The sequence below is a fragment of the Drosophila innubila genome (assembly GCF_004354385.1).
Source record: "Drosophila innubila isolate TH190305 chromosome 2L unlocalized genomic scaffold, UK_Dinn_1.0 4_B_2L, whole genome shotgun sequence".
NCBI classification, from domain to species: Eukaryota; Metazoa; Arthropoda; class Insecta; order Diptera; family Drosophilidae; genus Drosophila; species Drosophila innubila.
Window position 1 is genome coordinate 7,720,598 of NW_022995372.1, and position 129,729 is coordinate 7,850,326.

A 129,729-nucleotide genomic window follows, 5' to 3' on the forward strand; every position below is an offset into this window, starting at 1 on the left:
CCTTAAAGTTGTTTATGGTATTTTGCTTGAGTTGCGTTTTCGCTGCTTTTATTGTTGTTGCTCCGGCACATATACATGCATCATTTATGGCATGTGCATTCTTGTTTGCCTCAAGAGTTTATTTCTGTTGCACGCACACACACAAATACACACATGTCTGTATACTTAAAAGCGCCAATGTCAATGTTTATCGATGCAAAACAAGATTTTCTCGCTTGCACAAAAGAAAATCGCAATTGCAAGTCTTCGCTTTTTTGACTATTTTTTTTTCTTTTTTTACTCGCTCGCGGAATTTTTACTAAGATGACAAATAGCTAAATAGCTGAAGGTTGTACTGTTTGTGTGGCTTCGATTTTCCATTACATTGACCTGGATTTAACCCTGCGTAACAAAGTGAATAAATACAAATCGGATAGGAGTTCTTAATGTACTTACAACGATATATCCTTTAATATTTAAGCATATTTGTAGACTATAAGCTATTATAAAAAAATATTTTTTCTTATATACTATATTACTTATAAAATGTTCTTATAAACTTACATTTACAAAATACTTTTATATAATATAATACTAATTATTATGTTTTTCATAATTCTGTCGAATTTATTTAAATGGTTTTAAAATATTTGAAATTTTTTTAAATAAATTGAAATTGTTTATAAATATTTTATTAATTTCCATTATGAAAGCATTGCACAGTTATTCATTTATAACAGTCACATATTAACAACGCTATTCATAAATAAATTTAACACGACGTTGACTTTCGCTCGCATATAAATATTTATTTGCGTTTGCTCATTTTGAAATCTAAGCACGTCACAAAACCATCAGCGGCAAAATTCGCGGCATGCCACAATTTGACAGCACCGATGCCAACCAAAGTCACCATCAACACCACCCACACTACCACCATCTGAAACAGGGCTTCAAATACTTCAGAAATATCAAATGCTAAATGCGCAATACGCAGGAAGAATATCACACAATAATATTTTTAGCTCTTGCCACAGACATTAAAATCTGTTTTTCGTGGCAGCTTAGATTGTGCAGCTTATTGTGGTGATTTTAAAATAATTTAAGGACAATTTTTTGCACACTATATGGCTGAGAAGGGACTCAACTGGGACTAACATTTAAATTTTAGACACAATTTCAAAAAGCCTTCTAGTCGACATCTAAGTAGTAGTTGTAGTGAAGTTGTAGTGACCAGCACTTATGATAATTACACGCAACGCATTTTAAAGTTTTTGGGGTGCAAATGTGTAGGGAGTCGTTGCTGCCACAGTCAACAGGTCGTATGCGCAATAAACGAATGCTTACTTGCATCAGACAAACTGATTGCGCAATCAGCATTAGAGCTTGATAGACACATAATTCCCTTTCACACCCTTTCTCAACACCGCTCTCAGCTCCCTTCTTAGTCTTTTATCGTTTTGGAATTTAAACATCAAGTGAAATCTTTACATGTCGTCTCTTGTCATTGTCATGTTTGCACTTCGCATTAACAACGCGACATTCCTTTCTGGTAACGTTTTTCTTTTCGTTAAAGCAATACAGTTTTCCCACTGACTTACGTAAAACTTTGCACTTGTTTTTCTGACAAATTCAGTCACTTTCCCAGCAAAGGTACAAGCACTTTGAATGCCGAACATCGTTGCACTTCAGCTCTAAACTGTAGCTCTTAGTAAGTGTGACTGTGTGTGTGTGTGTGTGCTAATGGGCCTTACTTGCATTGGTGTGCGGCAATTTGTACTGTGTTTTGTGGTGTTTTCGCATGATTACTTTGGCCGTATCTGTGTGGTGTGTGTGAGTGGCGTTTGTTAATTGTCCTGATTTCCGACTGCAGCAGTTGTCAGGCGTTAAGTGTGGAAAAAACAACCTAGGGAAATTGAAATAAAATTAAGATAGATTCAGTTACAGCGCTTACATGTTTAGTGGCATTTAACTCATGTTTACTTTGAGATACTTTTAATTTAAATTTAATTTAATTTGTTTGTTGCGCTATTTAGCAAATTTGTTTAAATTTAAGAAATTGAATATTATATACAATGATGATTAAAACATATTAATTTATATAGAATATATATTTAAACAAAAAATTTAAACCAACAAATAGAAACATTACACATAAATTAAATTAAAATGTAAATATTGTATAACAATAATTAAAAGTATTAAATATATGGAAAGATTTAACTAATTAAAGGTGCTCTGAATTATTGTATAATATATGTTTGCTTTGAAACCAAAAGCAAGGTGGTATTTTATAGCCCATCAGCTTAAAATATTTAAAATGTAAGTTGATTTACTTGTTGAAATATAAGGAAATTGAATTTATAAAAATTAAGTAAAATTAACAATTTTCAATTCTTAGATCTAATCTACCTAAAAATACAAACAGGTTTCTTAGCTTACAGCTCGTTAACCTCAATTCACCTTGTTTTTGTGCTTGTAGCTGTGTGCTTCAACCATTCACCCACACTCTTACACACACACTAACACACACATAAAGCCATCATTAGACCCACTCGCATTTGGTAGGCATAATCAAAGTTATTATTAGGCATGAAATTGTAACCAAATAGCACTTGATTATTATTCAGTATCTGCGTTTAGAGTGTTTTTGGACATCGACCAGGGGAAGGGAAAAGGCAAACATTTGGTAAACGGGCGCGGGCGTCAATTATGCTAACAAGCTCCGACACTCATAATCACTCCACAGACAATCGTTTAGATAAGCGCCAAGGCGCGTTAAGCAAACGCTGCGGGATATGCGTATACCGTGAGCGAGAGCCGAACTCGGAATCGGAATCAGAGTCAGAGTCGGGGCCGTAAGCCTAGGCAAAATACTTGAACTTGCGACTCGGGTTGAGTCTGGGGTGGCTTTGTGAAACAAAAGGCATAACAAGCTAAATAAATAGCGCGATAAATGCCATAAACAAGAGACGAAAAGTTTTAGCAATGAACGCAGCAAAAGAAACAAAGAGAGAAAAATAGAAGAAGAAAGAAATTATCCGAGAAAGTCCAATAAAAGTCACGTTGCCACAATGTGAAGTCAGCAGAATGTCCAATGGATGTCCGAGTTCGAGTTCCGAGTGCATAAAAAGAAAACTGCGTGTTGTAATTGCTTAAAGGAAACCCTTGCGTGCAATTGGCAACTAGGTGGCAACTCCAGTACACATTGTGAACCGGTAACAACTCTCTAAGGACGAGATTTATGCGATTGCCGATAGGAAACAACGCCAAACAGCAACGTTTCTCAAGACGTCTTTCTACTCTAATGGCATTTGTGGGCGTAACTGGAGTAGATAGAGAAAAAGGAGAAAGAAAGACGGGTAGGAGAGATGTAGAAAACTTAACGTTGTCCTTGCTGTTACCAAGTGTATTGTCTTGTAATGGCAACCCATGTAGTTGTCGTTGTAGTTGTACAATAACATTTCGTGTCCTGGCCCCTTTGCACTGACTTCTCTGCCAACTTCGCAACACGTTTTAATTTATTGCCCTTTAAATACTTATTTCAATTAAAATGTACAAACGCACAAAAACTTGTTTTACATTTTATTAATTATTCATTAACAAACCGGAGTTGTTATTGTAATACAGTAATAGAATATCTCTATTGTTCACTTTAGGGTTTTGTTACAGTTATTTATATTTACTTACCCTGTAAATGTCAGACGTGTTAAAAGGGATGCAATTTACTTGACAGAGGCTGGCATATTCACTAACTAAACTTCTCGATAAGCTGATCAAATAATCGAAATTCAAAAAAATCCTCAGCGTTATTTACCTACTATACTATAGTATGGTATACCCTTTTCCTTGGCTCCACTATATTTTTTTCTATTTATAAATTTTGCTTTAATGAGACGCAGTTAACTTGGGCTAGTTTGCTTTTGCTTGTTTAAGTGGCATATTTATGATAATTGCAAGTTTGTGTGTGTGTTTATGCTGCTTTCTCAGAGTAGAAAGACCGAGCTGAGGACATCAAAGTGGAGACTGTTCAATAGCAAAGCCATACATATTTATGATATACATTTTATGGCTCCTCATAAATATATATAGTTTCGTAGAGTTGTCTAGACAGATAAAATTATGATATAGCAGAATTAAGAATTTAAATTTTCACGGCAAGTTCAAAATAAAACAATATACATATAATACTTTACATAGTAACGTTGCGGTTAACTTTATATACTTTTATTTAATTTAAATAACAATTTGAGGTCATTTAAATAAATATTAAGAAATTCTTGCATAAATGAAAAGTGCCTGTAAAAAGTTTTTGCCTTACCATTGGCAAAGAGAAAAAGTTTTTGCGCATAATTTACAGAAATGAGCTATGCAGTTGCCATTAGGGTTCGCGTTCAACTACAACTAGAGAAATGTTGGAAATTATTACAAGTTGCACGTGGCAAACTGAATGCGGCTACAAATGAACGCTATCAACAAGCTCTGGGAATGCTATGACGTTATCGGCATCATTCATCATCAGCTGCCAAACAATTGACAGCATAAAACGCAGAGGTTGTTGCGACTGTCGCACCATCGCACCACCGCACCACCTGATTTTCAGTTAGCACTAAAATCCTTGGATGAAATCCACCTGAAATGAAACTTTTGAATTTTGATTGCGTTGGCGTGAGGCGTTCATTATTGTTGTTGTTGTTGTTCTTGTTGCTATTGTTGTAGTGGTAGAGTGCTTCGTTTTTATCACAAGACAGTCCACATTGAGGCTGTGGACCGTCAGTTGTGCACTTCATATGCAAAGTATGATCCACTTAATGCGATTTATAATACCACTCCCACTTTTACTCCCACAACATGCAAATATATTAAGCTGAGTGACTACGACTACAGGAAAACTACATCTAACCCCAGACCATGTCTATCCCCGACTCCAGTTCTGTATTCAGACCGAGCCTGCTTTTGTAGCAGCTGTATATCTGGTTCATATACGCCAAGCTCGTTTGTTCCGCCTGTCAGGGCCATGTTGCTGTCGCCCGTCACCCGTCATCCGTCGTCGTCGTCATCGTTGTCGTCATCGTCATCGCTGTTGCCGTTGTTGTAGTCGATGATGCTGCGCTTTCATTCATGGCGATTATGCTAGGGCCTCCCTTTGTTTCCTTAGCTTAGAAAATCCATTTCGAATCCCAGTTTAGTGCAAATTTATACGGTGAATACATTTTTTTCACTCTTGCTTGCTATCGTTTCGCGCTCGTATTTATGCAGTAAACTCGCAGCAATTGCTTGCTTAAATTTAACGCCACGAAACAAAAACAAAGCGAAAAGCAGAGAAAGAAAAAAAAGAAAGGAATTAATATAACACTGTCTTGCATATTTCAGTCTCAAATGTTACATAATTGTGTCAGCGAACCATGCCACTCACAACAGATTTAACGCAAGCTTCTCTCAATGGCTCGACTCGACTTGAAACAACTGCTGGCACACGCGGCGTATGCGTTACATTGTTAGCCATTGTTCTTAGCCCGCTTGCCCGTTGGGCATTCACAATTTTGTCTTGTGCAGAGTAACATAAAAATAGGGTTAAAAGCGTAAGAATTTTTTTTTTTTTTTTGTATATTTATAATATTTTGAATGTGTTTTCTACCCTAATTCACAAACTCAAAAATGTGGCAAAATGTGGGGTAAGTGCAAAAATTTAAAAACGGAAGAGGAATCCTTACTTTAAATAAGATAACAAACATGTTTAATTTGTTTCGATGTTTATTGGGAACTGCAGTAGCTAAAAATTGAACGCGTTTTTCAGCGAATAGATGTGCGGGAAGGCGGTCGAAATGAGATTGCTGTCAGAGCTGCAGACTCATTAGCAAGTACTTTTAGAACTATTCGTGCAACAGCTGTCATGTGGCGCTCACGTGGCTGTCGCAACACTTGCCGTGGCAAGCACTATACACATGTACATATGTTATATGTAGTGTATCAGCGAGGTAACAAATGTCAACATGCTTCACATTCAGCTTAACTGACAGCCGGCTGTCCTGTCGCCCCAGAGCAAGACACCAAGCAACAGGACCCGACGCGACCCGACGCTACACTCTGCGACCCCCTAGTGGTTAATTAAAAAATGGTAACGTTTTGGCCCCGTCGGAGCTTTGGGAAAAATGTGTTGACTGTTAAATTTTCTGCATTCCTTTTTTCCCACTTTTTTGGTTTTAAACTCCCGAGTGCGTTGTGCATTACGAGTATGATTAATATTTAATTTTCGCTTTCCACGTAAATCTTCTATCTCGGACTGAGTTACGGACCATTTAGCCTCGACTAACTCATTACCCCATTTTTTTTTTGTGTGTAGCTGGAATAGCTGTCAATGAGCTCATTAAATTGAAATTCGAGCACATTATTTAAAGGAATGGAGTGAATACTTAGCGCTGATTACATAGCACTCTGTTTACTTTTATGTTTTCTGTTTTTCATTTTCTGTCGTTCATTTTTCTACTCCATTTTCTTTGGAAACTTTGACTGCAACTCCAATTAAAGGTGTCTGGGGCTTTTCTTGCGGTTTGTATACTATGAGTTATGCTCTGCTCGAGCTCTAAGGTTTAATTCACCTAAAATTGCGAAAATAAAAGCAAGAAATATTCTATGAGCCGTGTGCAGGCATTCGACTGGAAGAAATCGCCGGAAGAATGAACTCTTTGCTGCACACTAAAAAAAAAAGAGGGAAAAACTTCTTTAAGTTTGTTAAGCATAATTAATTTTTAATTACTAACTGTTGGCTTTTAAGGGGTTTTTTAATTGATATGAATACTTAAAGAGATTTTCTAGAATAGATTCAAATGAAAGAAAATACTTTGCAGAATGATTTTAAATCTTTTTTTTTGAGGTATTTGAAAGAGAACATACATGATCAGAGAGCAATTAAAGGAGTGACTTTATATGTAAATAATTTGCCATCTGCTTGAATACTTTGAAAGTGATGGAAAGCGTAAAGAGCGAAGATTGATATGAATACTTATTTGAAAGTCAAATGAAATTAGCTGCATCACATCTCCCTTACTTGGTTGTCTCTCAGTTGCACACAAAAGTGAAATCACATTTAATATTTGAAATTATTTTACTGACAGACCAATAAAAATCTACAAGAACATTAACCAAATTGTCACAATTCACAACATGCATATGACTGTTGTCTGTGGTTTCTTCTGCCATCTCACACACTCTTTAAATTGTTGTTGCTCTAGGTGTGCGTGTGTGTACGTGGGTCAGTTTGATACCGCCCGCTTGCTGTTTGTTTTTTCTCAAAGTGCAACTCGAAAAACCATCATTGAAATAAGTTTTTTTGTCTGCCAGAACAACCGAACATGGCCCGAATGCTGCCTGCTTGCCTGCAAAAGGAGTTAACTGCCAACAGCCGCAGGAGGAGCATTCTGCGTTCTGGCCACGTTACCGCAGCAGGCGGCCGGACGACCGCACAAGAAGCGTAAACAAAACCTTCATTAATCTTATTCAATGTCCGGCACATACTTACATGAGTTCAAGCATTTTGCCTCTGCATCATGTGAGTCTGAGTTCGAGTACGACTGCGAGTCCAAGTACGATCTAGCAGTGCTTTTCTGTACCCGCTCGTTGAAATATAAACAATTTGCACATTTTAAGTTGATTTCATTTTTAAGGCTCTAGAGTCTGTGTGAGAGTGTGAGTGTGTGTGTGTGTCTTAGTGTGTGAGGGTGTGCTGTGTGTGTTGCTGCAACAGTCACGCATCACAAACGTGTGTATTAAGTATACGTCGCGTGTTGTCCAGCATGTGTGTTGGCTTCGTGGAGCCTCCTCCGGTTCAGCTGCATATAAATTCGCATGGCTTGTTGCTGTTGCAACTTTATTTGCGCTACGTGCAGACAGATTCACATTAAACGTAATCGTAGCAAATTTTAAATTACAAAATCCTTTACCGTTTAATATATTCCATTTATTGCAACATTTGTTGCAAAATCAATTAATTGACATAGGCATAGATAAATACAATTTTCAAGAAATTTCATGCATGCATGCAACACAAATTGCCCATGTCCATGTCAACAGTGTGGCAGAGAAAAAGTCAACAAAATGTTGATTAGATAAGAGCAAAAACCTGGACAAGCCAAATTAAATTTTATGGCAAATATTGTACATACGTTTATTTGTCACTTGACTCCATTTAATAAATTTTTATTTAGTTTCTGATTCTTAGCAATGACAAGTTTGTGAATTATTCACATTTAAAATGCTGTCAGATTTAACTTTATTCACTGATTATTTGAATTAAACTAATACTTTTTCCGAAATATTCATTTGCAGTTTTCCAATATTAGTCATAAAGTTTTTCGCGAAATTTACGATTCAATCATTTGCAGCTTTTAGCCTATCTAGACTTTCTCTGATTAAATTCTATTTATGAAACTCTTTCCAAACTCTGACTAATCAATGTCAGTTGTTAATATTCTGTGTCAAAAAATTATATTTATTAAAAATTAGAAATAACTAAATGAAATTTATAAAAAATGTTGAAGCATTTCTTCTTCTTTTTTATATTGTATAATATTTTTTGCCATTGAAAAGCTAATCATTGGGAGAGTATTTTCTGTAAAAAATATATTTCAAAGTGAAACTTGTTGAAAAAAGATTTAATTATGATTGAAAAGTATCTTATTTGCAATTTCTACAAATTAAATATTTTTTTAAAATTTATTTAAGCATTTTGTGGTGAGTGTCAATTCAATGCCCATTTATAAAATAACTTCACACTCAACGTGCACAAATATGAATATGAGTTTGAGTGCACTTCAAAGCAGCTTGCTAAGTTAAGATTCAGCATTCTCCCCTTCGAAGAGGTGTTTAGTTGGCTTTAAGCATAAACGGAAATCAAAGACATATTGTGCGACGCCTGTGCGAGTGCATCATGTGGTAAACTAAGACAAGGACACTGCCTGCTGTCGTTGACAGTCGTCGACATTGCAGGGTCCACAACATGAGGGGAATACTCATAGCTGGCATTACGCCCAGTTCTATGCTCTCACACACTGAGTCAATTCATGGCTGCAGTCGACGCACATAAATAAGTCTGTGTGGCCTGACAAATGTCAGGGAGTTAACTTGGCACTGGCGGCTGAATGATGTGATGCCTTTTAAAGATTTGCATGTTAATCCCAGAATGTGTAGGACCACAATGGCCATTTATTATTCTATATAAACATTGCAGCAAACAATGTGTCTATAAGCGCATTTACTATAAATTCACTATAAATAATACGCATAATACACTTTGCTGAATTTGCAAAGTTTTTCACTGAAAGAAAGTTTATCAGAATGCATTAAATTAAATACATGTAAATAGAAAAACAATTTCGCAATTTTCCTCATAGCTAAAAAGCAACAGATTCTGTTGAATCTCCCTGTTTTTCCATCTTGCTTTGTGCCCATTTTATTTACATGAAGTTTTCGATTTGTTTTCGTGGCGCTTGTCAACATTTCCGACAAACAATAAAACAGTTGCATTTATTGTCTACGTTCTGTACTGCAGAAACGCCTTAATTTCAACTTCAAATTACCAGAGAATTTTAACAATTCGAGTTGCACTTTTGTTGACATATTTTCTTGGGTGCTTCGGTCTTTTCGCATTGATATTCCTGCTGAGAACACTCGCAATTTGTGTCTATTTATTTGTTGAGCTTTTGTTGCTATTGCATTTAAATTTATAGTGAAATCAACAAAAGTGTTGCCGACTTTTTTCTGGCTGTGTTGCAATCAGTATTGCGCTGTGTTTGAGCACCGGAAACAGCTAGTTTTTCTTAACTGTAGTCAACGTGAGCAACACGTCGCCCATCCATATTGTTCTTGTTTTTTCTGTTGTTATTGTTGTTGTTGCATGCATTTCACATGATAAGCAAATATGGAGAAAAAATGCAGGCGGTGCGACGTTAGACGTAGGCAAGGGAAATCAACACAAGCTGGAAAAATATGCATGTCCTTGTTAACAGTAGATTTCCATTTTAGATGGCGGCGTCAACGTTGTTCTTGTCGTTGTTGTTCAGGTTGTTCTGGTTGTTGATGTCGTTGCTTATGATTAGAAGGCGTGGCATTGTATATGTGAATATACTTAAATTTTGCATAATCAGCTTGTGCAATCTGTTTGAACGCCAATCGATTGACAATTAATTTGATTCTATTGCGAAAAGCTATTAACCCACTTTCCAAAGAAATTGTACTAAACTTGAATCAAGCTGTTCATGAGAATTGATGACGCTACGACAACAACAACAGGGAAAATATAAAAAAAAAACAGTACAACAACGATTACAATTTGCATTGGCAAGGACATTGCCAGTATTACTTTTATGAGGTGGTTATTCAAAACTAACAAGAAACTGCACAAAAAACTTTTTCTTCTTTTCCACAACTACCAACAATTGTTTGTGTGTGCTAGTGTTAGTGGTGTGTGTATGTGTGTGTGTGGCTTTGACGTGCCTGCACTTATATTTTTCGCTGCTATTTTGCCGAAGCAATTTTCGCATAGTAAGAACAAAACATGTTGTTGATCACATAAAACAGGGCCGAGACCACCTACCTAAACCCGGTCCCAATTTCGACTCAGTTTTTTGTTCTCTTATTACAAGCAGGTAGTACAAGTGGGTACGACATGCAAGCAGTAAGCAGGCGACTGCCTCCTACAAAACCACAATTGAAGCAGCAAAAAATAATCATAAAAATAAAACTAAAACAAAACATTGACATAAATAAGAGCAAGAGCTGCTGCGGCTGCGACTGCGGTTGCTAAACTTTTTTCTGAATGCCCTCGGGGGAAAAGGGTGATACCATTTGGCCATAAAGTTTGCCTGCTGCTAAAAGAAAGTGAGAGATTTCTAGAGAGATTTCAAGTATTTCTGAGAAATTCAGCTTCTTTTAATTTTGAAAATATTTTGATAAAATTATAGGAAAAACTCAATATTTTACAAGGATTATTGATTGGATCAGAAGAGGAGTACAGAAGAAGGATTTTAATAGTCTATATAATTTTACAGAAGATTGAGTCAAAGCTTACATAAATATATACAGAATTTATATTCATAGCAAAGTCTATACTAATTTTTAATATTTCAATAAATCATTAAGCGTATAAAATATTCATCGTATTTAGCATTTTCTCTTTGCCAGCGACGTCAGTTTGCTCCATTTTTTTTTTTGCGCTTTTTCCATTTTATTCAAAAATGTTGCTGTTGTTGTTGTTTTGTTTTAACTTATTATTAGTAGTTTTATTTTAATGCGCCGGCTGCACGCTTTTTTGTTGTTGTTGTACTTCGCAGCTTGTTTTTTCTGCGCTTCGACTTGGGCCATAAATTTTTAAAACTTAAACGCAAACGCAAATGTTTTCCATGGTGTACAATACGTATATATTCAGGTCCTTGCATGCCAAGAAAAGCTCTGCTGTAAAACATTTATTTTTTGATATGTTAATCGCGCCTTACATGCAATTTTCCTATTAACGATCGTCATATCGTTTGATATTCATTTCAAAAATGACGCCACATTTAGGCAGCTCTTTTCTTTAATTTTAAGTACACTTGAAGTTGCATTTTAAGCTAGGCCACAATATTTAACGCAAATTAATGAAGGGCAGGCTCGCACACAAAGGCATACTCACACACACACACGTACACACTCACATGCAGCTTTAACACACAATCAGAAATATGTGCACATAAATGCCAGGCATTTTATTATTTGCCGTGTTGCGGTGAGAGGAGCTCGGTGCGGTGTGTGTCCATAAAAGGTGTAAAGCTGCCATAAACGCCTCACAGAAGCTGTTTTTGGTTTGCCCCTAAGTGGGTCTATATGTGTGTGTATATGTGTGTGTATGTGTGAGTGTGTGTGTGCGTATCTGGGTGTGTCATAAAATGTGCGTAAAACTTGCTTATGGCATTTATTGATAAAACGTTTGCCCAATGAATTTTTATTTAAAGCATCACTAAATAAAGTGATATTTATTCGAATGGGAACTAAAAGTTTAGTCATTTTTATTGAAGCACTTAAGCTGCAATTCGCAGGATGAATCTTAGAATATTCTCCAAAAACGACACTGAGAAAATACTAGGTCAAAAGTCGGACCAACTTGAAACTGTTATAACCTTATAAACCCAAATCAAGTGGAGTGTCATTTTGATCATGATTTGGCCTCTTATTTTATTCTGCATTCTAATTTTATGATATCCGTTGAAAAAAATTTAATACCATAGGGTATTTGGCGTTTTGAAAATTTTAAATTTTAAATCACAAGCTTTCACGTTTATATGACTTGTAATATCAATGCCAAACAACACTTTAAAATTGATTCTGTGACGTTTAATATTTTTTTTTGTAAAGAATCATGGCAAAGAAACATAAATTTAGACTTGTAAAGTGGCTAGGTCAATGGTGTGACCAACTTCAAACTTTCTTAACTTTGTCAAAATTGAACCGATTTGAAACGGAATGTCATTTTGATCATGGTTGTTGTTGTTGATAAAAAACATGTGAGTCGATGCTGAGTCATATGTTTTTTTTTTTTAGCATATTTCGCAACTTAAAAAATTGTTGCTATTGACATGCCAAGGGAATAAGTGCTTATATGAGTAGTGCCAGATGCTGTAAGACTACTAGACAATTTATTATCACACATCTGTTATCTCTGTTAACAGGGGAATGTCAATGGCAGTTATCAAAACGAGATAGCTCTCTGTTATCAGTTGATAAAAGCACACATAAAAAGCAATGTTCGGTAGTATTTTAAAATAAAATCAACTCGTTTCGTTAGCAGTTCCGACTTTGTTCGCTTACCTAACTTAAATATATATGTCAAAAAAAAATGAAGCTGCTCTGGTTGCTGCCACTGCTGAGCCTTGCTGCTGTCGACTGTCAGCTGCAATGTAATGCTGCAACAAGCGTGCGGCAAAAGCGCACCGTCATACGCAGTCCGGTGGCAGGGAAGCTGAGCGTGTTGGACACTTGCCAGTACGAGGTGGCACCTTGGAGTTCGCAGGTCTGTCAAGTACGCATCGATATTGAACGCTTTGAGCTGCCACAGCCGCGCTTCAATGCCACAAGCCAACTGCTCGAGTGTGTCGATTTTATGCAAGTGCAGCGTTTTCAACTCTGCGGCCGCAACAACGGACAGCATTTGTACGTGCAAGTGCAACGGGGTCGGGCACTTAAATTGCACTTCAGCCTCGGTAGCCACTCGACGCAGTCGACGTGGCAGCTGACGCTAACCCAACTGGAGTGTCCACAGAATACGCTGGCCATGGCCAAACAGCAACCTGCCACCGATGCATCGCACATGCCCACTGTGCGCACCTTGTTGCCCTTTCTCAGCAATTTCCTGCCACGCACCATTTTCGGTGGCAATCCTGGCAACGGTCCAGCTGCTCAGCTCATCCAGACGCTAACTGCCCCCTCTGCTGCTGATCTAGAACTATTGGCGCCTCTTGGCTGTGATCAGTTTTATCGCAGCACAACGGGCGGCATTGCCAGCTTCAACTTTGCTGGTGGCATTTACATGCCCAACATGCGCTATGCCATTTGTGTGGCAGGTGCAGCAAATATGGAGATTAGGTAAGTTGGCTTGCACATACAGTAGGGATTTGGGAATCAAAGCTCGGACTAAATTACAACGTTAAAAGTACAATTGTTTCGAATTGTTCAGAGAGTAGAACACAAAGAAAATATTAATTTTTTGTAACTATGATAGAACGTGTCCTTTGAATAAAATAGATGGACGGAGCTACAGTCGAGCATTCTCGACTGTCGGAGAACCCGTATTTACTATATATATAAATATATAAACTTTTTAAGTTGAAAAAATATTTATGTGTGTTCTAAGAAACTAAGGAATTACAAATATTAAAAAAAAAATATATATTTTAACTTAAAATGTTGTTGTTTATTACTTAAAAAAAAAATTAAATATATTTTCCTTTACAGCTACAGCCTGGATCACTTTTCGTTATCCAAATCTAACAACGATGTCCTTGGTCCTGGCTACGATGAGGATTGCCATAGTACAGTGAAAACCATGGGACGCGCTACAGACTATCTACTTATTGCCAACTCATATATGGCCAACAATCAGGCATTTCAGCCTACTTATTATTGTGGCAATCAGTTGGCTGGAAGTAAAATCATTGCACGTCCACCCTTCGTAATTAATTTCTCCAGTGACGCCCAGACAAATGCATCCGAAACGGGCTTCCAACTCACCTACAAAGTCCGTCAATCACAATCACAGCTATGAGTTGGTATCATGGCCAAAATCAAGCTACAGAAATTGGCATAATTAAATGTTATTCAATGCATACAATAACAACTAGCAGGCACAGTGACATCAAGTAGTCTTAATTAAATAGACCTAGCACACACTGGGAATTAATTAATCTATCTGTGCATTATTGAGTAGCCAATCATTTGATCAATTGTTCAGGACGCCAAAATTCGGTCGGTAAATGTAAATATGCTGCAGGTGAGAGTTTCTAAAATATTGTTGACAACTTTAAACACGTCACTAATATAGAAAACAATGTCAGCCTCTGATTTTATGCAGAACAAATTTTAATTATCCATTTCTAAAGTCATTTCGGTATATTCAATGTGGACACTTGATTCCATAAGAAGAAGAGAATTACTTATCAGAAAATTTGGGAAGTATTATAAGTTGATAATACTTTTTTAATGTCTTTCTAAGTTTTCATTTAAAGATGAAACTTGGAGCAGCAGCTATCTTACTTTGGGAAAAATTCAAATAAAATTATTCTAAAATTGCATATACGAAATATCACAGCTGACGGCAGTTCGCGTTAGTGACGAAAGCATCACGAAGGGTGCAATAGGCGATAAATATTTAAAAATTAAATTTAAAATTTTTTAAGGAAAAGGAATGTTGATTATCATTCAATTGATTAGTCAGCAGAAATAAAAATTGCTTTATAGATAATAAGAGACGGAGACAAAGTGAGAGAGAGAGAGAGAGAGAGAGAGAGAGAACAAAATGAGTGTGCAATGGGAGGGACTCCCTTTTGTAGTTTTTTTTTTGGCACCAGTCTGTGGCAGTACAGAGTCGCATATGCCACAGTGTGTGGCATGTGTATATTTACATATATAATTGCAATGTCGTGTAACGCTGTTATCACATGAATTATCCACCTGCCCAGTGTTGGCACTTTACACCCTGAATTCTCCTCCTCTCGTCCCCTTCGGTGCTGTCGCACTTCCGTGCCACATGACTGGTTAAGCGGATACATAAGCATTCATGGAATTCGCAGTGACATTTTGATGCTGCTGCACCTGCCAATTTGCAGCCCATGTATTTTTAATGTGAATTTAACAAAATTCTGTGGTTTAAGTGTGAAAATTTTAAAATGCATTTTTTGCTCAGCGATCACAATTTTTGTACTTGTTATTGTTGTTGTTAAATTTATTGCGGAAATCGGATACGGAAGTTAAATTTGCGATTGAATTGATTGAAATGTTATGAGAGAATGTATAGTATGTCAACGAAGGACGACAGCTGTACATTAACATCTGACATTTTTCTGTATGTAAATAAAATCGAAGGCAAGGTTCAGGTGGCCTGGAAATGAATGCAAAATGCAATTTTGCGTATGCTGAAGAGACAAACCCTATGATACTGAGAATGATACTCTAGATACACTGTAAAGTGCCTGTAAACACAATGAAATTGGGTTTGCATCGATGACCAGAGGGGATCCTGTGCCCAGGAAATTGTCGTTCAAATATGCATAGTCATATGCTCAAACAAGATCCAATATGCTGCATACTTTCAGGCGCTAAGCCTTAGCTCGTTTGCCTAACGACAGCTTGCTGGCAATTTATGCAGTCAACTCTTGAGCATAATGGTCAGCAAAGGGCAGCAGCAGCCTGCTAGTGTCCTTCCTAGTTATTCGATAGCACACATTATCCTTTTGAATTCATTTCTGCCTTCTCGGACGCCTTAAATGTTTCTATCCTTAGGCAAATTGTTTTTCCAGCAACTGCGCCAAAAACATCAGCAGTTTTCAGTTAATGTTGCAATTTTGGGTGCAGCTATTTTGAACTTTCGATTTCAATGTAGCTCTTGGCATAGTGTCAGTAAGAGTTTAAGTTTCAGAAATGTCTGATTAAATTTCTGCTTGCCAGCGAAGTTGAAGCTGTCAAAATTTTAGGACAGAAATTGTGAAATTCACAAAAAACCATTTGCAATTTACGATGCAAAGCAAAAGCTAACTTCATGCCAGATATTTTATGTGCACTTCATAAAAGCACGCAACGGCAATTAAAGTACACTTCGTCGTTCACATGGCGTATGCGTAATATTCTGCTGACCAAATGAAAACTCCAATTACAGCAAGCAGCAGCTGAATAATGATTGTTATCCCAGCGCAGTTTTAATTACACCACTTTGTATTTCCTTCTACTGGCTCAACAAACTAAAAACTGCCGCACAAACAGACATAAATTAATACAAAATTGTTTTGATATGACAACATAGTTCTTATGTCGGTTAGAAAATAATGAAAAACATTTAAAATCGTTTTCACAACACTTATTAGACATTTCGTTGTTATCTGTTTTAGCTTGTTTAGTTTTCAACATTTATTTCCAAATCACATTCCCATTGAAAATTGAACAATACGTTTTGGTTGTCCCATGTGTGTGTCAGCTCAGTAATTTCCAAGTTTATTCATAGAAAAAATAATACTCCAAAATATTTTTTTCGATGGCATAAAAAACACGGGCTACAAACATTTTGCGCTGCATTTTCAAATGAAATTTTTAAATTTTACCAACATTGTCAGTGAACGGTCACCATGTCTGTTTTTGTTGTTGTTTTTGTTAACATTGTTTCATATTTTCATTTTGGTTATTTTTGACTGTACATCCTGTGTTGCTGTCAACTTTGTAACGCCTGCTCGACGCCAAAGGCCAATGCAATTTGGGCACATATAAAATTTGTAGGCATCGCGACTGTACAACGCATAGAAAATTGCACCATAAATTTCCGAAAGGAGAGAGCATCAGCATATAAAAAACTGTGAAAAAAAGAATTAGTCTGTGTAAATTATTGCGGCATATTGTGGTTAACATTGTAGTCAAAATGTCACTGAAAATTAACTTCAAGTAGATTTATTTAATTGAATTTTCAGCTACATTTTGTTTAAGATATGTTGCATATTTTTGGGCGCAAACAAAAATTAATGGGGCTGAAGCAGATACAAAATTAAATAAAAAAAATTAATAAACAAAATTGCCAATGGTGTACGATAGATTTCAGTATCCCTACTCCTTTTGTTCCTCAACAACCAATTCACACTTAGAATTACTCTCAGACACTTAAGGTCAAGGAGAAACGAGACATAACAAATACACGCGAGACTATAAAGATAAAAACTGACCTCGACATTATTATTATTTGAGAGGTCGTTCCGGAGTCTGTAAGACCACAGCCAAAACACAAACATTTTCATAAACTTAAATGCCAATTAAATAACATTAAATTGTGCGCAAAATGAAGCAAACTAAAGGCAACCAATCCAAGCAAAGAACCCGAAAAACGGGATACACTGTCGAAGGGCTGTCAACATGACAAAGGGAAAAATTAAGCAGCTAAACAAAAGCAAACAAACAAAACAACCAATGGAGTCCGTAGGCAGGACAGAGCGGGACACTACGGAATACTAGAAGATGAAACCTAACTGAATGCATAAGCCAAGCGAACATGACACTGAGAGCTTTCACACACACACATACACACAAACACAAATACATACTCAACCGAAACATGCTTTCGGCTTTTGGACAACAACACACAAAGCCAAAGCCAACAACATAATCTATGGGTTGTCAACAAAACGAGAGAGCGAGAGACCATAAAGGCGGCAAAGAAAGCATCTAAAAAGAGTGAGTCCCAGTTACAGACAGTAGATGATGGAGGGACAAAGGGAAGCAGAAGTGCCCAAAAGCAAACAAATTAGTATGCAAGTCAGCCAGCGGATTAGGACACCAAAGTTTTCGCGACATAAACGGACAACAGTCCAAATGGACCAACAGGGGCAGCAACAATGCTATTTGGCTTATGTATGAAAATTGCCTCACACACACTTCTCCAAATACATATATACACACATATTTACTTACAAACATTTTTGTGTATTTTTTTCTGTTGTGCGAACGTCAAATAATGAAGTCGGTCAGTGGCTCGAGCTGTTGCATAAACCCAACAGAAACAATTCGGCGGTAACAGTCGATCACGCTCGACAGTAGGATACCCTGTGCCCAGGTACTTTGCACTGAAAGTTGATTTTCGATCGATTGTTTCTATGGCAGCTATATGATATATGTAACCGAATTACACTAAATTTGGTCAGAATGTACAAAACCAACTTAAATGCACATTCTAACAGTTTGATTAAGATATTTCAAAAAACAAAAAACGTTTTCATACTAAGACTTCATTTTTGATTAATTGTCTCTATTGCAGCTATACGATAAAGTGGACCGATTTTAGCTGTATAATACCAGCCCACAAACAAATCAGTTGTTCATACTAAAACTTAATTTTCGATGTATCGTTCCTATGGCAGCTATATGGTATAGTGGTGCGATCCAAAAATAAAAACAAACTTGATCTGTCTATGGTATCCAGGAACCTACACACCAAGTTTGAAATCTCTTGCTCTTATAGTTTTTGAAATCGACGCGTTCAAACAGACGGACGGACAAACGTACAGACAGACGGACATGGCTCAATCGACTTGGCTGTTGATGCTGATCAAGAATATATATACATTCTGTTAAACACATTATACCCTTTTTTTTTTTTCGCATTTTCAATGGGCTCAGGGTATAAAAATATGAAGGCTTTATAAAAACAACTTAATGAATTTGATGAGTTGCATGCTGAATACACTGCGATTTCCAATAGAATTTAATAATTGCTAAAAGTATAAATATTATAATGAAATTAAAAAATGCTATATATACAATTTGTTTATAGTTGCAAACGTATTAAAGTAACGCCGTATGACTTACATTTAAAAAAAATACAAATAATACTTGTCTTTCATTCAAATAGCAATTATAGAAAATAACATTTAATTAAGAAGTTTTTCTATAATAAATGAAGTCCAACTTAAAGGCGTTCCAAGCTTCTTTATGTATTAGGCAGACTTCCCTCCTAGATACATGTTTGAATACGTCAGTCTCTTGACAGTTGAGCACCTGGTCAACCTGTATACTGCGCTGGCTGTTGATGTTGAGGTAGTCATCCGTCATTCATTTTATCTTCCTCTGATTTTTTACCGTGCGAAATATTTAAAAAGTTTTATTAAAAATTCCTCGCACAACTGCACATTTTGGGGCTGTTCCTTGGTGAAATGCGGACACGAATCAAATTCTTGAACAGAACAAGTTAATATGCAAATATAAAAAAGTGTTGAAAAACTTAGCAGGTGTTACATGGAAAGCTAGACTAGCTGACACTCTGTTAACATGTTGATAAGCAATATTAAGCTGTAACTGTATTAAAATATGCCTTGCTTACATACATTAAGGCTTATGGGTAAGCAAAATGAAAGGAAAGCAGCAGCGCAAATCTTGCACTTGTAATACAGCTTTTCACTAGATAATGGGAATAGTTTTAAAGCTACCAACATTGCTGAAAAAGCATTAAGGAATGTATTTAGATTATAGATAGAATAGTGCATAAAATTGAATAAAGCTACATTGTCTCGCACATAAATCAAATGTTGTCTGAAATTGCTCATCAAAAAAGAATAAAATAAATTTTAGTCTAGAAACGAATGCACGAAATATAAACCATTTCTAGTTGATACAGTCGCTACTAAGTGACTCTTGCCCAAAAATACCAAATATTGTATTCGTAGAAAATAAGCAAATGTAAATCATTTTTGTACAGCATGCATATTTGTCAAGACATTTGCCACAATATGTGTTCAATTTAAAAATTAAAATATATTGGACTACCAAATATGTCGACATACGCAAACGCATTCAAATAGTTTTCTGTCTAAATAATTTTAATATATTAGAATTTGCAAAAAGAAAAATTGCAATTGCAATGCAATTATTCTAGTTGGACGAAATACACAAGATGTATATATTTAATGAATGTAATATATTGTATATATTCATTTTATACATATATCATAATGCTGTTAATATTTATTGTTTTCAGAATTTAAGTAGTTGATTTTGGTTTCTTCAACTTATGTTGAATAACAAATATTCATAGTTTTGACTTTTATTAAATTGGAATATTGTATGATTTATGATAATAAGAGTGTTTTATTAAGGATTTTGACATATTTAAGAAGTTATAAATTAATATTAATATTTATAATAATTATAATTAATAATATTGCTAAATTTATAATATTATAATATATTTGGAACAAACAAATATTACCACAGCACTTAGAATTTATGATACGTAAATCCTATTTAAAAAGTCTCCTGAAATATCTTAAGAACAAAATGCTGGCAGCACTTAATCATAACTTATGTGTATTTATTAAAGTTATGGCCAACACATACTTGCTAGCATATAATTTTCATATTTTCATACATTGTTTAACTTTTTCCCACCCACATCCTGAACGTCCTTTCGAGCTGCCTGCCACAGGACCTGCTGCTCGGCAGTTCTTCGACAACAATGTGTGTGCAATACGTAAGTTTGCGTGCCATTCGCATATAAATTAGCCGCTTATAATATTCTGTTGGCATTTTTCAAATTTCCAGTTAGCAATTTGGCTAGATGTTTGTGTGTGTGTGTGTGTGCAAATAGGTGAAAGAGTTCGTACGCCGTAAAGTATGCAGCTTACGTGCTCAAGGTTTGTTGTTGTACCACCAGCACCAAGCACAACAAAGCAACAAAAGAGCAGCAAAAAACAATAACAATTATTAACATATTAATAAATTTAGCATATCTGAGAGGCCATAATTTTGTGTAATTCTAGACGAGCTCAACTGGGTAACCCAACACCTGAGGGCTAAATTGGATAATCCAGCAGCACGCCAATTTGTGTATGTGTTGTTATGTGTCACGGCAAAGAATTTCTGTTTTATGACGTACTTCAGATAATCAAATACCAAAAATATACCAAAGAACTAACAAAAATAACAATTTCTTATCAACCCAAAATACCGTCACTTGACAAATAATAATCATCTGTTGCTTGAAGTACTTTTCTAGGGATGTAAGTTCACCTCGTCGTTTTGTTTCATTTGCGATTCATTGTGCCATTGATGTTTCTTGGTCACGATCACGCCCCCAATGAGCATTGCAAGGCCAATTAAAAGCAAGCCAAGACCAACAAATTGACCAATTTGTGCCGCATTCAAAGCGAGCTGTAAATAAGACAAGTTATTGGTTGGTATAAGTGGGAGTCGCCTGTAGCTGACCTTAACTAAGCTGAGTAAACGATCATCCAGCTCAGCTCTCATTTGCACCACAAAGAGTGGAGCGTAATGATCAAAGGCAACATCCTTCAGATAGCTAAGAGTAAAGATAATAATAAGTGTCTTAGTGGATTTCAGATACTTAGATAACTCACTCAATTTCCTCGTCGCGGCTTACCAGCACACTAATCATAACTTGTCCCTTGAGGCTAATGGGTATGGAGAGCGTTGGCTCCATTATGATATGCATGCCATGCTCGGCGGCATCCGGCCGGAGGCCAGTTGTATTCTCCCTATACGATGCATCTGTCATGTGGAAATGCGGATGTGACATGTAAATGGGTCCATGGTATGCAGCTGGCGAAAAATCGACCACACCATTCTTTGGGCATTGGTGATTGGTAACACAAAAACATTTCGTATCTGGATTCAGTTGACCGTTATCAAAGCTTAGTTCTGTTGTTTCATACCGCCAGGCATCGATGCCATGCATCGTGACATTCGACACAGTATGCATATTGATGTATCGTGCTGCGTCTGACAAAAATATGGAAATTGTCTCGTCATACTGTCGATCCTGGGCCCACAACTCGCCCGTGCTGCCATTGACCCTGCCACATTCCCCTTGATAATAGCCAGTGTGTGTGGTGCCATTCCACATCTGCAGCTCACCCATCTGTCTGAGATCTCCTTGTCCCGTATGGATTGTATAGTTACCCTCGGCGGTTTTCGAGTTGTTCCTTTGATAGAACCAAGCAAAGTGATCACTATTTATGGGAATCAAAGGTGAATGTAGTTTCCCGGCAAAGTCGATTAGTCTGTCGTAGATGCCATCGAAGATCCACTCTCCGGCGGTGTATTTCATGAACGTGCCACCGCCCTCCCGATTCACTGCAAAGTTTATAATCCTACGGAGCAGACGATGATATTGGCGTGCATAACGAGCGGCAGTCTATAGTACAGGATACAAATTACATTTTTAAGTATTTCACTCAACTTTTAAGTCTTACATAGATTATATGTTTTTTTATTTTAGCTTTACAACTCAAATGAAATATATACATTTATAATTACCCATGAAATGAGGCATTCCATACTCACCAGTGTGGGAAATGGCGGCGTAATGATGACATCGTCTAATCTACCCCTTGACAGCTCCGGCATAAAGTGAAAAGTGCGACGACCGTAATACGTCACCTCCGGTTGTTCCCACAGCAGATCCTCTTTAACCTTGTAATCACTGAATGTATAAGGTCCAATTTGGTCAAAGTTCGGCTTCACATTTGTATTATTTAAATCGTGTGGATTGGTCCAATTGAACAAATAGAAACTAGTGTATATTGGAGTCGGTGTAGTCACCCAATTGTTATACATAAACGAATTGGGCGCCAGGGGCAAAATAATGCGCATCCACTGCCGGAATATACTGGGCCAGCCCGAGAGCAATACTATGCCCACAATCAACAATAGGCCGGCCAGTCCAAAGACCCAAATCTTTTGTTGCCGAACGCTACAACAATTGCAACACATTATAACAGCACAATGGCGACTGATGAATAAACTCCGCAATAGGCATTGTTTTTATAGAGTGCGAGCATACAACCAGATTAGATTATAATTGTTTACCTGCACTATTAATTGACAAAGGGTTGAGCTAATCAGTTTGACTGATACGTCATATGTAAATGGCCCAAAAAATACACGTAATAATATTTATAAATCGATTAGATTATTGCTTTAATAATGTTTTGATTTTTCTTAAGATGCTATTCAAGATAGAGATTGACAATTCTTTCCAATGCTGCTAAATGGAGATTCATTTTCTAATAAAAAATTAGACAGATTGAAATGATGTTAATAATAAAATATATTAAAAGTTAAATAATAGTAAAGTTATAATATTAATTCTAATAATTTTTAATATTTATGTTACAATTATTATTTTTACCTATAAAATAAATAATTCTTTTTATTACTGACGCTTTTTCAATACTTAAGTTTATTCACACTTATATGTTATCCTTCATAGAATTGTGTGGACACCCAAATATGCATACTACTGCCCTCACTCTGTCTCCTTTGTAACAGGTATTTGTATAACTTCCGGTAATTATAACATACCAGCTTTCGACAATGCTTTTCATTTGACTCCCATTTGAAAAACTAGTACACTCTCAAAAATACACAGTGCATTACCCATAGGACACCACTGTAACCACTAACTGCTCTGGCATCCCTCAAATTTAAGCTCACACATACACTGCAAATACATAACCACAGACGTTTTTAACTTTATTTCAATCAAGTCGACTCACACACACACACCTATATAAATATAAATACCTTAATTCGTATACCAATGTATATATAACTCAGTTAGTGCAAATACCTGGTGAAATACTTCAAACCTCACGCAAATAATGTTGTAAGAAATATTTGATAATGTGGGTGAAAGTACAGAAAAGTTTACAGTTTACCAAACAAACAGATGCTCGAAGAAAATTGGAGTAAGAAAAATAATACAATACACTATACATTGATATTGTGATATTAACGAATTGAGCGACGAGTTTTACATGTATATTAATTTGATGTTGAAAATTTTATATTATATAATTTTATTTTTTATTTATCAATTGAGACTGTGTTATTTTTAAACAATTCAAAATTTTTTTTGTAGCAGTGTACACCTAAAACTATAATAATACCAGAAAAGTAATATATTTTATGGATACAAATACTATTTTCTACAAATATTTTCCTTAAATTGTATATTGCAATCTCTAAGTATACATTAATTTATCAAAATTACTTTCAATTATAATTGTAATAATTTATCTACATTCATTTCGTTTCAAAAAACTTTGATAAATCTTTTATGGATTTGTACAGATTGCCTGACAAAAACGTTTCCAATAAATAAGCTCAATTTAAAATGCATTTTTATTCTATAATAATACATAAAATAATCACAATCTGCTGTCATTAAACATTAAATAGCTTCTATGTCCTACTTGCATTGATCTTGTGCTTCTTTGGGGTCAGTTATGTTCTCTTGACTGATAAGTGCCGTCCTATCAGCTTCTGCCTGTCCATGCCACTTGCGCTTGACTGTGAGAACAATGCCAACGATGATGAGGATGCAGCCCAAGCAGAGGAAGCCCACACCGGTGTAAAATCCAATTACAGGTAGATTCAGTGCCAGCTAGAAGAACATGTGATAAATAGACTGAAATAGACTTGCACTTTGACTAGACAGACCTTTAGCTCGGAGGCCAGCTCCTTGTTAATAACGGCCTGGCTCGCCGATGTAAAGAGTGGGGCATAGAAGCTGGGCAGTCCTTTTAGTATGCTGTGTATTAAGGGAAAATCTTTATGGTCTGTTTTGTTTAACAAGTCGACGACTTACTCGATGTCCTCGTCCTCCTGGATGAACAATGAGACCATCACGGCTGCATTCACTTGAAGCGGCACTCCCAGTTTGCGTTCCATGATGATGAAGAAATTGTCACGTTCATAGTTGGGCTCGACACCAGTGATTGTGTTGGCATAACTGTCATCAGCATACATGAAATGGTCGGCCGACAAATACATTGGGGCACCATCACCACAGGGTCCCAGATCTGTTGCACCTGAGGCGGGGCAATCATCGGGTTGCCTGCTGGCTGGACAATAACACTTCATATCTCCATTGCGCTGTCCATTGTCAAAGGTATTCGGTGTAATCTCGTATTTCCAGCCCTTTATGCCCTCAATTTCTTGGCTTTGGCCCGAGAATTCCAAATTAATTATGCGACATGTGTCGGTTATAAAAATAGTCAATGCTTTCTCTTTTGGCTCATCAGGCACAAACAAATCCGTCGTGCTGCCATTGAGACGTCCACATTCTCCTTCATACCAACCAGTATGATTCACTCCATTCCAGAATTTGATTTCGCCCATTTCTTTAATATCGCCCACTCCTGTGTGGACAGTAAAAGCTCCCTCGAATTCCTTGGAACCATTACGATTTAGGAACCAAGCAAATTGATCTGTTTCAATGGGTGGTGCGAAAGGGTTATTCAAACTCATTGCATAATGCAAGAACTCATCGTAGAAGCCATCGAAGAGCCACTCTCTGGCAGTGTGGGTTACGTAAAGTGCACCCCCGTTTTCATTGAGGGCAGTGTTGAAGAACATTTTAATAAGCTTTGGACTATGACGCATGCTATGCGCTGCGGCCTAAAGAAGGGGGTATTAATTTGTATTACTAAGCACAAATTTTAAAACTTAAAACTTACTATAGATGGCAAGTGGGGTACTGTAATCAGGTCGGATTGCTTGCCACCGGAGAGCTCTTCCTCCCAGAACCATGTTCGTCGTGGGTTAAAAGTGACCGTCTTGTTCTCGTGCCATTCTACATCCATTTTCATGCGTTCCTCCCGATAAACATATGGGCCAAGTTGCTTAAAGTTTGGCTTGGCGCCATGGCTCTTAACTTCCTCAGGATTTGTCCAGTTCCAGAGAAACATTCTCATATATACTGGTATAGGCAGCTCGATCCATTTGTCAAACGTTTTTGAAGTGGGAGTCAGCGGCAAACTCTAAGTACAGTCAGATCACAACAATAACTTATTGAATATTATTATACGCTCCTCTACGCACCTTGAAAACCATTTTATCAATAAAACTGGGCCAGCATATTATAGCCAAAAGTCCGGAAATTGCAAATAGAGTACCAATGCCAAAAACCCAGACCTTTTGTTGGGTCACACCACAGCAACGACAGCACATTCTGCCAGACGTCTGTACCGGAGACTGTCTCAGTAGCCAACTAACCCGTTAGTACTTCAATGTGCGGATTTTATTCTCATTAAATGCGATAATCGTCGCTTAATCGTAATATTTTTTTCTTTCCTTTTGTTTCTTTTCTGTTTTGATTTGCTTTGTTTCTTGCTCTCAATCATTTCGAACTACATATGTTCGTATAAGTACTTGATTATCAATATTTACTTCACCTACATATGCACAATGCACTAAATACAGCTTGAGAATACTGATACTGATACTGTGATACTGATTCCAGGGTTTTACGTCTTATCAATCAAGTGATTGTAAAGCATTTGAAATTACCTAGTAACACTGCCTTCAGTCTAAACTGGCGTTAAAAGTACGAATGATCGATAAACTGTACACCATTTTTGAGTCTCCATTCTGTTTTTTAAGCATGAGAGCTGCTTGTTTAAATTTTTAAGAAACTTACATTTTGATTATTACTTTTAATTTAATATTTAAAACCATACTCATTATTACATGTTGATGAAGACATTCAAAAAGTTTTCCTGTTTTAAATTCCATATGCAGTTGATATGAATAATGTTTTAAAATTGAAAGTAATATGATTAAAATTAAAATATAGTTAAAAAATCATATCACTCACTATCCAATAACCCCTATTAATGTTTAATTCTAATCAATTGATTATAGTTTATTTACTTATTGATTATTTTCTATTAATCTATTGAAAATTAGCAAAAGTAAGTGGGACAATTATTTTTTCCTTGTGTCTGTTTCCGCTAAGATAATCTCGTACAGTTTGGGAGCTCGTCTGACTAAGATAAAGTAATCTTATCAGACAAATAAGCAACTAGTCGTCTATCGGTTACGAGTACCATACATTTTTTAATTGTACTTAGTCTATTACAAAGCATTTAAGTGCTGTTAATAGCCATATCGAAATTTGTTGAGTCTATATATGTTGAGTATTTACAGAAGTTTATTAATAACAGAGGCGAAAATTAATTATAGACGATTATGTCGATTGATTTCTAGATTGAAATTCCACTTCACAGTAATGTGGTTGTTTCCCACATTTATTAAAAGACTTGCCATGCTGTTATTTACTTCCATGTAGTTATCATGTTTACTATCTCTGACAGAATATTCAAATTAAATTCAAGAATTGTCGGCCACATTTAAACAATATGTATTTAGTTCATTACGTATATGTAATGCATTTTGCACTTGGCATGCCCGTATATTAATTCTAGCAGACACTGTTACTATGCTTTGGGCCTGGAATTAATTGAAATTAGCAAGCCACAAAAGTAAACGTTGCGATTAGCATGTAACATATTGATTTTCCCTTCCGAAACTCAAATGTGGTAGGCATATTAAACCCAACATGCAACATTTGGTTGCAGCAATGCACTTGAATAAATGCATAATCTTGTACCTCAGCTGGAATCTCATGCATCGTGTGGCATCTGTGGTAGAATAATGCATAAGAGCCTTGCTACATTAATGAAAGCTGCAGTTTGTTTTGAAAACTGGAATTACTTAGAACTAATGGAAATACTGTACTTAAGTCGCAGCATCTTGAATAGTTGCAATTTAACTGTGGTTTAAGTTTATAATTATTTAAAACACATAAATATACCGTTGTTAATTCCCATGTCTTTTTTTAATAATTTTTTTTAACTATAACATAATTGTTTAGCGTTTATAATACACATACACACATATATTGGTATAGATTGAAAATAGAATTTTTATAAGAAAAATACGACGACTGCAGTTCAGAACAATTCAGCAACATCAGCTTTGGATTTTTGTTTCATAACACTTTGATTAAAACTTGTTGTATAAATATATTATGCACTCTGTATTGAGGTAACGAACTGTTTAGGCTTCAACGGATCCCTCAGTTTCCAATTGAGACTTGCGGCTGGGCTGATATAGAAAGAGTGAGAGAGTGGAGGCAATTAAATGAGTCAATTCAATATTGAAATGTACCCTTACCTTTGGATGCATGAGTATAAAGGGCAACTCAGCACACAGCTCGCCACCCAAAGCACCCAGAAATAGTTTCACCTTTACTGCATAGGAAACAATAATGCCAAAGGCATCGCGAGCATCCTGACTGGCAATCCTAAAGAATTCAATTACAACATTAAAGCAAAGATAGAAATGAAATAGAATTAGGTACTTACAGTGTGGTGGAGGCCAGAGCAGTATCCTTGCGCTTAATGTCACCTTCGACGGCAATTCCGGCCCTATCACAGTTGGCCACTAGAGTGGGCACCAAATACATGACCTTCTGCAAGCTCGAACCCGGATTCAATGGACAACCCTCGCTGGTTTCCATAAAGGCAATCGTATTGCGAAATTGTCCATTTTGGAAGAGCACCACATCGACGCCCTGTTGCACCATGGCCTTGATCTTCTTAACCACCTTGTTGGAGTTGTTACGCACACAAATGTTAACGGATATCTTATCGCCATGATGATACAGCTGCTTGTCGAGTGTCACCTCCAATTCCAGTTCACCAGGTGACAGCAGGAAGTCCTTGCGCACCACAGTGCACGGCTGCAAGCCTTGCTTAGTGGGTGCATACTGTACCTTGCGTATGCCCAAATTGATGGTGCTGCGACGATGTGAACGGTCGCAGTCGCTGTCACCCGTGAAGATCTTCACAAAGTACTGCACACCACAGGGCTGACTCTCATCGCTGGCCTTCTGCTGCAACACGATGGATGCCGGCGAGCTTGTCGGCATTTGCATGACGAAGGGGAAGGCATTCGAGCCAAGTTTCTTGAGCAAACGCTCCTGCATCTTTGTCAGTTGTATGTCCTGCTTTTGCGGCGGGCAGACCTGTTGCGAAACTAGAGTCAGCTCCTTCTGGAAACGCAATCCAATCATTTCATCATCCTCGCGACCATATCGAAAGTTGCAAACAAGTTGCACAAAAATCTTTCGATTTTGGCGCACGTAATCATCGTCCAGTACAATGATGCCATCTGTAAATAGCCAGCGAAATTAATTGGACCACACAGAACGGCAAATACAACATTCACAGACACAGTCAGAGTCAGAGTTGCAGTCACAATCACAACCACAGCCCAGTTGTTAGACACGTGTCTTGGCCATATTCCACGCTTGGCCAATTAACACGTAACTAATAAGCAGCTTTGTGGCTGATGTAACTAGTTCTCACTGGCTCTCACTCTCTGGCTCTGCATAAATTAAGCTCTAATTTAATTAAAGCCCCGCAGACAGACCGATTATCTAAGTGGAATATTATTGCTTAATTTACTGCATGTCTATGTCAATAGAAGATTTCAAAAAGCTTTATTTGATATATAGATTTTACTGTTTATTAAAGAATATATTCTAGATATTTCACTTTAGTTTTTAAAATTTATTTTTCATTATAAAAACTATATTAATATATTTGCATTCATGCAGTCTTTTTTAGTAACTATAAATAAAATTGTAAATTGAACAAAGACATTTACAATTAAGTAAATATTCCTCACATTGATATAAATTTCCTATAATTTCAATATATTATAATAATAGCACCGGAAACGATTCCGGAACCGTTAACCGAAACTAACCGCTTCATTTTTAGTACCGGATCCGAGACCGTAACCGAAATAAATTTTCTGCCAACTTTCACCTGTCATAACTTGATCAAATCTGAATAGATTTTCAAACGGAATTTCATTTTGATCATGATTTGGACTCTTAATTCATTTTGCATTCAAATTTTGTTCATTTAGAAAATTTAATTATTTTTGATCAAGACTCGATTTCGATGGTAGGGGACGTACCGGAACCGAAACCGTAACCTATATTTGTTTCGGTTTGATTCCCTGAATTCATTAGATATTTTGTGTATCTAGAATAGTTTTATTCTCATTGTTAATTTTTGAAATAGAAAAATATAATTCATAATCCACATTCATGAAAACCTACCAATGGGCTCCACTTGTGTCACCGAATCCACAAATTCACGCCGATTCATGTACAGCGTGATCATATTGTTCGGTGAACATTTTTTAAACACCTTGAAATTGACCACCATTTTGCTATCGAGTCTTCTCTTTAAATCGTTTTAAATTATTTAAGAAATCTTCCGAAATAACGCTTCACGCTTACCGACTTATTTTTTTGTTAATTTTTTATCTAATAATTTTTGAACTACGTCGCGTTGCGTTGTTCGCGTCGTTTTCAATTAGCGGTCAACGGCAATCCGTCATTTATACCTGGCATTGTACGGACTCAACAAATTGAATTAGCTGAACACAGCTCTAGTGTTGCATTTAGTCTAGAATCTAAACAATTTGCTGGCATTGTCTTTTCTAGGGCTTCCACCATTGGCTTTGCCTTTGATATTGACATTGCTGCTGATGTGACTGTCAAAAAAAGTCGATGTTTCCCTAACAAACAACAAAATAAACGTACTACATGGCGTATTAGCAATGCAAAAATAACTAACAAAATCAATAAAGCGTGCGTGCAATTGTTGCCTGCTGTTCGCTGTGGATTTTCTTCCTTGTTATTTTTTTTCGGATTTTGTTTATGTTTGTGCTTGTGTACTAAATGACGCATGGGAAAATTATTACGTGCAAAGACAGAAAGAGAAAGTGAGAATGATAAAGAGAGAGAGAGATACAACAAGAGATAGAGTACTTGTTCCATAATACTTACTAATTAAATTGTAAACAGACGTCAAGAATATTTCCTAACGCGTAAGTACAAGTACTTTAAAAACTTTGTTTTAATTTGATGAATGAATGGGGCGTTTATAAACAAACGAAAGTGAAAGAACAAAATAAAAAAACCGCTACAAAGAAAGATAGAGAGAGAATGAAAGAGAAGACGACTTGTTTCATAAGTCTTGCTAATTCAGTTGTCAGCAAACTTCAAGCAATTAAATATGAACATCTCAATAAGTTAGTTGAGGATTTTTCATTACTTTAATGTATAAATCAACAAATTATTAAGAAATGTTATTGTAACTAAATTCTGTGACTATCAGATATATTTCAACAATAAATAAATAAATATTGCATTTGTAGTAACCATTTAAACCAAAGCATAATTGAACAAATTAAAAATGAGTTCAGTTTTTATAAGGAATCTAAGTATTTACTATAGATAATCCAGAAAGTTTAAAGTACAAAAATTCAAATGAAATCAATTTTTTTTCCAAATTACAAAAATATGAAATAAAAAAGAATTTATTTATCAAAATCATTACAAAATATACACCAGTACCTATGTTTTAATTAATGCTTTTTATAAATTGAATATTATCTAATATAAAAAAAATATATTAAAATGAAATATGGCTTCATTAATTTGTAAAATGTTAGTTCCAATATTAAAAGCGCACTTTTAATTATGTAAATATGCAAAAAATTGCCGAGAGTCTGGCCACATTCTATGGTGCTTTTACAACTAAATGATATTAACGCAAAGTTGGCAACTTAGTGAAGTCAATGAACATAATTATTGTACTCCTGACACTTAAAATATGAACAAAGTTGTATGGCATATATTGTGCTGCATTGTGTAGTTATGTGTGTGTGTGTGTGTGTGTGTGTGACTGTGTCTACATTTAGCATTAACATGTTGTGAGTAGAAGGGCAGTCGCCAGGGTTCAACAAAGCCGACAATGGGGCGATGCTCTTAATAATAGCAAAACTTTTGCACTTACACATTGTGTGTCTGTGTGGGCTGGTAATAGGCGTGCCTACGCCCACATCTCCTTTAAATGCCTTAGTTGGGTTATAATTGAACCAAAGTGAGGCGTAGATATTATCATTTTGCCATAGGGCAGTCTTAGCACTGATGCAATATGCTAAGAAATGTGGAATTACTGGCGAGTAATGGACAATTACGACTGCTTGATTTATAAGTACTATTAAAGGCCCTAGGAATTTGTGTGCATGTGTGGGTGTATGTGTGTGCTAAGGCGTCGTGCAACGTGACTTTAAAGCGCACTTGAAATCAATCAAGTTTAAGAACCAGGCGCCCACAGACCGCAGCAGCTATAAGCCCCATTCAAAGTGCTTTTAACCAGACCAACTACTGGGTTAGTATACTAGAGTTGTTGCAGCACAACACACACATACACACGCTCAAATACAACAATCTTAAGCCACATGGCGTTGACGACAACCGCAAAGCGCCGAGAACAGCAACAACAAAGCCAACTTCAATTATTTGCGCGCAATTGTGCAAGTTCGCAGTTCCACTGTCTTCACATTCCCTCTTCTTTCTTTACTTCCCTGAGTCTGAACAATGCACGCAATTCATGCGGCGCATATACCCTGTAACAATTAAGTATGGGTTTATGAAAGTATATTAAGTAATATGCCTAAACATCAAACATTAAATGTAATTTTAATAAATGTCAACCAATGGAACTTAATATTTTCGTGAACTTAAGACAGTCATACCATTATAAAAACTTTTGCTATTTCCATGTGCAATGTAAGTTAATTAGTATTAGACCTATAAATTAAGTCAGCATCTAAATTTTAAGCATTTGGGATTTTAAATTCTTTGTTCAGAATTCTTAATTATTTTCATAGTGTCTTCAACAACAAAACTCAGCTTATTTACACGAGAAATCTACATAAACTAAATAATTTTCTGACTTCTCAATTCCCCATCCGATTTCTGATCAATTGGTATTTATTTATTTTCTTCAAAATATAGATGTGTCGAGTACTATTATTCAAAGTTAGATATATTAAGTACGAATACTTACAGTACACATAAATTTCAGAAATGCATAAATATATTACTATTTTGTTGTTATTATTTATCATTCTTTAAACCCATTGAAAATGTTTCCACAAAAAAGAGATGATTAGCTGGGGATTTTAAATTGAATTGAAGTGGATTGAATGCTGCCACAACCCTTCATGGTATGCTGCTAATTTTGGGCAATTCAATTGCCTGTTGCAAGACAAAAGCGAAAGCCAAATTGCATTGAGCAATCAGTGAGATTGGCTACGGTTCAGACCCAGGCACAGACTCAGTTCCTGGCTGAATCGGTTGGTAGCATTGTCTGTAGCTCAAGTGCAATTGTCGTTGTCCAAATTGGCTGGTCTCAACTGCAGCTAGTAACGTGGCAGGGGGTCAACAAACAATGACGACATTCTGGCTCAAAACATTGCACTCAAGTAGATGCATTGGTCAGCCATTTAAGCCAATGGGCATTGGTTAAGTTAAGTTGATAAACGAGTCGAGACGAAACGAATCGAGCAAGAAACAATAGCAGTAACAGCTGCTGTTGACAAGTGTGCGGCCAAGTAGCTGAAAATTTATAGGCCAGTTGGCCAAAAATTGAACATCAACATTGTCAATAGTATTACGATTATCATGGCCAACAGCACGAAAAATTGCAGTGAGACAGCAACAAAAATTGTAGCTAAACGAGAAAGCAAAAAAAGGCAAACAAAATTGGCAACATTGGCGCCAACGCAAATGTCAACAGCAAGGGCAACACCAACAGCAGCAACAACAACAACAGCACCGACAACAACAATAATAATAAGATTGGGCGCAAACCAAGAGCAACAAACGGCAATCAACGTTGTTGCCGCAGTCGCTTCCATTTCCAGTTACCATTAGCAGAAGGAAGAACTAAGATCCTGTTGACGCACCGCGGGGGTGTCCTTACCAAAACAGAGACAGAGATAGGGAGAGAAAGAGAGTAAAAAACATGCTCAAGTGCTGCATGAGCGAACTTGGCAGGCAACGTCGATGTCGCCATCGACGTCATCCTCGTGTCTGACGATGTGCAAACTGGCGAAGTGACAGCAAATGGCGCGGAAACTGTGTACGCCAGCGTCAACTAATCGTGAGTGAACAAATCTCTATATACATATCCACAGATACATCCATATATATGTAATATCCAAACACACACACATAGACCTGACAGCTTGTGCTTGGCCTCAAGGTGTACTGTTATGGGCCTTGGCTATGTAGAACTTACTTGGCTTGGCTTGCGCCTCCTGTTGACGCCACTCAGTTGCACATGAATTCTGACACAACTACTCCAGCTACCCTCGATTTTCTTCCCTTCCGTTTCCCCTTGACGTCGTGGTCATGCAGTGATTGCTTTGACATTTGCATTGATGCGTAAGGCTTCAGCAAATGCTGCTGCCACTGTCGAAGTCGCAGTCGCAGTCGCAGTCGCAGTCGCTGCTTTTGTTGCCACTGCGGTTGTGGCAAGTTGCTGTGGCTATTGCTGATGAGTTGACGTTTAGCTACAAATACCCAAATCAAATTCGTCTGCATTTGCCAACGCATTGCCAATCCACTTTCAAGTTCAGTATAGTTAATTTCTTCCTTAACCAAAAAAAGTACCATTTTTAATCAAGAATTGCGAAGTAAGATTTTTATTTAAAAGCTTATAATAATTAAAAGTTTTAATTTTATCTACAAAATAAAATTATATATAAACAAAATTTTTTTTTTATTTGATAGTAAAAGTTACACAATTACAATATTTATACTATGTACTTATTTATCTTAATTAAAAGTTAAATTGTAACGGTTGGCTAATTAACACAGCAGTTGTTTAAGAAACTATTTAGTTAGATTTGTGAAATATATATTAATGTCGTCTACGGCTTGTTTCTTATAATGTTTGATGATTAAATGTGCATTAAGATAACTTTAGACAGCTGTTCACACGGTAACTAATATTCGAGCAGTCTTTAAGTAATTGTTAAGCTCACACAATGGTTTAATGTTTAATTCAGCATGTTGACAGTTAGTTAAGGATCCTCGCTGTTCACACATTTTCCTTAACTAAGTCATCAGCCATTTGTCTATATCTAAGTCGAGTCTCTACGAAATTTACGACTGAAGTTGGAGCGATGCTTTAATGCCTTCCCGTATTTCACACACTTGATAAATATTTTTGGCCAAACTGCATAAATTTGGCCAAAAGAGAAAGAAGAAGATGAAGTGAAAGAAGCAGAAGCAGTAGAAATGTTGTGCTAACAAAGCCAAAGGACTTGTTCCTGATACTATGTGCAACAAAGATGTTGATGCTATGCTCCATATGAGTGTGAGTCTATGTGTGTAACTGTGTGTGTATGTTGCAAGCACAGTTTTGTCGCTGCATCCCCAAAAATACAGTTATTGCTAGCTAATTTCCCTCGTGCATGCTTGCTTGTTAAATTGATGAATAGCCGAGGCAGGCATGCAGGTTGACTGGGCGGCACGGGCGTGGCAGGGTGGCAAGTCCTGTTCGAAAGTGGCAAGCCATGTTGCACAATGCTGGGCCACAACTGAAAATATTGTGAAAATGGCTGATGCATAACAATGGCTGCAAGGTGTGCTACCAGTCTGTCCCTCCTCCTCCTTTGCCCTTCCCTCGTCCCTCGTAATACGCTTTCGGTATTTGCGGTAAGTTTTTGACACAATTTTGCCGATGACATGTTCAATACACAAAGCTACGTGCTTAAGTCTGTTCGTCTGTTTTGTTATATAGTATGTATGAAACATGGAGCTCTTACTTTATTCTTCTGCACGTGTTTAGGTTTGTCCTTTGGTTGTCTCTATCCCTGTATGTGTACATGTACTTGTGTGTGTCTCACCCGCTGCTGGAGCAGACTGTTGAGTCTCTATTTGGGCAACGTTGTCTGTCGCCATTTCTTATACACTCCACGCAAATATTTCCCACTTGAATATGCCGCACTCAAAATTTTAAATTCAACTCGTTTGTTAATATTTAGATGATTAATTTTACTAATTTATAAAATTTATAGACAGAACTAAAATTGAAAGAAACCATAGACATATTTGTTGATAACTGAAATTAGGAAAATATATTCAAAGAGTGTAATATGATGATCAATTAAAAAAAATAACATGGTTTTCTTTTATCGTTATTAGAGCAATAAAAATAAATCTTAATTTTAAATTAATTTTTTTATGTTGATTAATCAAATATTGAACATTATATATTCGGTATAATTAAATATACTTAGTCTTAAGAAGACTCCTGTCTATTTCGCTCACTGTATTTTCAATAGACGCTGTCGGGCTTTGCTTTAAAGTGCTCCACAATTTAAATATATATACATTTAATCAGCGGGGGAGCTGGACCACAATAAAGAACAAGTTGGCGGTTACAGTCGAGCACGCTCGACAGTAGGATACCCTGTGCCTAGGTACTCTGTACTGAAAGTTGAAAGTCCTATGGCAGCTATGTGATATATGGGACCGAATTAAATTAAATTTAGTTAGAATGTACTTAACCAACTTAAAGGCTTATTGTAACCGTTTGGTTAAGATATCAAAAACAAAAAAAAAAAAAAATGTTCATACTAAAAGTTGATTTTTGAGCGATCGGTCCTATGACAGCTTTATGATATAGTCGACCGATGTGAACGAACTTCTGCTAGAATGGACAAAACTGAGTTAAGTGCCTATTCTATAAGTTTAGTTAAGATATCTCAAAAAACAAAAAAACTTTTACATGCTAAGACTTAATTTTCGATTGAGCGTCTCTATTGCAGCTATATGATATAGTGGACCGATTTTAGCCAAATTTGGTCAAGATGTATAATACCAGCCCAGCTGCATATTCTATCAGTTTGGTTTTGATATCTCAACATACAACAAACTTTTTCGTACTAAAACTTCATTATCGATGCATCGTTCCGATTAAAATAAAAACAAACTTGATCTGCCTATGGGACCCAGGAACCAACATACCAAGTTTGAAGTCTCTGGCTCTTGTGGTTTCTGAGGTCGAAGCGTTCAAGCAGACGGACTGACAGACGGACAGACAGACCGAAATGGCTCAATCGATTCTGCTGTTGATCCTGATCAATATATATACTTTTGAGGTCTGCCACGCCCCCTTCTGCCTGTTACATTCATTTTGCCAAACACATAATACCCTTTTACGCCCATTTTCAATGAGCTCAGGGTATAAAAATATGAAATAAACGTAAAACATATTTTTTGTATCTTTATATATATATATTTTTGTACTTTTTGCTATTTGCGCTGTAACATTATCCTATTAACACATTTAATGGAGTCACACACGCGCGCGACTTTGTTTCATCATAAATCTGATGGCAGCCCAGCGGGAAATGATGCCCCCAAGCAACTGTCTGCGGTAGAGCGTTAAGGAAAAGCAGCGGGAAATGTAGGCGGGGCAGAATTGTAGAATTTTCATGTGATATATATGGCCTCATATTGGATATTTATGCCTTCTGCCTACCTATGCTGTATAGATTTATGCATTGTCTTTAGCACAGTGATTATGGCCGGAATTGTGGAAAGTTGCAGAAAGTTTCAACAGCTGCGATCAAATTAGTCTGCCGCTTAAGTAATAACCATGATGTACGTGTCGAGTTTATCACATAAATGACAATGGCCAGAAATGATTGAAACTTTTCCGTTCAGCAGCCAGCAAATTGTTTGCCAAAAAAGCCAAAAAGCCCCAAAAACCAAAACCAAAACCGCCACAAAAACTTGGAGCGAAAAAACAAGGAATTTATGCATTTTGAAAAGTTTTCGACTACACCCAGGGGGTCGTTTTAGGTGAGAGACTTTGGCGACGTTATGACGGCAATCTCTGAAAATATATTGTTGCCAATTTAGCTGCAAAATAGGCAGAAATTTATATATACAATTTTATAAATTTGCATCCTCCTCCAGCTTGGAAAAATCTTCAACCCTTAAGCTGCAAACTCTTTGGTCGGCTTTAAAATACTTTCTATATGATATTATGAATATTCCCTGGAGCCTGCGGTTCGAATTTAAAACTGGTTCCTGTGACCTTTGAAAGCTCTTGGCAATCCTTTTTTCTGTTTTTTTTTTTTCCTATTTTGGAAGATTTAAGCGCTAACCAATTGTCATGTTCAGACATGCAAGCCTTGATTTTGCTTGCCCCATCGAGCGGTTGTTGCAACTGCTGCCACTGAGAGAGTTTTTCACTATATTTTTACTTTTACTTTTCCAAACGCCTTTTGCCAACATCTCGCCGAGGGAACTGTCAACGTGCAGCACCACAATATTTGTGGCATAGTTTTGCATTACTCTTTGCAAAAGATTGTGCAGGAAAAAGCTGGGAGAAACCACACAAAAAAGGGATTTTTGATTTCGTTTTTGCTGGGAATTTAAGCTTAAGCTGCCCCTAATAAAAATCTTGTTCAGACATGGGCTCAACATGCCATGTGCCACATGTGTCGATGGCTAAATGAAATCTTTCTCTGTCTGCTTTTGGTAATTTCATTTCGAAATTTTCTTTTTTAATTTTTCTGTTTCTTTCTTTCTTATGGTGTTTCATTAGCTGTCGAGGCAAATTCTAATTGTTGACATGCTTTGTTTTCATTTTCTTTCTTCTTTTATGAGTTTGGTTTTTCGTTGAAAAGCAATTAGTGTTTTGAAGCTGGAACTGTAAGTGTAAATATTGCCTGTCATGTCAAAAGCAATTTGTCATGCAAGGGTTAATAACCCGACTGTCCGACAGAGCGATTGATTGATCGGCTCAGCGTCTGAGTCAACTTAATTAGTTTAACTAAATCTTAAGTACAAACTCTGCATATTATGTGCATAACTTTGATTAATCGTAAGTGACAAGTCGATGAGTCACTTGAGAATCCTTCAAGTAATAGGTTCACTGTTGGTAACTCGGTTAACCTAATCGAGTTGAATGCCAATGCACATAAATTAATTTCGAAATTTGTGCAGCTCAAATGATGCAAGACATAAAAACAGGAGGCTGGCAAACATACTTAAGTAAACTTCCTGATTAAATTTACACATCGAGTCGCAACTGTTGCACCAAAATCTAATAAAAAGTGCCAACCAGCAAGAGTGAGTGAGAGAGAGAGAGAGAGAGAGAGAGAGAGAGAAAATAAGATGGGAAGGTGGAAAATGTAAGTTTAATACTTACATCCTTGGCAGGTTTCAACTAAGCTCTGGAGTAGGCAACGGCAGCTGCAGGGGAAGCAACATCTGTGTGGCAAACAGGGTATCCAGGCTGCAAGTCAATTGATGGCAGCAGCTGGCAAATAAGTTGGCAGAGTCTTCCATCGATTGCTTGTACAATAAGTGGCTGTTGTAAACATTTTTACGTAAGCTCATAAAATTGAACTTAAAACAGCATACGCTGCGTATGCGCAATTTCTGCAGTACATTTTCAGCTTTTAATTTGTGTTTGGCAAGCAAATGTTAATCAAGTGCCGCTTTTAAATCGAAGCAGACCAGAGCACACCACATAATATACATACCTTCTCCAGCTCGTCATGTGTCAAGTGTACCAATATTGATGGGCAATCTCAAGTGTGCAGCAGAAGCACATGCTGCAAATTTGCATGGACTTGAGCTGTCCAAGTCAGCCATTTGAGCAGCTGCTGCGCCAATTTCGAATGCATTTTCTATGCAGCAACAGCAAACTGACTGCCGTGCTCGCTATGCTCATGCATAAATTCAAATGTTTTTTCAGCCACTCAAGTGCAATGCGAGTAGAAATGGAATCTACTGTGGGCTGCCCAACAAAATTGTCTATAAGATTCATGGCTGGCCAAAACAAATGGTTACATTTTCCTTCTGCCTTTCACCTAACATAATGCGCTATTTGAAGTTGACTTCAAGAGAGTTGTTAGGATATTTTTTTATTTGAGTGTCAGAAACAGCTTCTCGTAGAGCTCTCTAAATCAAAGCCAAAATAAAGTAATAGCCACAGCAGAAACTTGTTCACAACGCAATCAGCAACAATAGCATATACCAAATCCGTATCCGTATTCGTATCCACATTCGCCACGGAACTGTGCCGCAAACGGAAACGGAAGCAATTTTCATTTGCGTTCAGTTAAAATGGTGGCCGTTTGTGGTCACAGAGAAAGAGAGCGAGAGATAGATGGAAAGGGATGGAACACCAACCAAGCAGCTTCTCCACATGCTTCACGACATGTTACAAGCATAATTTTAGTTGCCACACAATGCCGCAGAGTGGGGCGTCACCCAAGTAACCGCAAACGTTGCAAGTGCCGCACTGCAAATGCGCATTTTTATTTAATAAATTGCAGCGGTGTTTCGCATTATCCTCTTCTTCGTTTATTTTTCGCCATTTTGCTTGATTTTTATTTTTATTTTCATTTGATTTTTCTAAACGATTTTGTGGTCTCCATTAAAGCTGCAATAAATTAAAGTACGAGTGTATATTTTCATTTATTTTCTTGGTAATTTCCATAAACTGTCACACTTTATTACTGATTTTAGCGCTTAAACTGTTCTGTTGTTTGTTGAACATATGAGTACGAGTGCTCGTAAATAAATACAGTTTTATTTTATTATATATTTTTTTTTAAATATCAAATCAAATGCTCTTAAGTTTATACAGAGAGAAAATGTAATTGAACAAAACGTTTCGTTTGGGCTTTCTGGTTGGGTTCTGAATTGTGATTGTTATTTTGTTTTGTATCTTAGTATAGTTGGTTGCTTTTTTTTGTCTATTATCTTATGTTTATACTTAAATGCTTTAAGTTTATAAGTATGTGTTCAAAATCTAATCAACTAGCTACGTGCTAATTTATACTTGACCGTATAATTTATGCTTAGTTTGTAATTGTAATTTTTATTTCTAAACAAAACAGCGGCTGCTCAATTTCCAATTTGCAATTTGCCAAATATACAATTTTCATTTATTCATTTTAATTTTATTAGCTATCTCTTAGCTTACTTTTCTTGCTAAATTTTCATAGAATTCCTTTTAGCTCTTACAATTTTATTTTTATGTACAAAATTTGTATCACATTTAAAATGTGTGTTAGTTCTTAGTCTAATAAATTTGAATGCCTTAACCGCTTGATTTAGTTTTAATTTTACTTAATTAAATAAAACTAATTGTGTGCTAATATATCCATAATTCTTATACACACACACATGCAGAGTTATACAAAATGCTATAAAACCAAACTACAAATTTACTTAATGAAACGCTGGTAATACGCTGCGTATGCGCAATGCGCAGGAAAATGGCAGTATGTTTATATGCTCCGGAAGTAGTATTGCTAGAAAATGCTACTTTTCTCTCTAAAAGTAATCGATGTTTTGGCTGCATTTCTTAAGTTATTTATTCCTATTAAACTCAGAGAAAGAGAGCGAAAGAGATAGAAAGGATAAGTGCTATTTTCGTAGCACATTCGTCGCTGTGATAAATGAACTTAATTGCAAACTCAAATCCTAATTACTTCACTTCAATTTGACCCCAAAAAACAATGCTACCGCCGCACTGTCATTAATTATACGCCCCGTCTGCCGCATCTCAGCTTTAAACTGGGCTGTAACGTCTCCTGTGGCTTACGTCGGTGTCGTGTTCACTGTTTGCTTGGCAAACTTACCCGCTGATGCTGTGGTTGTTGCCGTGGCTACGCCATCGGTTGCTACTTTGCCCCTGGGTCAGTTAACGCTGACCAGCGGTTCCAGCGTGCTGCTCAAATGCACCAGCTGCTGCTGCACCTCGCGCAAGCTTGCCAAGCTGCCCATCTGTTGATGTTGTTGGTATTGTAGCTGTTGTTGTTGTTGTTGTTGCTGATGCTGCAGCGGTGGCGGCGGTGGCAGCATTACAACCACAGCCTCAGCGGGTACTGGCATCGGCGATGGTGCGCCAGGAGGAATCACAGTTGCAGCTGCCGATGCAGCAGCCAACACTGTGGCTGTACCCCCCAAACTTGCCCCACTACTAGGTGCCTGGGATACGCTATACATTAGACTGCCCATGCTGGGATGATGATGCACTTGAGCCACTGCCGCAGCTGGTGGTGGTGGTGCTGGCGGTAATACCAGTTCATCGATAGTACAAACGCGATCGTCAATGGGAAATTTAAAGTTGATTTCCTTGTCATTTTCGTGGGACGTTTGCAAACCATGTGAAGGTGTATTTCCATTGGAAGGACTCTGGATATGACCGTTCGTTGTGCCATTCAATGTTGACGCATTCGCTGCCGGCGATGTGGCTAGTGTCAGTGTGGTTGTCGTTGTCGGTGAGCCGCCATTGCCTAAAGTTGTTACTGTGGTTGTTTCCAAATTCTTTTCCAAACATTTGCTATCGCCTGAGGAAGAAAACGATATCAGTCAGAGATGCGCAGAAATGTAACAAGAAACGTGCACAGATTTTATTTAAATTATTGAATTAACCAAGGGTGCAGAACTTCCAAAGCTTTGAAAAAGCTTGGTTCTTGAATTCATTTTAAGAAACCCCCAAAAAAATATCATGGTTGGAACCCTACTTTAATTTAAGAAAAGAACAATTTATTTTCTCAATTATCTTAAATTGTCTAGTATATTCTAACCCTATAAAGCTGATTAGTTGAAAAAATATGAAATTTTTGCAAGAACCTATGTTAATTTAGTAATATTATTAAAGTGAAACTACGTATTTTATGATTTTTATTTCATGTAAAATAAGTATGACAATTTTATGATTATTCCAATTCCGAACAGAATAAATCTTCAACTATACTTAGCATATGTATAAATATTAAATAAGGATATTTCTATATCATGATATTTTGCTTTTGTCAAATATTACAAAACTGCGATGAAATAGGTTTGGGGTAACGTTGAAAGCTCAAAGGGTATTTCAATCGATAGTACTTTCGATAGCTTTACTTCCACTGCCTTTTGCACTCGCATGAATTATCGTTTTAGCAACCGGAAAAAAGAATTAAAGTCAATGTCTTTGGTCGACAGTCACGTGTGTCATTCGGCTTTGTTTATTTTGCAGTCAACGCGGTGGAATTTTTGAGTGTGAGTTTTTTTCCCCAGCTTAAACTACAAACTTGTATTTTTTTAACGCTCTGTACCCTGTTCGTTTATCGAGGGAATCGAATTCTCGCTCTGGTAAAAGTTTTCCATATTTCTATTTTTTTTCTGCAGCCTTGGCGACCATTTTATTATTTGGCAAAAAAGGAAGAGAAAAGCTACAATTGCGCAAATTCAGAAGTTTTCTTTGTTTTCCTTGGGAGCGAGAGCTGCCGAGTTTCCCTCGAGTGCGTTCTGGTGAATGGCGTGGTCCCGTCGACGGGCCCCAGGGCCAATTTGTGCTCAGGTAACCAAGTTAGACAGGTGTGTGCACAAACATTAACGTCGACCTCGAGGGTACACAGTCAGGTCAGCTGAAAATTTATTTGTTCCTCAATTAGGCACAGGATAGAGTATAACAAAATTCATCATCCCGACATAATGAAGCACGTACTTGTAATTAATTAAGTGCGGCTGCTTCTTTCTTTTTAATTTGGCCAAAAAATTTACGTGCTTGGAAGAAAAAGACAAGCAATATTATGACACTGAATGTGAAACTAAGAGACACCCTATAACATGAAATTAATGTAATGTAAGGGTAATATTCTATATGTATACTCCATTATAGGACTAAGCAGCAGAGGACAAGTAGACAAATAGATATAAGCAAGTGACTTAGAGATACTTTATAATCTAAATAAAAGTAATAGAGAAACATTCCGTGAAAAGATTTGTCGTTCTGTTTTTTCTGTTTTTGTTCTGCAATGTTGCGACGATGCGATTGCCAATTAAATGCTACAGGGTATTGGAAAATAAATAGTTAGCTGTCTTGGCTGTAGTGCAAGCCGACAATTTTTCATTTCAACGCCTTGCCTTTTGGCTTGTTCTATTTACAGTTGGTGCATTGCCCAAATGGATGACATCAGGTTAAATAACTAAGATATTTTCTTAGATTTCACTTAGAATGCAAATATTTAGAGAGTAATTGCAATTACTGTACTTACTGCCAGTCAGATGATCCTCTCTCGTATAGTACCGTGCTCGATTCTTAGAAAAGCAGGCGACAAGTGACAATATGATGACAGTAATTAGCACAAAGATGATGCCGCCCAAAATGGCCAAGGTATTAAGGCCACCTTCAATAGAAAAAATGCATAAAAAATGCATGTATGAAATAAATGTTAGAAAGGGAAAACAACAACATGAAAAATGTTCAATAAATGTTCATAGCTAAACTATTATATTTTGTTTATTTTTTAATATATATTTCTGTTCACTCACCATGCTCAAGAAAATTATATGAAGTGCTTGCCGCATTTTGCTCCTCGTCGCTGATGTAATCGAGGCACGTGTGAAGACCGCCAATGTCCAAATTAATTATTTCAGCGCCACGCAAACTTTTTGGCAAAAAGCAAATGGGATATGTATCCCACTTCCATTGCAGCTGAAAAATGAGAAACGTAGACGAAATAAATGTATAAAAATAAATGCTTTTTTCTCTCTCCTTTTATTTGTTTCTTTCTTATTTTAAGGCATCACGAATCAGCAAAGGCTTTGAAAACTAATTGAAATTTACAACGAATGTAGCGCAACGTGTCGTATACACATTTCACTTACTTGTCGCACAACCTTTATTAATTTTCCCATATGACACTCGTCACATATCAATGGATTGTTGTCGAGTCGCACATTACGTATACCCTGGATTCGTAGTGCCGTATCGGCATTGATGCCATATAATTGGTTGCGTGATAAGTCCAAATACTGTTAATAGACAAGAGTAATTTGTAAATGAAATTGTTAGTAATGATTTTGTGTGTTTGTCTGCTTATCAAATGGCAATTAGCTGCAGATGGTGCAAACATTTCTGTAATTGTTGTAACAATCAGAAAATTTGATGTGTTGACCGATGTGCATACACAATTAAATTCAATTAAAATGAAACGCTTAATGGCTATAAACTGATTGTTGTTGCACCATCAATTTGCCATAGTCAACAACAACTGTGAAAACAATGCAGAACTTGACCAAAGGAAGAACGTACAAGGACACAGACTCGACACAACTTGTTGTAAGCAGTGAAAAAAAAAAAATATGTATAATATAACCAGGCTTTCACTTTTTGCCACGCTGTCGTTGCAATTGTTATTTGTGTGTGGGAGAATTGTTTCAAAAAATAAATTTAATGCTACGGAATGTGAAAACGGAAATCAGCAATGTCATTTTGTCGACATTTTGTGACATTTTATCATATTGAGATTGTTTGCACGTTGAAATATTTTACAATTGGCCAAAAATAAATAAATAAATATATTCTCACTCTTTAGCTATCAGTTTAGCGAACTTACCTCTAGCTCTCGACACGGATCGATAACTTTCAATGCCATGTTATCCAAAGAATTGCCCGAAATATTCAAATAGCGCAATTGCCGAAAAGGCCTTAACAATCCCACTGGCAAGTGACCCATATCCGCAATTGCCAAATGCGTTAGATCTGGAATAAGCTGCAAGAAATAGAAATTAAATAACAATATTTAGACAAAAGGCTTTACTCAAACCTAAAGCAAACTCACATCGAATGTTTCGTGCATATCTCTTAAATCCATGAGAACATTTCCACTGATATTTAAGACTCTCAAGTTGCCCAAACTTCGGACCGACTGTGGTTCAAGTCGCACCAATTTGTTGTAGGATAGATCCAAAAATGTTAAATTGGTCAACTGAAGAAACGAATCATTTGGCACTTTGGCCAAGCGATTATACGATAAATCTATAAGCGAAATCGTAAGAAAATTGAAGCGCAATTGAGTGAGTGTATGAGTAAAACTTGATTTAAAAAAAAAAGAAAAAAAAAAAGCTAAATTGACTGTAATTTTGTAGAATTGGCTCACCCAAGTGATTAAGACTTTTCTGCATGCGAAAGAGTTGGTCGACGACCACAGACAATTGATTGCCATCGAGTAAAACTTTTGTGAGACGCTTCACATCGTGAAATTCCTCCTTGTCAAGGAATTTGAACTGCAAGAAAAACACCAAAAGGAAAAGCAAACGAAGGAAAAGTAGAAGAAATAATTGGAAACGTCTGGAAGGCGCTGGCGACAAACCTCGTTGCGTCCCAAATCCAATTCGCTTAAAAGCGGCAATAAATTGTACAATTGCGGATTGATTTTTTTCAGTTGGCAATTGCGACACTTCAGTACTTTCATCTCCTGCACAATAAAAAGAAGATACATATATATTGATAAGTATACAGTGCGTAAGTTGTTATTGTGTATACACTCACGGGCACATCGCGAAACACATCCGGCTGTAAGTCCTGCAACGGATTTCCGCTCAAGTCCAGGTACTTGAGTCTGTTCAGCATGAAGAAGTTGCGCTGTACAAGCTCCACGATTGAGTTATCGGCCAAATTAAGACGTCGCAGATCCTGCCGAAGTAGTTATGCCAATTGCCAAAAGTTTATTATGGCCACGCACCAAATTATTAATGTTTCAATATGACCAAGAGAGACAAAGAGAGACAGGTCTAATAACTCATAAATCAGGCCAGATTCCATCCTTCTACAGTCGATGCTGAGCAACAACGACCGGAAACTGCCAAAAAAAACTTTCAAATACTCGTAACGCTGGAGCATTGAGTTCTAGTTGCGACTTTGGGGTAAGGGAAGTCAACAGTGGGGAGGGAAACGTAGGAAAAGAGCAGGGCAAAATAAAATCGAAAGCAAATTGAACACAACGAACGAAAGTTTTGGAAACAGGCACTTCCGCCATCCTCCAGGGCAACAGCAAAGGCAGCTGCAGCGAAACTAAACTTAAATTCAAGCACGAAAGACTTTTGTTTGGCCCAAAATGTAGGCAACACTATTTGGGACGGCTATTAAAAATTCCACGATATTTATTACAAACCATCCCTGTTTCCCTTTATGCATTCAAAGCACAGACAAAACTATTTAGCAAAGAACTGCAATAATATTTGACTTAACCTTGTTATTCTTCTTATCCTGGGACGTGGAATATTAATGTTGAATCAAAATTGACAAAGCACAAAGACTAAAGGCAGGCATGGTATTAGAGTGAACTATGCTGCAGCATAGTTTAATCTAAAGGGTTTTAGCTATTTCCACGAACGAAAGAGGTATAGGTTTAAAAATATTTTGGATAAGAAAAGACGTTTTAATATGCTATATTGAATCTTGATTTTGTAACAAATTTTTTGTTGACAATAAAATTTTAATAGTTGACTTTCTCTTGAGTCTATTCTCTCATTTTCTCCCTTTTGAAACTTATAACTTAGTTTTGCGATTATTTATCTGTTATTAATACTCACCGTCAGATGTCGAAATGTTGAGCTGGCCATACGTAGGATTTTATTTTTTGATAAATCCAATTCATGTAGATTATCCTGACCCCGAAAGTTATTTTCAGTAATGTTTGTTATATTATTCTTCGACAGATCTGCCACCATTGACGTTGTAGAACGGCAATTGTGTTTGTTTTTTATAATATTGATGACAATCCGTCATTGCAGAATATGCAACAGTTTTTTGTGTGTTGACAAAAATGAAATATAAAAGAAAAGAATATTGTTATATGATGGATGTACTATATGTTAAAATTGTTGTGTGGCCTGCAGGCAATTTGGACAACCACCAAACCAAATGAATTCAATTTGTTTTGACCTCAATGCGAATTGAGTAAATGTTTTTGTTACATGTAAACAAATGTAAAAATCGGAAAGTCAATAAAAGGATGCGCTTGCCGAATGCAACTTTATATCGAAAAGATCCCAAACAAGAAGGGAAAGGGGTAGAAAGAACTTTAAAACAAACAGCAGGAAAAGCATACAACGACAGTACTTCGACTTTCGTATACGTTGTGCTATTTGAAAAGTTGCCGCAGATAAAGCACAAAATACATTACACATACGCCCCTTTGTCTAGGCAACATGAGTAGCATTTTTAGCTAATGCAATGAGGACTTTAGCTTTTACTTTAGTTGTTGCTTCTTTTTTTTGTGTGCTGAGCTGTGCCACGCCTACATAAACATTTTAAAACATTTGCCAAAAATTAATTTAAATACTAGAAATGGCGGGCGAGCGAGCAAATGCCATTTGTTCTATTTTTAACTGCAGCAAAAACTTTTTTACAATTTCCTCTGCACGCTCAAGTGTGTGTGTGTTTTATGTCGACTTTTGACTTTTGGCAAGCAACTGGGAAATGGGGAGGACAAAAAAAAAGAGAAAACAAAGATTGGGGCATGTAAATAATTGGAGGGCCGTTCCCAAATCCTGTCCTCGTTGCGTTTCCCAAGGCCCAACCTCTTCGCAAACAGACAGACGGATGGTGACTTTGAGGGAAGGGGGAACATATACATAAAACACAAATAAACAAGTTGAAAGCGGCAACGATATCGAAGCATTGCCTGGTTGCCGTTCGTATTTGATTTCTCACAATCTTATTTTTATTTCTGGGACGCCTTTCACTCTTTGGCGCATCAATTTCAATTTTATTGACAAGCCAGAAATGCTGCAATAACGAATGAATGAATACGCTTACAGTTTTGAAATAAGAGTTTGAACAGGAGTAGGTCGAAACTCTAAGAGTTCCAAATTGTAATCTATTCTCTTTCTTGAAGTTTAGATTTGGTTTTCTGTAATCGTCTTTTAGTTACACGCTTTCCGTAAAAGTTACAATACCCTGAACTCTTGGGATTATATTGTTCTGTCGACCGCATCGAGGCTGCGCTCATTTAACATTTTGCGAGTCGCGCTTTTATTTGCGTTTGCCCTTTTACGAGGCAACAGGACAACCGCAACGGTTGCCTGCGTTTTCTGTGAGAATATTTTTTTTTGTTTCTTCCCTCCCAGTTTGATTGTATTATTTGCATATCAGAGCGTCGCGCGGTGTTTTTAACTATGCGCAGCTGCTTAAATTGAAATCGCGCTGACTTTTATACGTTGCGTATACGCAACGGCGATTTTAAGTACCACAGCCATTGTCATAAACAATTGATTACTCACCTAATATGCGCAGATATTTGAGTCCCCACAAGGACTCTGGCCCAATCGCTGGTAGATTGGAGTCCGTAATGCGCAGCACTTGCAGCTGCATAAACTGACGCAGTGCCGGTCCAATAATTATCGAATTACGTGGTCCACGTATTATGATTACCTTGACGTCAATATCCAGTTGACTGGAGGATAAAGAGCTCAGGCCGCCTGCAAAACGAAGCAATTAAATGCGAGGTCAGTTTTGAGAGTGCGACACTTAAACTAATTTAGCATAGCATAAAACGGTTATAAAATCTCTGTAATTTATGCAACGCTGCCAACAAATACAACTAAAGGTTAACAATGCCCCAAACACGATCATTAACTGCAGAACCTCCACAGAACTAACTTCCCTTTCTCTTATTTGAATGCAAACAATGTAACAGCACACAAATGTCAGGGCAGTTTCTATGTATACCTATGTATATATGTATGTACTATTTTTTTTTTTTTTAACTGCTGCAACTACACGCACTAGTCAGTTGCCCTTAACGACTGGCCTCCAATTGTATGCTATACAATTTTGTAACCACAATCCTAGTCGCTTTTTATTATATTCTCACTCATTGTAATCTGTATATGTGTGTGTGAGTGTGTGTGTGTTTGGGGTGTGGTTGCCGCTGCATTATTATGTTCTCATTGTATTTTGGGGCACCAGAGTTGAGTTCGCTGCGGGAAGCATTCATAAAAAATGCAAAGCATTAACACTGATTGTAACATATTTTAACGCGCTTGCAATTTTGTTGGCATTTACGAGTATTGTTGCATTTCTATGGTGGATGGTGGAAGGTGGATAGTGGAAGGGGTGGTTGCATGCTACATAGATGTAGATGTTGAACTGCGGTGTTGGCTCTGCTCATTAGCAACACAGTTGAAATTACTCTTAAATATTATTCACTCGGAACTATTCTTTTGTACCTACATAATGCTCCAAAAAAAAAAAAAAAAATATGGAAATGAGAAAAAAAGCAAAATCGCATTAAAAAATATAATATATGAAAAGAGAAGTATAAACCTTTAATTTATTTTCTGAAAGTTACAGAGGCGGAAAATATACATCTATCCTCTTTTATTTACAGATGCGGAAAATAAACATTTATCGTAGTTTTTACTTAAAATTTGAAAGGACTATTGAAAATGTTTAACAATAATTTCAGTTTAAAAACATATAAGTAAAAATTAGTTTAAAAATAAGTCAAATGAAAAAAAATTAATGTAAAACAATTGAAACAAATTGGTTTGATACTAACTCTAATTCATTCAAAATAAGCTTCACAAGTTGAGTTGAAAAACTCATTGCGTTGTCTAACTGCCAATGGCAGATCGCATTGCTTAGTCGTGCCAGTTATTGTGCCCAACATTTGGAAATGAAATTAAAACGACAAAAGCATCAACATCACATTCAAAGCAAATGCGAAAGGACTTACAATGTGTCTGTGTGTAAGTCTGTGTATGTATGTGTGTGTGTGTTTGCGCTAACCAAACAAGCGTTAAATTGAAATTATAGATTTTTGCAGTAGCAATATATATTTTCGTACTCGTATATGTGTTGAGAGTAGGAGACGATGCCAAATGACAGTTGAACAAATTGAAATTGTCAGACATTTAAGAGCAAAACGACTGGGCAAGCTTTAAAAATAATATCAATGGGAGTATTCCACACACAGCTATACCATTTGGGGTATGGCATAGAAGTAATTATGATGATATCCCAACGATAGTTGGCGATAAGTTACATTGTGGCCTGCACTTGAGTTAGTTTTGAACTTTCTACTTAGTTTTTCCCTTTTTGATTTTCGCATTTATTGCGGCACTTACCTTTTGTACAAATGGCCTGATAGCGATCCAAATCATCAATGCTACAACTGCATTCTACAGGGCATTTCCTTCTCGTATTGCTGAACATGGCCGGCATTATGCACAGGCTGAACAGCAGCCACTTTAAAAGCATCTGCAAAAGATAGACGATGTATTTGAAAAATTATTAAAGTGATTATCTGTTTTCTCTCATTATTCACATGGTTGAGAGGCAATTAGTGTGGGATTTAGCTACAGTTAAATACTTGTCTACAGCCAAAACTAATTCAACTTTTAACCCACTTTCAGTTTTTCTATTTTTCATGGCTGCTAATCTATTTAAAAAACCGCACACACTCGCACACAAACAGCCTTTCAAATTGAAATCAACGTGGTGTCATATGTTGACATAGTTGCTCTCAGTTTCAGTTACAGTTGTTTTGTTATTGTTTTTAGTAGTAGTAGTATTAGTATACACATGTTAGTGTATGGTTTGTTATATACGTTACGTATACGCCATATTTGACCTCGGTGATTTGTGGTCACCATCTCTGGACACTTGTGCGCTCAGCGATAAACTGCGGTGGTCTCGTGGCTACAGCCACAGCACTCTGCGCGCTCTGCATAAATTAGCCACAGCACAATGCGGCTAGAGACTAAAGAGCTCGAAAAAAACAAACACGAAAGACTCGAAACTAAAAAAGTTTTATGGCGCAACTCGCGGGGGGACATTCTCAATTTGCCTGAAAGCCAAATATGCGTAAGCGTTTCGACTGCAACAACACAAATTGCAGGCTGCATATGTAATTTTCATAAGAATTCCCCTTACATTATTTTCATTTTCCTGGTCGTTTTTCTTTTGGTTCTGTGAGACCCTTTAGCTTTGTCGCGAGCTATGCCGAAAAGTATGAAAGCCGCAGGATTTATATGAAACATATTTTTCATTTTTACGCCGGATGGCAGGCAGCAACTGTCAAGTTTCCGGCTCAGCGTCAGCACCTTATGCATTGCATTGTGCGAGTCGGATTTGTTGTCAGGATATTGCTGTTGGGTGTCAGTTGAGTAATATTTCTGCAAAGTTGTTGCGGTAAAAGTGAAAAATTGCAACGCTGCAGCGTCTGCCTTCAAGCCAAAATGGACGGGGACAGTTTCCTTGAGTTACGTCTGCTATGCCCAAAACTTCTTCATCTCTGGCTCATTCTCTTTTTTTTCATCTTGCTTTCCTTTCTACCATATTCTCAATTTCAACTCTATTCCTTCCGCACAAACACACTCAATTTAACTTGTGGCATAAGTTACAAAGAAAAAGCATACAAAAAATATACAAAAAGTACTTCCAAAGAGCATTTAAAATAAGCAACTTGACTGAGTTATGCACTGTAAGTACACATTTTAGCACTACAGTGCAGCAATACTTGAGTATACAAATGCGTAAGAAATAATTGTAAAAGAATGGTTTTTTTTATGTTACGAATTTCAAGTTTTTTACGCTTAAAATATGTTGTCTGCTTAGCTGTTGAAATGTAGCTTAAGTTAGGGAGAATCGAATATCTTCTTAATAAGTTATATTCCATCTTATTTGTTGTCTGCATCGCATAAAGTTACAGAAGAATATAAATAAATAGCAGATCACCTATACAATTATCCGTCCATCAAAATACATACAAATATAAGATAATATAATCTATCCAAAGCCTATCATAATAACAAAATTACTTAATTGAAATCTTTAAACAAGAACTAATAGTCATTAAAGTTGAAGCCACATCAAAGCGGATAACCAAAAGTCAACAGATGTCCAATTGGTTAAGGAAACTGTTAAGTTATAAGCATGCTCTTGCCACGCCCCCACACACACACACAGATACATCTACAACAGAGAACTGCAACGGGTATGAAATGTTCGATCATACTCAAACATTGACTCGAACCCGTTATGATTTTTTTGCTTTGGTTAAGCGACAGGAGCGGACCGTTCGAACTGAGCGCTCGGTTCGTTCGCTCAGTTCGAACACATTGCCAGTTTGTGTTCATGACCGTTTGTGTTTGTTTGTTTTTGTTCAACCACGAGCATTGACCGAACCGGCAGGCTGACTTGATTTGATGCTTACTCATTTTGTTCAAACGATCAGGTATGGGTATGGGTATGAGCAAGGGTAGCGGTTTTGGGTATGTAAATGGGTATGGGTATGGGTATGCGAATGAGTGTCGGCTTTTGGGTATGCAATCAGGTATGGGTATGGGTGTGAGCATGGGTATTGGTTTTGGGTATCTAAATGGGTATGGGTATGGGTATGAGTATGGCCGTGCGCATGGTTGCCTGCGTTGGGTTATGCAGGCTTGCAAGCGAATACATACGCGTATGTTTTTTTTTTTGTACTCTTGTTAGTTAGTTGGTATTAAAATTATTATTGAATGGCAAAATAAATTTATGACAAAGAAATAATAATTGAAAATATATGAATTGCTTTATTTTGAAAATAATAAAAAAAAAACGTGTTATTATTAATAAATATTATTTTTGCTTTTTTAAAATGAACTTATGCTTAAAGTATTTTACTGACTGCATTTTTTAAGTAAATTAAACGAAAGAAACTAATTATTATTAACTTATTTCTAGAAGTTAATTTTAAGGTTTATTTAAAATTATTGACGAAACTATAGTTGTAAATTTTATTTACCTAATCCTAAAAGTTATACTTATTCAAGCAAAAGTAAAATTTTATCCTTTCTTAGACCTGTACAATACATACTATTTCTTTCACATACACATTTTAGTGTAAAAGTAAACGCCGCGCGTGCTCGCTATTGCGCGCTCTGTCGCACTCTTGCTAAGCACAGGCACTCAAGCTCATACCCATACCCATACCCATTTAGATACCCAAAACCGATACCCATGCTCATACCCATACCCATACCTGATTGCATACCCAAACGCCGACACTCATTCGCATACCCATACCCATACCCATTTAGATACCCAAAACCGACAAATGTTTTCACACCCATACCCATACCTACCCAAGTTCGAAGCATACCCAAACCAAAACGTGGCTTTGGGTTTCGTCACAAACGAACCTCAATCCGGTTGAGTAGTTCGTAAACAAACAATCACGCTCGATACTCGATCGTAAACAGAGACGCGCGGAACCTGATCGAACACGCTGCGCCCGAGTGGTTGAGTTGATTTGGTTGAATTTTCTGCACACATGTTCGATCATACTCGAACATACCCAATGCAGCTCTCTGATCTACACACAGACAGCTGACGTTCTACACGCTCGATTTGGACTTTGGCAAACTTTGTTTGCGTTCTGGGCCGCCGCTTTGCATTGCACGCGAATTGGCCCAAAAGTTGGAGTAGAAGGACAAAGTGGGAGACGGTGAGTGGACAGTGGATGTGGCATTGGGCACTTGGCTAAAAGTAAAGTAGTTGCTGATATCAGCTTTCAACATACATACTTCTTGATTTCTTTTTTTCTGTTGCCATTCGCTTTTCGTGCTATTTAAACACTCGAGAAATCAACGAGCCATTTGCCTATGCGAATGCAAACAGAATGCCGGAAGCAGTCGAGAAGGAAGATACCATACGACGTGCTGGGTGGGATGGGTTAAGCTTTGTAGTACTAAATTACTCATACGCCCCATGGAACACCCAAAGCCGTGCAGGGCAGTGAAAGGCATAGGGCCAGAAGGTGGCCATTAAATACGTGCGCTACTTTTGTAATTGAATATGATAAATCAAACCAAAAAGTTACTCCAGAGTCGGATGTGGTTGAGCCTCCGTTTCTGGTTTGTTCTCACTCAGCTTCCCCTTTTTTCTCTGTTCGACCTATTAAATTACATGCGAAACGTATTCATTTGCCGTTGATTCGACTAACTAAATTGTATTAGGTTTAATGTTAAAACATGTTTGTTGTTTGAACACAATTCAAAACGAAATAAATCTCAATATTTGTAAGGCGGGGCTAAAATCAAATTATATTAAATTTCAAGTAAATGGCTAAGCCTGGGCCGCAAAAAAGAAACAGCTGGCATAATATTATGAGTTATGCCTCGATTTGTGGCCTCATTGGGAGTAAGATTCAGGGGTCAGAAGTCGGGGGGCAGTCCGCTGACCGCCAAGAAGCCAACATTAAAATTCATGAACACATTTATTGCCAATTACCACAGGGCCTGCGGCACGTTTTATATAGAGAACAAAACTTGCAACACACTAACACACACACACACACATAAATACGTTCTCCCCCTCCGTTTTGCAATCCTCTGATTTGGCAGCAAATGTTACTACCAAAATGTTGCGGCTACTTTTATTTATTTTTTTCTGTTTGCCCTTTTGCTGCCTTTATTCGATTTTGCGCTTTTCTCGTCGTCGCTTTCTTTTTTTCTTTTTGGCCTTTCCCAAACACATACACATACTCACACACACACTCATGCATATACACAAATTGATAAATTAGATTTACGCTCGAGAAATTATATTACAATATAATATATTTTCGGCCTGTAGATTTGTGTTTTATTACTGTTCTTTTTTTAAGTCAGCTTTTCTTTAATGGCCAACAAGTGATTTTAAAGCTGGGCAAATTCTGCAAAAAAATTCAGCAAAATGCACATTTATTTATGAGTTAACTGCGTGCTCAGCGTGTGAATAATATGAAAGACCGTTTGAATCAAATCGCAATCATTGGTATATTTTGGGAAGACATTGAATGTATTCCAATTTATTTCTCAAAATAACAAGTGTTAATAGTTATGTTATTCTACAGTTTTTCACATGTTAAATAATCGCTTCAAATCCCTGGGACTCAAGTTAAGGGGTGAAATATATTATGTTATGCATTAGGAATTAAGCTTATCTAAGGAAATAATTAAAAATCTTCAAAAATCTTATACAACTTTTAAGATTATCAATTTTATAAATAAACTCTAGAGAAAATATGACAAATATATTAGAAGTATTATACAAATTTCATATATATTTTGTTTTATTTTTTAAAAACTTTTTACAATTTTTTTAAGTAAGATAAAATGATTGTTCTATATATCAATAGATTAATTGAAGTTATTAACATTCCAATGACATATTACTCAAGATAAGAAAACTAAGCCAAGAAAAGCACACTTTAATTGTATAGTATATTAATTGTATAGTCTTATACACATCTTTACAACAACTGTGAGATGTGTTTTAATTGACTTTTCTTTAGCCAATTTGCAGATAGTTGCAAGCAGTTCTACAGTGCCGTGGCATTTGCAATTCAATTAAACTAAAGCATGAGGCAGTAAGAAAGAGCTGAAAAGAAGGGAAATAGTAAGAGATGACGATGCAGTTCTGTCCAGAAAAGGAAGCTTTTGTGAGTGGATGCGCTGGCGTGAACGGTTAAAAATGCAATCAAAAGACAACAAAGGAATTGTGACCGTGACCAGTGCAGGTAGGTAGGAAATAAGCGAGAAGAGCTTGACACCCGGACAACTGAGCAAGTGACACTGAAACGGGTTGGACAGCCAAGAAACCGCGATCAATGACAACGCAGGAACGTCAACGGCGGCGATTCACTTGAAAATTAATATCTTGCAACGGGTTTTAGGTTCTTATTGCTGCTTGAAATCTGAAACAGTTTGCCCACAAGCATTTCATATATTTCTTTTGGGTGCAAGTGAAGGGTCCGACGCTTTAACGAAACCAAAGTCTGTTTAAAGGTAAAGCAACCAGCCAGACGTTACCAATTTGCCACACACAGGAGAAGAGGGAGATAGAGACACAGAGAGAGAGACAGAAAGATAGAGAGTGAGAAACTTCACTTACTTTTGTTCAGTCAGGCTTAATGCCTCAAATGAACTTTGTGTTGCAGGTTCCAGTGGTCAAGGTAGGAATAGAGCTGCTTTTGGCATCATTGAGCCAAAAGATTGCTGCTCATTTGCTGTGCTTAATTGGCCAGTGTCAGCTTAATGTCGTCTGTACACTTCCACTTCCACTTCCTCATTGGGGTAGGCACTCACACACAGACACACATATTGTGGCCACTATGTGGGCGTGGTCAGTTAGTGGGAGTGACATCAGCAAATGTGGCCAAAGCTCAAAGCCACACAAGCTAATCGCCCCAAAGCAAATGACCCAAAAAATAAGCGACAAAAGCTGCAGTCGATTGCACGCAAAATACACACACACATACACACATATAATAAATATACTATACAGACACTGACTATTCATAAGTATATGTGAATTTTCTTATGTCGACACGAGCCAATTACATGAAAATTCCCCACACACAGGGTCACACAAATAAATCAAACAAAAATAAAATTTTTGCCGCCGCCCACTAAAAGCGTTCACAAGTGGTTGGCCAAGTGGTCTATCGACCAAGTGGGCGTGTCAGATTTTGTAAACACATGTTACTACAATTACAACAGTTGTTGCAACAAAATCAATTGAATTGCCATTGGCGCCACACGACGATAGCAACTATAGTTTAATTCCTTTATGTGAAATGACAATTTTGTTTTCTTGTAAATCCCACAAGCTCCCCAATGGCCAGCTCGGCTTAAGCCGCTAGAGCTTGTTGAGCCCTTCCCCTCCCTGCCACCGCAATCCCATGTGCTTTGTGGTTTAGTTGTAGTTGAGTTTGGGCTGTGGCACAGCAAGTAGCACGTGGCAAGCTCGCATGCACCGCACGTTCTGCAACTAATCGCTCAAGTCTTTTATGCCTGGTCCAACAGGGTGGTGGCAACAGGGAGACAACGCTGCTACTTCGTGACCATGCAGCATGTTGTGTCTGTCATCTAGTTGCTACCACTGTCGCTGCTGGCGTCGCATAATCACGCGTCGCTGCCACTTTGCTCAATCCGGGCAGCTTACTGATAGCAGATACTGTGGCCTGCAACTTGTGCCCCGGTCCAAGTCATCGGTCTATATTCTTCTTGCTCCGTCCACAAATTGATAAAAATGTTTGGCCTTCTTCGGGCCGGACACGTGTGGATTTCAAATTGCAATATTTATCAAAAATCGGAGGATGTTGGGGAGGATCATAAATGGGTTACTGCTGTCAACTGTTGAATATTTAAGTGGATTCCGTGCTTAATCGTTGCATAGTTTAAGCATTAACTGACGATATTTTATATATAGTTAAAACATAAACGAAATTTTTATAACATTAATGAGTTAAATAAAATGTTATTCAATTAAAAAATATTTACAATATTATATATTATAACTAAAAGCAGTCGGCAATGAAAAAATTACCAAGTATAAAACTTAAGTTAAAGATTACAAATAAAAATAAAATTAAATATAAATAATGAACTGTTAAGAAAAAAAATAAAGTTAGATTGTTTATTTTATGGAAAATAATTTATTTTAATTTTTGTTTAAAATAAACTTTATTCTAAAATGTGTTACATAATATGATATATTTAATCAAATTTAAATAAAAAAAAGTACAAACATAGGGAACATAAAGAAAATTATACAGTAACTGCATTGTTTTTACTTTTCTGCTAAAGCACAATTTAAATATAAGTAAGTAAGCTCGACTCACATCAGAAAATGTTGACTGCATTTTCTGTACTATTTTAATGCACTTTATGTGCGTGTGTGAGAACTTTCAATATTTAATGCATTTTAATGCCACTTGAGCTGACAGCGCACATTACAGAAGATTTATTTTTATTCAATTGCAGTTTGCAGTTGCAATTGTTATGAAAGTGCTCATTTCACTTTTGTAGCACAATGCTTAATTTAAATTATGCAAATTCTGGGAAGTGAAACAAAGGTTTGTAGCCTGTAAACTAAATCGCAATATTATTGATTTATTAAAATATTTTATTGATAATAATAATAAGGCTAAAAAACGTATACAAGTGTTACCGATTAAATAAAAGATTTTTATCAGTTAGTCTAGTCCAAAATTAAAATTGAATCGCAGCAAAAATAAAAACAAGAAGCTCAGAACTTTCTAACACGGAATTGTTTTCTTTTTTTTATTGTTTTTATAATATATTTCAACAATTTAAAGTTTGAAAGTCAAAGTAAAATAAGAAACGACAAACCGTTGAATTTAGCAAGCCGACAAACTTTCCAATTTGACAAAGGGCGAAAGAGAAAGATGAGCAAAGTGATGCAGAAGAAGTTCCCCCTAAAGGATTTAAGGCGCCAATTTGTAGATTACAAGAACAAGAAGTAAAAGAAAAGTGTCGTATATAGTTTTATCCCTTACTTTTAACGCCACAAATCCAATTTTTTGTTTTTTGTTAAGTTTTGTGCAGGAACTTTGTATTCGGTTGGGTTTTAAATTGCAGTGGAAAATGTATCAAATGAAAATTTGCGCGAGTGTCTTTAAGGGTACTTGAGACTGTCTACGCGGCATCATTGTAAAAGATCTTTCCATTTAAATTTATCATTTTTTAATGAGACACTTAATTACTGGGCTGGCAAACAGCATGTTACAAATAATGCTACAACGCTAATTGTTTCCGCTTGTTCATTTTGCCCGTCCGGCTCGAGGCTGCCAAGAGCTGCAGAGCTCCTCTTCTACATACAAGTACTTTAACAGCCGGAATTGAGCTGAGCAGACAAGACCACACACACCAACACTCACACACACAGTCAGAAAGAGACAGAGACTAGCTTTGGCGTCACCACATTGTTTCCTGTTTTGCCTGGTAATACGCTGGCATGGTGGCATGAGGCAGCTTTATATCATTTTGAAAGAAGGTAGCCAGAAATTACAGCATCGTTTTGTGTGTGAGCTCCTGCTCATGCTGGCCGCAAAACTGAGGCACGTGCGGTGTCTGGAACTTTCACTGCTAAGTCGTCTATCTTGCCACCGCATGGCAGCCTCAGTTGGGTGCCAAGGACTCATGCATCAAGCGAACACAACAAACACAAACTTACACACACTAGCACACACTTCATTAGATTTGTTTAATTCAACTTATTTTTTGCACTTATGTTGCCACAGCATTCAATTAAATCTCATCCCTGAAGCATCTTAAAGCACACTCGAATTGAAATTAGAATGAGTTAAGCTAATAATACAAATCAAAGACATGTCGGCTGCCAATTCTATGGACACATTTAATTGTTGTTAATTGGCAAGTTGTTAAATGCATGTATTCAGGCAGGTGAAGGCATTATTATAAATAAATAGTTAATAGTTTAGACAAGTGATTGCAGCAATTTGATTGAATTAACTAAGAAGATTTTCAATCATTTCCAATTTACTAAAATGTGAATTTAATATTTGTACATTAACCCGAATGGCCCTGAGCAACTTTTTTTCGAGTTTCTTTATGAGACTTTCAGGACTGATAAATTCGGAGTCGCTGAATTCGAAAAAAACATTATTTTTGTTTGTCCTTGTCAGGATAATGGATATGGATATGGAACCGACACGGTACTGGTATTTTTAATACTACAAAATACGAATATTTGCCAAAAAGTCTAATAAACACAGCTTTATCCAACAGGGGTGCTCCCCCTTGATATATATGCCCAAATTTGACTTAGCTGCCTTATTAACAATCAGGGTAAAATTCACGTTTTGTATCAAAAAAAATTTTTATTTTCTGAGATATCTCTAACAAACTCACAGAAAATGCATTTAAATTGGTTTTATACATTCTGACCAAATTTGGTTCAAATCGGCTTACTCTATCACATAGCTGTCATAGGAATAATCATATTTTATGAACAAAACAATAACAAAACGCGAGTAAAATGTATGAAAAAAAACCTGAGCAACTTAATGCGCATTTTTCGATTAGCTAGCTTCCAGAGATTGTTTTAATCAACTTTTTATCAGTTAGAGACAACAATTTACTCTTAGAATATCATATTCAAGTTAATCTTATGTTAATATGTTGTCTAAATATTAAGTTTTAGTAAATGTCTATTGCTTGTTACCATACGGTAACGCTGGGGCTATTCGGGTTAAAAATTGTCAATACGCTTTCAATTTCCATGCCAATCTCCTGCACTTTAACCTCTTTTATTGCCTATTGACATTAAACAGGTTGGTGACACAACGTAGTGCAAACAAACAAGTATATCGTATATATGTATGTCGTTCACTGAAAGCGCAAATAGCAAACATATTATTGACATTTTATGGTTGGAAATTCATGGGGAAAAAACAATCAAAAAGGGTAATATAGAGACAGAGACTCGGCACGTTCTTTTGAGCGTGGATCTGGGATACCACAAGTCGATTAACAGTTTGATTGAGTTTTCCTACATGCGAGTGAGTACTCATACTCATAGTCGAATACCCTGCTGCGGTATTTGCGGTTGATATAATGCGGTTGTTGTGCTCCCAAGTCAATACAAAGCCTGACACAAGGGCATCCAAATACAAAATGTGAAAACGCAAAAAAAAGCCAATAGAAAAGAAAATTTAATGGAAAAATGCCTCTGCAAGTTGGTCGTAAAAAATGCTATGCGCTATATAAAAATTGGAGCTCTAACATTGCTGCCCAACAACTCTGAGGAGGTATCCTTCAAATTGAGAACGTAATTAAAAATAAAAGTCTCAGCAAGGTCAGTCAGTTTGGGGGGTTAAATATATTCCAAAGGGCAACTGGCATTTTGTCATAAATATTTAAGTGCGACACAATGTGCTTTCAATCACATAAAACCGACTCGAGTCCTTGGCACGCTTTCAACCCGTTGGCCCTAGACAGGACACAGGGGAGAAGAGGATGCGAAGCTGAAAACGGACATCAGAGGAGAGCAAAATTACTTAACATTACAAAACAAAATATTTGCAATGTCGCCGCATTGATTAATTATAGCAGCTTTGCTCGAGGGTCGAATGCGACACTGCAAATATTGTCAATTCTCATAATAGATGCTATCACAGCAAATGAAAACAGCGAGTTGATTGATTTAAAATTATCAGTACGATAGTTGAATATATAATATAAAATTTCATAACACCTCCCTTGCGCTTCCTCTGAGTGACACAACGTCCTCAGCGAATTGATAAATTAATGAGCGTTTTGGCATTTCAATTGAGTTGAATTGAAAAATTCATTTCAATGACATCCAAAAAAAAAAGACAAACGAGAACGGAATGGACAAGGGAAAAAGGGAAGCATCATGACATTTTATTGGCATTTATGGATGGCAGTGTAAAGTTGTTGTTGAAGCCCGACAAAGTTTCTTGCAGCGCATAAATTATAAAAAAATGATTAATTGCCCGCCTTTGACATTTGAGTGTCTCCCTGTCTGACTGTATCACTGTTTTTCTCCCTTTCTCAAAATCTATCTTATTGTCTGTCTGTATAACTCTCTGTGGGGGCCTCAGTCTCAGTTCTTTATGCTGTTTATTTTAAGGGCAAGCTAGATGAATGAATTTAATTGCCATTAAAAATATTTGTAAAATTCAGTTTTCAATCGGAGCGACTGCAAATTATTAGGGATATGCGTACATTACAATGAGATGCTTAATTAAGGTTCAAGCGCATATATAAATTTTCAGTTGTATTTGAGGTAAATAATTGTATATATTTTTGGTATGAGAAGGTATCTGTTTTTTTTTTAAATTCATTAACATAATAATCCTACAGATGCACATTTTTTTTATTGGAAAGCTAATCCCCGATAACAACGACCATCAACCCGTGAGTGTCGCATTTCAGTGTTAATTAATCAGAGCTAATCCGTGTGTACGTGTGTATTAAGTTTATGAGACGAAAAACCCAAAAAAGGAATCATATTAATTATGATGAGTTTATGATTAAGAGCAGCTTTTGGTCTGGCATTTTCATAACTAATTTACACACATTTATTAGCTGTTGTGCAGCGGTTAAGATAAGCGCGAGCAAAAGTTCAAATGCTAAAGCGAACGCATCGCGTATACGCCATGTGGTGTCTGCAGTAAAGTCTTGATTTAAGTATGTGTGTGTGTGTGTATGTGTGTGTGTATGCGTGCGTGCGTGATTGTGTGTGTGTGTGTGGTAAAGAGCTCACTTAAAGCTATCAGCTTAAATGAAAATTCCCAACATTGTTCATTTTGCGCGCTGCAATCTCAGAAAGCGAAAGAAAAATGAAACGAAGAAGGGCAATGGGAAGGACTAAAACACACACTTACACACACACACACACACACACACACAAGGGTCCCCAGCTAAATGAGTTTGTTAGCTGCGTTAACTGAAACTCTTAACACTTTCAACAGCTCGCCTGCTCGGCCATTTAGCTGGAACTCCCCTTGCCAGTCTTAATTAAAAACAACGAGCACTATTCATAGTTTCCCTTTTTCTCTCTTGACGTTGCTGCTGTTCACATTTCTTAAGCTCAAATGCGTATAATTTCATTTTATGGCCAAAACACACACTTCCTCACACATTTAACGATGATTAAAAATTCAATTTCGTTGGTGCTTGAAGTTAAATAATTTATGTGCTCTCGCTGTTGTTGTTACACAGATAGGAGAATACTTCAAAAGGTCTGTTTGCAGTTTAACAGATCAATAATTGTATTAACGCAGCAATTTAAATAAAAATAATTAAAATATTTGGTCAACATTTGGTTGACTCCTGCAAAAGTTTTCCCTTATTATAAGTTTCAAGATGTGCTTATAAAAAGGCCGCTTGAATGCCTCTGTCATTTTGCAGCCTGAACTCGAAAGCGACTGAAAACCCTCAGGGCTGGAAGTAGATGGCGGGGGCGGAGCGACAGTCAGTCAAAATACAATTCAATTTTGCTTAACAATTTTTTTTGGCTGTGTTTTGTACCTTTCACTGGGCCAGGGAACTGGCAAGAAAATTCACTGATCTGAGAAAAAGGGCCAAGTTATTTTATAAAATTTCATCTGGCATTACAACGCATAGGCAGGTCTGTCGCTCCAGTCTGTCAGACTCGTTGACGCAGCCAGGCGAGTAGACGCATAATTTTCATTCAATTTCGCTCATTCCCCTAGCATTGGTCAGGTTCCAGTTTCTGCTTGTTTCGGCCCTATTCGTCGGTCTGAGCCTAGTTTTGCTAGGCAGGCAAACAGACTGCATTCATAGCTATTTATGTGTTTATCCACTTAGAAATGAAGCGATTTGATTTGCTGCTAAATGAGGCATTTTGTGCAATCATTTGCATTGACTTCTTTAACATAAAAGGAGGGAAGGGCAAGGCGATCATAATTGTGGCTTTAATCAAACGTTGCATCCAACTTGAAGCATTTCTAAAGGCGCATAGATTACCCAAATATATCTCATTAACAACAGGTGTTCAGTCTGGAAAAAAATCTTTAATTTAAAGATCGATACCCAAAAATACACAAGCTTTTGTGCAAATTCAAGTGAGAAGTTCAAAGTTTCTCAATCTGTTCCACAAAATGTATTTTTTAACAGCGTTTAAGTAAAAAGCATATCTAAAGAACCGATAATTAATTATAATTGTCAAAAATGACATTCTAAAATTAAATTTATGGATATGTGAAGGGTACATCAAATTTAAATTTTATTGATTTGATAGTTAGCATATAATACGAAATTATATTTAATTATAATATTATGATACGTAGCTTGTTTACAGACATCAACATTTATATTGAATTATTAAGCCGTGAATCTCTAATAGCCAACTTATTTTGTGTTGTGTTATGATAAGTATGGTTATCCTTAAATAATTTAAAAATACATCGACTCCCTTTTGTAGTCATAAACTGATCTATTTGTACCGCCAAATTGAATTCGTAGTAAATTTTGATTATATTGTGTTCATATCTAAAGGTTTTAAAGTGTGTATAAGTACAGGGTATGCCATAATTGTGGCACTTGTGACTTTTAGCGTGTAGCTTTAGTTTTTGTTGTAAAGCTCATCTCACTTTGACGTAGAAGTGCACTTTAAGCGCACAAATTTCCTTTTCTTGTTGCCAGACGCTTCCTTTGTTCAACGCCTCGACGACAACAGCAACGACGAGGATTGCCGCAAGGACGAGAAGTACGGAGCGTGGCAGGAACTGAGAAGGGGTTGGAGTGTGGGTTGTTTGGTGGTCGGGTTGTCGGGTTGACGGTTGTCGCTCCACTTAGAGCGTTAAATCGCATAATTATGTCTCTCATGGCGAGCACTTCACTAAACTGAGTAAAAGTTTTTTTCCGCTGCCTTTGGCAACGTTTGTTCTTGCACTTTGCTGTTTTTGTTGCGGGTTTTTCGCTTTCCTCTCATATGGGAAACCACTTTCTCTTGATTTTCTTTTGCTCGTGATACCCGTAGTTATGTCTCATTACAATATTGTCTCGCTTTGATGTGTATTAAGTTAATGACAAGCAAAACTTTTCACAATTTATCACTCACAATAATGCCAAAATTATTTGCATACTTTTAGGCCGCACTTTTCGTTTGCTATGCAAAAAGAATGCGTCAACTATTCAGTCAAAAAGAAGCAAAGCACTTTAATTGCTCAGCTTGGCTGAGAGGAGAAAAAATTGCTCGTAATAAATCTAAACGCACACGGAACTGGCACCGGGGCATAAAAATGCGAATATCCTTAAAGATAAAGCAACTACAGGCGCTTATCTAAGCGTAAATACCATGCCAAATCCCTTGTCGGCAATTTGAAACATTCAAAGACTGAGGCCGAGATTCTGCCCAAGTCTAACTTTGGCTATTCCCTTTATTGTGCGCCTTGTTATGGTCATGATGGACGCAGTTAATCTATAAAAAAGCGACTCCAACTGCGAGTCCTTTGTGTATGTAGGCGTATCCTGTAGCTGTTGTCCTTTGCTGTGCCAAACTGTTGCGCTGATATACTCGTATTTGTAAGCTCGTTTCTGGGAGCCGAAAGTACATTAAAGGTATTAGACCAACAGTTGCCTTCTATAAATTTTGTCTATTTTTAGGAACATCTTTTGCATTACTCATACGACATTTATTACCATTTAAGCTGTTGACACACACATAACCAAGAAATATCAGCTTACAATTATGTAACTGCGCTTAGATGGCTCGTGCATAAACTACGAGTAAATACTAAATATAAATGTCAGATTGCTGTTTACTTATAAGCCAGGTTGACAGACAGCTTGTAATGGCTTTCAACTCTGAATAAACAGCTTAGACCCAATTCATTTTTTTTCCTTCTTCCTAGCTGCCATTTAATGTCTAATCAAATAACATATACTTGTCTCTCGCTTAAGCAAACAGAATTAAACACGCTTGCCACGTGGCGTATACGCAATGCATAAACGTCAAAGTAAATTTCGCGAAATTCCGCTTGAATTGTCCGCTGACGAAAACGAACTAAGAACGGACTAGAAAGAGTAAGCAAATAATATGTGGGAGAGATAGAGAGAGAGAGAGAGAGAGGGAGGGAGATGGTGTTCGCAGCTCATGTCGTATTCAGTTAGCGCTTAAATCGGTAAATTGCAAAAACATGTTGAATGCAGAAGTGTGGACTCAGTACTCGTGTTGTTGCTTTTGTTGCATGACTGATGAATGAAGTGAAGTGTCGTCAGCTTGCTGAAAGTGTATTACTCGTGTAGGTATGTGATTGTGTGTGTGTTAGACACAAAACTAAGCCCTGTCCACTGACGTGGAAGCCGAAGAAAGGTATGCAAACAATGCGGTACCAAAAATCAACTGCGAGTTGACGGCAATGCCAGTTACAGAAACAAAGCTGCCAGAAGTTGCCATCAGCCAGTTGAGTCCTTTAATGGAACAATGGTGTCAGCGACTAACCAAAGTTTCAGTGAACGAATCTCTTCATTCTATTATTTTTAATAGACTGTGTAATGCAAAGTTAGGCCAAGGACAAATTATTTTACGTTTTTGGTAATTGAAAAAAAGTTTAACTTTAATTTTAGGCTGAAACAAACAACTATTATTACTGTAGACAAGCTGTAACAAATTAACATTATAACCAATGTTTCAAATCACAAATACCTTAATTAAAGGTTACGAAAATTTTTTCTTATTTTTTCCATCATTTTTAAGCTCTATGAATTTGTTAATTCGAAATGCCTTACTTTTTTATTATACCTATATTTATATGAATTAAGATTTAAATATTATTTTTTCTCTGCTTTAAATCAAGCTGAAATAGTAAATTTATAATATTGGTGTGTAGGAATGGGTTTGGCGATCATTCTACTTTGATGAGATTTAGTAACTAAATTATAGATAAAAAACATACAATTTTTTTTTTTTTAATAAAAACTTTCATGTAATTTTAAATCAATTCAAAAAACAAACTTCACTTTAATTTCATTTTGTTAGATTTCTTAGTGGATTTCTAAAACTACAAATCAGATTTAAAATATACATTTGGCAATTGGCAAGCATTTTAACAATACAATAAAATTGTAATTTGATATAAACAAGTTTTATGCATGAAAAAACATAAAGAAAAGAGCACAAAACCCTCAAAAAATCGTAGGAATAAGAAAAACAGCTTAAAATGCTTACAAATTTTCATGGGAAAGGACCCAAAAAAAAAAAAAAACATCAGCAGAACGACTTCGGGCTATCGTAAAAAATGAACATTTGAAAGCCGAAAGATGTTAAAATGTGCAAACATAAAACTGCCACCAATTGATTGAGATGTAATCAAAAGAGCAGAGAAAAGTAAAAAAAAAACAGAAACGAGACTGGACAAAAGTCTTCATCGCCCGTCAGCGACAAATGTGTAAGCGCATAAAAATCATAGCCATGCATGACGGCAAACGGAAACTGTGGGGCCCAAAAATGGTTACAGCCAACTGAATAAAAGAAAGAGAAAAGCAACGCAAATTACGCATACGCACTGGAGACCACACACCGTAAAGAAATCAAAGTCAGAGACATATGCGGCCAAACTTACGCATGCAAATGTTAACTGAGGTTAAACGTGCCCCTCTATTTGAGACTTACACACACGTACATCAACGCAAACATAAATTACAAGAAATATTTTTATGCGCATGACTAATTTGGCCAACGCTTTTGGCCCAGTCAATGTACGAGTCTGGGCCTTTGATGCTGCTCATGCTGTTGTGGCTGAAAACTTTACCACATTCATATTTTATTAGCCACAAGTCAGTAAGTTTCGGTCATTGCTCAGCGACGCTCTAAACAATTTATTAATCAAAATAGGGCCAACAAAAACACTACTACATACATAAATACATATATGCTGCTCACACACACACACACACTCGAAATGCCAAACAAACTCTCGTTTCGTATACATATGAAATATATTATTTATGTGTCATGTATGTGTGACAAATTGTGCCAGGGGCCAAGATTTGGTGCTTGTTGTTATTGCTGTTGTTAGCTTTGTTCACCCTGTGCCTACTCCGTCATACTCAGAGGGACAACGCTCCCAAAGACAGTTCAAGCATAGCGTCTCGTGTCTCTGCACTCGTCTCAGCCATCTTATCCGTCTAGCCCAAATAGTGTTACAAATTTACAGCATTTTCCTTTAGCATTTCGCGACTGTTTAAAGAGAGTGCCGAAAGCAGAAAAACGAACCCAAAAAAAAGGTCAACATAATGCTCGAGGTTTGCTGGCAGCCAATTCAAACGGCATAGGGCGTTACTCATTCAGTTTTCGCAGGAAGTAGTAAAAAGTGTTTTGCTCTCCTCTTTTTTACGGTTTTGGGTTGGACAAAAAAAAAGTAGAAGAAGACACTAATGTCGCTCATCTTTTATTAATATTTCTTTGAGATTTTTTATGCGAGTGCCGCAGGGATCAAACTCGTACTCGTATTATGCCTGCGACATGTTGTCTTTTCGCCAACGGCCACTTGAGTGACCTGGCCACAACATAAATCGCTTGAATTTCTTCCCGACTTATCAATGGATGTAGGTAAGTGTGCTTGCTTTAAAGTCATCGTTTCAGCCGATATTCAAATGAACATACAGAACTTTCGAGTCTGCAGCATCATACTTTATGCTGATTTTGCATTTTCCGCGCGTGCTTTTCCTCTGAAAAGTGATTTGACGGAAATTGTTTTTTAATGTGCCAGACATTCTTAAACTATTTAACCTGTGGGTGGCTTTGTGGGTAACTGGGGGTGTATGTGTGCGTGTGTGTGTATTTCGCACGCACAAAAAGCGCAGACGACGCCAAAATGCCAGCTATTTATCAATGGAAAATCAATAGACCCCAAACATTTTTTCTGCCTCCCAGTTTTCTCAACCTAAAGTACTTTATGGTTTAGTGTGTCGTTTGAAGGAAGCTAGGGAAAAGCTTTGCAAAAAAGAGAAAAAATTGTATAGTAAAATCATTTGCTGAACAACTGCGTGTCATGCGATAAAACTGCAAAGGTGGGTCACACACACGCATACACACACACACACACACACACACAGTCAGTCAGAGACACACACATGCAGCTATATTCAATTGCCATCGCACATGCCATAGAGTTTGCTGATGTGCCAATTCTTTAACCTTTTTCCCCCTCTAACCTTTTTGCTAAACATCCGCTGCAATGTTTTGACATTAGGGATTACAATAAAAGCGGTTTTATTTGTTTGCATGACTGACTAACCGACTAAACAACTGACTGACTGACTGAATGACAAACTGAGGAACATAACGCCTGCCAGATTGGAGAAACGATTGCGGATGTCCATAGCATTCATTAGTCGCCCACATCAGAAGCGCCGTTTATCACATGTCAACGTGCAGTTTAACCTCTTTATTGATTATGTCATTTAACCGCCCGCCTCTTCGGCCGATCCCTCTTGCCATTCACAGCATCTATTTTTACTTATTGGCAAATGTGTGTGTCATTTGCACGCAAATCCTTGTCAAGGTGTGAGCTTTCTGAATGTTGTTTGGGATTAAGCACTTAATCCTAGAAGATGAAATTTATTAAATGCCCACATCAAAGCTCATACAAAATACTTACATAGCGACGACCTAATAAATATACAAGTATACTCAAGTTCAAGTGTTCGAGTTGCTACAAAATCAAAAATTGTTACGCACAATTTGACCCAAGTTCAATTTCAGCTTAAGGGCGTTCTTTTGGAGGGTCTATTAGCATTCTGTGGATTTCCAAAAAAAAAACTCTGATGTTTTCTCCACTGACTTTAAAGCACTTGAAAGAATAGATTTTCGAGAAAATTATACCGCCCAACACAATACAGACTATGTAGGACTTTAAACATGTAAGTTTGGTATCTTGTCTATTTCGCATTAAGCAATTTTCCCTAGAAACAGTTTTCGAACAGCGTGAACATTTAACGCTTTTAAGTTTTCAAGAAATTATGCAATTATTTCTTTTACAATTATATTTTTTATAGTTTTCAAAACTTTAGATTCAATAATTTCTTTGAACTTTCATAGAACATTATAAGTTTTTTTCTTCTTATGCTCTCATGATTTTCTCTCACCTAACAACTGTTATATTCACCTATTTTAAGCTTTTTCAATTAAAATTCAATAATAATAAATTCAAAGCTAAAGGCAGGTAATAAATCAAAATATTGCTGGACTTTATTTTAATTTGCATATTTCGTTTTATTCATGCAAGGAGTTTATTTAATTTGCCTGAGTGAAATTATTATTAATTTTTACACATGGCTCAGCAGCACATAAAATTTTGTATAATTTGGGTAAGTCGTAAACTTGGGTAAATAACGCAACGAAAGCCCTGAATTGTGTAATCATAACCGTCTCTAACTCTGCAGAATATTCATAATCATCACCATCACCATCACTATCACCATCATCATCATTAGCGTCATCATGCTCATCAGAGGCATCAGCATTTGGGCAGGCATTATAATTACATAAAGAAGTGTATGCGCTTTTTACACAAAAATAAAAGCGGAATAATAAAAACGCATACACAGAGAGGGAATCTTACCTTTTTGTGCCTGTTTATGACAACTCACACGTACACACTTCACGTGTGTGGGTGTATTTGTATGGACTAAACAAGCAACACTTGCAAGTTTTACGATATTCAAATGATGTACGTACAAATTCATAGAATTTTATATTTTACAGCGCCCAAAAGTATCCAACACTGTGGTATATCTCACTCTGTATATGTATGTGTGTGCGTGTGTATGTCCTTTTGTGGGCGTACCAGTTTTTAGTTGTTCAGTGTGTCTTTGTGAGTGTGTTGTTGGTAATTTTTCATTGTTTGCCACTCGCTCAACGCGCTGTTTCCGCGCCACATTCATCATATTTTGCTGTTGCAACTATAGTTTGCCCAATGGGGCAAGTAAACACAAATATATGGCAGTCCATATATATCATGTGTATGGAATTTAGTGTTTCCAGTCATGATATAAGCAATTAGAACTGTATGCAGTCGTTCAGTACAAATTTGCTTTTGGTTGAATGAGTTTTTGGACTTCTAATAGCTGACAAATAGCCAAATGTTTCTAATGATTCTAATGTTTCATCTGCATTAGGAACGTGTATATTATCATTCTCTATCTCATTTTGCATTTGCTTCTTCATCATCCATCAGCCAACCTGACAAGCTCAATATAATCAGATGTCGAATGGTCGTCCCCAAAAGAAAAACTTTTTAATTTAGTTTGGAAAAGAAAATAATACACAGGCATCATCGTCAGCTCCCAGCTGTGGCTGTGGATGTCTGAGGAGTGGGAATATGCTGTGGGATATTAAATGTATGCATGTGATTTGCCAAAAACTTTTTGTTGCCTACTTTTGTGCACCATAACTCACACACACAAAACGCACGCACACATACACTTAGAGGAGAGCTAACCAAATGCAAATTTTCTAATTTTATTTTGTGCTTGCGTAGCTACCTTGTTGTACCCGGTATTCACAAGATGACCAGAAAGAGTATGATAAAGCTAGAAATATATTTGTTAAAGGAAAAGATGATTATATTGTGCCAGACTTAGGATATGTAAAAATTTCTTCCGTGCTCTTTCGCAAATTAAACCACAAAAGAAAAATACAGAATATGATCCACTGTTTCTTATTGTCCTATAACTTTCCCTTTAACGATCTAGTTTTATTTTTCAAAATTAACAGAAAGAATATAATAAATCAGATTTATGAAAAAGACTTATGAAGAAGTCTAGAATCAGAAATGGATAGATTAATGCCAGATAGATTATGCAGGGTAACATCTAGTCCTTCTGCCATCTCACCAATATTGCTTATTTTTCGTTTTCTTCTTCTCTTTTGTTTTTGCATTGCTTGGCGTTATGATTTGGTTTTTACAACCGCAAAAATTAATCAAGCAAAAACATATTTTTACGCAACAGCGCCTAAAAACAGGCTATGTTCACTGTACCTCAATTGGCATATTTTCTAAATTGAATTTATGCATTTTCCTTGCTAGAGAAAACAACAAGCTGGAAGCCCAGACCAAACCATGCCATGCACTTATTGAATTTTATGTAAGTAGCATTTCATAAAGTCATAAAAGAATTCTGCTCAATTTCATAAATTGGATAATAATTGCATCAAAAGTAGAACTTAAGAGAAATGGGATAGGAATGGAGATATGATGGAAATGAGAGAGAAACGGGACAGGAATGAAAAAATGGGAAGAAAAATCTGTTCACTAAGTGGCACTAATTGCCGTTAAGTTGGAATATTTTTGAAAGTCTCAGAGCTTCGATAATTTGACAGAGCTCATTAGTTTTCGTTAGAAAAACGCTAATGAATTTAAATAGACTAAGAAGGCCGTAAATTTTAATGCTTTCACTGACATAGTGGAATCGATTTTTGAAAATCAAACAAAGCAGCTTTAGCAAATATTATCTATAGTTCAGTGTCAGTCGCAGTAAACATTTTTGGTTGCCCTACAAAAAACAATAGTCATAAATTCCGATAATAATTCGATTAACAAAAAATAAAAAATCATAAAATAGAAAAAAATTGAGTCGTTCAAGAAATTAATATAAAATCCTCCTCTATCTTGGCCAACGTCATATTAGTTTTCTTTTATTTCTGCACAGCTCTTCGTATGTCCATTCAGAACCTCAATTCACGCGATCCATTCGCGGATGCCATCAAGGGACCCGATGATGACATCCAAGACGGTCTCGTTCACATTCGTATCCAACAGCGTAACGGTCGCAAAACTCTAACCACTGTCCAGGGTCTATCGACTGAATACGATCTCAAGAAGATTGTACGCTCTTGCAAAAAGGAATTCGCTTGCAACGGCACCGTGATTGAACATCCCGAATACGGCGAGGTCCTACAACTCCAAGGAGATCAACGTGAGAACATCTGTCAGTGGCTAACCAAGGCCGGCCTGGCCAAGGCTGATCGCCTCAAAGTACATGGCTTCTGAGCGAAAAACAGAGGTGGAAAGATAACAAAAAAATACTCAAGTTGAATAATTACGATAACACCACACATACAACAGCGGAAACAACTGTTCATAACATTTTCAACATGCATGATTTATAGTTCAATATTAATTAAAAGTTTTTCAGTTCTGCAGTGCAATTTGTTTAATCAACGACTCCTTTTCGTCTTCCCGCTTGAAAATCGGTACAGATTAGACAAAGGTATGAATGTTTGAAGTTGGTTAAGCCTTCGGCCTAGCAACTTTACAGGTCAACATTTTTGTAAAATTTGGTTGTTATACCTGTTACGTACAAAGTAAGTAAAAGGGTATATTGTGTTCGTTTAAATGTATGTAACAGAGCCAAGGAGGCATCTCCGACCCTATAAAGTATATATATTCAAGATCAGCATCAACAGCCGAGTCGATATAGCCATGTGTGCCTGTCCGTCTGTCCGTCTGTGTAAGCGCCTAGATCTCAGAGACCATAAGAGATTGAGCAACCAAATTTTCACACGCAGATCCCAATGGCGTTAAAGCAGGTGAAGTTTGTTTAAAATTTATGTCACGGGGTGTATACACCAATGACTTCAGGGGTATGTAAACCAATGCGAGAAATCGAATCTATGTAAGTTCTGTCCTTTGTCTCGAAATACCTAACCGAACCTTTTCAAGCATTGTAATGGTTTTTTGCTTTTTTAAATGAACTTTTGTTTCAAGAAATAAATAAATTTAGTGTACAATAATTATTATCGATTATAATCGAATTAATCTATTAATTCTTATATTCATTATATGAATAGTAAGCAAACTGTACTCACCTTTGCTATGGATACACAATTCTGCAAGAAACCAAAAAAACGATTATTAATATTTATTCGTCTATTTAAGCTAAACTAGAGGTGAAGCTGAAGCAATATAAGGTCACACAAAACACACCCTCGCATACACACACATTTCATAATCAAGCTCAAGTACACGACGAACACACAAATTCATGGCCAGTTTGTTTATGCCAAAGCCAAGAGGGACACTTGGCAAACTTTTCGAAATTAAGTGTTATGAATATGTGTAACAAGCAGACTATCCCTCACAGCCCTTGTCCACCCTCCGACCCCCGCCCTTCGACCTCCACCCTCTGGCTTGCTACCTTGGCTGTGCATCAGCTTCAATGTCACAAATGTCGCATTCAATGCAGCTAGGGAAGCTGGCAAAGCAGCGCAATGCAAATTGCCGGTCAATCTGCAGCTATCCACAGCAAAATAAGCTGAGGGTAAATGGATGGCAAATATTTAAAGTGCCAAAGGGTCAGTTGGAAATTTATGAAAATCATAAATTTCAATGACAGATGTGACAAGCTAGAAGAAAGAAAGCAAAAAGAAGATGCAGAGAATATGTTCTGTAAAATCCTGCGGATTCTTTCTCATTTCTGCGCGTGTATATAAATTTGTTTTGCGGTTGCCATTTATCATGGGAGATGCCGGAATTAGCACAGCCACCGACTGTTTGCTGTTAGCTCTTAGAGCTTTGGGCGTGTCATTTGCTTGGAGGCGTGGCTAAGCAAATGGCTGGCACCAAGACTCAACTCTAAATGGAGTGACAACAGACAAGATGAGGGAGTAAACAGAAGGAAAGTTAAATCTGCCAACGGATGGAATATTTTAATTCTGCAAGATTTATTTGTAATTCAAGTTCGTTGCAAAAATCTCTCGACATTTGTAATTGCATTTTAATGCAACTGCAAATGCATCAAATATTTTATTAAAATTATATTAAACACCCAAATGCTGCCATCTCACTCTCTCTCTCTCTCTCTCTATCTCAGTCTCTTTTAGTCTCTGTCTCTCTATAAAAACTATCATTAAGCTCGTGCCGAGGAGCAGCAGGATAACAATTTTTATTATTAAACTCTGGCGTTGCGTCGCTTGGCAAATTCAATTATCCAGCAAGAGCCAGGAATCCCAGAGCTACAAGCCTGCAACTATCGAGCCTCAAGCCTGCAATCTGCATCCTGCCAGACTCCGGTGTAGGAGCAAAGAGCTCAAAATCAAGCTGAGCTGCTGAGAGTTAATCAGTTTTGCTAACTTCATTAAAGCCCCAACATAGGCACAAGCAGCTAAACTTTTGTACCCGCCCGCTCAAGCAGACTAGGTCCTCAGCCTCATCCTGCAACAGTCATCATTGTGGGCATCCTTTAGAGTACATGCCAGCCAATTTCATGCTCAGCAATCCTTTTCAAAAGTTTTTGTTTCAGACGCGTGTTTATGGCATTCAAGTGGAAGCTTATGTTGTGCCTAGAAATAGGCTAAACTGAGCGAAAATGTAAATTGCCTACATATATCAAATAATTTGCATGGATAAAGAGACAATGTACACACATATAAAATTCAAATCTTAAGTCATAAATTATTATATTTAGCTTGATTATTTGAATCGTAATCACCAATAAAGCGAAAGCGTTTTAATTATCATTTGATGTATTAAAATTATTAGCAAAAGCATGAGCAACACCAATATTATAATCATAAGTATTACTATTACATATATTTTTATTATTATTACCAATTAGTATTACAACTTCCATTAGCTTAACCGTAAGGGTAAGAATTTGTATCATTATGAAGGTCCAAAAAAAGCCCCTTAACTAAAAATGTTTTTATCACTCCCATAAATATTTTGGGATTCTCTTCTTTTGACGTTTACCCCGAGATTGTATTCAAAATTCCATGTCTGATGAGCTTCTTAACTCCCTTCACATTTAATAAATTATAAGTTTTTATACTTAAGTGTATTCATGAACTTGACTAGACGAATGAAAATATAAAATTTGTTACCTTATCATCCGAAGCTCAATTGCCTTAGGCTGTTTACAATAAATAAATAAAATTTGCAAATTTTTCTATGCTCAAAGAAAATATGAAAGAAAGCGGGAGTGTAAATTTAGGTCAATTGTAACTGTATTTGTGTAAAAAAAAAATAGTAAAAGTTATTTAGTTTGTAGTGGTGCTTATTCAATTCTGGCTATAAATCAAAGTCCACTTCAAAGAGCCAACAATTACGAAACAATTAAATTGTCACATTTAACGGCAGAAGCAAACTTGGCCGGTGGACAGGACTGGACAGGACAGGACAAGTCAATGACAATGGCAACCACAAAAGACCAACAAAATCAATGTCTGTCTTTTGTTTCTTTGCCCTTCGTACCCGATCTGGGTGTCCATTGCTCACTCAACCTGCTTCCGCTCTAATGTGCCTGGCGAGAAGCCGAAAAGGAAATGGAAAAAGTGCACAGCTCGAACATAATACGTAGCTCGTTGGATACGAATTGAATAGAACCCACTGACACGCTGGCTGGCTGACCGTCAAGGCCAAATGGCCAACAAATCGAGCTCAGGACTCGAATGTCTGTTACCATTATTTATTTACTGCAAATTAAAGACAGCCGTGGACAGGAGAGATGAGTTGAATGGGTGCAGAGGGTGCAGCGAAGTCCGAAGTCCGAAGTCGAGTCAAACCAAGTCAAGTGTCAGCATAAATGAAATTTCCCACCGCAAACTTCCGGCATCACAAAGAGCAAGGTCCGCTGCCGCTGCCGCTGCCTCTGCCGCTGCCGCTGCCTCTGCTATTGGTGGTGCTGCTCCTGCCACCGGTGGTTGTTAACAATGCATGTGTGTTACACAAAAGGGCTGAACTTTTGGCGGTTTCACTTTCGCTAGCATCGACACACTTCGCTGCCCATAAAGTGCAACAAAACGTGAAAATTAAGGGAAATAAGCAGAGGGAGAAAGGGAAATGTTTGAGCATGTTACTGTTCATAGAAAGCGTGCACACAATTCAATTGCAACTTCACATCCTGTTCAGTCACACACCCCAATACACAGTTACCAGCTTATAATAGACCTGGGTTGCTTCCTCAAACAATGCATGTGCAGCATGAGAGAGGGTAAAGTTAAAAGGATTGGCAATTTTCAATTTAGGAAGTGATGAAACACACTTTATATTTTTAGGCTATTTTGTTAGCTTGTTTTTTAAGTTTATTACTTGAATTACATGATCCTCATTGAAGATTTGGCTTTTAAATAAATAATTAAATTTTAATATTTAACTAAGACTTCTGATATTTATAACGTTACGAATTTGTAGTCTAATAGATTTTACTAATTAATTATTTGATCTTAGACCAAAACACACACTTCTACAAAATAAAAAATAAATTAAATCTTTAATTAATAATTATACTTTTCTAAACTTTTCTTGCTTAATAATATAATATAATTTTAAAAATTGTACTAATGCTGTTTGAGTATTCCATAGTCGACTTTCTCTCTAACAACTTCACCTTTCTTATCCTACCTGTGCGATTTGGACACCATTTTGTGGCCGCATACAAATGAGCCGCATCATTTCCGTTTCCTTTTTTTTTTTTTAATTATTCGTGTAGGTGCATAAATAGTTTAATCATCAGAGGGACGGAAAACATTTAGCTTGTATAAAAAACAACAACAAAACTGAAACACTTTTTAGCAAACTTCAAGTGAAGCGTTACAATCGTCGAGTTCCGTTACGTTTGAGTTGCAGTTGAGCGCTTTTTGCTCTTTTGCTAACTTTTTTAATGAACTTGTTGATGTTGCGAGTTTGCGTTTGCTTTTGCTTTTGCTTTTGCTCTTTTTATGATGCCACACATTGTTGCAGTTGCAATGCAGTTGCACTTATCTGACTGTCTGTCAACTTATTTGCTCAAGTGCAACAAAATGAGGGACGCATGCAATTGACTTGTGAACTCGCATGATTGGCACTTAATTAACTCGCCAAACCAGCGCACGAACTCAATTAATTGTTAAATATAATCTATTTAAGCACTTGTCATATTTGTATTATTCAATTGTTGGAGGAGTTGCTTGCTTTATTGATTATTTTATAATACTACATATACTTTCCATTGCAATTTAAAGCATATATTTTGAGTCAACACAATATTTGAAATTTATTAAATCAACATTACCGCAAAATGTATAAACTAAAACAGTAGCTAGGTTGCCAAATTAAATGAATTTTCTTGGCATGCTCAACCGACCTCCACCTGCCAGTGGGGAAAAATCTGTCCGTAAAATATGCAACACACTTTTCGTCATAAATTTTTGGCAACTCATGAACTCCCAGCGGCATCGTCGCCGCTGCATAATGAATTATTAAATAAAATTTAATTAAAACTGTCTAACTAAGCGAATCCCCCAGTCACTAAATTGCTGCTGCCAACTCTTGACTAATAAATCAAGAGCGCGTATAAACGAAATTGATATTCCAGGCAACAGGAGCAGACGACGACCTGCTCGCCCTTGCCGGCTCAGCTTGTGTTGTTGCAATTCAATCCGGCAAAACGACAACGAGTAAATGGTAAAAGTAAGAGGTAATGAAAACTCACCCGACGTGCTTGACGTGCCGTAAAAATTACACAATAAACAAACAAATGGGAGAAAAAAAATTCTAGAAGCAAAATGCAACAATTAATGTCATCAACTATGGCAAATATAGCAGGTAGCTTAACAATGGTCAGAAGCGGTTAACAATGCCAAACAGAGTTGTAGTTCGCTAAATGCTACAACGGTCACTCACAGCTCTGATTATTCACATACGTATTCGAGTAAGTGTATGTGTGTATCTGTGAGTCTGTAAATAGAGGCTAGAGCTGGGTCCGTGACTAACGAAATACTTTAATGTGGGTTCAGGATGAACCCCTGAACTGTTTTAAATATACAAATAATTTCAAAATATATTTTAATGTATTTAATTATGTTATAGTATAATGCAGACTATTATTATTCTTTATTAAATCTGAAAATTGGAGAAAACATTAAAATTCTTGTTATATTTTTTCTGCAAGCTGATATAACTATTACTGTTACTTTATATATACACACATCATGTAGTCTGCATATGACAGGTTTTTTTTTCGTAAATTTTTTGACCACAAAAGTCGTTAGTTCAAAACGTGTCAATCAAATATTGACTAACTATTCACGTACAGTTTTAAGGATAAATCTAAAGGCAACGGGGCTTTCATTAAACCCATACAATTTAGACACACCCTGGGAAATAAACTTTTGAATCACGGTGAAACATGTATGGCTAAATTTCTGTCCATTAGTTTGGAGCAAATCTATTAAAGGGCATATTTTTTTTATGTATTTAGTAAGATTAATATTTATTGCTATATTACTTTATTTTATCATTATTTTTTATGTTTTCTTTTCAAAAATATTCTTCGTAGTATCGTGCTCTTTCGTGTCACGGGAATAACGCGAGCACGTGTTCATCCCTAGTCCAAGTAAAACTGGAGGGAGCACGTATGTATCTATGTGCGATTGTTGACAGTATTTACATGTTGTTTGTCACGCTCCCTGATGCCTGATGTGAAAACAGCAACAGCAACAACATCAACGTCAGCAATGTCAACTGCATAACTTGTTGGCTTGTTGTGACTAATTGACAAAGAACCGAGGAGTAGCAAATTTGTAAAAGGAGTATGCAAACATCAAATAAAAACACAAGCTAAACCAAATCAGTAAAAATTAGCCAACGTTTTCAAATGATAAGTTTGGAATCAAATTAAATTTTATGGTTATAAACTAGCTGCAGCTTTAAAGTGATTACTGTGTTATTAAACCAAACTAATAAACTCCCAGCGTGTCTGTTTCCCTTTTTGTTTAACCGAAAATTCCCCAGTTAAATAATTGTAACATGACTTGTCAATTAGAAAATTGTAGTTCCAGAATACGAAGCGAATTAAAGGACCGAAAAAGGTGGCACATTTAAATGTGGATTCGTTTTACTAATTACAAGTAGGATGACGCCTTAGCATTTACCTTATAGTGGGACATCAGTTTGCATTCCTGTTAATAGCAAACTCGTGTTGGTGGGAACACTGTGTGGCACATAAAAATATCATATGTCAACTGCAGACTGCCTTGCCAGCCAGCTCTCATTAAGCTCTTAACCTCGTTCAGGACACTCGCTACGTACTACCAAATAGACACTGACAGCAGAAGGGGGTGGAGAAGAAGTTGGAGGAGGTGGAGGTGACAATGGAACTCAAGCTGGATTTGCGAACTGCAAGTGAGCGGTTTATTACCAATGTCGAAACGTTTTATGGGGCGTTCGCTAGCTCTTGTTTTTCGCCAAACAGCAAGTTCACACACTCTCACACACACATTTCAGTTTTTCAGTAAGCTTTAAGCGTGAGCTTGTTGGAAATTATGAATGAATGGTGATCGCAAATTTCTTTCTTTCTTTCTTTCACCATTTTTCTTTCAATTAATTTAACTGTCTTTTGCTGGGGTCCTTTACATTTCCTTGACTTGAATGAATGAAATCAAATTAATTACAGAGCGTGGGACGCACACACATACATATTTATTTATATATGCAAGGTCTTTCGCTCCTTTCCTTATGCACATGCGTGTTCAACATTCTTTTCATAATTTATTTTGCTTCTGACTCCGTCGTCTTCTACGTTACGTCTTTGGCATTCATTTTAAGGCATTTCCCAGGCGCATTTTATCAGGCCCTTTTTATCATTATCAACTTCAGCAGTTAGGCAAGCAGGCAAATCGTAGCCCAGGTCCTGCTAGTCCTGCTGCTGTTGCAATATACTGTAGCATACTTATGTGCATGTGTTTCGTCTCATAATTTGATTCCTCATACACATGTTTGATTAAGGATAACGAAACACACCCACACACCGTGCCACATTCTGCTTAACTTTTAGCCGGCAGTTGTTTTCTGCCTTGTTGGATTGAATTTCACTTTGATTTTGCTTGTTTCAATTTCTGGGTTTTTCTTGTCCAAATGCTGCCTTTGAGCTATGGTCAGCAGATTGTTGAACAAGCTTGATTGCTGGCACCCTTTTTACTGCTGACCAAGAAGCAAAATCTACCAGGGCTCATAGCATTAAAGGTGAATTATGTTCTCAGGACTTCGAGAAATATTTTCACCCTTGATCTGCGAGTGTAACAACTTAGTCCCAGTCAGTATGGTATTACATAGCTCTGCCCTAAAGGAGTAGGCAATTGATCTAAATTTTTTCATATATCATAGATAAAAAGTATACATTTTCATCCTTGACCATATCGACTTTCTAGGTTTTAAATAAAATTTACAAATGCCAATAGCAAATAACTAATAAATGCCTTCATAAATTTTAAATATATACATAAACAATAAACCCTTCAAATACTATTGTTCCACAACAAAAGCAACGTACAAAGCGAATGCATATTTCATGCTCTATAATAACAGCAAAAAATCAGTCAAAAATATTTGAGCCAAAAAAAAGTACTCAAGAAATAGCAGAAAATATTTCAAAAATAATATATGTAAAGCTGGGATTGATGATTGAATGAAGCTGTCAAAGCAATGACAACTGTCAGTCGAGTTGAGTTCCATGAAAATAGATAAATCTATTGAGGGATCCTAAAAAATGAAGCTGATGAAATAGAAGATGCGATATGACGTCATCGGTAAGTGGCTGTGATATGAAGTTGCAACTTACCTCGATTTTTGTTGAGTTTATTGAAGCCCAAAGAACTAGGTGCGAGTTAATTTGATTCTGTAATGAAATTATTTCGCATTAAAAATATGCATTAATTAAGTTTTATTAAGGCATTAACTCTTGACGAAAAACTTAATCATAAAGACATGCACAGCTAATTAAACAAGTAGCAATTCAATTAATTAGTCTGAGACAAGGGCAGCCTCAGACAAAGTTAAATCCCTGCCACATTGGATAAGATTGTGTGTCACCTGTGCACAGGTGTGCTAATAAAAAGCAAAACACACACTCTTACACAGCTAAGCCACAAAATCAGAAATGTTAATTAAAATCACTGAGCGTTGAGCAGCAAATCTGTCGGGAAATGAAAAACCCTAGCCAATGCTGAGATAAGCAAAGGGGGAAAAAGAGGAACGGAAGATGAATGTATAACACAGTACAGCTACAATGGCAAAGTAAATTAATTTTGGGGTCTAAATTATGACACTGTCGGGTTAGTTAAGCATTAAAAGAGACACCGAGTGAGAGGATCAAACGCACTTACATGGACTCAGATACTTAGGTACTTAGTTGGAATTTGGGCATAATAAGAGTATAAGAAAAGGATTGCATTTTGTTACTAATTTGTTACTCAATCAAAGAAAATTAAATTTCCGGACCAAAATAAATTCAAATATTTTTAAATATATCAAAAGAAAATTTGTTTATGTTGCTATAACCAAAACTCACGCCAAAACATTGCATATCTAGAGTTTTCCCACCGCTCAACTTAGTTCGCCAGCGGCCACAATAATAAACAAGTGGAAAGAACTGTATAAAAGGACGTTGAACAAAGCGAGAGTTCGCATTTAAAAGCGTAATGGACGTAACGGAAATACAGAATTCCGATCAGGAAGCCAGGGGTCAGGAAATCAACTGAAAAAGTGGCAGCAAAAAACGCGCTATGCTAAATAAAAGCGCCACAACAAAGCCGAAGAGAGCACGAGAGACAGACAGAAAGCACGAGAAGTGGGGTACGTCGGGATGGAGAAAATATAAAAAGAAAAACAAATATATTTACAACAGTGTGACAGAGCATAATACCCAATAAAGCAAACGAATCTTAAATTGAACAAAGGCAATTGTCAAAAAGACATTTCGAAATTATGCCTGACTTTTTTTTTTTCTTTTTTTTCTTTACACTGTTAATAGTTAACAACGAACTTAATAAATAAATAAATTATGCGCTTTTTATTAAGTCGCTCTTTACAGTCATTATCATTTATTTTTTAATGACCTTATTCAGAACAATTAGGCATACTACCTTTAAGTACTACTTATCCATTTAATGTATCAACTTTTGCCGGACTAACTTTGGCATTTAGTTGAATCATGCTGAAAATTTTGTAGCAAAAGCTTTAAAACTACGTCGGGTTAGGTGGAGGGGTAAGGGTGTGAAAGTGGCTTACGTGGTCTCTCCATAACACAATTAGCAATAACAAGTTGCATTAAAGCGGCTTCTAACTTTCATTAAAAACCACTTAACCCATGCCAGGACAACAGAGACCCTAAGCCGACCCTTGCCCAGCTCACAGTTCTAATACTTGACCCACCCACTTGACCCACATGACCCACTGTATACAGCAACAACAACAACAAAAACAACAAATACGATGTGGCAGATGAAAGCTGCAGCCTTTGCTCTAGCTAGCTAGTTGGCTTAGGGAGCTTATTGTAGGCGTGTCTGCTGCGTATGCGTCCGCTTGGGGGCGTTAAAAGTGAGTGTGGTACCACTTCTGCACATCGTTAGTCATATTTTTTACATCGCAAAGTTTTTTGGCAAACAGCAAGAAGCCAAAAATGAAAAGAAAAAAAAACATGTAAAAACTATATTTTTAATTAAATTAAAGAGCATTGTGTGGTGCTACTTGTGGTCTACGCCCAAGAAACTATTTTGCAGTAAAAGTCACAAAGTGTTGCATAGTTGCAGTTTTGACAAAGTCTAACAATAACATGTATAAACATTGCATACATGGAAAACCATACATTTTCAAATATAAATATATAATATGGATATAATGGATAATCATAAAAAGTATTGGTAAACTTGTTGTTCTACTAAAATGTTAACAAGTGCTGAGTACTTCTGCATGCAAAGCTTTTACCAAACAAAGAATTAAAATATATATTTTAAGTGTAACAATTAAATTTATAGCAAAATAAAAAAAATTAATCAAATAATAATTATTTTATGTATTAATAATTGTTTTAAACTTTGCAGGGATCTAAAGTCAAAAGGTATTACCTACTTATTCCATTTAAGTTAAAAATAAATAATGGTCAACAAATATTAAACTTTTTCATCTTTAACTTTGTCATAAAAGCAAATAGTAAAAAATAATTCTACATATGGCAAATGAAATTTCATTTCAATTGGCAAAGTCAACGCGTGGGCGGCAGTTATTTCAATTTCATTACTGCTGTTATTTTCCTTTAATTTTTCTTGTGCAAACAAACAAAAGCTGCAAAATGGCTAAAGTTGAAAAATGGCTACGCAAAAAACAAGCCATGAAATGTGTAGGGAGATGCGGTGATGGAGCTGAATCAGCTGCGGGGTATTGCAGACAAACTGAAAAACTTTGTTGCCACTTTTTTTTTTCTTTTCTTTACTTTCCTTTCTATTTTTTTTTTTTTTTTTTTTTTTGCTTTGACTGTTTTCTTTTAATGCCAAAGCGTGAAAACAAAACTTTTTTCTGCTACTTTAAACGGCGACACTAATGGCCCAAAATTGAAATGGAATTTGTATTTGTGCAAATATTTTGCAAAAGTAAAATAAAGTAAAGCAAACTTTATTCAATAGCAACCAAACTTGAATGAATTTGCCACGAACTGACGCCACATGTAAGGTGATGGATATGATATTAATTATTGGGTTTGATCTGAGCTACCGTTTTTGAGCTGGCTGAGACATATATGTATATGAAGAATACATATGAAGGATGTGGTAAAGTCGTATAAGAAAAACCAAGCCAACATACTTATAAACTCGGTCTTTCAAATAGCATAAATAAAAAACTTTTTTGATTTTATAACAAAGACAAATGAAATTAGTAAATCTAAGCTTTTCACTTTTAATCGACTCCTTATATAGTTATAAGTATAAAATAACACTACTATTCGTTTGATGCTGAGACGTTTAAAATTTTTGTTAAAAATCATGTCATCCAACGTCTCACAAACTTTAAACTGCCATAACTTTATTAAAACTCAACTGATTTTCGAGCGGAATGTCATATTGATCACGGTTTGGCCCCTAAATTCATTTAAATGTAAATTTGTAGTAGTTCCAAAACCGATGCCGGTTTCTTGAATTTTTAAATAAATTTATTATTTTTCAATATTTTCTTTTGTATTTTTAATAACAAATTAAAAAAAAAGTCGTGCAGTTTGCTAATTAAAATTACTCTTATATTAGTGATAATCAAATTTCGTCCGTTAAGCTCGATAAAGTTAAAATAAATTTGCATTTGTTTGTCTGACCCAAATCACACGAAACCATTTTGAATCAACGTTGCGCTCTATTTCCGCAAATAAACAAACCAATCTCTCTCACAAAAACACAGAGCCAAACACACAAAAGCAACAATAAAATTTTGTGCATTTTGTGGCACAAATTATGCATTGTGCTTTGGGTGAGAGTTAAGTGAATGATGGCTTGGTGGCTTAAAGGGAAGCTGCTGGTCAGTATCATGATTAAAATTACTAATTGAAAAGTTTAGACAGAACCTATGGCTGCAGGAAAAATAAGTGGGAGTGCAGAGGGGGCTTATACCTTACACATCCATCAATGTATTGCCGGCCAATTTTGACTGGCAACGAGGGTCATTTAATGGATAGTCTTGGATTGCCTGGGGAACAAATATTGCTGTGCCTCGGTAAGTATATAGGCCAGGTCTTTAAGCAAAATCTATGACGTTTATTTAAAACGAAATTCATGTTAAATTATTGTCACTCTATGCAGATTTTACCAACGTTGATGCCAAAGAGAAATCAGTTACAGGCACGAGCCAAATTTTTTGGGAACATTGGGGTCACCAATGCATTAGAAAGTGCTAACTGTTCTGTTCCATATGCGTGTGTGTGTGTGTGAGCAAGAGTTTAAGTGTGTAACGGACATAAATATTGTGGAAAAGTTTTGCCTTTTACTGATTGTAAAATGACCAAGCAACGGTAAACAAACTTTTGCGGCCATCGGCAAATGCCAATCGATATGCTGGCACCCGATCCTGAAACTGTAACTGACCGGAGATAGCCAAAATGGCCAGCCAAGCAGACAGGCAGCCAAGTTTTCATGAAATTTTAGACACATTCAATATTTTTGTGCAAGACACCCACAAGCCCTAATGTCTGATATGTCAGGAACAATGTGAATATATTTGGCAACCATTTTCCTTTAATTTTTCCTTTTTTTTATTTTTTGCATTAATTGAATTTATTTGCTGGCAACAAAAAGAAGTTCTTACTGCACAATTTAGCACTTGCGGCTGTTGTGGTCAACACCAAAACAAAAGACAACATCTGCCAAAAGATTTCTAAAAAATTAAAATCAGACTTGCTAGCTTGCCAAATTTTTGCAGAGTGTAAAAAAATATTACTTCTACAGAGCTTGCTTTGTAGGAAATTATATTTAAAATATATAATATATTTGGAAATCCACAATTTAAATGATTAAAATGTTTGGGCTCAGAGGTAAAAAATATTTGAAAAATACAGCAATCTATTCTTTGTGAAATTTTAAGCATATAATAATAACTTATCAACTAATTTCTGATCCATAAGTGTTTATTAATGTCAAGATTTGAGTTTGAATTAGAAAAAAAGTATATTTATATTTATTTTAAATTTCAATGTTCTTTATAAATAATATTCTTCAATTACTAATTATGGATATGCTTGTTGTGCTAAAATAGGGATTTAAATAAATATAAATACAAATATACGAATACCCAAACAATGCCAATCAGCTAAAAGTTTGCATATACATTTTGAGACTTTCCTTCTCTTAACAAAAACAAGGGGGCTCCGCCCCCTGCTCGCTTCGCTCGCCTACCCCCGGCTCGCTTCGCTCGCGGTGAGGTGCGGCTACAGTCGAGCACGCTCGACAGTAGGATACCCTGAGCCCATGTACTCTTTTATAAAAGTTGATTGTTGGCCATTTTCAATGGGCTCAGGGTATCAAAAATTACACACGCGAAACTATGAACAACTTTCGGTTTTCTGAAGTCACTGTGCTTATCACTGCAGACTACGTTATTAATGCCTCACTGAACTAATACATCACTCGATTACGATTACGATTACGACTTGCGATTTACCAATTTATCAATTTCTAATTAATTTTAAATAAGTTTAATATAATAAACTTTAATATAATAAACTTGTTTAAAATTAATTAGAAATTGATAAATTGGTAAATCGCAAGTCGTAATCGTAATCGCTTGCAATCGATGTAGCGTGTGTCAAGAGTAGCCACAAACTACAACTTTGCTCAGCCTGCAATCTGGCAGCACCCATTTTCCTCTCTCACTCTCTCCCACTTACGCAACAAATTCAAGCCTGCCAAAGGCTACTGCAGTGCGCGAAATTTGAAATAAAAGGCAATGTCTAATTTTATGAGATTCTTAAAGCGGAAAATGCTAAGTTTTTTTTTACAACGATAATAAGCAGATACTTATTATATATATGTGTAAGGAATCGAAAATATTAATAATTAAAATTATTATTTTGCAGCTTTCAGTGCTCGGCAAAGATGCAAGAGTAGTGCTGCAAAATGATCGCTATTTCTCTCATGCAATTTCATACATACATAGCTATCAGCTTCTGCTGATTTTTGCCATGCAAAAATACATATTTATATATTAACACAATTATATTTTAATCAAATTGTATATTTGTATATACATAAATTATACAATAACATTTCCATTACATGATATCGATAATATTTTTGCTTATCGCTTAATTCTTATTTGGTACCAAAAAAAAAATGGGTACTTATTAGTTCTGTCTTTGTGCGCGCCTTGCATACAAACGTGAACATGCTGTCTCGCTCGCACGTTTGATTTGCCATCCAAATGTAATTATTCAACTTAATCTAAATTCCGAAATAACTTCTTTATTTATGGGTCAATCGCTTTGAAATTTTCAGGGTCGTTTAATACGCATACTTCTCAACTGATTGTTCAGTTAGAGTGCTATGTCAAAATTGCGCCTGTAAATCGTTTTGTGCAATTTGTGGGCGAAGGGGGCGTGGCACCTAAAATTGGAAACAAACTTGACCTGCGTATGGTATCCAGGAACCTACATAACAAATTTGAAGTCTCTAGGTCATATAGTACTTGAAATCGAAGCCCAAAAGAAAATTGGTACTATTTCTTACTGTGTTTGTGCGCGCCTTGCATACAAACGTGAACATGCTGTCTCGCTCGCACGTTTGATTTGCCATCCAAATGTAATTATTCAACAAAATCTAAATTCGAAATAACTTCTTTATTTATGGGTCAATCGCTTTGAAATTTTCAGGGTCGTTTAATACGCATACTTCTCAACTGATTGTTCAGTTAGGAGTGCTATGTCAAAAATTGCGCCTGTAAATCGTTATTTTTCAATTTGTGGGCGAAGGGGGCGTGGCATCAAAAATTGGAAACAAACTTGACCTGCGTATGGTATTCACAAACCTGCATTCCAAATTTGAAGTCTCTAGGTCATATAGTACTTGAAATCGAAGCCCAAAAGAAAATTGGTACTATTTCTTACTGTGTTTGTGCGCGCCTTGCATACAAACGTGAACATGCTGTCTCGCTCGCACGTTTGATTTGCCATCCAAATGTAATTATTCAACTAAATCTAAATTCCGAAATAACTTCTTTATTTATGGGTCAATCGCTTTGTAATTTTCAGGGTCGTTTAATACGCATACTTCTCAACTGATTGTGCAGTTAGGGAGTGCTATGTCAAAAATTGCGCCTGTAAATCGTTATTTTTCAATTTGTGGGCGAAGGGGGCGTGGCATCAAAAATTGGAAACAAACTTGACCTGCGTATGGTATTCACAAACCTGCATTCCAAATTTGAAGTCTCTAGCACTTACAGTCTCTGAGATCGACGCGTTCAAACAGACGGACAGACAGACGGACAGACGGACAGACAGACGGACAGGGCTAGATTGACTCGGCTGTTGATCCTGATCAAGAATATATATACTTTATGGGGTCTGCCACCCCTCCTTCTGCCTGTTACATTCATTCTGCCAAACACATTATACCCTTTTTTGCCCATTTTCAATGGGCTCAGGGTATAATTATTGCAGTTTTTATCGTTGTTGTAAGGTTGAAATATCTTTTTACTTTTCCCACATTTACTCATTTAAAATTTTAAATCAAAAATTGTTTTAAGATGTGCAACAAAGAGCTTAACTTATATTAAGCACTTTAAGCAGCTTTTGACGGCAGCTATTTTTTCTTGTTAAGTATAAATATCGAAAAATATCATCCTAGCAAAAGGTTTATATTTTTCTCAGAGGCCAGTAGCGTTCTGTAACTTATTTTTGTTGTTAAATGTAAGTACTTGCACATAATTCTTGGATAAAATATATATGTAAAAAATTAACTATGCGAGCAAGAAAAATAAAGTAATAGGTAAGCAGGAAGCATATTTCTAAAGGAGGAGAAGGCAACACAATAGCAGAAGCTGCAAGGATGCATGAATATTCGGGGTACATGACATGCTTTGCTGCATTTTTAACGCCTCTTTGGCTGCAACAAAAATCTCAAAAACAAACACAGAAACACCAAGTTATAGATGCATCTATAAGTTCGTATTGTTGTGGGATGCGGTCAGGCGGAGAAGTCCTGGCTCATTGCATGGCTACATAAGTGCCGGCTCGTTTTGCGGTCACTTGAATCGACTCTGCATAATGCGAGTCAGTCTTTTCTCTATCTCTTTTCCTTTCTCTCTGTGCCATTCTCTTCATCTACTTTGTATGTTAAATTGTATATGCGTTGGCGCCTTGGGCCGAAAGGAGCTTTAGCTTGACGCGAAGTGGTGTTCGTACAGGACGACTTGACTGTCTTGAAGCTCGTAAGTGCATTGGGGACTTTTGCAGCTTGTGAATGAGTGTAGTAGTGCTTTGCTGCTGTGGCTGCTGCTCTCCTTCATGTCCTTAATTGTAAAGATGTGTTAATGTATTCCCTTTTGCAAGTTAACATTTTATTTCGCTACGTTGCTATCCTGTTGGACACACGCCACGTGAAATGGTCTTTCAAATTGACAGCAAGTGCTGGCCTTCGGCCATGAGCCGTCGCTCGGGTGTGGGTGGAGCTCGGCCACGAGCGGGGCCATGTCTCAGCGTGACACTGAACACGTTTTAACGAAGAGCGTTCGACCGAGGCTCTGACTCATAACTTATGCACATAGATAAGCGACAACGATGGCTTTGTCCTGCGTTCATCATCCTGCGTCCTTTTCGTGGTTGTTCTTACTGCTGTTGTTGTTCTTCTTGCTGTGGTTACTGCTGTTTTTATTGTACGTAGATGTTGGATGAATGTTGTTGCTGTTGTTGTTGGAGTTGTGGTTTTAAATGCTGCCGGCCATTTAAGGCAATTATAAAATTTTAATAATTTTCTCGTGTAATTATTTAAATCATCTTAAAGTCGGCAAAGTTCAGGAGATCACTTATTATAAATACCACATTTTACGCTGAATTGAATCTTGGCAAGTGTACATAATAAAGCTATTTTTATTAACGCTTAATAAATTAAATAAGTTTGCCGATTATGCCATAAGACATAGGTTTATTGTGACAAAATAAAAGCGGGAGTTAAAAGGATAGCTGGGCCTTCAGATTCATTTAACATTTAAAGGAGTCATTTAATTAATTTTAATCATAAATTATACACCCTCTCTTATTTATGAAATTATTATTATTCTAAGGATAAATAGGATATTTAAGGTCTTAATGTGCATTCAAAGCAATTTAGTCGTTGAATGATACTAAAATAAGTATAGTGAGCTATTTATATTTTTATTAAAGATTTTATCCACTTGATTTTGTGAGCCTTAGAATTATTATTTAATAATTTTATTATATACCATATAATGCTCTTTAAACTATTTTCACTATGATGCAATTTAATTCAAAAGTTTTAAAGTTGACAAGTTTCATCCTTTTGATACATGTTTTTTCAGTTAATATTATTAACTTAATAAGTATTAAATGAAGTGAATTATTTATTCATTCATTATTACTTATTTTAACTGTTTTTAATAGCCTTTTAAATATTTTTCCCTGTGAAGTATTTGCTTCTCGCAGACACAAGAATAATTCCATTCACTTAACAAATTCAAAGTACACTCAGAGGATGGCGAACCAAGTGAGCTTTCAATTATTTTCTTGTTATTGTATAAGCTCATCGTACTCAGGCACTCAATGCACATGCCATTAATTATGAAAATATTGGCAAAAACACTTTTCAGGCAACGGACACATCCAAGTATCCTTGAGCGTACTTTTCCTGCCACTTGTATTAAATTTAAAGTATTTACCGCAATATTTTCGCTACACTTTACCGAAATTGTATTTCGTTCGTTCTCATTCGCATTGCAAGCTACAACACAATTCACAAGTCCAGGCGACAGCCACACTCACACAAACACACACACAACAATTCTCTTACACAACACACACACACTCGTGCATACACTCGTACTTATTGTATAAAATGTATTGTGTTTTTGAGCTGTGTTTCGTTTGGTTTGGCAGCCTCGTCGTGGCTGCTTCACCTGCTCCATTTTGTCCAGCTGCCACTGTGGCTGCCACATTTTATGCTTTGCGCTGTTTTCTCTCGTTCTCTCTCTTTTTCTCTTCGTCCGGCTGACTCATTTGCTTTTCTGTTCCATCTCTGTCGGCTTTTGAAACTGTTAATTTTAATCCCATAGCCATGGGAATATTAGTTTTTCCTGCTTGATTTCGTAGTTGATTAAACAAACGACAAAACTACTGAAAAATTCTCCATTAAACCAAACCTATTATCCTAAGAAATATATTCCAAAAATATTGATTGTAAGCTTAAATTAGAATTGGATATTCTTTATAATATAAAAAAAATACTACATTTACTTTCTAGAGTCTGGAGAAATATATTTCTTGATGATTTTTAATATACTTTAATAGCCCGGTGCAGGTATATTTTAGTCGAGCCAAGACGAGGGCTTTTTGCTTTGCTTAAATGCATACAAGCACAATATTTTTGCATGAAATTAAGGACACGCCCAGCCGAGCAGACCACAAAGGTAAGCTCAACATAATGCCAAAACTCTGGAAAAAAAATAACGGAAATACTCAGTTCAGAATTTGAGAGAGAGAAGGAGAGAGAATTGAATCGTATGGTGGGCAACAAATTAAATTCACTTGCCGAAAATTAGCGACGCTTATCGTCATTGTGGCCTAGACAGCAACGTGGGCGTAACAGATTTGGCTTTTAAGTTACCAAAACACGTAACACGCCAAGGGCATTCAGGGGGAGAAGTCTTCCTCGCAGTTAGCCAGTTAAATATAGGCCCGAATCGTACGTGCAATTATTCAAAGTGCAAAGTATTTCTGTCTCTCGTACAACTTTCTGTGCTAGGAAATTGCTCATAATTTTGAAGACGACAAATTTGTTAACTTTGTTAGCCACTGTTGCCAGTGCTGCCACCCGTAATAATGTTTTTATTCCAGTCACCGCCTAATTTATTGATGTAATTTGCTTACCCTGCCTGCTGCCACATTGCATATTAATTTAACATAAACGCAGCCAGCAGGCACATCCATTCACAAATTACCCTAAAGATTATATGTCCTGGCGTGTTGAGACATTGACATTACTGTTATTGTTCTTGTTGTGTCACTGGTAACGCGTCGCTGAGGATCAACGCCAAATTACCCTAATCAAATTGCCATTGTGCATATTTTAAGTTAATGAGTGCGTGAATTTAGATCAAATTAGCGTGTGACACAATAACATACGAGATGCCGTACAGTGAGTTAAAGCTATATGTACACATATGAAAAAAAAAGAAGCTTTTGATTCATCGCAAAGTGAATAAAAAATATATATTCAATCCATTTATTTTTGGACTTGAGTGAGAATTGCCACAATATATGGAAAAAAAATCCTACCGTAGCCCATGAATAAAAACAAGTGATTTTTATGTTGATTAAACAAAAAAATCAAAATTATTATTCATAAATATTGATTTCAAGAGAGTTTTATTATTTCGCTAAAATAAGTATAGTGATAATAGTCAGATTTTTTTTTTATTATTCAAAACTTGTCATTATCATTGATAAAAGTTCTTAAAAACCATCATTTAATCATTTTATTGTGATTTTCATAGTAAAGTTTTTAATGAATACGTTCCCTGTGTCAGAAAAACTGACTTGAACAAGCGCCAAATACTCGTATGTTAGAAATTAATAAGGCTAAGGGTTGATAAACGCTGCTGGAGAAGCTTAAAGGATTGCAGCCATTCCACATCACATCTGAACAAAACAAAATAAAGATTAGTTAGCAAAGCAGTTTAGGGAAACTTGTGTGGTATAAAACCAAATATGGACTAAAGTATATAAAAGCCTTAACAAGACATAAACGGACAATGTACCAAGAGAAAAATAACTGAAAACTTCAAAAGGGGTATGAGGGGAGCACTATACATAGAGCTAAGTTCTCGGCAAACACCTCAAGTATGGTATGCCCCAAAACTCAATGCAAAGGGTAAAGTTTTGATCAAGCTAAAGCTCAAGCTAAACTTTTATTTGTATGACTCGTTCTCCTCCGTGTGCAACAGCAAAGTTTGGCCAGCTTTCATTTCATTTGTTGTTGCCCATGTTGTTGCTTGATTTTATTGCTGCAGTAACTTGAGCTGCAGCATCAGCAGCAGTAGCAACAGCAGTTGCACCATCCACAGCTTGCTGTGAACTCAAACAGGCAGAAGAGCCGCTCTCTGGCCGAGAAGAGTGCACTTTAAATTACTCGAATGATACTTGATGGTTGCAATCAGCAGACCCAGTCTCTTAGATTCCTCTCAGATGCCCCTCTGAGGTCAAACCCCAAGCCGACTCACAGGCAGACTTCATTATTTTGATAGCAATTAGCAAATTGAGTTTTATAAATTTTTAGTTGTCTGTCTTGCAATTAGTGCAGCACGACTGACCCATCGAAAACTTTGCCGGCATACGCTGCGTATGCTTAATACGCTTCATTTGTTCAATTTGCAGTAGCACGTGACGTTACGCCAGCTCATAGCTCGTTTGTGGCAATTTTATTGTACGCAACGTAATTAACTTTGTGAAACACTGTGAACTTTCGGTTTCAATGCAAATTTTTTGGCATGGTTTTGTGATTTCAATATGTCAACGCATATATCCACGCATCATGGCAAATGGCAGCTGATAAAATAAATCTGAAAACTATTTAAAAAGATTGCAGGCGAGACGATACTCTACAGCCAGCTTTAATTCTTTAAATTTTATATCAGACAAATAAATACAGTATTCTCGTTAAGAATAAAGTCTGAAATTATAAATTTATTATTCCTTATCCGTTCATATTTCATAGTTATCTTTTATTTAACAATTAAAAATATTCGGAAACTAAAATAAAAATTTAAAAAATATATAAATAAAACAAAATAAGTTTAAAATTTCGTAAAATAAATAAAATACTCTATTCATTGATTTTGGTCAAAGCTTTTGAATAAGTAAACAAAAAATTTTTACTTAAACAGCATTCAGATTAAGAGCATTTGTTATTGCACATATCTGTGATTTATTAACAATATTTCATTAAGCAAACATTCCTTAAATTGACAAAATAGTAAACTGAAGCTACATACTTTTTTTTATTTGTCAACCCTAATCGAGCTATGATTCTATTAAAATATATTTATTTTTAAAATGATTAGTTAATATTAATTTTGACAAATGACTTAATAAATTGGGCTTGTAATTATTTATCTCTATTAAATGATTAGTGATAATTTAATGTTTAAATGGCAAACAGCTTGAAAGCAGTTTAAAGCAAGTAAATCAAGTGGAAACACATATAATTTAGTTGCGCTTGACTTGAGCTTTATGTTCACACGATTTTCAATGGCAACAACCAAAACAACAACAACACCAATAACAACACTAGCAACTGTACATATTATGATTATGGGTAGAAATATGATACTTTAAGCCAGAATACGATGCGTCTTATGTTTATATCGCAGTCATGTTTACATCACGATCTGAGATATGATGACAATGACAATGTGAATTGTCAATGTTACCCTCTCTAGTCAATACTTGTATTGATCCACGTTGACAATTTTGGCGGCGTGCAGAAATAAATAAATATGCCAAGTTATATGCTCGATTTTTCACTCAGGCTCCTCCTTCTGCCTTGTGGCAACTGTCTTATAGCCGCGCAACGTGTGTGGCATAAAGCGGCTTTTGTTGGGGCTTGTTTTTGTTTTCGCTTTGTTTTTGGGGCATGCACAGTTTATTTTTACTGTCGATTGGCGCGATGCTGCCATATCTATGGCGCTGTCTGACAAAAGGCAAATGCGCCCATTTGTCATTTGGACAACGAGCTGACAGTTGGAAACAAACGGCGGCCTCAAGCAGTTGTCAGCAGGAGGTTTGCCTCAGTTAACGCCCTGCAGGAGATTGTCGACTATTGAACTTTGTGAATGTGTGAATTTAATGCAATTGTCAATTGAGTTAAATAAAATATAAGAATTGTCAAAATGAGGACTCTTATAAAGGTAAATTGCTTTTCCCTTTTTCTCTTTTATTCCATTTTTAATTGTCGTTAAATGTAGTGAATTTGCAGCCCACACTTTTGATGAAAACCTTTCAACATGCTTTTAATTAAGAATCAATTTATTAATGTGTAAAACTCGTACATACTTAATTAAAAGAAAACTGTGCGCTGTTTTTAATTTTTTCAAATGAACTTTGCAATGCCAGTCTTTGTGCGCTGCGTAATTCATATACGAAGATACGATATATGTCCATATACATATATTTATTTATTTTAATTCAGCTGGCCACATGAAAGGCAAAAGGCAACAACAGCTGTAATGAGCGCACTCATAAAAAAGAAAATAAAATGCGACCCATACGCACTTTTTTATATCCTGTCAGAGAACGATCTAAAGGGTATACTCATATCATTAAAGAATAAACTGTTTAAAATATGAATCGAGTCTAGAAAGAACCCAGGGAATAAACGCAGACTTGATATGTCTTTAAGACTTACCTCGAACTGATGTTATTTGTAAAGCCAAGACAGGGTATTTCTTAATCAAGTCTTTCGACTTAGCGCATTCGAACTTTATATATAAATATATTTTTGCCATTGAAGCAAAATTAAGGACAAGGCAACACAACATTTGCAGCTAAGCCAAATGGCTGCCTAAAAGCGCTTTCAGCACATTGATATGAAAATAAACACACGCTGCTAATCAAATGTAAGCTCACTTAATGTTAAAATAAACAAAAATGAGATGGAGGAATTGCGTAAAAAGAAGAAGAAGTTGGATGTGAGTTTGATTAAAATGGGCATAAATATTACTTTCATGACAGACAAAATGGCATTTAATTAGCTAGCAAAATACTTCAATAAAAACGGAAAACAAACCAAACCGAAAAATACTCTTACGCATTTACAAATAAAAAGTTTATCCCAGAAAAATATAACATCAATTTTATTATTGAGATAAGCGGGGGGAGGGGAGACGCCCCGCGCAGCACAATCCAACAAAGTGGCGCACTCCATGGGATTCGAGTACAAAAAAGAACTTCACTCGTTTCGCTCGTCTCTTCTGCGGATTTGTTTGTTATTTTTGTGTGTTCGGTTCTTTTTGTATATTTTTGCTATTTTTTTAAGTAAGCCTCGTTTTATTCCCTTTGAAGTGGCACTGAGACAGAGTCTCAGATCGGTAGCATTTCCATCTTTATGTCGAATTGCCCATTTTCGTGTTTGTGTAAGCAAAATAAACTCAAAGTCAAGTTTATGACTGCCACTGTGGCATAATTCATGTAAAAGACTTTAACGCTTTTTTAATAATTTTTTATTGTCAACATTTTGTAAAGTTCCTTTATGGTCCACTCTCACTCTCTCTGTCTCTGTCTCTGTCAAGGGTTTCTCTTAATACTGACGATATTTTTGAAAAGTTAAAAAATAAACCGCCGCATTCTTCTTTTTGTTGAAGTCATAAATTTCAAATTTTAATATGATGCTATCCCCCTCTCTTTTGAATTACATTTTTAATAAAAGTGATTGGGATTAAAACTGATTGAGAAAGGCGCACCACTTTTAAAATTGTAGCTTATTAGCAATGATAAAAAATAAACTGAATATAATTTAAATATCTATAATTTAATTATCTTTGTAATATTTAAATATATATACATTAAAACCCAGCAAAAGATCCAACTGATGAATTTGCCGAAAGCCCATAAAAATTTCTACGCTCTATATTTGCAATGCAATATTGTTTCAAGGGGATTACCTGCATTTATTTATATTTAATTTAAATTCACAATTTTTATGATTGTCAAAAAAAATGTTCATTTAATTTTCCATATTGTCGTTATACGAAGAATATGAATATAGAAAAAATATCAAGCAATCTGAATATGGGGGAAATGAAAATGAATGCAGGAAATGAAAACGGTATGAATTGAATTGTCACAGCTGCAATTTTTCAACTGTCAAATCAAAACATAAAACCAATTACTTTTAATGATTAATTACTTCAAAAGAGCCGTTGAGAACAAATGTTGAAAACCACAAAATGATTTTGATTACGAGCCCACAGTATGTGTCATGGTGCAGTCAACATTGATTTGATTTATGATGAGCCACAAAACCCTTCTCCAGAACCCAAGCGACGCGTCATCAAACTCTTATTTTCATGAACTTCAACTTAACCCTGTCGACATGAAAATCACCTTAAAATTCATAAGTTTGTCAAGTGAAATTTACACTCACATTTGATGGAGAGAGAGAGAGAGAGAGTCGGGGACGACAGCCGGTCCAAAGCCCGCAAGTAAAACAGCAGCTGCATGTCATTAACTATATGAGCCCAAGACATAATCCCTGCTCGAGTGCCAAGGCGGACAAACGTGGCGTATGCGTAATACAGGCGCCAAACTTTTCAGCGCTTCATTTTTAAAACATTTAATACAAACCCAGAACCTTTGGCACTTCGGGAGTGTGAGTGAGTGTCAGTGAGTGTGAGTTTGAGTGTGCTTGTCGACACCTTTTCTCACTTTGAGTTCTGTTTTCTATGGCATGTTTCTATTTTTTCCGTTTCTGGCTTCCCATTTAGTTGTCATCAAGGCTGCGGATTATGCGCATGAAAATGGGAGTTTATATTAAAAATTATGCAAAAGCGGTGGCAATGAAAATGATAATGAGAACGTTGATGTTTGTGCTGATGGTAATGATGCCGCAAGAACGAACACCAATTGGAACTCAGGCAAAAACAATGGTTATGGTTATTTTAATATTCGCAAAACTACAAGTAACCAAATATTATAAGTACAACTGGTCTCGCACAGGTGGCGAAAGAGTTCCTTGACACCCTTTTTTTGACGATTGACCAACCGAAAGGGCTCTATCATCGTGTTAACCCCAGTTCACCTGAGCTGACGAATGAGTTTCTCAAGTTTACCCTTCAAATTTTAATTCACAATTTGCACAACAGCTGCGAAGTAAAAGTTTAACCATATAATAATGCAAGTAATTCAATGTTTTATTCGAGGCAAGCAGTTGCGTCGCCACCCCATGAAAGTCACATTTTTATTATTTTATAGCCAACCTGTTGTTCAGTCAATACTTTAGAAGTACTTCATTTTAAAATTCTTTAAGCAATTTATTGGCCACAAATTTTACTAAGCGCGCTAGTCCAAAACCAATAAATTGTGCCTAATGTCGCGATCTTTATGTACCCAATTTCAAGACACTAATTTATTATAACAGACATCGAAAAATATGAGTGTTTTAGGAAATGAATCAGAGAAATCGATTTACGTATTTTCTATGCAATTGAACAGTTAAACTAATCACAACGAATAGGGTATCAGTTACTTGCGGCTTATGTACATTGTAATTGACGACTGTTTATCGAAGGAAGCCTCTTAAAAAGCGGAAGCTCTGTTATGCGATACATGAGCAAGTTTCATAGGTTTATTGATTCTGCGGTTAATTGAGACACTGGGGCAGGTGTAAGATGATGACACCTGTCAGTTGATAAGTACTTGAACAAATCACAAATGGTAATGAGAAATTACACACGTTGGCCACAGCTTAAACGATTAAGTATTAGACTGTTGAAAATTCAATTTAAATATTTTAAAATGCAACAATTTTTATTAGAATTCTTTCGTTGATTCACACTCACCTTATGTGCAACGGCATGCAAATCGAATATTACGAAAAATGTCAGTTTATATTTTTGCCTCCTTTGGCAGGCTGCTGTAAATCATGGTTAGCACACACACACGCACACCCACAGAAAATGTAATCTAGTTGGTTGGGTAAATATTCAAATGAGTTGTTGTCTTCCCAACTTAATAGGGTTCAGAAGCCGCTGAAGCACACACAACAACAACAATCGTCGACACCAACTATTCGCAAATAATCACAATTATTTAAAGGCGAGTATTTTCATTTACGATTCCCTTTCTGCCTATATTTAGGCTCGTTTTAAAAATCCCGCTCAACTGAACAAAGACGCGACTCAAAACCTGAACCGAACGACAGAAACGAATGACGTCCGCACAGTGTGAATGAAAGACGAATACTGAATTTGATTGGATGAATTAAAGTTAAGAATGGTCCTCGACACAGCAACGTACAAGCTCGAACATGTTGCAAGGTCTACGCTTTCTGTGCAACATGTTAGCACACAACTTTGAGCCGAAGTTAAGCTCGTGCATTCTATGTTTTTAAGTCGGCAAATGGCAGATGATCATTACTGCCATTGTAAATATTATTTTAATAGTTTTTATGCAAGGTTTTTTATTTCAAGTTTAGAAAGCATTCTGACTCTTATTCAAACTTTAATGATATAATAAAGTGTCTTTGTTATACTGTTCTACAATTATATAATTTTATTTTTAATTTGTTGCACGAAGCTGCGAGTTAACTAAATTTTAAAAATTACTAAATTTCTTGGGAGTTTTATTTCAAGTACAAATATTTTTATATCTATACGATTTTAGTTTCATTATATAGCATAACTTTACCAAATGATAATTTCATTAATAATATATAATAAAAAAAATTCTGACTTATTATCTCAAAATTTAATTTAATCGAATAAGATATATCTTTTAACGGGCAACACTACTTCGACTAATGCTAGTATTAAAAATGTCGTGGTAAATCTGTTTAAAATATATATATATAAACTATTTCTAAAAACTTTAACTATCAACTGGATTTATGGAGGGAAATGAAGTTGGAGAAGGCACGCAAAAGCAATGAAAATTCCGACCTGCCGCAATAAATTCCGCGCGCGAATGACAAAATGAGAGTGAAATATCCTACACAGACAATGACTAACATACACACAGACCGACACAAACTTCAACGCAAAGGAAATGTCGCGAACACACGCACAGACTTTATCCTTAAAGGACACACACACACACACACACACACACACACACACGCCCACAGATTAAAGGTGTGAGTGTCATAAATCCCGCTAAGTCAAAACAAAATATAGCTCGCCAAGTCCCAGAAGAGCATCATGCATCAGGCAGGTGGATGCCACACTCACACTCACACACACATACACAGACAGACTTTGACCTGACACAATGCTCCATATTCGATGTTTTCCCCCACCCAAAACTCTAGTATCGGTTTGAGACGCGTCTGCGTACTGAGAGTCACAACCGAACAGCTGTTTGGGCCATTTCCTTACCTAGGACAACATAAAATAAGTGGCAACTAGCGCTAGGCCATGCAGCATCTATGCTAACTTGGCCATCACCAAAATGAAAGACTTTGTTATACAATTTAAAATAGAAAATTTATAAATACAATAGAATAATCAGAGGCAATATTCACACGCATCTTCAGCCAGATTTGCTGCAAATTTCACTTTCGTGACTGCAAAATAGGCCTTATTAAATCATCCTGAGATAAAGTAAATTTCCGAATTACCTTAGTAATTTTACCAGCCACAACATGCAGAAGTACAACAGCCGCCGCCGCAAGGTCCACAGGAACCACAGCAAGAACCACAGGGAGCACAGGAAGGTCCACCTCGGGGACCACAATAAGGAGAACAACGAGAACTACATGCAGAAACAAGAGGAGGATGCGGATAACTGCCTTTGCGAAATGGCCTAAACAACATTGGCCCAGGCGGGCAGGGTCCAACATAGAATGGATTGAATTTCGTTGCGTAAAACATTCTAAAATAAATATCTTCCTGTTTATTGTATTTGTTCTACTATGCTGTAATTAATATAAGTTAATAATCGGTAGAAATTATAATAGATATACTCACTCAGGGCTATTGTTTTGAGGCTGAAGAAATACGTGAATATATTTCTCCTCAGCTTGGATTATTCTATTTTAATTTTCATTTTACGAGTTGTTTACAGACGAAAACATTCGAAAGGAATGAGCTACTAAAATTATGAAAAACCGTTCAAGGTAAAATCGTAACAATATTATCAGAGTCTACTATGTTTTCTCATATCTCTAAAATGCATTAATTTGACTGCAAAAGAAAAATGAAAAAGTTAAGCCAACCTAATTCTAAGCTGACAAAGCATATAAAAACAATTTTCGAATATTTTTTCCACAATTTGCACATCTTGAATTTATTAAAAATTTATAAAGAAAAAAATTTGTATTCACATTTATCTTCAACCATGATTTTGGCGAGTGTCAATATTAAAAATCAGATTAATCGCACCATGGCGAACCCTCAGATCGGAGAATCAAGGCTCTCCATAGTATTCGTCAATAGCTTACCACCCACAGGGCGAAGTACTGCAACAACCGCCTCCGTAAGGCCCGCAGGGAGCACAACAAGAACCACAGGGACTACAACGAGAACTACATGCAGGAACAAGACGACCGTGGGGCCAACAGCCCGATCGAAATGGTCGAAATATCATGGGTCCAGGGGGACAAGCTCCAACATAAAATGGATCAAATTTTGTAGCGTAGAACATTTTATTTTGGTTATTTTATTCTATTTGTATCTGTAAAAAAAATATCTCCGTCGATAAATAATAAGTGTTCACATGTATTACATACTCACTTTCTGGAGGTTCTATAATACAATTTTTTTAGGCTGAAGAAATGTGTGAATATATGTATTTTCCTCAGCGGGGAAATTTAAAATTTCTATTTCATTCTATGAGATGTTTACAAACGAAACTATTCGAAAAGAATGTGATTTCAGGCAAATAAAAGCAATAACTACATTTATCTTAGCCTACTAAGTTTATATTTCGCAACTGTTATCGAGAAATCGAGATTCTTCGCATTACCTTTGAACATGAAATTGCTTCTAATTGCTCAAGAATTGCTCAAGGTCTACGGAACTATTCAGTAGACCTAAGTTTATCCCAAAGAGAAAATAATAAGCAGCTAGCTCGGTTCTTCTTCATACTATCGTTTTTTATCTTTAAATATACCCTATTCTCTATCGCAACAGACCATGGAAGCTCAATAACAAATAATAGAATAAAAATCAAAGTATTAACATTATACACTTTTTTAATTATTTTGGCATAAGCCACATACAAATATCTTCAGTCGTTATGATAACTGCAAGAGTCATTTGGTAAAAGTTGTCATCTTGCGGTCCAAAATAAAAAATTGAATGATCTTCTGAGTTGCTCAGCCAAGAACGTCAATTGGTTACCAGCCGCATGGCGAAGATGAGCAACAACCACCGCCGCAAGGACGACATGGTCCACATGGGCCACAGCATCCGCCGGCAGGAACCAGGACGCCGGGTGGGCAGGGTCCCACGTAGAATGGATCAAATTTGCAAACTATATACATATTAAGTTTTTAAATGGGCTGCAACGGAATTATCCTTTCTATTGCTTTTGAGGTTTGGCTGTGATAGTAAGAAAATTACGTTATAAACATTTTAATACAAATAATATTGTACTTACGTCTTGGCCGGATTTTTAAATTTAGGACTGAAGATACATGTGAAGGTATAAATGTTTTATTGTTTGAATTTTATTTCATTTTATGAGTTGTTTATAAGCCAAAAGGTAGTTGGGGAATGAGCAGTAGACGAAGCTGCTAGTGCTAGCTTAACTTGATTTTTTTCAAAGCCTACTAAGCTGTTTCTCTCTATTGAAATTCTTTTTAAAGCTATTACTTTTTAAATCGATATTGGTATCAATCTTGTACTACTATTGCAATAAATTGGAATGTTTGATAACTACAATTGATAGCGTTATCACCAGAATTAAGGAAAAATATCTTAAAAACTGTAGGTGATGTGGTTTTTCCGTGGTCCGGGACCGCAATATATGCTATTAATTATATTTACGGGTGTAGTGGCATAAATAAATTACAAAACCTTTGCTAACCAACACTGCGTGGTATTCAAACGAAGAGAAAAATTTCGCAATTGAAAAAATTTTCGTATAATTAACCGCAATTATCACAATTTAATTTAATGAATTAATTTTAATCGCAAAATAAAATTGACCTTTCCAACACTGCAATTAGGATAGCACAAATGAAAAAAATAAATCCAAAGATCCAACCTAAAAAACTCATTCTAACATTTGCTAAAAAATAACTTGCCTTCTTCATGCATTGAACAGAACAGAATAGAACGTGTCCGCCAGAAAAGTTACGGATATTCACCGATTTTGGTATTCTTAAATATTCCGTAAGTCCGTGTTTTTTAGCCGATCTTAGCAGCTGACATGGTTTTAAAAAGCAAAAAGTAAAAGTAAAAGTAATTTTTTGATTTTATTTGATTTTTTTTAAATATTGCTTTTATATCGTACCATCCATTTATGATACAGCATTTTCGAAAATTAAACAAAGTTAAACTCACTCTATCCTAAAGTATGTTATGGTGCATCGATTTCATTTATAATAAATGAAAACCCCAATTCGTAATCTATGGGCAATTCTACAATGTTTTCCCAAGAAACCATAATTCTAAAATCAATTTCTTTTCCGCACTGAAAAGCAAGAAAGGTAAGATTTTCGACAGATCTTTTCTATAGCAGCTAGATATAGTGCACCGATTTGAAGAATGGTGACAATTTTTTAATTTTTTAAGACCATTTTGTTAATGCCATATTGATTTATTGAGAATTTTAACAGTGTAAGGCTGGTCAGAAGTATTATCACATATATTGTCAGCCCTCTTTAGAAAAAGAGTCTTTGATGAATCTTAAAGACAAACTTATTTGATGACTTGAAGACTTGATTGGAACAGACAGAATCATAGAGCGAGAGGCGCAACCAGACTATATATAAAAGTAACCCAAGCGAAGCTGCATAATAAAAAATTGAATAGTATTAAAAACACATTTAACAGGACGCTTACAGTGCTTACCAGATTATTTCACCAGCCGCACGGTGAACTGCTACAACAACCGCCGCATGGTCGACATGGCCCACAAGGAGCACAAGAACCGCACCCAGTAAATACCAGACAGCCGGGAGGGCATGGACCAATATAGAATGGATTAAATTGGCAAATATACATTTTAAAAACTTCGATTCACAGCAAAGACTCTAATTGTAAACCAATTCCAGCTGTAGTGAGTATTAGAAATGGATCTTTCATATAATTCTCAAGTATTTGTTATATTACTTACTTGGTTTACTTGTAATTGGGCTGATAATATATGTGAATATACTTTCTTACAGCCGGAGTTTGCATAGATATTAATTCATTCCATGCAGTGCTCGCAAACTGTTACTTTCGAATGAAGTGAGCTTAATATGAAACGAGTCTAAAAATTAGTTTGAACCTTTCTTTAGCCTACTACGACACTCAGGTTAAATTTATAGATATTCGACAAGTGTGTCTATAATGATATTTCAATCTGTTCGATGGAGACTCTCGACCTTTGTCCTAATATAACTGTAGAAGTGCAACCATTTCTCAGGATTGAACATGAACTCAGTGAGTAAATGTATTTTACAGATCCTCCACTTTTTGCTCTCTTATCGATAATAATTGTTGGGGTTTCTGGAGTTTCGGTTAGATCGCAAATACATGGGTGCAATTTCAGGAATGCTACTGACATTCGAGCTGGCAAAGATTTCGACAAAGTTATAAATGCTCTGCCCTGTTTTCTTCACAAGGGAGCAAGTAGTCCGCATAGAATCGCTTTTGAGCACTGAGTGCAGACAATCTGATGGCGTCATTTTTCCCAGAGCTTCAGTAGCTTTTCCAACCAATTGACATACTGGCATCGAGGCCTTGATCACAACCTGAGAAGTGGTGTGTGACATTATGAGCACTAATGCCAATTTACCCAGCATTCCCACTGTGCTGTGTGCAGCGTCCATCGCTGTTGGACTTTAATTTTGTATAAGGCCTACTCCTGAAAAGTCTTCGCGTCAGCAAAAAGCTTAAAATTTTGATAATTTTGTGTTCAATTAAAAGTTTTTAAAAATAAATAGAAGATCTGTAACACAGCCTACATGATTTAAACTAACTTAAGCATCTTTGGCAAAGGAGTAAAATAATAAATAAATAAATTAAATATGAATCTTTAACAAATTCGTGTATCTACTAAATCTATCATAATGGATGAAAACGAGTCGTAACTATAAGTCAGAAAAAATAATGAAAATTTATTCACAAATTAAATTTTGTATTGAACACTATTTGCTTTTTTGGTTTTACATTTATGTATATATCGCTGTTAATATTTTCTGGCGGTTCTATGTAAACTTTTTTTTATGTCCGATTTGCTGTTAATCTTACTTTCAGCTTGGCTTTCAGTTTTGCTCTCGATTTTACTTTCAGTTTCACTCAAGACTTTGGTTTCGGGTTTCCTTGAATTATTAATATTTGAATTAAAATCAGTTTGATTATTTTTATGCTCATCACATTTGTACGTCCAACCGCATGGTATAAACCCGGAATATATTCCATAAGGACAACTGCCACAGGATCTCTCCGGATACGGTCCAACATAAAATGGATTTAAACAATCGCCAGTGCATCGAGAAGCGCGCATTTTGGAAACTATTGAAAACAGCATGGAACTAATATTTAATTATGAAACTATCCCTATCATTAATCAAAAATGTCAATAATTCTTACATTTGGCTACAAAAAAGCAAAATGTTTGTTCAGCTACATGCAAAGAATGAAGAGATTTATTTCGGCATTACATATGAAATCCCTTGAAAGTTTAAACGATGACTGCTTGATCGATCGTTAGCTTGATATATATAGAACATTTCAAGACTGCGGAAAACTTTTAGTAAACTAAAATAATTTTGGTTAAAAGGGCTTTAATAATTTAATTTAAATTGCTATTGTGCTGATTGATTTGTTGGAGTGGAAGGAGCTATGACGCTAGCTTTATTGCTACAAGCTTCACAATCTTTAGGCTCTTCTTTAGGAGCTTCTTGAGACAATTCTACAGGTGCGACAGTCACAGCACATGCCTTTCCCGCATCGATAGGAGGTGCACAGCCGCCACAAGGTGCATTAGGTCCTGGACATGGTCCACACTCGGGATTATTGCAATTATTCTCATCAGTGCAATCCGGATCACAGCAAGGCGGATTGGGTCCAATATAGCCAGGATTAAAGACGCAAGGCATCTTGAAGAATTTTACAATTTATCTTCTATTAGAAGTTAAAGAATTTTGTTGAGATTGTAAAGCAGGTTAGTTCTATTTTTGTTGTGTTGTGTAGGCCCAGATGTAAGTGAATGAACGTATTTTGATTATGGAGATTTGAGACTGTCATGGGCTCTGTCAAAGGTTGCTTTAATGAAAGCAAATAAACTCAATTGAGGCAGCATTTAAATGGACATAGCTGCAGACACATTGACCCAATGCGAATGGCTTTATAAGCTCGGGAACCCATTGCACAATGTGCATAATTATTTCATAATCGGGCAACACTTCATTTATGGTGACAAAAGCCTGCAGATGTGCAAAGCCACGCCCCGTCGGGGGAGTTACTGGTCAGCAATAAATGCTCCAAAAATGGCAACAACACAATACGAGACTACAACAACAATACCCCACAACAACAACAATAACAACATGCTGTAAATATAAGTTGAAATTAATGAATAATTAAGCTGCATTGTGGCATGTTTGGCCGTTGTCTGAGCGGAAGTGCAACATTTGCATAACTAACACAATTAACTATATACGTTCAGTTGAATGAATGTTTGCTGGAATTAATATGACTATGAGTATAAGTGTAAGTATTAGATATGTAAATTCTTCACTTGCAACATAATTGGGAAAATAACGGCAATTCCTTTGTCAATTAATCAATCAATCAACGTACAAAGTTGACAATGCCAACGATAATGGCAATCATAATGATCACAATCATCATGATGCTCCATATGCAGTGCGGAAATAAGCTGTCCAATGTCTTCATTTTGACTTCAAACAACAACAACCACAAGATGTACCTTGTTGCATGCTAATGTCATCATTTCAAAGTTCAAAACGCATCGAGTCTCAGAATCTTCATCATCGATGCCAACGCCACGCATCGGCTGAACTATTAACATCAAATGTTGACCAGACCAGCTACTTCCCCTGACCCATCTCCACCTCCGCCTCCACCCACCAGTTTCCTCTCTTGGAGCCGCATGAATAGCGCCCAGAGGCAGCGCTGCTTTTACTACTGAAATTACTGCTGCCACCGCTGCTGCTTTTGATGCAACGCGTCAAAGTCGTGTGCACTTTCTGTGTAATTCATATTCAAAGCGTGATGCGACACAGCGCGTTGCGGTTCCTATGGTTGCGGGGTCTAGGGTTATTGTAGGCGTCTGCCCCATTTACTCCCTACCCCCCCCCTTGCCACGCTGCTCTTACTTCTGCTTTTAAGTGGAGACCACTGGGCAGCGTGTGCCTCTCTGTGTGGCACGTTGCGTTCTCGGCTTACTTCATTCTATGTCTAGATGTGTGTGTGTGTGTGTGTGTGTGTGTGTGTGTGTATTTAAGTGGTGTGTGGCTGGTGTGGCAATTGTGACCTGCTATGCCGCTTTGTGCTTAAAGCGCTCTAAACAAGTCCACACACACTGCACTGCGAGATATTGATATTCTAAAATTGAAAATGCAAAAATACCCGTTTTTGCTTAAATAAAAATGTAAATGTAAATATAATTATTATTCACAAGCAAACATTATATATTTCAGTCAAAATTTATAAATGAAGAGAACAACTTTATTTTTTTCAATTTTGACAGATGATTAGTGTAACAGGTTTAGTTCTTATATTTTGTCCAATTTAATATAAAGATTCTAGCTTTGTTAAAAAGTATAATATTGAATTTTAATTTATGACAACATAATAACAACATATTCAAAAATTCCAATGTTTTTCATACAGATAATCAAATAAATTCAAAAGATAAAACAAAGACATAGATAATGTAACAAGAGTAATAAACATTTTTTAGGAGAAATAAAATTAAAAGATTTATTTTATTTAGTCACTGCGAATTTTTAAGCAAAAATCTACACAAGACATTGCATTAAGAATCAGTTTAGTTCAATATGGCTGAATTTATATGCTTATTAAGAAATCATAATTTAAATGAATTTTATCTGAAATTAGAAAAAGTGGTTGTGAAATTTTAAAACTTAATAATTAATTATTACTGTTATCGTTATATTTGTCAAAACAAATGTAATCAAAAAGAAATTATTAATTTTCAAATTAATAGTAAGAGATACATATATTTTTACTACTTTCTTAATAGAGTAATTTCTTTAAGTACACTTGAAGTCAACAGAAAATAAACTCTTTGACTCGCGCCAAAATACTATAAAGAAATACAAATAAGAAACCAATCGGCTTTGTCTATAGCACTTCCGTTAGTTGGTCTCTTGGAAAGCAAGTTTCTTTCTATTTTTAATAATTCGAGCTCTTGCTAGTGTCTTGTAGCTGATAGCTGTTCCTTAGTGTAAGTGCTTGGTCCCCCAATAAGCCCCGGTCTGGACACGAGCAGCGGCCACTTGTCTCGTCGTAACTGTTTGAAATATGTTGTGGAGAAATGACAAAGTGACCGGAAGATGATACTATAATAAAACAAACACAACAACCTCCTCACGGAACGGCCCATGTTTGCCTAGGAAACAACAGAGCCGCAAGTACCAGTATGGGTACTCGAACTCATACTCATACTCGAACTCATGCTGAAAATGAACATGGGCAACTGGACAATGTTTTATATGCTGTACACTACGCGTTTTCTATTTCCATTTTTGTTTTCCTATTTCTTTTCAATTTTTTAGCCATTTATTTACAAATGAACAATATTTATGGCCTCTTTTTGAACTCGAACTACGTTTCGAAGAGTTGTGGATCTGCTGTGGGTTCCTCTCTGCGCTGGCCAACTTCCGTTCTATACTCTTACTCGTAGTAACTAGAAACTATCTTTTTTTTTTGCTTGGGCTTCATAATTTTTTGGTTTTATTTAAGGTTCTATGCAGGCGGCATACAAAACCAAAACATTTTGGTTGCTTTTCAGTAAGCTACAATTTATATTTATGTTCTAAGTATGGTTTACAAGTGCTTTTTGGCACCAGTTTAATGGTCGTTCAATGGTTCAATCTTCATATAAATAATGTTAATTTGCCAGCAATTATGTGTCGCCAAAAAATGCTAAGCAAATTAATTATGTATCTCACGTTATGTGTAGATACAATCTGAAGTGTGACTATAAAAACAATTGTATTTCTCTTAAGCAAAAGCCGCAGTAACACTTTATTATTTTGTTGTTAATTTTAAATAGAATTTTAATTTTCAAACACCAAAGATATTAACAATGAAGTGTTTGTCACTTAGTTATAACAAAATTTGATAACTTTTAGCTGAGAAATAAAAATTATAAACTATTATGTACTGTAATCACAGTTTACTACAATCCCAGACCACTTCGATTAATCAGAGTTGAAACTGGCAACAGACCAGCGATTAAAACTTGTCCATAATTAGAGTTGTCATGGGAAAAATTTATTACGACCAATTGAAGATGACGTCAAACTGGAACACTAAATGCTGCGCACTTAAGAGATCATAACTTTGCGCTTGATAAATCGAACTGGAATCGCCTCCAGAGACGAGTTAAATCTGTTATGCAAAACAAGGCAACTACAAGCAGGAAAGAGGAGCAGACAAAGAAGTACAAGAACCTGAAGCCAATGCTAAGAATGAAACTGAGACTGAAACTGAGGCAACTGCTGTTGCTGTTGCCGTTGAATGAATTGGTCTGTCCCTGAGTCTTTACTGTCTTGGCAATCAGCGCTACCGGGCATGGAAAGTTAACGCACATTCAAAAACCGGATTCGGTTTCAATTGACGCTGGCACTTGGCGCACTCAACTCTTGCCAGGATGGACTGTGGCGGATGTCAGCTAAGGCAAAAGCCTGCTTGTCGTGACTATAGCTGTGACTGTGACTGTGGCTGTGGCATCTTTAAGTTGCATCAACTAAGCGCCTTGCCACATCTGAAGTGTGGAGAGAGCGCATTCAAGTTGAAATTGCCGCAATTGCGTGCCGACCACAATCTTAACCAGTGGCAAGAGCACCGGCTGCAAAAGTTCTGACTGACTGCCTTGGCTCCCTTACGGCCAGTTTTCATTCTTGTCTGTCCCTGTTGCCTGTCTGTCTGTCTGTCTGTCTGTCTGTCTGTCTGTCTGTCTGTCTGTCTGTCTGTCTGTCTGTCTGTCTGTCTGTCTGCCTGTTTCCTTTTGTTTTAATGAATAAGTTGAAACACCTGCTCGTTGTCTGGTTGCCTCGTTGAGATCTTTCCCTCGATCTGGACACGTTACTCAAGTTTAATGCTGCGAATGTGTCCTATCTTCTTGCCAACTCTTTCCATTGTTAATACACTACACAAGAGTATGTGAGTTTCGACAAACTTTCTGTACTTCTCGAGTTCAACAAAAGAAAGTTGCTGCAAGTAATTTACTTTCTTAGATTTATTGTAGTCGCATTAAAGTCCATTACTTAAATATATTAGCAGAGTATTTGCTTGTCGCTTGTTTGTTATTTGCATAGACACATGATATGTTTGACAAGTTGGAGTCAGTCTTGTCTGCAATTGATGCTTTAATGCAAACAGCAGCAACAATAACTGCGATTTACTCGTTAAGTCAATAAATAAGCTGTTCAAATGTCATTAGGCCTAAATTAGCCACACAATCCGGAGAACTAACTATGAAAGGCTTATAATTTTCATTAATTAAACCACGCACACCTGAACGCCCAAAGCAGCCCTGACACTGAAACCGGCTGTTCGCTGTTGCAACTTGCAAGTGAGTGCGGCAGACACGTTGCAAGCCTTTTCATTGGCACCACAACCCATTCGGACCACTTGGCTGTCTGCCCTATCACTGGCTCATCAACCAGACCTCTCGACATGGACGGCAGCGCCAATTGACTGCAACAATGCATAACGAGTCAAGTGTAATGAAATTCGCAACGTCATCGCGGGGAATTCAGAGAAAGGCTGGAGAAAGGATGAGTAGAGGATGTGGCAGGAGAAATAAAGCACATCCTCAGATAACTCGCGTTGAGGTGATGATTGGCAACATTAACAATTCCATCCCCAAAGACACAAAAAACCAGTAGCAATACTACAATCAAGAGAACCCGACTGTAAGATACATTGTATTTATTCTGAAAAAAACAACGTATTTCAGTTCCAAAAACTTTAGTTCATTTAATGAACGAATTACCCAAGGAAAATCTATAATCACTTATAGATCGAAAATACACGTATATGTGTTATATATTGTAAGGAAATACCAATCAAGGTTCTGTCACTCCTCCATTTGCCCGTTACTCAAATTTTTCTTTTGACAAACTTACTTTTAAAGAAAGTTGTCGCTGAATGTGTGTGGGTGTATAAATAAGTCAAAAGCCAAAAGGAATCAATTTCGATGTACTGGGCAACGTATTCGATTACTTACATTCACCACAATCCAATCGAAATTTCTTTGAGTGCACTTAAAGCCAAGCCTGAGAAAGACGCCAAAACCATTACAAATAATTACAGAGCACACACACAAACACGCACACACAGATGCAGGTGGTAAGTGGAAGATGTTGCATGATAATTAAAGAGGTGTGCAACAAATTTAATGTCGGAAATCAAAGCAATTTTACTTACTCTCACTCGTTGCTGTTGGAATCTACAACAACAATTACAAAGCACGACATTGCACTCTTCCTGCTGCCAAAGTATAAACTGCTCGTTGTCAACTCATTGTCAACTCGGTCGTTGCAACTTTTGCGGCAAATAATTTTCTTTGCAGCGTTCTCCATTTCTATTTCTTTTTTCTCTCGTGATTTTTTTGATTTTTTGCTTGCTGCTGCAGACATTTTTAATAAGTTGCCTGGCAGCCGTTGCACGTCGTCGTTGTTGCAACAAAAGCAAACATTGCAGCTGCCAAGTGGAAAATGAAATTCGTGGCACGAATAGATTTTCAAACATATGAGCAAGAGAGGAAACAGACATTACGACTGACTGCCAGACGGACAGATCGACCGACAGACGAGAGGCACAAGCACAAAGCACGTCGGCTATGACAGAAATTCGAAAATGAAGCAATTTACTTGTATATTTGATACTGCCGGCCAGGGACAGTTGTCATATACTCGTACTCATTCAAAATTGGGAATGGGAACCGTAACGGCAGCATGCAACTTGCAACTGGTCAGACGACAGCTTATTAAGTGACTTTTCTCCATACTACGCCACTCCCCTCCACGCCATGCAGTTGATAATTAACACTGCATTTCTGGCCACATTTTACGAATTGCTATCTTACTTAATTGCTTCTTTTTTGCAAAACTCCAAAGAGTTGTTAATTTTTGCTTGCACTTGAAAAAGTTGTGACTATTAGTTCCGTACAGCTTTCATTTGATACCTAGACGAGGCTTCCAACTCATTCAACTTGTTCAAAATTGTCAGAGAATAACTTTGCAATGTAAACTTAATACTGAGAAAAAATAAACAAATTTCTGAAACGATTTGACTAGCTTTCTTTTATAGATTGAATTTTTTATCTGAAAGATATTTCGGATTTTACATGAATTTCCATGTACATAATAACTTTTAACTGAGACCTAGACATTCCTAGTCGCAGATTGGAATTTATCTTGTACAAATCTTACATATGTCTCTAATTTTAAAATGTAACTTGTGAAGTGTTTTTAAAGTATTTTGTTTAATATAATTTCTGTTGTCATATAAATATAAATTTTCTAAGTACAAAAAAATTTAAAATTTAGAAATGCTTTGAGATTTATATTTTATTTACATTTGATTATTTTTTTATGTGATAAAAATACAATTTTCTGCAACTTTGCTTGCCCAATTTAATAGCAATATGTTTTCTTCATTTATCTTCTCTCAATCTTTGTTGTTCATTCTTTCACTATCTTTTGCTTAAGATCTAATTATGAACTGTCACTTTAAAGTTTTCGCCTTTGTTGATTTTGTAATATTTAAAGAGCACTTGAGAGCTAAGTGCTTATGAACTCTCATGTGCTCAGCAATTACTTTAATGCGACAAAACCCTTCCAATTAACGCGCGAAGGAAGCTAACATAATGGAGGTATAGAGACACCATTACGGGTTTAGCTTCTTAAAAATGTTCTACTTGCAATGGCGCTCAAGCACAGAAAACCTATAAAGAAAGTACCGAAAACTAAAGGCAAAGTGCCAGTAACAACGAGTAAAAACCACCAAATGAGGCCCCCATAGGCACGGGTCGAGCCTAGACGGCAATACGGCTGGCAGCTGCTGAAATGGCGTTTGCCCCAAAAGATGGCACAAATAATGAAAGCTACGCGCTAATACTACGTGCAAAATGGTTTTCAACAGACGCCGCGGCTGTTTGCTGCGCTGCACATTCACATTGCGTATACGTAACGTTGTCACACCAACGCGAGGCGGAGGCTCAGGCTGAAGCTTATGCAATGCAATTTCCATTTACATAAATTCGAATACGTGCGTGAGTGTGTGTGTGTGTGTGTGTGTGTGTGTGCCCGAAAAGCAAACCAGCTAAGAACTTTTACCTTGTTGTCTTCTATGTCAATTTGCAGGAAAATTACCTTTTTGTTAATAGTTGCGGACGCCTGGGAGGCAAACATTAAAAGTAATTCAAAACGTAACTTAGCAACAACTACAACAACAAGAGCACTTACATTTAAGCAACAGTAAATGCTTATTTAACTAATTTTGCAACATCTATGCAAATATTTAAAATGCAACAGCTGCATAAATGCGAAAGTTGTTTAATAAGTTTCTAAACAACTTAAAGAAAGACGAAAAGAAGGAATACTTTAAATTATTATTACAATATTATGTTATTTTATACTTCGAAGTTAAAAAAATTTAATGATATGTATATTTGGCTCACTATTAATTCGAGTTCATATTAACAAAAATTGCTTCACATAATATTCTCGTAAATAAAATTGAATGAAAAGTTTAAAAATTTTTACTTAAATAATATTGAAAAAAAATCTATTCTTAAGTCTTTTCCCATATACTCTTGCTGTAGTTCTGTAGCTACCCTCGCAAATAGTTGTCAACACTAAATAGGCAATAGCAAGGACTACTCAGACATTCTGCTTTTAGTATGTACTTGTTTGTTTAGTTTTTGTTAGCTGCTTTGCCACTTGACGAAAGCCGCAAAACCCGCGTGTCGGTTGTTTTCCACATGGAGGCAGACAGACAACTTTCAAATTAATGCCGCATGCTTAGGCGTCAAATGACTCAAACGACTTTCATACAGAATCTATGCAGGTATCTGAGCCTTGATTTCACACCCAATTTTAAGCTGATTAACACTCACATTATCCTTCGAATTGGGGTCCAATTAGTGTTGTTTGAAGTGCACTTTAATGGCAACCGTTGACTTTGCAGTCTGCTTTATTATCGGCCAGAAATATCGCACTTGGATATATAACAAAAGGGCCGGCAAAAATTGAAGTTTATTCAATGTCCATGTAAGCATGTGATCCAATTAATTACTACTTGAAACGCGAATAAAAGGAAATATTTTCTGAAGCCGTTTAAATGAACAAGAGAAGATCAGCAATGAGGACTTACCAATGAGTTCAATGCGTTAAAATCAAAAAGAAAAGTGACATTTAAGCAGCATTCGTATGGCTTTAACTGAAATGCCTGAATCGTAGCCCACGTACAATGCTGCGTATGCGTCATGTCGTTTCTTTTGTAAATAGCTGAAGCTTATTAAATGCCTTCACTTGACACATTTAATTAACAGACACGAACAACTTATAATTGCCACACACATTCACACACATTGTTTTCACTGCGCTGAAGTGAACTCTTGATGAAGTGACTGAATGACTGACTGACTCTCCGACTGCCTTGCCTGAAGGCCAATGCGTGTGAAAATAAATATTCTGCAGCTCACGTATTAATTACAACAACACATATAAAGCTCTGATTCAATTTGAAGCATCCTCTTTTTATTTTGTTCAATCAAATTATTTAAGTTGTTCTTAATAATGCGACCAAAGTGATGGAAAATATCATCATCAAGCACGAATACCAAAATTCGCATATTTTTCAAAGTAAATGAAGAATACATTTAATCGCAGATTTAAATCTTATTATTCTGAGCAAACAATATGCTTAAAATATGAACAAGAGTTTAAATAATTCCTGAGCCAGCTTATTCGTAGATTTCTTAAAAGATTTAATATAAGATGAAATGCAGATGAAAATCTGCTTTAATAATTGTTTTTACAGCTCACAATGCAATTGTAATGCCTCCTTCATTTTACTTATGCAGCTTTGAGTGTCAATTAAAGTCACTAATCAACAGTGCCATTTATGGCTATGCAGAATTATGCCACAAGGCAGAGTATGTAGCCATAATTCTGGGTCAAGGTTGTTAGCAGAAAACTGAAGCAAAGGGATCCGGGACGGGCATTGTCTGCGACCGCGACAAGGGTGGAACTAAGACTTGGCCAGCAAGCAATATGAAACTATGTAAAATGCTTTCAAACAAGGGCAAACAAGGCCCTCATTCCCCTCTTTACCCTTTAGGGGATTCATGTGAGCATTAGAGACTGGCCAAATAAATGGCAGTGGGTCCAAAAGAGAAATAATATATTTATTAAAAATTGTTTGCTTCGTGCTTCACTGCGCTTTACAACTGGCAAAGCACTCGGCCATTATTATTTATTGTTAGCCTGTACACAAACACACGCACACACTCACACATTCCTTTGTTTGTGTTGGCTTTTCCAGCTGAACATATTTGCCCGTGAGGACTATGCATAGTCCAAATATTGCACTTCATACTTTGGGGCGTCCTTGTCGTCGCGCCAAGCGAATAGTTTTGTTGGGCTCACATTTAATTAAGGACTTTGTCGTGGCGCCAAAACTTTGTATATTTGTTTTAATAATTTATAATTAAGGTCTGGCCAACGCGCACAATTAGATAACTGCATTGATAGAAGCAGCCGCTAATGAGTAGCCTTGTTGTTTGTTCTCAGGTCAAATGTCAAAAGGACCGCAATCAAATTTGCCAGCCTTGCAATTTCCGCACTCAGATCATTTCAATGCAAACGGTGTTTGAGACATTTCAATTGATTGCGGGTTGGTCTAACTGAAACTAATTAAAACCGCTCGCAGAGAGAGAACTGTTAATTATACATTGAAATCCAATGCGCACAAAAGTATGCAACATTGCAACTGATTATTTAAAGTGACCACCAATTAGCATGCGGTTGACTTGTTACTAATCATAGATGTTTCGGATAACGCTAATGCCAAACATGTAACAAAAAATAATATATACATATTATCTGTTATGATAAAACCAAGACTGGCCTTCAACATATTAAAGAGAGCTCGAAGTTTCGACACTTAGCTCAATTTGATATTACAAGTTATTTATTTTCTCAAAGTTTTAATTTTTTTGTAAAGCTTTTTAACAAGTACTAAATAACTAAATTGCTAATTTAATAAGATTCCAAAGCTTTTATCCAGTGGCTTGGATTATCGAAAAGATAAGTAATTCTTTTATTTAATAATCCAAAAAGGGAGTTCATGCCTTTTACTTGATTAACTTCCGGCGTTACTAAAACAAAAAAAAACTGGGAACTTTTCGAAATCATGTCCGCCACCAATTCAATAAACATATTGTGCAGCTTTGGGGATTTCGACCCCATGTCAATGCCAATTTCGCATTTATGCACAACTTAACATAGCTTATTGCTTTTCACTCTTCATTGCGCATAAATTTAGCATATACAATACGCATGATATGCTGCTTTAGGCCCCATCTCAACGACTTTTATGCGCTTTTGTGTGCGTCCCAAGCATTTCTTCAATGTGTGCAGTCAATCGTATGTATATGCTGTATGATACTATTTTGCTGTGTGTGTGTGTGTGTGTGGATGTGTGAAACAGAGCACAGATGTGCCTTGAAGGCAACCTCATGAAGCCAGCGAAGATGCTTCGAGTCTCATTAGAAAATAGTTGAGTTTCACTGCAGGTAATCTGCATATACAAGCACAGCAAAGAGAGAGTGAGAGTATTGCATACATTTAGGCGGGGCGCACGTATTGCAGCTAAAAGAAGATATGGCCATAATGGCGGAAAAGCTAACTGCATTTAAGGCAAACAAAATGAGCGCCACGTAGCACTGAGCATAAAATTATGCATGTGTGCAGTTACCTTTTTCCCTACACGCCCCTTTCCTTCCCTTTAACTTCCCTCCCTTTCTCTCTTTCAGTCTCGTTCTGTATCCTTTTCCCACAGTTGCAATGTGGCAAATGAAAACAGCGAAAACGGAAATAATTCAAGTGCAATGCAAATCATGACACGGGCACGCTCAGGTAATTGTGTGTTTACCAAAGAGGAACAGGAAGTCATGGCGAGAAGCAGGAATACAAAAAAATACGTTACTGGAAATGAGCAAACACATTTCGGTCATAAGTGTGCCCAGAGTTAAAACCAGTTTGAGGGTGACCAGAGCACTTTTTAGGTCCAAGTGAAAAGTCAGCAAAACGATCCGAACTATTTAATGAACATTTGTATACGACGTGACAACAAAATTGTATTTAAAAGAGAAATACTCAAATCTGGAAATAATATCGCAACCGGAACCGTTAACCGAAACCAACCGTTTTGTTTTTTAGTATCGGAACCGGATCCGGATTCGAAATAACTAATTTTTTTAGAACCGAATGTGATTTTATCGGAACGGGCGCGGTACCTTTTTGGAAAAGTAATTTTTTATTTTCTGTATGTATATAATTGTTTTGTATACTACAAAATAACTAAAATTTTGAGTTGTAAACTTGCTAGATCTCTCATAGTTTTTTGAAAACTGCACCGATTATAAGCGGAATGGCATTTTGATCATGTTTTGGCTTCTAATTCGTTAAAAAAACCAATCTTGGTTTCGATTTTAATGGAAAGAAAATTGAAAATATATAATCTTAAGTTAACTCTTTTAATCGACTGCTTTTATTGTAATTTGTTTATTTGCTTCAGCTTAATTCCGTGGTATAAACAGAACTTAGCTGATTCTGATAAATAACTAATAGGTCTGATCATTTATCTATGACTCATTTATCTAATTAGTTGGTCTCTACTTGAATATAATTGTTAATGATAATAGTTGTAGTAGTTAATAGTTGGCGTTTACAGGCATTTAAACCGCATTGATTTAACGAGTCATTTATTAATATTTGATTGCCTGCGTGCTGTCACATGATTGGGCTTTTGCATTAAATGTGAGTCGCTGCACAAATATTTGCCATTTATTTCTGCATTTTTCCAAGTGCAACCTGGTGGAGTGGCACCCCACTTGGCCCACTTATCGGTATGCTGCAAGCAAAACTTCGCTCAATTCAATTCAATTTGAAGAGTTGAAAAGCAGAGCCAGAACAGAACCAGAGAAGACAGCAAGTGAGTTTGCCACCATTTATTTGAAATAAATAAATAGACAGACGGAAAGCAGATAGTGAAATAAGTATAAACAAACTGACTGGCAAACAAACAAACCCTTACCCTTACCCTTACCACACACATAAACTAAAAAAGAATATATAAAATAAAAGGAAAGGAAAAAGTAAAATCTGCTAAAGAAAATCGAAAAATGTAAATGCGTCGTATTTCCACAGCTAGAACATCTATCAAATTTTTGTGTTGATTTCTTTTTTCAACCAAAAAGCGAAATGTGTTAGTGGAATGGCTACAATGAGATAAAATGGAGTCCAAGACTTGACCACTTACTCTCTCTATTGCGGAATGCATGAAAAATGAAATGTGAATCGAATAAAAGGGGAGAAAAAAGAATAGTAAAAATCTTATTACGATATATGGTAAATGTTTGATGGTACTTGAGCTGTTTTGGGTCACTTGTAAGTCACTTCGTTAAGTAGATTTGAGTAACAGCTTTGGTTCTTTAGCCCTGACATACAGATTTGACTAAGATGTGTGCACAAAATTAAATTACTTATTCGTATTTAGGAGGGCAAAATTATTTAGGTGGTACTAAGGATCAATTATGCTACGATTTGAATGTTCTATTTCAAGGACTCAAGAGTATCTATCTCTTAAACAGATTTTCGCATATCATTTAAATAGTCTCGACAATTCTTTTGTCAACTTTCACTTTTTATGGCATTTAATTTCCTCTTTGTTCTCATCATTTACAATAACGGCGACGACGAAAAAATTAACATAAATTCGCTATATTCCAGCTGTTTAGCGAGGGGCCTATAAAGGGACTAAAAGAAAAACAAATAAAAGTGGAACACAAGCAACAAAAAACAAACGAAATAACGACGAAAACACGCATAAATACTGAAATGAAGACTTCTGACTATTAGATATCCTAGAAAAGTGAATAACATATTTTTGTATTAAATCAAGAGTGTCACTTTCAATCATTACCGTGAAAATATGAGTAGCATAACTTTCGAATTATTTGCAATTAAAAAAAAAGTGCAGAAACACAAAGGCTTTAATGCTTTACACAATGCTGTCAAATGCAGCTGAAAGTAAACTTGATATTTTTTTAAGTTTTTCTGCACAGTATTAAAAAAAATATAAAACAAAAAATTAAATATGCCACAGCTTTTCTCTGTCTGCTGTCTACGAATTTCAGAAGCGACAGCATTGAGATTTATACGCTATGATTAAATGACTGAAAACTCGTTTATATTGAATTTGATTTTCGTGTTTCTAAATCAAAGACATACATTAAAGTTGACAACAAAACGAATTTTGGCAATTCAAACTTGGCTACACCTTTAATTCAATTTATCAACACCTGAAATCACAATGTAACAAACAAAACCCTCAAAGATGCCAAGTTTCTTTCAATATTTATCCTATTTCGTTTAAAAGGCAAATGTAATAGATCAACTGTGTAATATGACCTGCACTCACACACAAAAGTAGATTTATTACAAAATAAATACCTTTTAAATACAAATTACAATTGTCAGAGCTATAACACTTGCACAAATAATAGCAAAATCATACAAAGGAAGGGGCGTGATGTCGCCTTGGGAAGGACACTTTTAGCTCAATAAATTTTACTGCAAACACCCACAAAGAACTTGTGTAAAACATCAACAGCAATGCTAAAGAACAATCGTCTTATATTCTACATTGCAATTGAAAAATTAACTAGAGAGTAAAGGAGATAAAGCAAAAAATTAAATACACTTACCAATTCATTAGTTAAGAACTAAATCCTTTCCATTTTAGAATTTTCTATAAACAGATCATTTCTATTAACAACGTCTGATATAGACTACTTTTAAGCAAAATATTAAATCAATGTCACATAGATGTTTTTGTATGTATAACAACAAGCGGGTCACAAATTTATAACTACTTTTTAGCAAACCCAAGACTTATTGTAAAATTTATTTTAGCAATGTATATAGTTCGAAATTGATTTTTGAATAAGAAAAGAGTAGTGATAATAACTCAATTTAAACTCTACAAACTTTGCAACAAAATTGGTTTATCCTCCGAAAGGATATACGAGTTTTAAAACAAAAAGAGAATATATAATAGAATATATACACAAACACATTTATGGTACGTGTATGTATGCACATATAACTTATATGTAACAACAATTTGGGTAGCAGCAGGCAGGGAGCTTAAAACACCAAAAATAAACCTCCACGTTACTACAATAATCTTTATGTCTGTCTGCAACTGTTTGTGCTGACAGCTGCTTTGGTTTTTGGGGACAAGAGAGAGGAGCGGAGGGTCCGGAGTGGCACTGTAGATTGGGTTGATGTTGATGTTGTTGCTGGGTTATGTTTATGGTTAGTTTTGACCTTTTTTTACTGCCCGCTGCAGTGTGAAAATTGCAGAGAATTGCATGTGTTAGTTTTGAAAATATTTATATCTATAATATTTTTTGTGGCTGTCATTTGAGTAACTGAGTGTGTGTAGTTGCTTTGTGGGGTTACACAAATGATGTTTGTGGTGTGTTAGCTGAGTGACAGTAGCGTCTGTAACTGGCAGAAGCAGTTAGATTATAATGGATTGCAACAGTTGAGAGATGAGAGACTCGATCCGCACAATGCATGCAATATGTAGGGAAAATAGCTCATCTAATGGCTTAAGTTTTGACACTCTTTTAGAATTACTTAAATGGCTTAACAATTGCTGCTGAAAATAAATGATAAGTTATCAGATATCTTAAGCAATTAAGGTTGACTAGTTTTCATAACTATTTCTTTACTTATTATTAAATATATTTAAGCCATTTTGCAAAGGTGATTGCACAAACCTTTCAACTTGGCAATAAGTGTTCAATCATTTCTGCTCATCAACTGTACGAAGAGTGCACAAAATGGAAACTGTTGTCGTTTTCAGGCTCTATTCCCATAAAGCTACATAAATCACTTGCAAATGACGCTGCTAAGAAGGCGTCAGAGGCCACAGAAAACATTGGCAATTGAGGAGACTCTCTGTCACACTGAATGCGAATGTGAATGCACAATTATAGCCGCTTCGCTAGCTCGTAAAACAGCAACAAAAACGACAATAACAAGAGCCACATTTGACTTGAGTTTGCCATGTCGCAATGATGACTTTGTCGTGGCAGCTTCCAATTGCAGAGCCAGCGACATCAATAAAATAAACACTGTCAATGCTGCTGGTGTGTTGTTGGAATAGACAAACGAACCATCGAATGGAAAGATGGATGGTTGGTTTGATGGTTGGGTGGTTGGATAAATGCTTGTTTGGGATGCTGGCAACACAGGCTGCACAATTGAACTCGCGACATTTGAGCGTCGTTGTCATTCTCACTTCGACTTTTATCTATTGACATAATATTTTTTTATGTTTAAGCCGCCACAGGCGGGTGTTGAGCTTCAGGTTTTATGCAGGCTCAGTCAGTTATTCAACCAGTCAGTCAGTTAGACCATGAGTTGGTGTGGGTGAGTAACTTCCTCTAATGGCTTAGTGTTGACGGCCTGCATAGATTTAGAATCCGTACTTCAAATGGGAGCAGTACCATTAGAGCCTACAATACAGTAATAAATGGCTGGAGCGAATAATACAATTGGATAAAGGGAACAGCAGCATATATATCCAGCGTAAACTTTTTATACTGAAGGAGATTTGTTATAGTCAAATTTAATTAAATCTATTTTATATTTAGCTAGTTTATTCACTCAAATAATCTATCTTAATTTTACTTAAATAAATTTAACTTGTCTATTTTATCGAACTCCAATGAACTCCCTGCCTTGTTAAATATTAGTGTACATTGCTAGAGTAGACAACTAAATATTATTCACCCCCATACTAAAAGTCCTCTATGCGACTGTTCAAGTGTTAAATAAACTACTTCTCACATTCAAAATTTATTGCTGAATGGAGAGGGGAAATTGAGGCGTTGACATTTATTGCTTGTTTAAGGCGAGAATAAAAAATGAGTAGCACAAAAGATTAGTCATATATATGTACGATGTCAGCACAGTCATTTTTATAGATATCGTAGTTTTACGATTATACCGATAAATTAGCAAAGCTTGCTAAGAAATGAACTCAGTCTGGATCAATAGATTTTATGGTAATAGAATTTTTAAAGTATTCATAAAGAACTGCAATACTATCAATGAAGTAGACAAAAAATTTTCATTTTTTAAAACTTAAAGCTTCAACTGAAGTTCCAATATACAACTTAATTTTTAACATATCTTATTAAGTAACTCACCTTTTTTTCAAGTATTATGATTCAATTTTGCTTAATACATTTTACCAAAATATTTGTTCAAAATATGTATAACAACTTCATTATAATAATTTTCAACAAGCTAACAAATGCAATTATATGTCTCTTTTGTTTGTGAAATCTATTATTTCGTTTTTGTGTTTTTATTTTTCAGTTCTCTCGTGTTTCCGTGCCTCTTCATGCAAACGAAACTTTTGCAAATAAAGCAGTTTATTGTGCCGGTGGGATTTATAATCCACACAAGCGTTATAAGTGGCACTCCAACCCGAGGAAGAATCACTTTAAATATAAAGAGTGGGATAGCAGCACAGAGAGTGGACCTGGACATGGACCAGTATCAGGATTTGGTTGTGTATAAATCTGCTTATTGTCCAAGGCGCAGCATTTCAAATTAAAAGCATTTGCCGTTTTTATTGCTGTGTGTGCAGTTCTCTCTATGTTTTGCTCTTTATTTTTTTTATCCTCCCAATGTTGCTGGTCATACAAATTTTTATGTCCATTTCGCTTTATTTCACACTTTCTTGTTTATTATTGCAGTGCTCGGCCCAAGAAAATTAAGCGTTTGACCTTTTTTCGTGTTCCCTTTTTTACATTTACAATAATGTTGTTCCCATTGATTTATGCACAGACTTTTTAAAGGGGAAACCCTTGCGCTGACCAACCCCCTAACCACCTTCTATTCGTTCGTTTTATTTTGTCCCTTATTCGGCTTAAATGCTAACTTAATTGTTGTGCCAGCGCCTAAAAACAGGCAATTTGCCTTTTTTACGCTCTCTGCTTTTCTGGCGCATCCCAAGCCGTCAGCAGTAAAAGCAAAACATGGTTTTCATTAGGACAGTTAATTAAGCATCAACTTGCATTGAGTGTGAGTCATTTACTTTTCCCTTCTCCCCTCTTCCCACAATTAAAACCTGAGCAATGATTGTCATATCATAATGGTCTAAGAATTTGTATAAAAAAAAAAGAAAGCAAATAAAAATTTTACTGTTTTGCCGTTGAGATTTTAGTTCCATTTATTGATAAAATAAATTGAAAATTTATAGTGAAAAATCTTGGATACCTAAAGTGTTTTTAAATCTCAATCAATCACTAAAGTATCCATTAAATTGTTGAAAATTAGCAGTTATCGATTATTAGGAGACGGAAAGTAGGAAATACCCGAATCTGTCACTGAAGCTTCCATCTTCATTTCAACTCATTATTTACCCATTGACAATAAAAAAAACAAAAATAGTGAGTCTTATCAATATATTACTTGTTTATAAAAGCACCCCCTTAATGTAAAATTACAAATTTTTGATTATATTAAGAACTTTAGCTTCAAAGCTCACTCAAAAATGTTTCTCAATTATTGCATCGGCTTGCGAGCTGAATACTTTTCTGCTTGGCTGAAACCGTTCATTTTGTGGCCTTTAAAATGTCATATCATTTATTGCCTAATGTCTTTAAGCCATAAATTTATATTTGTACCTTTTGCTTTTCGGCAAAAGAATATTAAAATATGTTTGGAAATTTTATGAGTTTTTCGTTTGGCATTTTACTTGGTTGATTTTGGTCCTGAGTTACCTGTCGCTTGGCAATCTTAAATTGAATTTTGAATAAATTAATTTATGTATATATGTGTAATTCAGCATGTTTATGTGTGTGTGTCTACTTAAACTTTAACGTGTAAATTGTTGATGATATTAATATCCGCTTGTTTGTGCCATTTAAAAGGATTACACTGAATGCATAAGATTAGAATCTTGGTCGTAATTGATAAGCGCTTAAGTAAAACAGGAAATTATTATTTTTGGGGCAAATCCACAAATAAATAATACATCAGTTTGGCCATTTGTTTTAATTGAGAGTCATTAAAGCGTATAAATGTAAACAGTTGGATGGAGATTCGACTTCCCCAAATACAATTTGCATAGAAATTGCTGTCGAAAAATCAGAAGACTAGACCATTTGATCTCTAAATGACGACGACAAAGTGTGAAAATCAAAACATCGGCAAGTGATGGCCCAGGCAGATGGAGCAAGACATTTAAACCCAGAGCCTCAATTTATTATATGACACCCCTCTCGTAATACCCCCCACTAGCCAATGCTTTAGGGGCAATAAATTTTAATGTCGCCTAACCCAAGAAATCCATTGATACACACACACACACACTTCCATATTTAACTGTTGTGGGCTTTGCAACAAATTTTGTACAACAATTGAAATGTGTGTGGCCTGCCAAAGGTTAAAGTGTTTGTTGTATTGCCAAATTTGTCCCAGAAGGAGGAAGGAGTGGAAAGAGACAAAGTAGGCAGCTGACAGAAGGCATCAGTAGGCAGCATCGACCACATTGTCAATCAAGGAATGCTTTGGCCAGGTCTCTTCACGGCTATTTGCCAAAGTCACAAGCGCAAACACTTGACCAGCACGTCCCAGCCAACTTCCCTTCCATTACCACAACCCAACTAATAGACCCCTCACACAATGGCCCAAAATTTATGCATTGCAGTTGACTTATTAGGGTCCGCATGGACCATTGTATGCGGGCTGTCAAGTCCTTCTGCTGTCCATGCTTGTTGATTCGCTTTGATTTTGTCGTCCCTTTCGGCTGTTGTCCACAACTGACCAAGTGTGTGTCGTAGTTACACTTTGCACTTGACGGGATGGGAGTGTGGCAGCTGGGTGTGTTCGTTAATAGTTGCTAATTATGTTTAATTAGTCATTTGCATGTGGTATTCGAATGAATGAATTTTGCCTTTTAGGCATTCGGAAAGCTCCGATTATGTACAGAGTTTAAGACTTTCTGAGAGCTTTGGTTTATTTAGCCTAAGACAAAATGCATAATCGATAGAATTTCTATGAAATTTCTTTAGAATTATTAGTAAAGAAATTCAAAAAATATCATTGAAATGTTTTAAGCCTGCTAGATAAACTGTATGTTCAATTGTAAACGGTTGAACAGAACAAAAAATAAATTTTAAAAAAATCAACAAAATACTTGATCCTTAAAAATGTGAAATGTGTACTAACAAAATGTATGCTTATGTAGTACATGTAAAATACATTTCCAAAAATCTCCAGCAAACAAACAAACATATGAAATATTTTATTAAATTCAGAATTTAAAACCAAAACTTGCAACATGTACGAGTATAACAATAGAATATAGAACTAGTCGGAAAGGCATTAGTCGAGACCCGATAATAGAATACCCGTTATTTATTTAAATATATATTAAAGTACTTTATAGAAATTACTATTTAATAAAAACTATTGCATACTTTTGGGTGTTTGTATTGCCTTAAATTTTAATGCCTTCGGTTCATTATAACTGCAGTTCCAGTTGTCTAATCTTGCTGCGATTAAGTGGGAAAATAGATAATACTAATAAATAACGTTAATTTCCATAAAAAACGTATTATCTTAAAAACTGTGGGGGCTACGGGGCGGAAGGGGGCGTGTCAAAAATGTTATACAAATTTAACCTGCCACACAGACGGATAGACACACATAGCTACATCGACTCGACTGTTGATGCTGGTCAAGAATATATATACTTTATAGGATCGGAGACGCCTCTTTCTCCCTGTTACATTCTTTCCAACGAACACAATATACCCTATTACTTATTTTTTAAGTAACGGGTATAAAAATACCTACAAAAAATCTAAACAAAAGTTAAACAAAACATTTTGTTTCAGTTTTCAAGCTGTAACTGAAAATGCTTGCTTATTACATAAGGAATAAATTTTAAGAGAATTGCATCAAAATGTTTGTTTATTCTAATTAAACTAAGCTTAGTCTTAGATGTAACATACAAAAGGGCATTCAACTTGTTTTATGTTTTGACCAAGTTGATAAAGTTCACAAAGCTTTGAAGTTGCATAAGTCAGTTTTACTCATACCTCTCTCTCGGTGTATGCAACAATTTGCAGAAAGCAAAGACCAACTTACCACAATATTTATCCCCAAGTGCTGATTTCCATAAGTCGCAATCTGGGTGCAGTTGCATCTGCAAGTACACCACAGAAGTTCAGATGGAAGATATTTCTTTGAGGCGCAATTTGCTAGTAACTGTTAAGCATTTTTACCGTTTTACTGGCATCATAGACAAGATTTGAAATGCAAATCTCTTCATTGCAACAAAATGCAAAAATAGCTAGACAAATTTTGTGGACGATAGCTGGGAGGGAGTTAGGAGGAGTTTTGGGATTTTATCTGACTATGTTTTCTTCTGGTTAATTGAAACCAATTAGGTAACTACAAACGTATGTATGACGACTGAGTGCTGGTTGTTCACAACAACAAAAGCTAAATATATACCACAATTGTTCCTGCATATGTTAGCAAGACTGTAAGCTATGTCATTGCAGAAGAAAGAGACAAAAAAGTACCTAAAAAATAGAAATAAAAGTCAGTGAGTGTGAGAGCGAGAGAGATGCAGTCTAAAAAGAAATCAGGTGAAATTCTTACAGTGTTTATATTTGTTGTTGCTTCTGTTGTTGCTGTGCTTGTTGTGCTCGTTGGGTTCTGTTGGTTTGCCTAAGTAAACAATGAATATGCATGACTATACCCATGAAGCACGCCAGTCCCAATGACAACAACTAAACTGCAACAACACGAAGAGTAGCATCAACATCAACAGCAAGTTATGCTGCATAAAAAAAGTAACTTCAATTTACGAAAGTGATACGCTCGATAGAAAGAAAAAGCAATATCAACAGCAACAACAACGTTAGAGACACAAAATACAACGACAGCACTCAAGACTAACGAGCATATCGTTGATTAATTATATCTGATGACAATCACCTTTTGCCCCGAGCACAAATTGATTAGAATGGCAAGAGAGTTCTACAATATCCTTTGCTGTAATTTTAAGTAACTGCATTTCCTGTCGCTTTATCTCTCTTCCTCTTTCACTTTGTCTGAATGTCTCTCTCTGTTACATAATACTGCAATTAGTAAATGTCAAATTCGGTGCACACTGCATTGAAAGTCAAAATTTATTGCTTGCAAATCGCACAAATGCATCAACAATACGTCAAGGCAACGCCTGTAAGTATGCAACGGAAATGCATGTGATTATGTTGTTGCCGCATCCCCGAGGAGGAGGTGGAGGTGACATGCCACCTGCTTTTCCAACCGACGCCTTCCACCTGAGCACAAGTATCTGGCTCATTCAGTATGTGAATGTGTGTGCGTGTTTGTGTGCTTATGTATGCTTGTGTATGTGGTTGATTAAAGGCTACGGCTCAACGATGAATGGTTGCAACGACCATTAATATTCGCATGCATATTTTATGGCACGTGTCTGGTAGGCGAATATCTCACCTGCTCAGCAACTTTCAACTATGCCCTGCCTGCATTTATGAATATAAAATGAAATTCAAAAATTCCATCGCAATTTTATTGATATTTAAATCATAAATCGTGACATATTTTTGTGCAATTTGAATAAATAAAATAGGTTGACTCTCCTTTCTAATAAACCACAGAGCAATCGGAAAAATCATAATCTAAACAAGATTATATATTTGATAGCCTAATTCAAAACATTTTCTTGTAACAAAGTGCTATTAGCATGCGTACAATATTATTTTCAATTTATATTTATTTATTTATATTTACGAGTATTTTATGTCTCGATTTTGGAAAAGAAATAACAATCATAATCTTCAATATAATTTCTACTTTATGGTTTGATTGTTATTATTGCTGGTGTTGCAGCAGCGTCAGGATAAAAATTTACACATTGATATGTTTTTACGAGTGCAAAAAATAAACAAATAAACAAAGAGCAACCATCAAAGAGCAATTTCAATGTAAAATGTCATCAATAAGATACAACACACACACACACACACACACACACAGAGTGAGAGATAGAGAGAAACACATACATATACAGATGTTTGTAATATGTGTTGACAATTTATACGCTTGAGTACACACTTAGACACAAAAGGTTGGCCCCAACAACTAGACCATGAGCAACACCAGCACGAAGAACATGTAATTTGGCAAAACCAACAAAATGCCATAAACCATAAATTCTTGGGAAAAGCCAAACACTAAAATTGTGCCTAGATGATAGAAGAAGAAGTAGATGAAGAGGCCTAACAGTTCCCTTAGCTAAGCCCTAACCATTGTTTTTGCCAGTGAATTTTTTGTCTTTTGGCTTCGTCCACTTGGCCCTCTGCAACTGACTCGTAATCGCTGGCAATAAAAACGAGCCGAGCAGTCGAAGACCACATAAAATATTATCGAAATCGTCATATTCTTGTGTCAGTTTGTTGTAGCTGACAAATCCACTGGAAGCAGCAGCATAAAAAGAACATAAACAAATAAATCGTCATTGTATGTAGCAATGGTCTATTAGTGAAATAGAAGCCAAGACATAAGACAGAGAGTTACATATTTAGTATCTAGTTGTTGGCGTTTATCATACATGCGCTTTCACATATGGATATTACGAGTCAAATTACTGTATTTAATACTAGGCTTGATTTAAATCAAATATTAAATGAGCCGCTAACGATGAATTACTAAACTCATA

General features: G+C 36.3%; 7 protein-coding genes and 3 long non-coding RNA genes across 10 annotated transcripts; 2 read left to right on the plus strand and 8 right to left on the minus strand.

Annotated features, from left to right (window-relative positions):
• Positions 1–341: 341 nt before the first annotated feature.
• LOC117782096 lies at positions 342–1,659 on the minus strand. The gene is made up of 3 exons (XR_004617227.1): positions 1,588–1,659; positions 1,537–1,542; positions 342–381 (listed from the first exon to the last, which is right to left on the minus strand). It is a non-coding gene; the product is annotated as an uncharacterized LOC117782096 (long non-coding RNA).
• Positions 1,660–12,832: 11,173 nt separating this feature from the next.
• LOC117780649 lies at positions 12,833–14,408 on the plus strand. Its single transcript, XM_034617266.1, has 2 exons — positions 12,833–13,590; positions 13,960–14,408. The coding sequence occupies exons 1-2, from the start codon at positions 12,845–12,847 to the stop codon at positions 14,267–14,269; spliced, it is 1,056 nt and encodes a 351-aa protein (XP_034473157.1). The 5' UTR covers positions 12,833–12,844; the 3' UTR covers positions 14,270–14,408.
• Positions 14,409–20,989: 6,581 nt separating this feature from the next.
• Positions 20,990–22,977, minus strand: LOC117780153 (protein croquemort). The gene is made up of 4 exons (XM_034616575.1): positions 22,549–22,977; positions 21,603–22,399; positions 21,451–21,544; positions 20,990–21,396 (listed from the first exon to the last, which is right to left on the minus strand). Exons 1-4 carry the CDS (start codon positions 22,975–22,977, stop codon positions 21,238–21,240), a joined length of 1,479 nt encoding a protein of 492 aa, XP_034472466.1. The 3' UTR covers positions 20,990–21,237.
• Positions 22,978–24,372: 1,395 nt separating this feature from the next.
• On the minus strand, positions 24,373–26,263 carry LOC117780151 (protein croquemort). Its single transcript, XM_034616574.1, has 5 exons — positions 26,092–26,263; positions 25,728–26,030; positions 24,857–25,668; positions 24,709–24,799; positions 24,373–24,652 (listed from the first exon to the last, which is right to left on the minus strand). The coding sequence occupies exons 1-5, from the start codon at positions 26,218–26,220 to the stop codon at positions 24,458–24,460; spliced, it is 1,530 nt and encodes a 509-aa protein (XP_034472465.1). The 5' UTR covers positions 26,221–26,263; the 3' UTR covers positions 24,373–24,457.
• Positions 26,264–27,862: 1,599 nt separating this feature from the next.
• Positions 27,863–30,454, minus strand: LOC117780154 (phosrestin-2). Its single transcript, XM_034616576.1, has 4 exons — positions 30,188–30,454; positions 28,419–29,226; positions 28,228–28,357; positions 27,863–28,158 (listed from the first exon to the last, which is right to left on the minus strand). Exons 1-4 carry the CDS (start codon positions 30,294–30,296, stop codon positions 28,111–28,113), a joined length of 1,095 nt encoding a protein of 364 aa, XP_034472467.1. The 5' UTR covers positions 30,297–30,454; the 3' UTR covers positions 27,863–28,110.
• An 11,019-nt stretch (positions 30,455–41,473) lies between these two features.
• LOC117781752 (insulin-like growth factor-binding protein complex acid labile subunit) lies at positions 41,474–81,666 on the minus strand. The gene is made up of 14 exons (XM_034618570.1): positions 81,641–81,666; positions 73,914–73,934; positions 50,882–51,014; positions 49,034–49,231; positions 47,342–47,469; positions 46,299–46,442; positions 46,120–46,224; positions 45,907–46,033; positions 45,589–45,785; positions 45,364–45,519; positions 44,633–44,779; positions 44,297–44,459; positions 44,020–44,151; positions 41,474–42,324 (listed from the first exon to the last, which is right to left on the minus strand). The coding sequence occupies exons 3-14, from the start codon at positions 51,012–51,014 to the stop codon at positions 41,672–41,674; spliced, it is 2,283 nt and encodes a 760-aa protein (XP_034474461.1). The 5' UTR covers positions 73,914–73,934; positions 81,641–81,666; the 3' UTR covers positions 41,474–41,671.
• On the plus strand, positions 72,538–73,247 carry LOC117781753 (eukaryotic translation initiation factor eIF1-like). Its single transcript, XM_034618571.1, has one exon. It carries the CDS (start codon positions 72,763–72,765, stop codon positions 73,093–73,095), a length of 333 nt encoding a protein of 110 aa, XP_034474462.1. The 5' UTR covers positions 72,538–72,762; the 3' UTR covers positions 73,096–73,247.
• Positions 81,667–101,527: 19,861 nt separating the features above from the next.
• On the minus strand, positions 101,528–102,042 carry LOC117780739. The gene is made up of 2 exons (XR_004617113.1): positions 102,004–102,042; positions 101,528–101,944 (listed from the first exon to the last, which is right to left on the minus strand). It is a non-coding gene; the product is annotated as an uncharacterized LOC117780739 (long non-coding RNA).
• Positions 102,043–102,446: 404 nt separating this feature from the next.
• LOC117780738 lies at positions 102,447–102,981 on the minus strand. The gene is made up of 2 exons (XR_004617112.1): positions 102,872–102,981; positions 102,447–102,813 (listed from the first exon to the last, which is right to left on the minus strand). It is a non-coding gene; the product is annotated as an uncharacterized LOC117780738 (long non-coding RNA).
• Positions 102,982–106,194: 3,213 nt separating this feature from the next.
• LOC117780737 (male-specific sperm protein Mst84Dd-like) lies at positions 106,195–106,633 on the minus strand. The gene has a single exon (XM_034617378.1). It carries the CDS (start codon positions 106,524–106,526, stop codon positions 106,233–106,235), a length of 294 nt encoding a protein of 97 aa, XP_034473269.1. The 5' UTR covers positions 106,527–106,633; the 3' UTR covers positions 106,195–106,232.
• Positions 106,634–129,729: the final 23,096 nt, after the last annotated feature.

Excerpts from the sequence above, each read along its gene's own strand:
- LOC117780649 (XM_034617266.1), top strand. The coding sequence starts at position 12,845 with ATGAAGCTGCTCTGGTTGCTGCCACTGCTGAGCCTTGCTGCTGTCGAC. Across the intron at positions 13,591-13,959 it reads GCAGCAAATATGGAGATTAG|CTACAGCCTGGATCACTTTT; the intron begins GTAAGTTGGCTT and ends TTTCCTTTACAG.
- LOC117780153 (XM_034616575.1), bottom strand. The coding sequence starts at position 22,977 with ATGTGTTGCAATTGTTGTAGCGTTCGGCAACAAAAGATTTGGGTCTTT. Across the intron at positions 22,400-22,548 it reads CGCCGCCATTTCCCACACTG|ACTGCCGCTCGTTATGCACG; the intron begins GTGAGTATGGAA and ends CCTGTACTATAG. Across the intron at positions 21,545-21,602 it reads AGCCGCGACGAGGAAATTGA|CTATCTGAAGGATGTTGCCT; the intron begins GTGAGTTATCTA and ends CTTTACTCTTAG.
- LOC117780151 (XM_034616574.1), bottom strand. The coding sequence starts at position 26,220 with ATGTGCTGTCGTTGCTGTGGTGTGACCCAACAAAAGGTCTGGGTTTTT. Across the intron at positions 25,669-25,727 it reads TACCCCACTTGCCATCTATA|GCCGCAGCGCATAGCATGCG; the intron begins GTAAGTTTTAAG and ends CCCCTTCTTTAG. Across the intron at positions 24,653-24,708 it reads AGCTGGCCTCCGAGCTAAAG|CTGGCACTGAATCTACCTGT; the intron begins GTCTGTCTAGTC and ends ATGTTCTTCTAG.
- LOC117780154 (XM_034616576.1), bottom strand. The coding sequence starts at position 30,296 with ATGGTGGTCAATTTCAAGGTGTTTAAAAAATGTTCACCGAACAATATG. Across the intron at positions 29,227-30,187 it reads GACACAAGTGGAGCCCATTG|ATGGCATCATTGTACTGGAC; the intron begins GTAGGTTTTCAT and ends GGCTATTTACAG. Across the intron at positions 28,159-28,227 it reads TTATACTCATGCATCCAAAG|CCCAGCCGCAAGTCTCAATT; the intron begins GTAAGGGTACAT and ends TTTCTATATCAG.
- LOC117781752 (XM_034618570.1), bottom strand. The coding sequence starts at position 51,014 with ATGCTTTTAAAGTGGCTGCTGTTCAGCCTGTGCATAATGCCGGCCATG. Across the intron at positions 45,786-45,906 it reads GAAAAGTCTTAATCACTTGG|ATTTATCGTATAATCGCTTG; the intron begins GTGAGCCAATTC and ends TTTCGCTTATAG. Across the intron at positions 44,780-45,363 it reads ATCCGTGTCGAGAGCTAGAG|TATTTGGACTTATCACGCAA; the intron begins GTAAGTTCGCTA and ends GTCTATTAACAG.
- LOC117781753 (XM_034618571.1), top strand. The coding sequence starts at position 72,763 with ATGTCCATTCAGAACCTCAATTCACGCGATCCATTCGCGGATGCCATC.
- LOC117780737 (XM_034617378.1), bottom strand. The coding sequence starts at position 106,526 with ATGCCTTGCGTCTTTAATCCTGGCTATATTGGACCCAATCCGCCTTGC.